The sequence below is a fragment of the Tamandua tetradactyla genome, chromosome 13 (genome assembly GCF_023851605.1).
Source record: "Tamandua tetradactyla isolate mTamTet1 chromosome 13, mTamTet1.pri, whole genome shotgun sequence".
NCBI classification, from domain to species: domain Eukaryota; kingdom Metazoa; phylum Chordata; class Mammalia; order Pilosa; family Myrmecophagidae; genus Tamandua; species Tamandua tetradactyla.
Genome location: NC_135339.1, coordinates 33,179,820 through 33,323,998, shown reverse-complemented (window position 1 = coordinate 33,323,998; position 144,179 = coordinate 33,179,820).

Genomic DNA, 144,179 nt, shown 5'->3' with positions numbered 1-144,179 from the left:
TAAATATTTCCCACCACATGGTCTTCTGTGGGTGGTATGGTTTTTTCTGAAGAGCTCAGAACTCTGTACAGGCATGATTCCATCGCAAAATTTTGGCAGTATGTTAGAAGCAGATGCTTTCACCTGGAATTTACAACTCAGGGAATGGAGACACAGATCATTCAAATGGGAAACATCAAGTGCATGACTTTTCAGCACAGTGGGACAGTGAACGAAAGACAGATCTGCAGTGCTAGATCAATCAGTCAACCGATCAGTATCTATTGCATGTACATATTTCGCTCAGTATGGGGCTAGTTGCTGTGGTAGACCATTTTATGTCCTGCTTATGTGATTTGGGAGTTCTCTTATCTTGAAAAAAATATTACATTGCCATTGCATTTTCTTGTGAATCAGTGTAAATTGGGAGAGAATGAGCAGGGAACAAGGGAATGAGATGAGGGTGCCTGGGAGGGAATCAGGTCACCTTTTGAAGGCAGGTATCTGCTCAAGATGATCATGTCGCAGATTTCACACTCTATTCCCAAGACAAATTTCAGGACAAGGAATAAAAACAGTAATGTCTCAGTTATAAAGTAAGTTACGATTGTTGGAAAAATTATGTGTACTTAAGTATTTCTAATCCAATTGATTGTCTGACTCATCCAATCTATCAGTACACAAACCATGACCACAGCTCACCACAGGAGTGACTGGAAGGCATTTTTGTATAGTCTAAATACAACTGGAAATCAAACAACTTGAAGTCTATGCTATATGGTAAGGATGACATGTCTTGAACCATAAGTATTTTGATATAATATTGTTTGACCCCTAGTACTCCCTTTACAAGGATACTTTGAAAGCCAGAATAAAAAGAAAGCCCAGGAAAGGACATAAGTCATAAAATTGTGAGTACTAAAATTATCTAATATATCTATCTATTTTTATAAATGGGAAGTGAAGAACTAGAGATACGAAGTGACTTGGCCCAGATATAAGAGCTAAGCCTAGAAATCCAAGTATCCAATCCTCAGGCCAGTTCTCTTCTTCTTTCAACCTTTAGTAGAAAGAGCAAAGAATAGTTAATTGGTCAATTAGCACAAGCTTTGGGAAATCATCCTCTTAAAGAGAATCATGGATTCCTCTCACGTGGATGATTATCATTTAGTAGTATAAATGTTCTCAGAGACTGTTAGGTGCTTTAAGCTTGAGATAGAGCCAGAAATTCTGGCTGCCAGACTCTCCAAAAAATCTACAGTCATTAACTGGAACCTGGGATGCGGCATTAGCAGGCTGTGACACTGCTTAATAAGGTGCCCCGGTATAGTACGATCGATAGAGAGTTTGAGGGGAGGGCACCGTGGCTCCTCCGAACCTCACCCACTCTCGACAAATGCAGAGGGCATGGTGGGCAGTCAAAGAAGCACGGTGAATTAGTACCGAGGTACATCTTTTATTCATGGGGATAATACATCAGAGGGAACTGAGCATGGCTTACTTTTGTCACAGGAATGAAATGAGATGCACTGAAAAGTTGGCACTTGCTCAAATGCCATTTTTGAGTTGTGCAGGACGTAATCTGCACTTTGTTCCAAACTGTCTTGTTCACTTATCAGTTTTTTTATGCATTTCAGTACGTATACATTTAAGGAAATTCCCTGAAATGAGGGGGGCAGCGCTAGGCAATTCAGTATTTCTTAATTTATGGGTAAAAGGCCCTGGAGAGTGATTTTTAAATTCCCCAAACAGTATGGTCATTAGAGGGAGTATGGTCACTTTTAACATTTGAGGCGAGGGACCTGGACTAGTGACTAGTGGTGAAGTCCTCTCAGCTGGCCGATGGGCAGCTCCTGAACCATCCCTATCCTTGTCAGGCAACGGCCTGGATGTTAGTAGACACACTCTAGTACTTTTCTAGGAGGCCCTGTTGCTTGGTAACTCTTAGCATAGAGGGACATGGACTCCATTCCTGGTTATACTATCCACTTCCCTGAGCTCCCATTGTCCTCCTTTGTGAAATGGTAGTAATAGTGCCTTTCTCACAGGGTTGCTATGAGGAGGAAATGAAATACTTATCCATGTCAATGGGCCTGACACATAGGGGCTGCCTTCCCATATTAAGACCTCTCCTTTTCAGATGAGGAACGGCACGGCCTTGTGTCAATGCTCACCACTCTTCTGAGGTGGTAGGAGGGCAGCTGCTAGTCAAGACCTCATTAAGTGTCCTTGGTAGTAATAGCCTTAGTTTTCTTATATGTGAATTGGAGGCAGAATGGAGTTGCATTATATACCTACAATAACTATGTAACTTTTCAAGTACCTTATCCCAGGACTGAAGATTTATTATTCATTTATCAATTGCTAGGTCCTAGTAATTGAGTAAGGAACTTAAAGCCTACTTAACAAATATTAAGAAGAAGGTATGTGCCAACTTTGTAAGTTTTGGTGGTAATTTGAAAGTTCTTTAAAAATGAGTGTGAAACAAAACCACAAAAGCACTTTTTCAGAGATAAGTAGGGTACTGAGAAAAGTGTTGATTTGGATACAGGTGGATAATTTTAGAATTGCTTTATTTTTTTATATGAACCCTTCCCCAAATCTCCAGGTCTCAGATTTAACCACTGCAAACCACTATCAAGGCTGATGATTTTTAAGGAAATCAGCTAAATTCCAGCCACTAAGTTGAGTTTCTAAAGGCTTAGGCCTTTTGCTGTTAAATGCTGTTTGTTACCTATGGCTTCTCCTTGATATAATTCTTTCTTGGACCATTTCTGAAAAGAAAGTGGACCCTTGGAGAATATGGTTTGAGCCCAACAAGAATTTTGGTTGGTTTAATCAAACAGTGTTGACTTAGGAGCAAAACAAAACAAAACACAAACAAAACTTTTAGGAAGCAGTTACTGTATTCATTACAGTACTGGAGCTGAAGAGAGAAGTGTGTCTTGTGGTGGAAATGGTGATTAAAGTGAGAAACTTAAGCCATTGTGTGAGTTAAGACAAATGCACGTAGTAGCAAATATTGGCCAGGAATACCTGTGAGGAACAGTGTCAGAAACAAGGGCCCAAACCATGAGTCTCACTCAAGGAATGAGACCAAAGTTCTGGGATGCTTGAGGGCTCAGTCAGTTCTCTAATGAGCTTCACAGTAGGAAACAACTTGGCTTTTCTGTTTGCTAGCTGTGTGAATGTGATCAAGTTATTCAACCTTTCTGAACGTCAAATTCCTTATCTATAAATTGTTAATTTGAGGAGCCTGGGAGCTGCTGGTATAATTTCTATTTTTATAAGTACTGTTACCTGTGGTCCTTTGATTCCCTTAACATAAGGAGACATTGACCAGTTGTTTTGGGAGTGCGGGTGAGACCAGCCTGAGAAGCAGACATGGATAGGCTGTTCTCTCTGCCTTTGTTAGAGTTGGTTATGTCACAGAGAGCCACCATACCCACCCAGCCAAACCCTGGCAGAAACCTTCACATTTGTGAAATTTGCAGTCTGTGCCCTATTAGTCTTCATTTCCTCTGTGTCAACACTCGCTTGATTTTCTCATGAATGGAGCACTTGCTTAGGAATTATTTTCCAGAGGAATTTAGCTACCGTTTCCCGTTGTGATAGCAAAACCACAAGAAGCCCTCTATATCAGTCAGGGTCACAACAGGAAACAGGTGGCACACCAAAACTGGATAATTTGTGGAGAATTTAATAAGCGGATTATTTAGAAGAGTGTGGGCAGGATGTAGAAAATCCACTAAGGATAGTAAAATCTCTGGATCTATTCTGCCACATACCTTTTTTTTTTTAAACCCCTAACCCTGAAAAGGGAGGGAGTGGAGAGGTTGTCAGAATCTAGAGACAGAGGGAGCTTCCCAATGGGAGCTGGCTCTCTGTTTGAAAGATGAAGACCAGGTGTGGCAACCTCACAGGGAAGGAGCCAAAGGAACATAGAATCCAGCCTCACTCTTTCCTCCCTCTGGTCTCCTGCTTATCTTCTGCATTGGCCAAACCAGGTGCAAAGCCAGAGGGCAAGAGAACCTGATGATACAGAAGACATGGGTCAGCCTCCCAGGGCACAGAGCATAGTGGAGCAGAGTGGAGTGTGAATCTCAAGAGAAAAACAAGAAATACCTGCAAACTCACTGTTTCAGTCTGCTAATGCCGCTGGAATACAGTGCACCAGAAATGGATTATCATTTGCAACTGGAATTTATTAGATCATAAATGTACAGTTCTAAGGCCATGAAAATGTCCAAATTAAGGCATCAAGAAGAGGCCACCTTCACTCAAGAAAGGCTGATCATGTCCAGAGTTTCCCTGACACATGAAAAGGCACATGGCAATGTCTGTTGGCCCTTCTCTCCTGGGTTGAGTTCCAAAATGGCTCTCTCAGCTCCTGTGGGTCCTTTGCCTTCTCATGGAAAATTTTTCTTTTTAAATGTTTCTGGCTCTCCCTCATAAAGGGCTCCAGGAAAAGATTAAGAGCCACCTTGAATAGGCAGGGTCACATCTCCATGGAAGCAAACCTGTTCTAGTTTGCTAGCTGCAGGAATGCAATATACCAGAAATGGAATGGCTTTTAAAAAAGGGAATTTAATACGTTGCTAGTTTACAGTTCTAAGGCCAAGAAAATGTCCCAGTTAAAGCAAGTATAAAGAAATGTCTTATCAAAGGCATCCAGGGAAAGATACTTTGGTTCAAGAAGGCCAATGAAGTTCAGGTTCTCTCTCAAGTGAGAAGGCACGTGGCGAACACAGTCACAGTTTTTCTCTTAGCTGGAAGGGCATATGGCAAGCAAGGTATCATCTGCTCTCTTTCTCTCTTGGCTTCCTATTTCATGAAGCTCTATGGGAGGTGTTTTCCTTCTTCATCTCCAAAGCGCTGGCTGATGGATTCTTTGCTTCATGGTGCTGCAGCATTCTCTGCTCTCTCTGAATTGCTTCATTCTCCAAAGTGATTCCTCTTCTGTAGAGCTCCAGAAACTTCTCAAGATCCACCCAAATGGGTGGAGACATGTCGTTACCTAATCCAGTTCACCAGCCATTCTTGATTAAATCACATCTCCAGGGAGATGCTCTGATAACAGTTTCACACATACAGTACTGAATAGGGATTATTCTGCCTTTATGAAATGGGATTTTGATTAAAACATGGCTTTTCTAGGGGACATACGTCCTTTTAAAACCAGCACACAACCTAATCAAAAGGTCCCACCCAACAATAGGTCTGCCCCCACAAGACTGGATTAAAAGAACACAGGATTTTCTGGGGGGTACAGAACAGTTACAAACCAGCACACCCACCCAAAAGGGTTCTCAACTGCCAAGTGTAGTTAAGGGATGTGTGTTAATATTTAATAAAGGAGGTATTACAAGATATTTATTGCAAAAATAAAGTACTATTATTGATGCTCACACCACACACTAACACTTAAATGCATTGGAATAGATTCATTCATCCCTGAAATGACATGTCTTTCTCTTGCTTTTCAATTTGGGGAGAAGAAGGGATAGAATGCTTTGGGAATTGGCCTTAAATCCTGGTTTAAGACACATGGGAATGCATTGTGCATGTAAATATCATCTAAGATTCAAGTCAAGGTGGAAGGAAAAAGTAAAAAGTTTAAGAACTTTGAACAATGCATTTAAGTCTCTGGGTATTTGGGCTGGGCCTAGCTCAGGCTATAGCAGTCAAATTAGTTGAGTTCCCCTGAGCACTTTCCCTCTTTGAGTCAGAGCCTTAGCAGTATTCATATTCTAACCAATCAGAGGCTTAACTGCTCCTCTTATTTCCTACTTGGTGACCTCCCCCTTTCCTTGGGGTCCCTCACCAAACTGAGCATCTATAATCCCACATATACACATTTCCTTTGGTGGCTCTTAGCTTCATTTTCAGAGTTCTATGTGAAGGGATCTCCTGTTTTGGAAAATCCAGCTTCACACATATTTAATAACATCGCAGAAATTGGAAACATTTTCTTTTGTTTTGGACTGGTGGAGAAGTAGAGATTGAGTTCAATAGAGTGGCTGTGTGGGAGAAGAGTATAGATTATAGGAAGTCAAGTACAATGGGAAAAGTGGCTTCAGTGTGTGGTGTCTGTTCAAAAGCTGACCCCCCCGCCCCCACCTCCATACCTGGCTCTAGACATTGGCTGTTCTGTATTAGGCTCTGATCCTCTGATCTTATCAGTACCCCAAACTTTTGGGATTGGGCAACTGCTGGAGAACAGCCTGGCATAGTCTATTAATTCGAGGGACTCTTTTTAAAGAAATGAGCTGACAGAAGAATTCCAGTTCTAAGATTTATGCTGGTGGGAAACAGTAATGCATTTCAACAAGGAATGATACATCCCCAAACATTGCTTTTGTCATTGCACTGAGGTACAAAGTTACTATATTTATTAGATTTTTTTTAAATGTCATAAACCATTTAGAGCCATTATCTTGCAGACAGATTTGGAAATGTCATATACGGCTTCTATAGGTATAAATTAATACACAATCTTCAATTCAAATGAAACTCTTAGGTTCCCCATTGAGAATCAAAATTGTACTTTTACAGAACGCTACATAGGTTTGAAAGTGCCTTCATTTTTGCTCACTAGAATTGCAATTTTTCATCCAGAATAGAGCATAATTCTTTGACAACAGAGAAACAGCAAGCGTAGTCTCTATACTCTTTTATAATGTGTGTTAAGTGTGCCCATTTGAAAGGATGTATGTACCCTAGACAAGCCATGTTTTAATCCTAATCCCATTTTGTAAAGACAAACATTTTTTCTAATCCATATTAAGTATTATATATTTGAAACTTTAATTTGATTATCTCCCTGGAGATGTGACTCAATGAAGAGTGCTTGTTAAGTTGAATTAAGCTATCCCGCTTCAGGTATATTGCATTCCCACAGCTAGCAAACTAGAACAATAAGGAATTATCATTTGGAATTAAAAATAATAATACCTTATATTTATACAGTTTGATGGTTTATAAAATTTTTTCAAATATTTCCTTATGACAACTCTGTCAGGTAGGTATCATTACTCCATTTTACAGGTAAAGAAACTGAGGCTGAGAGAGGTTAAGTAACTTGCTCAAGGGCACACAGATAGTGTGATAGAGCTGGAGTAGAAGTCAGGCCTGTCTGGTCTATGCCAGTCTCATGAAGTACTAGTAGGTGGTTCAGGATTCAAGTCATCTTTTCCTTTCACATGGGCAGACACTGGGATTTGAACCTGGGTCTCCCGCATGGCAGGCGAGAATTCTGCCACTGAGCTACCATTGTACCACCCTCAAAGTGTCTTTTGAGGTGCTCAGTTACCTCAGCAGAAAGAATTTCTCCATCCCTGGCTGTTAGTGCTCATCAGATATTACATGTGCTCCCCTATGTTTCCCTGTCTCCCTTGCAGTTTGTATGGAGCTATGTACTAGTTCTGGCCGATAAACTGTGAGTGGAAGGGACCTGAGTTACTCCTAGGATGAAGTAGTTCAAGGGCCTATGAGTTTCTTACATTTCTCTTCCCTTGCTACAGTAATTTTAGAGGCCATGTGTTCCACATGAGGCAGCCACAAACTCATGGAACATCTTCCAGCCCAACACTAGTCATGGAGCGCAAACGAAAAAGTAAACCTTTGTTGGGTTAGGACACTAAGATTTTTATTTTTGTCTGTAGCAGTTAGCATTTATTAGCCTAGTAGTTTCAGTTCTTCTCTCTTTTTTAATCCCTTCTCTAGCTACTAAATAGCTACTGTACTCTTTCCTTTGAATATCTATGAGTTTTACTTATTATAACTTTTTCTTGATCATAATTCTGTTTTCTCATGACTTCTGTGTATTTGTTATTTGTACTTACTCATGGTCCCTCATAGGTTATTTGCCTCCTGACCTCTAATTCTTCCCTTTTCTTTGACTCTTTTTAGCTGCTGCTTCTGTCTTATTCTCATCTCCTTTAAAAAGTATGTATTGGAGAGAATCTGATATGTCCAGTTTATTTATCTCTGATGCATTTGACAAAGAACTGGCTCTAGACCATTTCATAGGCCATTGCCTGGTCCACTGCTGTCTACTAGGCCTTTCTGCAATGATGGAAATTTTATGTGTTTGTGTTGTCCAATGTGGTAGCTACTGGCCACATATAGCCCTTGAAGTCTTGAAATGTGGCTAACGTAACTAAGGAAATTAATTTAAAGTTTTATTTAATTAAAAGTTAAATCCAAGTAGCCATGTGTAGCAAGCTAGTGGCTACCATATTGGGTTGCAACGGTCTAGTCCATGGATTGACTGGCTGTGTGTTAAAGCTCTTTCCCTGCTTTCAGTAGCTATGAGAGTGGATTGTAATATGGGGTACCATCATGGAAACCTACATAAAAGGAACTTCACACAACAGGCATCTTGGGGTGGGTCATCCTTAGAAGATAGGTGTGGGTGTTGGAGGAACTTTGACTTTTTGGTGGACAATACGAAGCTTATCACCTCCTTCAAGATGTCACATTGGACCAAGGATTCCCCACGGACCAGTCCAGGGATGAAGGGCCAGGAGATTTGGCAAAGTACCCAACAAATTCTAAAGTGTGTGGTGGGTCTCCAAGTACCTGGATTGTAGGCAATGTCTCTGGTTCCTGACAAGTGATTTAATCTCAGCCTGAATAGTGACATTAATATTAGACTCCTTAAAGCAAGAAACAGAAGTAGTTCAGGGTTCAGCTTTGCTTTGTCCTTTCCCTAAAGACCTTAACGTCTTGTCTACCTTAGCAGCAGCATATCTCTTACTTAATTATAAGTTGCACTTGGACAGGTAATTACCTAAATGATTGTTATATGTTAAAATCATAGAACTGATTGACTAAGTTCTTTACACACATGGCTTTTTGATATTTCTGAAAAACTTGGAATTTACAGATGGTAAAGGGAAGGCAGGTGGATGATCATACAACTACTTTATTGTCATGATTATGAATATAGATTTCACAGCTGGAAATCATGGGGTGAAATAGTGGGAAGAACATCACTTTGGAATTCAGGAGACATGGATTCTACTCTCATCTCTGCCATCAACTTTCCATGTGACATTGGGAAAGTTACAGATTGCCTCTGAACAATCTGTCTTCATATTTTAAAATGTGACATTAATACTGGTCCAGCCATCTCATAGAGTTTCGAAGAGGGTAAAATGTGGTGATTTATGCAAAACCTTTGCAAAAAATTCTTCCAGGTATCATATTTTAATTTAGAGGGATCCATTCTGAATGCTCTGGTGTCCTTGCTCTTCACTTTCTTAAAAATACCCTCAAGTTGTCCTCTGTACTCAGTATCCAGAGAATCTCTCTCCCTCTCTCTTTTTTTTTTTTTTTTTTTGCATAGGATCAGCTATCTGAAGTATGTCTGTGCAGAATAGTGAGAGAGAATCCAGGGCCTCAAGTATGATCCCATCTAGATCACAAACCTCTCCTGAATGCCAAGGATTTAGTAAAAAACCTATTATTTATTTCTTTTTGGATGTCTAATGGACATCTTACATTCAACTTGTTCACAGTGTAACTCCCAGTCTTTCTCCCAAGCCTGATCCATTACAACCTTCCTTATTTCAACCAATGACAAATATATCCTTCCAGATGCTCAGACCTAAACTCTTGGAGTTATCTCATTCTCCCACACTCCACATACAATTTTTCAGCGAACTGTGTTGGTTCTATTTTTAAAACTCTGTCCAGAATATGACCCCTTCTTTCTACCTCACATTTAGCACCTTGGAATGAGCACCCACATTTTCTTACTTGGATTATTGCAACAGCCTCCTAACTAGTTTCTCTACTGATAGTTCCTCCTCTCCTTCTAGTCTATTCTCAACCTATCAGCCAGGGTGGTTTTTGAAAATATAAGTCAGATCATGCTCTTCCCAGGCCCCAAACTGTCACCAGTTCTCTATTTCATGCCTAGTAAAAACCATCATCTTACAATGATCTTTGAGGCCTTCTGTGATGCAGTTACTTGTTTTGTCTCTGACATCATCTCTTACTGCTCTCTCTCAATCTCTTCTCTGACACACTGGTTTTCTATTCTTCAGGTCTGCCAGGGAAAGTTTTACCTTAGGGCCTTTGAACCCACTGTACCTTCGTTCTAGAACATTCTTCTACCATTTTTTTCCCTTTATTAAAGAAGCTGTGGGTTTACAGAACAATCATGCATAAAATACAGGATTCCCACATACCACCCTACCACTAACACCATATATTGGTGTGGAACATTTGTTACAATTCAGGATGACGTGTATTTATCGTGGTGTTAGTATCAAACCAAATATGATTGTTTAGCATGTTAAATTTTAACCCCATGGTAACCACAAGGAAAACAGACGAAAAATATATCCAGCTAGAAATGAGAAGGCTCTCAATATGGTACAATACAAAAAAGCATACAAATATGAAAGTAGGCCTCAATGGAAATGAGGGACAAAAAAGATATGACTTAAAAAGGCTTAATATCAAAATGGCAGAAGAAAGTCCTGTATTATCAGTAGTGACATTAAATGTAAATGGATTAAACTTTCCAGACGAAAAGGCAGATTGTCAAAAAAGATTAAAAAGCATGGCCCACTATGTGCTCTCTGTAAGATAAAGATGCAAGTAGGTAGAGGGTGAAAGAATGGGGAAAATTATATACTATGTAAGTACTAACCAAATGAGAGCTAAGTTGGCTATACTAATACAGAATAAAATAAACCTTAAGTCATAAAGTTACTAAGGACGAAGATTGTCATTATATACTGATAAAGGGGACAAATCAACAGGAAGATGTAACGGTTATAAATATATATACATCTAAAAGCAGAGCCCCCAAATATATGAAGCAATTACTGACAGAATTGAAGGGAGAAATTGATGGTTCTTCACTAATCATAGGATACTTTAACACACCACTCTGAAAAGTGAATAAAATATCTAGTCAGAAGATCAGTAAGGAAGTATCGTACTTGAATGATATATTAAACCAACTAGACCGAACAGACATATATAGAGCACTGTGCCCAACAAGAGCAGAATACACATTCTTCTCAAGTGCACATGGATTATTCCCCAGGATAGACCATATACGGAATCACAAAACAAGTCTCAATAAATTAAAAAATATTGAAATCATGTAGTGTATATTCTCTGATCACAGCAAAATGAAGCTAGGAATCAGAGGGAGAAATGGAAAATACACAAGGATGTGGAAATTAAACAGTATACCCTTAAACAACCAAAGGGTTAAAGAGGAAATCAGAAGCAAAATTAGGAAATATTTGAGGTAAATGAAAACGAAAACACAACATACCAAAACTTAAGGAATGCAGCAAAGGCAATGCTAAAAGGGAAATTTATAGCTCTAAATGTTTACATTAAAAAAAGAAGAAAGACTTGAAATCAGAGACCTAACCTAAAAACTGGAAGAACTAGAACGGTCAGAGCAAATTAAACCAAAGTGAGCAGAAGGAAGTAACATGTCAGAGTGGAGATAAATGAAATAGAAAACAAAACCAATAGAAAACAATAGAGGGAGCAACAAAACCAAAAGTTGGTTCTTTGAAAAGATCAATAAAATCAACAAACCTTTATCTAGACTGACAAAAAGAAAATCAGAAATGAAAGCAGGGACATTACTACTGACGCTGCTGAAATACAAAAGACTATTTTGTATTTCAAGGGTACTATGAACAACTGTATGCCAGTAAATTAGATAACCTAGGTGAAATGAACAAATTCTTAGAAATACACAAACTATATTGATCAAGAAGTTTTGATTAAATAGAAGATTTAACAAATCAATTCCTGTATAGTGGTTGAATTAGTAATGAAAAGCCTCTCAACAAAGAAGAAGCCCAGGACTGGATGGCTTCACAGGGAAATTCTACCAAACATTCCAAGAAATCTTAACCTCCAATTCTGCTCAAACTCTCCTAAAAAATTGAAGAGGAGGGACCACTCCCTAACACATTCTACAAGGCCAGTATCGCTTTCATACTAAATCTGGACAAAGATAATCTGTACAAAGATAAACACAAGAAAAGGAAGCTATACATCAATATCTCTTATGAATATAGATGCAAAAATCCTCAACAAAATACTAGCAAACTGAATCCAATTTTCATATTAAAAGAATTAAACGCCACATTCAAGTAGGATTTATTCCTGGTATGTAAGTTTGGTTCAACAATCAATTAATATAATACGCCACATTAATAGAGTGAAGGAAAAAAACCTACATGATCATCTCAACTGATGCAGAAAATGTATTTGACAAAATACAGCACCTTTTCTTGACAAAAACTTAGAACACTAGGAATAGAAGAAAACTTCTTCAAAATGATGAATGGCGTATATGAAAAGTGGACAGCTACCATCCTACTTAATGGCGAAAGACTGAAAACTTTCTCTCTGAGATCAGGAACAAGACAAGAATGCTTATTATCACCACTGTTATTTAACATCGTACTAAGTTCTTGCCAGAGCGATTAAAAAAAAAAGTCATCCAAATTGGAAAGGAAGAAGTGGAAAAATTTCCCTGCTTGCAGATTATCTTATCCTATGAGTAGAAGATGCTGGAAAATCCACAACGAAGCTCCTAGAGCTAATGAACTCGGCAAAGTGGTGGGATATAAGAACCATTTGTGTTGCTATGCACAAGGAATGAGCAATCAGGAAAAGAAATCAAGAAAAAAATCCATTCATAATTGCAACTAAGATAATCAAATAGGAATAAATCTAGCAAGAGTGAAAAGGATTTATACACAGGAAACTACAAAACACCCGTTAGAATGTCTGCTATTATAAAAAAATAAGTGTTGGAGAGGATGTGGTGAAATAGGAACACTAATTCATTTCTGGTGGCAATATAAAAGGTGCAGCCACACAGTGGCAATTCCTCAAAATCTAAGTATAGAACTACCACATGACCTGGAAATCTCACTACTTTCAATCCAAAAGGATTGAAAGCAAGGACTTGGATGATATTTTCACACTGATGTTCATAGCAGCATTATTTACAATTGCCAAAAGACGGAAGCAACCCAAGTGTTAATCAACAGAAGAATAGATAAAGTGTAGTATATATATATATATACAATAAAATATTATTCAGCCATAAAAAGGAATGAAGTCCTGATAATGCAACAACATAGAGGAACCTGGAAGACATCAGGATGAGTGAAATAAACCAGACACAAATGGACAAATACTGTATGATCTCACTCCTGTTTGAAACAATTAGAATAAGCAAACACATAGTGTCAGATTCTAGAGTATGGGTTACTAGGGGATAGGGTGGGGACAGGGAATGAGAAGCTAATGCTCAAAATGTATAGGGTTCCTAGTTAGAATGATGAAAATGTTTAGGTAATGGATGGTGCCAATGGTGGCACATTTTGAATGCCATTAACAGTATTGAAATTTTTTAAAATTAATTTTTAAATTTTTAAAAATGTAACAACAAACACATTTTTAACATATGATCATTCCATTCTACATATATAATCAGTAATTCACAATATCATCACATAGTTGCATATTCATCATCATGATCATTTCTTAGAACATCTGCATCAATTCAGAAAAAGAAATGAAAGACAACAGAAAAAAATTCAAGCATACCATACCCCTCACCCCTCCCCTTCATTGATCACTAGTATTTCAATCTACTAAATTTATTTTATCATTTGTTCCCCCTATCATTTATTTTTATTCCATATGTTTTACTCGTCTGTTGATAAGGTAGATAAAAGGAACATCTGACGCAAGGTTTTCACAATCACACAGTCACATTGTGAAAGCTATATCATTATACAATCATCTTTAAGAAACATGGCTACTGGAACACAGCTCTGCATTTTCTGGCAGTTCCCTCCAGCCTCTCTATTACAACTTGGCTAACAAGGGGGTATCTATTTAATGCCTAAGAATAACCTCCAGGATAACCTCTCGACTCTGTTTGGAGTCTCTCAGCCATTGACACTTTATTTTGTCTCATTTCACTCTTCCCCCTTTTGGTTGAGAAGGTTTACTCAATCCCTTGATGCTGAGTTCCAGCTCATTCTAGGATTTCTGTCCCACATTGCCAGGAAGGTCCACACCCCTGGGAGTTATGTCACATGCAGAGAGGGGGAAGGCAGTCAGTTTGCTTGTTGTGTTGGCTGGAGAGGGAGGCCACATCTGAGCAACAAAAGAGGTTCTCTTGGGGGTGACTCTTAGGCCTAATTTTAAGTAGGCTCAGCCTATCCTTTGCAGGGTTAAGTTTCATATGAACAAACCCCAAGATTGGGGGCTCAGCCTGTTGCTTTGGATGTCCCCACTGCTTGTGAGAACATCAAGAATTCTCCACTTAGGGAAGGTGAATTTTCCCCCTTTCTCAACATTCCCTCAAGGGCACTTTGCAAATACTGTTTTACTCACTGTTCAAATCACTCTGGGATTTATTGGAGCATCACTCTTGACAAACCTACAAAATCTCATGCCCTACTCAAGGTTCCATGTACTTAAGATGTTCAATTAAGCTGTCCACATAAGTTACTTTAGGAACTGCACGAGTCAAAATATAAATTTTGTACCAAATAAACATTTTTTACTTTAGTCTCACACATAAAGTTTTAAAATATTAATTATTTTAATCTATTAAAATAGATCTATTTTCATCTATTTTCAACACCCAGTAGCATTGACATTCCTTTGTTCTTCATGCAAAACAATTTTAACTTTGAACATTTAATCACTATCGTTATATACTCTAGTCATTCCTAAATTATGCCTTCTCAGTCTTTATCGTATATCTTTCCTTCTGATTTCATTTGTGCCTCCAGGCCTCCGCTCTCTATCATTCTCACATTCAGCTTCATTCAGTGTTCTAACATTATTGTATTACAGTTAGTTGATAGTGTGCTATCCATTTCTGAGTTTTTATAATCAGTCCCATTGCACAATTCGTATCCCTTTAATTCCAATTACCCAATATCTACCCTATTTCTAGCTCCTGATGACCTCTGTTCTTAACTGAAATTCTCCAAGTTCATTCATTAATGTTTGTTCATATCAGTGAGACCATACAGTATTTGTCCTTTTGTTTCTGGCTAATCTAACTCAGCATAATGTCCTTAAGGTCCATACATGTTGTTACCTAGTTCATAACTTTATTCTGTCTTACAGCTGCATAATATTCCATCGTATGTATATACCACAGCTTGTTTAGCCACTCACCTGTTGATGGACAATTGGGCTCTTTCTATCTCTTGGCAATTGTAAATAATGCTGCTATAAACATTGGTGTGCAAGTGTCCGTTTGTGTCTTTGCCCTCATGTCCTCTGAGTATATACCTAGCAATGGTATTGCCAGGTCATATGGCAGTTCTAAACTTAGCTTCCTGAGGAACCACCAAGCTGTCTTCCACAGCAGTTGTACCATTTGACATTCCCACCAACAGTGGATAAGTGTGCCTCTTTCTCCACATCCTCTCCAGCACTTGTCGTTTTCTGTTTCATTGATAATGGCCATTCTGGTGGGGGTGAGATGACATCTCATTGTGGTTTTGATATGCATTTCCCTAATAGCCAGGGAAGTTGAGCATCTTTTCATGTGCCTTTTGGCCATTTGTATTTCCTTTTTTGAGAAGTGTCTGTTCAAGTCTTTTGCCCATTTTGTATTTGGGTTGTCTGTCTTTTTGTTGTTGAGTTGAATAATTTCTTTATATATTCTGGATACTAGCCCTTTATCTGATCTATCATTTCCAAATATTGTCTCCCATTGTGTAGGCTATCTTTTTACTTTCTTGATGAAGTTCTTTGATGCACAAAAGTGTTTAATTGTGAGGAGTTCCCATTTCTTTCTTTCTTCAATGCTCGTGCTTTGGGTGTAATGTCTAGGAAACCACCTCCTATTATAACATTTATAAGATATTTTGCTACATTTTCTTCTAACAGTTTTATGGTTTTAGATCTAATGTTTAGGTCTTTGATCCATTTTTAGTTAATTTTTGTGTAGAGTGTGAGATATGGATCCTTTTTCAATCTTTTGCATGTGGATAACCAGTTCTCTAGGCACCATTTATTGAAGAGACTGTTCTGTCCCTGGTGAGTTGGCTTGACTGCCTTATCAAAGATCAATTGTTTGTAGATGAAAGAATCTATATATGAACACTCTATTTGATTCCATTGATCAATATATCTATCTTTATGCCAGTACCATGCTGTTTTGATCACTGTTGCTAACATTATTGAAATTTATATCTGAATATAATTGAAAAGAGAAGTGTTAGACTGCATATATGGTAACAGAATACAATTAAAAAAATTCCATGGAACTACAGTATACAAATAGCGAACCCTATGTTAAACCATGGGCTTTAATTAATAGTACATAGTTAACGTATTATACATGTGCATATTCATGTCTTTTGCTAAGTTTGCAAAGTTTTCTGTAATTATTTCTTTGACTATTCCTTCTGTTCCTTTCCCACCTTCTTCTTCTAGGACTTCCATAATGCATATATTGTGCCACTGATGGTGTTCCATAGCTGTCTTAAGCTATTTTGGCTTTTAACGTTTCTTTGTTCTTTCTTCTCCTCAGCCTGACTCATATCAAGTGTCTTGTCTTCAAGTTCACTGATTCTTTCTTCTGCCAGCTCCAATCTGCTCTTGAAACTTTCCTGAACATTCTTAATTTTAGTTATTGTGGTCTTCAACTCCAGTAGTTCTGTCTGGTTCTTTTTAAACGTTTCTGTCTCTTTATTTAAACTCTCATAGTATTCATTCCTTATTTTCCTGATACCCTTTAGCTCTTTTGATGTACTTTCTTTCATCTCTTGGAGCATTTTTAAGATCATTTTTAAAAAGACTTTGGTATATCCTCATTCTGGTCTTCCTTATTGGTGTTTTCTATATATTTTTATCCTCTTCCTGTGGATGGGCCATCACTACCTGTTACTTTGTGTTGCACTCTTGTATTACATTCTGTATATTTTAATATTTTAAAATGTTAACTCTGGGTTGTCTGTGTTTTAGTTTTGTACCCAGCTGGTGATGACACAGATTTTCTTGAGTTTTAGCCCTCTTATTAGGAAGGTGGGCCTAAGGTGAATGCAATGTGCAGGGTTTTCCCTGTCTTTCTGGGCCTCTCTGTTGTTCTGTGGTTTTGCTTGTTAGTTGTTTTGGAGTTTCCCTGTTCATAGGCATTTGGTTGTCCCCTCTATTTCCCAGTAGACAGACCTGTCTCTCTCTCTGAGGTATTGGAGATGGCAGGCCTTTGTCCTAGACTGTGCCTCTGTCATTTTTATACTACTTTCATTGTCTCATACTGCTTTTGCTTGGAGGGCAAGTTTTGTGAAGAGATCCACCCTGGAGAGGACTTTCCCAAGTTTGTCAAAACAGGGCCAGCAACCCACTATGGGGGCAGAGACAGCTCCAGAGTGTCCTGAGGAGGGGCTCAGGAAGGCTTTCAAAAGCTTCTCCAATGGCTCCCTAGCTTTCCTAACCTCCACAGATTTGCAGCCCTTCAGAGAACTGTCCCCTACAGCACTGAAGACATGTTGTGTCTTTAAATCTCCATCACATCTACCTCGTCTGGACAGGGTTGAAACAATAGCTGCTCTCAGAGCTGCAACCCAATGATCTATATTCAGTATTCAAAAGTTGCAATCAACAATTGGCTGTGCACACCCCTGTTCCTGGGGAAGAAGATTTTTATGTCCCTTTCTGCCACCAGCAGCTAATGAGGCACTGGACCCTGTGGTGGCCTGCTGTGAGAAAGGGGGATGGGTGCTGGTAGCCACCTTGTGGAGAGAGCAAGTTACAGTTTTCTACTGTAATTTATCTGTGTCTTTCCCCCACTTCCCTTCCCTGGGTTCTGGACAGTGTTCTTTTGATCTCTGGAGTTTCAAATAGTTGTTTTAGACAGTTCCTCCCTGTTTAATTGTTGTTTTGGAGGATGGTCTGAGTCCTGGATCTCCCTGCTCTACCATCCTCCCCGGTAATCTCTCCTACCAAATTTTTGCATAGATAATTTCCCTGTTTCTGGTTCTTTGCTCACTTGTCACCTTCTCAGTGAGGTCTACCCTGACCATCCTATTTAAAATGGCAACCTATTCCATCCCCACCCCCAAATTTCTGAACCTTCTCATTTTGCTTTCCTTTTATCTTTTTATTCTCCTATAGCATGTATCATTTAACATATATACAGGCTATTTATTTAGCATATTTATTATCTGATGTTATTAGGTCCACCAGGAGCTTTTGTTTGGTTCGTGATGTATCTCAAGCACATAGAATAGTGCCTGGCACATGGGAGGCAATGAATAAATATTTATGATTGAAAGGAATTTAATTCATTTCTCAGGCATAACTTGAGTACCTACTTTGTGCTTGGCACATGCTAGGTGCTAGGGTAAAATGACGAAAAAAGTCAGGTCTGGTTTCTGCTCTCAGGAAACTTAGAGTCAGTGGCGAATCCGAGGCATTAACTCAATAACCATAGTAGTATGTCCTCTGGCTTCTGTGCTGTCTGTCGTTTTGGGATTGGAATAGCAAAGGAGAAATCAGTCAAATATTACTGTTACTGAAGCAAATAAATAAAAAGAAATCCAGATATTGGTAAGAAAATACTATTAAGGGATCTGTTGCAATAGGGAGATGCTTAAAGCCTAAGCCAGAACTGTTTCAGGGAAGAAGTGGGTGAGTAAATATTTTATATGTAGAGACTATTGTCTCAGTGGCTGTGCTGGTTTGAAACTGTTATGTACCCCAGAAAAGCCTTTTAGAAAGCAGGACTTTTCGATTAGGTTGTTTTTGTGGAGATGTGACCCATCCAATTCAAGATGGGTCTTAATCCTCTTGACTGGAGTCCTGTTGTGAAGATTAAAAGACAGAAAAGCTGAGAGACCCCAGAGATGTTTAAAGAAGCTAAAGAAGAAACTCCCAGAGACATTTTAGGGATAGCCATTGAAATCAAGAGAGAAGGGCTAGCAGACATCGCCATGTGCCTTTCCATGTGACAGAGGAACCCTGGATGCCAGTGGCCTTTCCTCAGAGAAGGTATCTTACTCTTAATGCCTTAATTTGGACATTTTCATGGTTTTAGAAGTGTAAATCTATAACCTAGTAAATAAATCCCTATTGAAAAAGCTAGTCCATTTCTGGGATATTGCATTCTGGCAGCTTTTGCAAACCAAAACAGTGGCTTTGGAAAGAGCCAAGGGGTGCTAAAAGCTGCTGGGGGAGGGACTCTTGGAATTTAGCAAACTGAATCAACTGTTGCAGAAACAGGAAAGTTGAAGCATGAGATTCAGCTTGTTGTTAGGCACATAGGGTGGTACTCTGAACCTGTGATGGAGCAGACGAGTTACAGAGTGGAAAGTTCACATCAAAGGCAGGACTGAGCTGTCCTGGCCAAACCAATCTAAAGTTATGCCAAGCACGAAGTTCAACCAGCCATTAAATGCCCATAAACAAAAGTTAAGGTTTAACAATAAGGCAACTGATGACTTATGTTTTCTTTCATAATATAATTGCTCCCTTTGGGTTTATACTGAACAAGAGTGAACTTTCTGAAAATACTGGTTTGTCAATTATGACTATTGACTGTGGGTTACAAACCACATCAAACTCCCTTTAAACTGTATCTTGTTAAATCTTGGGATTCACATTGAAGAGCGTCACATGGATACTGTGCAAACTAGATGGAATGCACCGTGATGTGAAAATGTATCTCTACTGCACCAGAGACACTAAAAGGCATTTCTCTGGAATCCACACTGGAATCACATTTTGGTACCCATTATGAGAGTCCTTTAGCTTTTCAAAATGGCGTCATTTTTTACCACCCAGTAATGTGATGTGCTTTGTACCAAACTCCATGCTTTTAACTAAACACTGTTACCAATTCTGTAGTACCAGATCCACATGGTTACACATATTTTATTGAGGGGTATGCTATGCATATAAACTCTGTGGGATAAAGATGAAGAAAAAACCAATTAGTATCAAAATGAATCTGCTCATTGAACCATAAACTGATCGTTCTTTTTTAAGACTTCTGAAATCTACTACCAAAGAACTGTATTGTTATAGTGAAAAATACTTCTCACAGGAGGACTTCAACTAAACCACACTATCTTACATTTTATTTGGGAAAGTCACTAGCTACTCCCAACTCTAATCACACATGCTCTGACCTCCTATAAGTACATCAGGCAGTTAGGCTGTGAAATACCCTACTGGGCCTTGAAATCTCTGACTGAGTTACTGATAAATTCACTGAAATGTGTACCAGCCTTTAAAATAAGTCCATAAAAAATGTGTCTCCATCCTGCTTTATAAAGTTGTTCTGGTTGAAAGAGTATTGGGCTGGGAGGCAGGGAGAAAAATAGGAATCAGGACAGGATCAGGAATGAGAAGAAAATTTGGGGTGCTCCTCCTGTGCCCCTGTCACTGGGCTTACTGTGCTACTTGCATCATATCATGTACTTTCCACAACAACCTTAAGATGGTTTTGGATCCCCATTGTGTAGATAAAGAAACCGAGACTCAGAGAAGTTAATTAACTTCCCCAGTCACACAAAAGTATGAGACGAGAATTTGAACCCAGCCTTGCTGCACTCTAGGGTGCCCACTTTTCCCAATTCCAGCTTCAGTCCTCTCTGTCCTTCGAATACGTGATCTTGAGAAAATCTCATGGCTGCTTTGATTTTCCATTTTATTTATCATAAAATAGGGAAAATACTACCTGTTCAGTCTGCTTTACAAGGTTGATGTTAAATCTATGTAGAAGCATGCTGAAAAATTATTAAGAACTTTACAAATACAAGTCATTACTCTGGAATCATATGAAACTAACATGGTTTTTACTTGCCCGGAATGTATTTGCTGCTGTCTTTTTGGTTAAGGCACCTCATTAGAGATAGACTCTTGGAGGAGAACCGCTAGCTGCAGAACATTTAAACAATCCCAAGCTGGTATTCTATATGGCTGTTAAATGCATGGAAAGTATAATGCATCTATGACCACTAACTGAATCTGTTTCCAAATTAATTGAAGTATTTTTAAGGTAATCTTTTTTTCTTTATTCTCTCATTTCATTTCCTTTGGCAGAACTTACAACCCTAAGGAAGTTACTTGAACTCTCTGAACTTATGTTTTTTTATTGGTAAAATGATAATAATGATGCCTGCCTCAAAGTGCTTCTCTACTCATTTATTCCACAAATATGTTGAATGTCTTCTACATGCTGGGCATTGCTTTAGGTGCTGGAAATGCAGCAATGAGCAAAACAGACAAAATTCCCTATCCGCTTACATGTTAGTGATGAGTACGACAGTGAATAAGAAAAATAAGTAGAATATAGAGCATATTAGATAGTGTTAAGTGCTAAGGAGAAAAATAAAGCAGCAAAGGAATAAAGATGAAAGTAACTGAGATAGGGGGTTTTGGCTATCCTGGAATAGGATAGAGATGCATTCCTTGTGTGTTGTATGCCTAAAATATATATCACTCACATTAGGAGCACAATACCTGTTGCTAACTGTGAAGGGACAAAACGATGATGTTTCCACAGATTCTGTGAAAGGGAATTACAAATCCAGAAAGAATGATTTGGCAAATAAAAATGCAAAGCCAACAAAATGAAACAACCATTCGCCTCAAACTTGTAACACTGAGCCTGGTAAGAAATCTCAATGAAATTTCTACCAGCAGTTGTCAAGACCCAACCCAGCCTTTCACATGCCCAGAGACTTGTGCTAGCTTAGTTATTACTCATTTGCAAACTAGAATTCAAAATGGCCATGGGGAAATTTTATGAAGTGCAGATCCATCAGAGGTACTGAGAGGGGATGACTTTTAAGGTTGATGTCAGAGAGGACCTGATCTCTCCCCCAGTCCTTCCTTTGTAGCTGCCTTTTATAATAGGCTCTTGAGCTTAATGAACCATAGATCTGACCAACTCTAACATTCTATGAGTCTTTCCATTGTCCTCGTATGACTTTTTACTGGACTCTGAGAGAGCAAATCGGTTTTGGCTCTTGTCCCATCTCTATTGGTTTGTAGGGACTGACTGGAGGACAGTCTTGATGAGTGCTGCTGAGGCTTGTCTGGGCTCATCAGGAAAGTGGGCTGTGATTAAGTAGTAAAGTTTGCCATGGTAGTGGGAGTGGAAAGTGGCAGCTCACATTTCTAAACCCTATAAAATCTTAGTATCAAACTATGTGGAAAACAAAGCCAAAGAATTGAATACATTTTGTTGCAGGCAAGTATTTAAAAACCAGTCAAACTCTCCCAAATGTGAAAAGACAGAGGCTTATATTTCCTAACTTGAAAGCGAGAATGTTCAAGGAGAAACAGAAAGTCCATCTGACACTTGCAAAGCATCAGAGATTTGTGAATGGACCCTGGTTATGTTAGAATAGACAGTAAAGTAATGGGAAATGAGGATAGATCAAGCTTTGATTTATTTGGCCATTTGATTCCATCCTTTGACAACTTTGTCTACCTTGACATGTCAATAAAGTTATTAAAATGAAATCTAAAAGAAGTGCACAGCATTAGAGCATAACAGTTTCATTTCTAAGTCATAGTGCTCAGCAGACCAAGAGATGCTGAGCCCAAGGCATAGAGTGACTGCTTTAATTCCAGTTTGCCACTCACCTCTGCTTGACATTTGACAATGTACTTAAAAATGCTCCCAAGCACTTCAAGGAAAATGAATGTGTAAATAATTGGTTGCCCCTTTAAAAATAGAAAATATCAGGCTAGGGTTTAATTAACTGCCATAAATTTTTCTCAGGCTAACCATTCAGAGAGGAGCCACTTTTACCCTTTGCCTCCAATGAAGGAAAATTGTTCAGGTCACTTAGAGTTTTACTTTCTAAAGTAGCAGAACGAAGTACTGAGTTTTCCATCACCGAGAATGTTTTGAGATGATGAGATGAAATCTCTGTATTATGTCAGAGGTTGACTGAAAAACTGGTGAGATTTGGATGCTAACTAGTTCCATCGATGCTTTCCTCGAAGCTATAAATGATAGTGCTTTCCAAGCAAGACCTAATAAAACAGCCAGAGTTCCCAGCTCTACTCTATTTTGAAAAATGCCATTTCTATAAGAACCAATGATAAATGTGAGGAACAGCAAGTCTCATCTAGTAGAATAATCAATCTAGGAGAGGATATTCCAACTCTGTAAATGTTTATTAATATGTACTATGTATAAGGCTTGGTCTCAGACCCTATGCAGAATGCAAACATCGACGCTTGCATCATTAAATTAGGGAAAGGTGACATTGCAGGTTTACAAATAACTATCATAGGGGCAGCAGATGATGAGAGATTACAAAATGATATAGACAAGTTGCTTTGGGTAGACAAAAGGAGGAAATATTAATTCTGCAGAAACTATGAGTGGTAATGAGGGGAAGGGCAGTTAAGGCAGGTTTCCTGCAGGTGGAGGTGTTTGAGCTGAGCCTCACATACAGGAAGCTTTTGAAAGTAGATTGGGGAAAGGGCATTTTATGCTGAGGGGACTGTGACTACAACATTCAGAGTTTGGAAAGCAGCAGGGCATGTGTGGGAGATGAGGTTGGTTTGGGGGAAGATCATGGAGAGACCTGAGCGCCAGGCAGAGGTGACTGGACTTATTCTGGAACCCAGAAACTGTTTCTGAGACAGGAAGCAGCAAATCAGATTTAGGATTTAGAAACATGCAGGAGTTTGGAAGAGGTGTGTGGTGGTGATTGCAGGGAGGTGGGGAGAGACAGAGAGTGGGAGCTAGAATTTGGCAGCAAACCGTGGCAATAGCCCCCAGAACATTGTAATTTGGTTTGAATTAGGTTTGCTGAGAAGTGGTGATTGCTGTAGAGGTAGGACTAGAAAGGTTCTCAGGACTCAAAGGCCCTTTTGCTGGTGGTGCTTCCCCTGTCTCCTGGCCATAGCACTCCCAGGCTATAACCGTAAAGATTCAAGCAAAACATAAAGGGGAAAGACACTAAAAATCACAACCCTCCAAAATACTCCTGGTCCTGTGTTGTGGCTTGGAGTAAAGTCCATGGCTAAAAGCCTGGCTTACAATTATTTTATTACCCATTATTTGAGGGTAACGTTGGTTAATTGTGGTGCCTCTGAAGTCTGAGGTCTTACCTGGAGTTCAAAGAGACATGGTCATAATACTTGAATAACTAAAGATGCCTATGTAATTCATGGGTCAGTTTTTTCTACAATGACAGGCACATTCTTCTTTAAATACTCCTTCCAAATTTTCTCAGTTCACCTTTAAAGTATCCTAAGTCCCCAGGTATTGGGCAAAATGATTAGTAGTCTCTATTGATTTTTCAAAAGTAAAAAGTGAGGAAACATGGTGGCATGAAGTCGTGAGTAGGAAACTTAAATTTTCCATTACACATTCACTTTTTAAAAGGGTATTTGGAAATGACTTTCTAGGGGAAATGTCAGTGAGTTTCTAAATATTAAAAATCTTTTCATTTGATAAAGGTGACATGATCTCATTTATATGGCTGTTCTTGCTTTCCCTGTCTCAGAACAATATCTCCTGAAAGCCCCTAAACCAGATAAGTTATTCAAAAGAATCTTTCAACTTTTATCATTACACATATCAGACTAAAGGAAAATATGCACATATATTTGTTCATTATGTTCATTATATGTGTCTTAGTTTGCCAGGGCTGCCATGACAAAGTACCACAAACTGGGTGGTCTAAAACAACAGAAAGTTATTGCCTCATGTTTCTGGGGGTCATAAAGCTGAAATCAAGGTCCATGCTTCCTCTGAACGCAGTAGGGTAGAATCTATTCTGTGCCTCTCTCCAATTCTTGGCCTTCTTTGAGTTGTGGCATGACTCTTTCTGTCTCTTCACATGGCGTTCTCCCCTATAACTGTCTGTGTCTCCTCTCCCCTTTTTATAAGGATTCCAGTCATACTGGATCAAGGGCATACATTAACCTAGTATGACCTCATTTTAATTGAATTCCATTTGCAATGACCCTATTTTCAAATAAGGTCATTTCCCCAGAGTGGGGCTTAGGAATTCAACATGTCTTTTTGGGGGACACAATTTCAACCTATAGCAATGTGCTTTATGTATTTTTGTATATTTATCTCTAGGAGTGGGATCCTGCTTCGGAGAGTTTCTTGTGGTATTCCTGAAAAGTGGCAGGGAAATGGGAGACCCTGTATTATAAAAGTGGGCACTGGGGCCCATATTGCTCAGTGATGAGATGGATCTGGTACACATTTGTAGAGGCACTTAGTTCTTGCAACTGTGAAAGAATTTCTGTGGAGATTCTGTGTTCCCTGAATTCTGTGTCCTTACCAAGTGATTTTCCACTTGTTGCTGTAGTACCCCAGGGTTTTCATGGGTCCTGGAAAGATTATGTCAATTTCAAGATCCATTTGGATCCATACCCACATGTGCTATGGCCTTGGCATTTCTATATTTCAGATTTCTCTTAGGAGGCTTTTATTTCTTCCCTACTCAGAGTCTGTAGCAGGCAGAAAACTTTCTTGTCACTTTTTGGCCTATTGGGTGGAATTTTTCGAATCCCTTTACGCAGAGTAGATATGTCCCATCAGACCTCACTCTCTGCAGGGTTGTGCTTTTAGCTCCCTGATGCAAACAAGCTCAGACCATAGTTTCTGCTCCTGCGAGAGCTTTAAAACGTTCACCCCTGGTGCCTAGAGCCTAGATTCAGACATAATAGCACTTCTGCCCTCCACCCCTCTATTTGAATTCCAGGAATGCTGCTCAGCTAGTGTAAAATCCTCTTGGAATCGAGTAACCTCTGCACTTTTGATCTGGATTTATACTACCTCTTGTTTTAACAACAAGAAGTTTTTGTTTTGCTTTGCATTCACCTCTACGCTTAAGATATTCTTTTGTTCTATTTTCTCCAGAATTTCTATGTTAATTTGTAATAAGTATGGACTAGCGTTAGATCAGTCTGTTGTTTTTAGGAATGCAAAGTCCCCTAAAATATCTTTTGAAGGGAACTTTAGAAGCCTATATGATTATTGTGCGAGCACATACTTTTAACTATTCCTATAACTATTTTATTCATTTCTCATTTAATTTATTAATGAAATCTGGTAGTAGTCCTGATTTCCAAAGGAAATGTGACTTGACATTTCTTCTGTGATGTGCAGAAGAAATATAGTTAGCAAGGTGTTCTGTTAATTATGCTGGTATCTTAGTTCAACAGCATTCAAGGGCAGTGAAGTGGAAATCATAATGGGTTTTGATAGAAGCTTAAATTAGAGTTATGTCACCAAGGTGGGGATGGACTAGATGAAAATTCAGCAGGAGAGAAGAGAGGAGTTTCAAAATAAATGAGATTATTTAAAATATTTAAACTAGAACCAGAGTCCTTGGCTCTTTTCTGCCATGTTAATTCAGGTATGCCAGAAAATTCTCCTTTTACTCAAAATATTTTTTTTTCTGAGTTCATTACTATTTTTGTTCTTATATTTGAGATCCGAGTTAAATTGCAACTATAGAGAGAAAAGTTGATATGATGTAATACAATCCATATCAAGATGATTGTAACCATTGTCATGGGGCATTAGATGCCTGAAAAAGGGGTAGAGGAAGAGAACCCCAATAAAGCCTGCTTTGTGCTATAGTGACATCTGCACCAACTTATTTTCCTTAATATATTCCTTCTCTATTGCTGAATGACAAATTACCCCCAAACTTATGGACTTAAGAAAACAGAATTTATTATCTCACAGTTTCTGGAGTCAGGAATCTGGTCATAGCTCAACTCTCCCTCTGCTTTACGGTCTCTCGCAAAGTTACAATCAAGACATTGTCCCAGGGTCTGCTGTCTCATCTGAAGGCTTGATAGGAGAAGGATCTTCTTTCAAGCTCATTCACATGGTTGTCGACAGGGTTCAGTTATTCAAGGGCTGTTGGGCCTAGGTCCTTGATTCCTTACTGTCGGATTGGCTGGAGGTCACTCTGAGTTTCTTGTCAGATGACCCTTCTCCATCAGGGGAAACATGTAAGAAGAGCAAGAGAGAGAATGCTAGAAGGTGAAAGTCTCAGTCCTTCAAAACCTAATCTTGGAAGTGAGAGCCCATCACTTTTGTCATATTCTGTTCATTAGAAGCAAGTCACCATGCTCAGCCCACACTCAAGGGGAAGGGATAACAGAGGGTGTGGATGCTAGGAGGTGAGAATCATTGGAAGCCAATTTAAAAGGCTGCCTATATCTATTCCGTTTTACTCTCTCGGAGAGTGAGAACTTTGTCTAATTTATCTTCATTTTGTCACAGAGCCCAGGCAGAGTAAATTACCCAAAACAGAAAAAGATGACTAATTATTGGCCTAATTTATTCTTTTTTATTATTTTAAAATCTCTCTCAATCACACCTTATTGGATGCTATTTCTCAGTTTCCTCTGCTAATTTCTTATTATCTTTCAGGTCCTGTAAATTGGGATGCCCATGGGCATAGGATTCTGATCTCTACTTTTCTTTGTTTAACTTGCTATTTTGGTGTTCTCATCCACTCTTATGTTTTAAATACCATCCATGACTCCCAAACAGGTATATCCAGCATGACCTTACCTCTGAACTTTACAAATAACATCCAACTGTCCATTCAACATTTATACTTTAGTTTATTTAGTATTCTATACTTACCTCAAATTAACATGTCCAAAAAGGAATTTCCCAAGTCGCTTCTCCCTTAGGGTTACTTTTCTTAGTAAATGACAGCTCCATATTCCCATTTGCTCAAGCCACAAGCTAAAAGCCTTCTTGACTTATCTCTTTCTTTCACATTCCAGATTTAAACCATTAATAAAAACTGTTGCCTCTCTTCTCTGCTTCCACCACCCTAGTTCCAGCCAGCATTCCTTGCCAGGTCAGTTTGAGCTGTCTTTTAACTGTCTCACTGTTATCATTGTTGGCCTCTTGATTTTCTATTCTCAACTCAGAAGCTAGCATCATCTGTTTTTTGGAGCGCATGGTCCGGGAATAGTGTCATCTTTTAAAAATATAATTCCAACCTCTGTACAACCTTCCCAATGGATATATAACATGGAATAAAAGTCTTGCTCTAGCTAATGAGAACTTTCAATGGTTTTTCCTATTAACTCTCTGACCGTGTTTCCTTCTACTCTTCCTGCCTCCTCTTTCTTAACTCCCTCTGTTAGCTCCTTTCTGTTCCTAGCATGCACCAAATCTGCTCCTTCTCAGGGCCTTGAAATTGTTCCTCCCTCCTTAGTGTTTACCTTCCCAAGAAAACCACATGCTTGTTCTCTTACCTTGTTCAGGCCTCTGCTCAAATGTTCCATGGCTCTCTGTCTAAAACAACACTTCCATCCGGACCCCTGTCACTCTCCTTCTTTTTTCCTTCATTTTTCTTCATGGCATTTATGACCACTCAATTCTCTCTCCTTTTTCTTGCTCTCTCTCTCTAATCTATCTAGTCTGTCTGCCTATCTGCCTTTCTGTCTGGCTATCTGTCTATCTAGTGTAATCTATCTACTTGCCATGAGAATTGGGACATTATTTTGTTCACTGTCTTATTCTCACTGCTCAAAGTATTGTCTGATGTATAGTAAGTTCTTGATAAATAGTTGTTGAATAAATGGGTAGTAAAATACTGTAGCTATTGTCAACTTTATCTTTTCAGGTAAGTAATATCAAACTCATATAATTGTAGAGGAAGTGATTGCAATTTCAAGGTAAATGGTTTGTAAAAAGGAGCTCAGGCATCTATCGAGTTTAAGCATAACTGGGAAAAGAAAGCAGGGAATAGGGTCAAGAATCCTACAGAGAGAAGGAAAAGCTCTTGGCTGCTGTTGTCAGAATTACTTGGTAGGCGTAATTCTACACAGCTACTGTAGGAGCTGAGTTTGCAGACATGAGCTACTGTTTTCTGAGCTGGTGACCAGGGGAACTAAAGGGAATGGAGACCCTGACCAGGGAGGGAAGCAGTTTGGAGCAAAGTAAGATTGTTTACCAGAAGAAGCCAGAGGTAGATTTGGGCCAGGGCATGTTTGGGTTTTAGGCATCTAGGAAAAGGGTGTGCGGAGCTCAGGACTTTCCAAATAAGACTTATTATTTTCAAAACTGTACTTGAATGGTCTCTATGTATCTGGTTTACCTGTGATATTATATTTGAAGAGTTTACAATATGTTCATTGTAATTGGGTAATTACTACCCAATTCAGAAAGCTGGATCTCCATTTCTCATATGGCACTTTTCATTTTATATAATTTTTATTAATGTAGCAGCAAGGCTATTTTCTAAATATCTTTTAATTTAAATTCCCTATTGGCCAGTTGGATTCTCTTTGTGTACTCAATCCATCATTAAATTCCTAAGGAAAGGAAAGGAAAATGGCATCTCAGAAAGAAGATATGACATACCAGATAGGATGATGCAAGAAAAGCTAGTTTTTTTTCATCCTGGTTTGGGAAGAAGAAAAAGACAGAATAGGAGTGGGACGGTGATATCAGACATAGATCGCCTTGTTTTCTCCTTCTCAGGTTCTAACCTGAGACTAGGGGCCTAATGGAGAGAGCAGTAACATCTGAAAGTGATTTATGAAAATGCCTGAGAACACTATGTATGCTGAGGTGGTAGGAATGGGCTGTTGGCTCACTTCCCCAGCCTCGGGGGAAGGCCTGTATTGACCATACACAAAGTTCCTTGGAGGTGGCAGACCACCACTGGGAGAGGGAGTGTGTGGTATAGACGAGCCTGAGCTGAGGCTTTTGGATCCATGGAGCAGGTGAAGGAGGTGCAAGGGAATCAGAAACCCACACATGACACTGAGAAAGCTGGTGAACCAAGATAGCTTGCTGGAGTAACAGAGGCCTGGAGATAGAAGAAAGAGGCGGTAGGTGGTAACATTTCATGACTGGGGGAAAATATTTGGCACAAGGACTCCAAAGGTGAGTAGGTACCTCTGCAATGCTCAAATGGCCAGAAGATTCGACTCAAGTCTCAGGGATCCAGGGAGCAAAGCAAAGTAAACACCGGAGCAGAGACCAGTAATGACCTGAAGTACCTGGGATGGATCTGAGACTCCCGTCTACCCTTCACACACTTGACCATGGTGCTGGAGGAGAAGAACTTGTAAAACCAGAGCATTTACTTGAAAGAGACCAGGTCATCCAGAAGAGACAAATTAAAATGAAGAGATTCATGCACTCTAAAGTGTCAAGTTTAACTTTTTTTCTTTTGTCCATGTAATCAGATAGATGGGAAACTTGTGGGGATCATTAATTCAGCTAATGAAAATAATGGATCTCTATTTTCTTTGCACATCTGGGGGTAATTTGAGATATATTTGCCATTATGTTCTACATCTTCTCTCCCTCCAGCCATCCCTCCATCTTCTCCCTCCAGCTATCCTACCATCTTCCTCCAATCGGAAGCTCCTTGAGGTGTGTAAAGGTGGGGTGTCACTAGAACACCTTTTCTGTGCCTGAAGTTTTTTACGTAAACTATCTTATGTATTCATTCCAGTGACCACGTGACGTCATGTTTCCTGGCTTCACACACCAGAACATGAAGCTGCAGGGAGTGAAGCAACTTCCTTAGTCACATAGGAATGTATGCCAGAGCCAGAATTGAAATTCAGATCAGTCAAATCCCACACTTTCTTTTTCATTTTTGCATCTTCCATAGCGCCTACTGAATGACAGTGTATAATGAGTGTTCTTTTCCTTTTGTAGGGTAGAGTAAATTATGTTCAACTGAGGGCCAGTTGGTATCAACAAGTTGCTAGAAGACCAGGAATAGAAGATAGAAGGACTCTAAGGAGTCACAGATTCTTGTGTGGAGTCAGTGAAGCAGAGCAAAGATGTACGAGTCCCCAGATAACATTCTGTGAATTTTCGTGAAAGAACGTCTCTGTCTCCTGCCGTTTGATCCATTTTCCACTTCCTGTTAGCCAGTTGGGATGTGTGGCCTTGAGTCTATTTAAATGCCCTGCAATTAAAAGGTCACATCAATATGATCACCCTTTTCTTCCTTTCAAGTCAAGTATTAGTACATATCCCGAAGGCGCTAAAGTTCAGGCAGGTATTTAAGCTGTGCGAGCTGTAACGTCTCTCCAAATCTCAAAGCAAGGGAGAGCCTGTGATATTTTGTCAGTTTTTACCAAATGCTAAAAAGGAAAGTGATGATCACTTCTAATAAAAGAATTGTGCAATTTTTATCAAGGCAGATCCAATTAATAGCTAATTCTTAAATGTATGTAATTGGATTTACATATTCACATCTTCGCAATTAGGATTTGATATTTAAAGGCCACGCATCACATTTCGCATATTCTTTCTCCTAAAACCCTAGCAGGCTTTTTATTATTGTAGAATTATAGAATCAAAGTAAATAACTTTGTCTAACCTCTAATCATGTGTGAAGAAAGGTTTTGGTTTCCACAGACCCTTTAAAGATGTAGAAATATTCACGGTCGATTTAAATGGTATTCAGCCCTGACGTTCACAATTTATGTTTCACAATGCCCTTTATAATTGCAACCGGTTTCCGTTTAATTTATACATCAGAAATACTTGAGCATAAAGGTTAAGTTCTTCTCTCCTAAATCTCAGGAGTGAATAAGGTTCTTCCTTTACAGCACTTTATGCTGGAGAGTGCTTCAACCTTTCTGACACGCCAGGATACCATTAAGTAAATTATAGATACCTGGGTATCATTTAGTTCAGTGAAGCAGCAATTTACCCCCAGGGGCCTGGAAGAACTGAAGTCTGACTCCCATGTATTCAAACTGAAGGGGAAGTGCTGTGTAGTAAAATGTCCCAGAAATAGGTCAGGTAACTTGGCAGTAATGTCACGTTAATAGGCTCATGATGAAGGACTCAGGCTGGTACTGTATGGTCACAGAACCCTTGAAAAACATGCACATTTCTCCTGAATATAATCTGCTAACTCTGAGAGAGTCCTGGGAGCAACATCCCGCTATGGATTTACCCTAATCCTTAAGTGATTTACAAGGTAATGAAAACATAAATGTTGTAAGAGCCAAGATTAAAACTGGAATAATAATATCCAGTGCTGGAGAACATGAGGGAATATGGATTATCTCTTACACTGCTTGTGTGGAACAACTGAATAAAGAAAGATGTATGGACTAGGATGCTTGCAGTGACAGCGAACAGCCTAAACTCTCCAGTAATCGGGGATTTATTAAATAGGTTCAATTTAAAAAATAGAATTCCATGTTTTAACAGAAAATGAAGATGTAATGATATGAAAACACTCATAAAATATTTTTAAGTGAAACTTGTTTAAATAGCTTATGAAGTAGAATGTGTCATGTTTGTAAAATACATTTATTTTCACGCATACCTACGTAGGAAGGGTCCATAATGATAAACCAGAGATCACAGTGGTTACTTTTGGGAGACAGGAATTTTTGTGACTTTCCCCTTTATTTTCTAATTTGTCTATAAAAGTAAGCAAGGGAAATGGACATGGTATTATCTTATTTAAAATCTTAAGTGATGTAAGAAATACGTCATTTGCTACAAAATTTTCTGAAAAATTGATCTTTAAGTCATGAGTGAACTTTTTTCCAGTCTCTCTCTTTTTTCCCCACTAGAGAGCAATTCCTTTTTATGCAGTAAACATGTTGTGTTTTAATGAATAGAAAGTTTTCTTTGAAGTTCTGTACTACTTGTTCTGAATGACGATTTAATTATGACAGGAACGTATTATGTTGCCACTCTGCAAACAATTATTGATGAAAATGATTAGCAGGTTGCCTGTTTTAGTTTTAAAAAGCCTCTCAGACATTTCCTCTAGGTTTTTTGAAAAGGTATTGCATAAATGAGGATGGCGAAATTAATAATTCATAACTTCAAGTGGCCAATTCATATCCAGATACATCTGTTCAGTTCTTGTTTTGCTGATGATATAAGTTTTCATATGTTTGCTAATCATGTAAGTTTTCATAACTGAGAAATGCTAATGAAGTTAATATCTATATGGTATAGCCGTACTTATTTTATTTAGTGATGGTGTAAAATCAATTTAATTTCATCCCTTGGAGGAATTCTGAAATTGGACTTTGTTCTGAATATGTTAATGCAAAATATTTGATCCCTAACTTGCTCTCATTTACATTTTTCTCTTATAAGCCCTTGATTTTTCTCTTACCAAAGGAAAGAGAGCTGGAGTTTTCTCTCAGTTAAAAGGATCAAGTTGTTTTGCAGGTAGAATGTGTGACATAGTTGGACTGCTTTGACTTGAAAAGATTTCGCTGGATCTCAAAAAGCTATGACAGTGTTCCTGCCAGTCAGTACCTTGTCCAGCCTTTAGACAACTGCTGTGCAGTGGGGTAACAATGCCGTCTCCAGGTTGAGCCAATTTACTTTTCTGCTAAAGCACTAAATGATGGCAACTGAATCTAACCTGAAAATCAGCACTTAATCCTTTAAGTACTAAGACCACTAACCACAGTGCAGGGCACCAGCCTGGCTTGATCAGGCTTGAACCTTATCAAGTTCTGTAGAAGATACAAAGGAACAAATACTTTCTTTCGCTATCCTTGAACAAGGTACCAAAATAAAAAACTAAAGAAAAAGTAATAGAATGATACAAAAATATATTTTATTTATTTACAACCTGTACCTTATCAATGAACAAAAATGGGACTTGGAGCAGCTTTTAATATAAAATTTCAGTGGTAAGGCTTGCACAGGGCGGTAAAAATTGGTAAAGAGCAAAATCAGAAACCATAAGCAAGAAAGGGGAGAACATAGTCTGAGATGATTTCCAAAATTAGATATTTGCCCAGGTCTTTCTTACATCCAAAAGCGAAAAGGAAACATCACAGATCGCAGTTAATTGTGTATTAAACAGAAGGTTTGTAAATTTTCAGTAGAAAGAAAAATTTTCTTGCAGCTAAATCTAGAAAATGTTTATAGAGAGTGGTGCTGTATTTAAAGGATTTTGACTAATGTAAGTGGCCCAATTCGCATGCCACTTTTTATGTGAAGTCTTCTCTGATTTCTCTCCCCTCCCTTTCAAATTACACTTCAATTTTTCTTTTTTCTCCTCTATTCTCCTCTACCACTTTATCTGTGGTACTCTTAAAGCTTTATGGCATTTTGCCTTTATTGTTATTTATTATTATATTTTATCATCCCTAGTAGACTATGATTCATCCTTTTATCCCCTGCAGGGTCTTTGTTCATGGGGGGAAGTAACATTGGTTGAGTGCTTTTACCAGGTGGCAGGCTCTGGGGGAGGCTTTTATGTGCTTTGCCTCATTGAATTCCCGCAATACCCCTCTGAGGTAGATACTATGATTGTCCTTGTTTTACTGATAAGCAAATGATGGCTTGAAGAGACAGGAAATCACATGCCCCAAATTTCACATCTGGTAGCTGGTATGCTAGAATCCCTGTTTGACTGATTATGAAAGGTAGAATCCCTGTTTGACTGATTATGAAGGGATTGCCCTTAACTGCTATGTCGAATTCTAAGCAATATTTTCACCAGGATTAATGTTTTTAACAGAATTATGGAAACATTCTGTATGTAGACAAAAAGTTGCATTTTTCACTCCTGACCCTCAATTTGTGGCACTGAGAGGAAGGGATTTGGAAGGACACCTAAACGTGAAGTTGCAACTCATCCTGTATTAGCCCCCCTACACCCTGGTTTTGGGGCCATCCTGAGGAAGCTTTGGAATGCAGAAAGCAGCATCACTTTCTCCATCAGTCAGGTTTCATTGGTAGGCTGCCCCAACATCTTGGTGGTAAGGTAAACAAAGGTTTACTTCTTGCTTGCCCTGAGTGTCCTCTGTGGATTAGCTGTGATTCTACTCTGTTATCACTCCTGTACTCAGGCTGACAGATCAGCCTCTACCTATGGCATCGATGATGTGTGGCAGAGGGAAATGAGACATGGAGTTATGAGCTGGCTTTAGAAGTTCTTGCTTGGCATTGATACATATCACTTCTCCCCACGTGTCACACTGATCAAAACAAGTCACATGGACATTTCTGAGTTCAACGGAATGGGGATGTATCCCAGGATATGTACCCAAAACTAACATCAATAGGGCAAGAAGTCGAGTCTCTATAGTATAGGAAGGGGCAGCAGAGATTTTTCACAGTGATACATTCTATGACAGGTTTCCTTTGCCAGGCCACAGCAGGCCTAGTGTGACCTAGCAAAGTCTAGCCTAAGGTTTTGTTGTAATTAATGGCAATGCCATGGCCTTCCTGATTGGGTGAGGGCTGGACCGAAAATAAAGTTATTGCAAAATAGTGTCATCGTCACAAATAAGGATGAGAGAATGAGCTGTGGTCTGCTTTTACTGTTTCTTCCCATGTCTCTCTGCAAACCCTCCTAGCTCTCCATGGAGAAACATTGTGGCTTAGGTATTGAGAATGTGTGATTGGGAGTCTGCCAGACATGAGTTTAAATCCCGAATTTACTACCTGTTTGATTAAGTCCTTGGGTAAGTCTCTGAGCCTGTTTTCATAAAAATACTTTCCCCCATGTCTAATTGCCATGATTCGTTATAATTTAGCTTATTTCTTCGTGCTCATCAGTATCATATTTTGAAATTGTTATTAAGTTTTAACCCTCAACTTCCCAGGTTCTTCAAACTATGGAACATTGGCTTATTTTCCATAATAGATCCTGAACCCTAATGACTACACCCACTTACTTCAAGATCCTTCATTCCTTCAGTAAGGAATTCAGAGGAAAGTGTAACATTGCTAGGAAGATATGAGGAGCATTAAATACAGTTGGAGATTGTTTCCTTGCTCTGGGATTGATATGTATTTATTTCAGATTTTATTAGCCATACTGTGTTTCTGAACTATTAGTATTCTAATGTGCCAGTTAACTGAAAATGGAAAGGAGGGGGACAAACCAGAGCAGTCAAAAGCTGGGAAGCTCCCCTTTGTTGGCAGTCTCCTTCTCCCTGGGCAGGAGTTTGCTAGGTAAATGCCTGCCATTTGTTCAGTGGGAAATCAATCTGTCTTTTGTTCTCACTTCAAGAGGAAGTAACAAAAACACTGCCTAAACAATGGCTACCACCCTGACAACCCAGGGGTTTTCCTGTTTGCTTGGGTAAGGCTCCTCTTTCTAGATCACTCATGTGTTTCACAGAAGATAGAATCATACCTTGACATTTCAGGGAGATAGATTGTATCTGTAGAAAAATCGTGCTTTGATTAAAAGAACTTAATCCAAATGGACTAGATAAATGTTATGTCTTAATGCTCAGGGGGTTAGAATTATGTTGTAATAAAAGAACATTTGTTTTTTTGGCTGTACCTTGCTGTATTTATTGGGCAGATGCAAAAATAACATACCCAGAGGCAGATAATTCCTTCTGCTGGTTGGATGCATAAATGAAATTGTGATCTTGGCCTTACTTTGACATGCTGGGTCACTAGGCCTCCCATTTAAGGTGGAGGTTGTAGTGGGAAGGAAGGAGTCATCACAAAGGTTTTTCAGACCATTGAGCTGGGAGAATTGGGTGAAACATTAAATATAAGAGCCTATAATGACTGGGAGGAGAATGAGGAATTTTCATGTAGTTGGACTGAGCATAAATATAGGTAAGGTGATGTTTCAGTGTTCATCATTGACACGGATCACGTGTCTCTAGGCTGAGGGAGTGAGGGGTTCCCACAGGGGAAACAGAAGCAGTTGATGACTTTGGTTTACGAATTGTTTGGGGGCTTGTGTCTTGGAAGTCACAGAGGTTGGCAAAGTGTTCTGTTGCCATGACGGATGTTAAAATGACCTTCTCAACAAGGCCCTATTAATAAGATGCTACCTATCTTTTTAGAAGGATTTCAACTGTTTGAGGCCTCTCAATATTTAAACAATAATACTGATCATCTGGGCAAACTTTCAACAACAGGTTTCTTACTAGACTGTACAGTCGGAATGAAAAGTAAACATTTTTAGTCTGTTTGAACTTATTAGTTTGGTTGGTTTGTCTAGTAGTTCCAAACTCAGCTGGAATCACAATCTGAAGCTTTAAAAAAGGCAGTTATCAAGGCCCTATCTCGGATTGGTGTGTTCAGAATTTTTGAAACTGGTGAGATCGCCCTTGTATTTAAAAGCTTCTGGAGGTGGGGGGTGATTCTGACCTAGTGTCTCTGTGGATGTTTAAGAACCTCTGCATTAGAGCATGTGGCTGATGAAGTTTGCTCTCCTTACAGACAGCTTTATTGACAAATAGAGAAACAAAAAGCAAACAAAAAATTCTGGCAAGATTGTCCTCTATGTGTGAATGAGTGCTAGAAGAGCAAATAGATAATTTTTGTACTATGATTAATATTGGAGAAAAATAACAGTATCTCTGAGCAGTACATTTTGGTTTAGTTCAAAATACTTATGGCCTATCTGCAGTTTGCTAGGCACTGTGCTAATTTCTGTGGAATATACATATAAGCTTTGATTCTTTTTCTGTAGTATTTACATTTCAGTAACTATTTTGAAAATGTCTAATTACTGTTTAGACCCATGATAGAGGTCCCGAGATCATGGAATCATGATCTACTCTCTTCGGATAGAATAGGGCATGTTGCTTTATTTGTTTGGGTAGAAGGATGAGGGGTCAAAACGTATTTGCTAACATTCTTATAGTAGATGATGCTGAAACCCAAAGCAATGATCTATTCACTGTAGAGCCTGGAGAAGCAAATACCAGTCACTCTTGCTACTGGACATGGCTATATGACCCAGTTCTGATAGATGAGAGATAAAGATAAGTTTGCTGAAGGATGATAGGAAAGAGATTTCTCTTCTAGATTAATAGGAGGATGTGCCTCCTGTTGCCCGTCTTTGAGAATATGTTACTTAGAATTGGTGGGATCATCTTGCTACCATGGAGACATACTAAGTGAACCCCAGCTACCTGTCACTGTTTAGCCATTGAATCAGGGCCAACAATTGCCTAACTTCTCTGTACAAAAAAATAAAATGAATCTTATATAGTTTACATCAGTATTTATTGGTTATTCTGTTGGTTTTAGTCAAAATAATTCCTAACATATATATTATCATGCAGGGCATATGCCAATGAAATTGGTTTTAACTTTCTAAGCTTTGGTAAATGGACTTTGTAACTTCCTTTTCTGTCTCCAGATATGGAACAAGATAGCATTGTGGTGATATGCATTGTTTTGGTTTGCTCAATTTCCATTCTCTTTTTTCTTGGTGATATTATCCTGATTTCCTCTGGGGAGTCACCCCTCTCTCATTCTCAGTCCTTTGAGTATATTTAGTGGGGCTGACCCTCCCCTTGATACCAGGAATGGATATGATTCTTGGGTTTGGAGAATCAGGGTATTGCATCCCTGTGATATTGTGATTAGTACAAGTTTGTGACCAAGAAACAAAGGGAGTGAGATCAGATCCTGAGAGCACTGGTCAAGCCTCTTGATAGAGACATGCGTGAAGCTGGTCTAAATCCATATATCAGTATATGAACAAATAGATAATCTTTTGGGGTAGGTAGTTTCAGTTAGATTTCTGGTACTATCAAACAAAAAAGTGCTGGCTACTAAAACCATGTCCCCAGAGCCACTGCATTTTTATTGTCCATGGCCCTGGAATATCCTAACAGAAGCTAGATGGTTACAAATAAGAGATGCTTAAAGGGAATTCCCTGTTCTGATGAAGGAATTAAATTAATTGACCTATATGCTACTTCTGGTCTCTTTCAATTCTCTAATTATATGATGCTATAAAGATCCTGGGTCTGTAGAGGATTATGACAGTGGAAGAAGTGTAGTGCCTTATGGGCTGCTGAGAAATCTATTGCATAGTACCTGCTCGATACATGCCAGATGAATTGAAGAGACTGTAGGGATTTGTGCATCATGGAAATAACATCAGACTGTTTGACTCTAAACATAGAGTATGATCTTGTTTCAGAACTAGATCCCATTTTAAACCCTGATTAGCTAGATTGAGCAAATCTTTAACCAACCTATGATCCAGTGAACTCATTTGCAAAATGGGAATAGGATTTCGTAGTTGAAAGCAAATCTTGGCAGAAGAAAAATGATGGGTCAGGGTAGTAGTTTACAATTGTATGCAACCCAGAAAATCATGTTTTTAAAGTTAATCCATTCCAGCAAACATAAACCTATTGTAAGCAGGTTTTTACGAGGTTAGTTCAATTAAGGCGTGCCCAGGTTGGGTCTTAAGCTTCTTACTGGAGTCCTTTAAAAACAAGATGAATACAGGGAGAGAAAGCCATGAAAGCAAGAAGCTGAAAGCAGCAAAACCTGGAAGAGAAGAGAGAGAGGTTAAGTAGATGCTGCCATGTACCTTGTCATGTGATGGAGGACCCAAGGATCACTGGCAATGGGTCTTTAAAGAGAAAGCATCACCTTGATGATGCCTTGATTTGGACATTTTCATGGCTTCAAAACTGTAAGCTAATAAATTCCCATTGTTAAAAGCCAACCCATTTTATGATGTCTGCTTTTAGAAGCTTAGCAAGCTAGAACAGATTTTGGTACCAGAAGAGTGCAGTGCTGCTATTGCAAATACCAAAAATGTGACCATGGCTTTATGATTGGGTAATGGGTAGAGTCTAGAAGAATTGTGAAGTGCTTAATGGAAAAGGGCTACATTGCTTTTAAGAGATTGGTGGAAATATGGATGATGCCAAGGGTTCTTCCAATGAGGCCTTAGAGAGAAATGATGACTGTGTCATTGGAAACTGAAAGAAAGGTGACCATCGTTTTAATGTGGCAGAAAACTTGGCAAAATTGAGTCATCATGTCAAATGGAAGGCAGAATTTGAAAGTGAGGAGCTTGATAGGTAGTTGAGATTTTCAAACTAAATGTGGAAAGTACATCTTGGCTTCTCCTTGCAGCTTATAGTAAAATGAGAGAGGAAAGAGAGAAGCTGAGAATTGAACTTCTGAGTACAGGAAACCCAGAAACTGATGGATGGAAAATTCTGGAAAACAAGTCCCCAGAGTATAGCACTCCATGTGAGGGTTTAATCAAATGTGGGAGCAGTTGGCCATTTCAGTGCGAGTAAGGATTGGGAATGCAGTTATCCAGAAAGGAATTGTGGAAAGCTCTTTTGTTTGATGGTTTGGAACCCTGTGTATTACATGCAAAACTGACCAGTTTTTTTGTGAGATCTGTATGAATGGAACTATTGCCAGCCAAGTCTAGAAGGGACAGAAAAGGGGCACATTGATGGAAAAATGACTTCAAAGTCAGAACCATGGAAGCCAAGGACTGTACTGAAGACATCTTCTCAGGCCAAGAGAGAGCAGACCCAACTATGTGTGTGGAAATGGTGACTGTGTTGGTTTGAAACTGTTATGTACCCCAGAAAAGCCATGTTCTTTAATCCTGTTTCAATATTGTTGGGTAGGACCTTTTGAGTAGGTGATTTCCATGGAGATGTATCTCCACCCCTTCAAGATAGTTTGCTTATTGGAATCATTTAAGAGGGAACTATTTTGGAAAAAGCTTCAGAGTCAACATGACACTCAGATATTCGGAGGTGCAGAAACAAAATACCCCCAAGGAAGCTGTTTGAAACTAGAAGCCAAAGGATAACCTGACACCAGCCACATGACTTCCCTGCTGACAGAGATGTTCCAGATGCACTGGTCTTTCTTGAATCAAGGTATCTTTCCCTGGATGCCTTAGTTTGGATATTTTATGGCTTCAGAACTGTAAACTTGTAAGTTAACAAATTCCCTTTATAAAAGACAACCCATTTCTTATATATTGCTTTTTCTGGCAGCATTAACATACTAAAACAGTGTGTATGCACTAGAGCTTGGAGAGGACAGGTCTTCTACCCCATTTTTCAGGAAGAGTTTTAATACCTGAGTTTTCTCAGATGCCTGGGGGATTACAGAGTCCAGCTGCCCTCCTGATACTTGATAAAGGTGGAACAGAGGGTCTAGCTGTCACCCCAGTGTTTGAAAATGTTGGAGCCTTTACCCCATTTTCAGGGAAAGCATGGCCACTGCACAAGCATTTGGCAGAAGTGGAGCTGCTGCTCCATTAGGTCCAGAAGATAAGTCATCATTTTATAGATGACTCTCAGACCTTGAAATTTTATGGAGTATGCCTTGCAATATTTTGAAATTGTGTGGGACACATGACCCCTGATTTCCTTCCAGTTTCTCTCTATAGAAATGGAAATGTTCATCCTATAACTGCCCTCCATTGTATGTTAGAAGCTGATAACCTATTCTCTAGGTTTCATGGGTCCACAGACTGAGGGGAATTATGCCCCAGGAGCGACCACACTTTTAAGCAATTTTTATGAGACTTTGTACTTAGTGTTTTACTGAAAATGACTTAAGGCTGTGATGGAATGTATGTATTTTACATATAGAAAGAATATGTCTTTTTGGAGTCCAGACAGTGGCTTGTGGTGGTTTGGAACTGAATGTACCCCAGAAAGTCATATTCTCAAAGGTAATTCCTCTTGTGAGTGTGAACCTGTTCAGCCAAGAGAGGGCCCACAGTGGGCCTGAATCTTCTTACTGGGATCTTTTATAAACAGGATGAATAAAGGGAGAGAAAGCCACAGAAGAAAGAAGTTGAAAGCAACAAAAAATGGAAGAGAAGCAAAAGACCAACTGATGCCACCATGTGGGTCTTTGGGAAGAAAGCATTGCCTTGCCCTGATTTTCACAGCCTCTAAAGTGTAAGTTTGTAGGCTAATAAATTCCCATTGTTAAAAGCCAACCCATTTAATGGTATCTGCTTTCAGCAGACTAGCTAGCCAAGATAGGCAGGAAAATGTTTGCTGAGAACCTATTATAAACCAAGCATTCTTCTGGATGATTTATTTATTTATTTATTTATTCTTATTGAGTTGTTGTAATAACAAAGTGAAGAAAATGTTATTATCCCAGTTTTTCAGATGGTGTAATGGAAACTTAGGTAGGCTAATTTACTTTGTTATACAACCAATGAATGGATGAACATGGCTTTAAATCTTATCTTTCTGAGAGCAAAGGCTCAATTCATTTTTCAAATACTAAACTTGTCCCAATCCTTTCTTTTGCAGAATTGCCTAACCCTGAATGATAAATGGGTGACAAATCTGTTACTAGACCTCAGGTTTCAGGGTTTCCATATCTCTACTAATGACATCTGCTCTGCCTGTCTCATTGAAATTGTTTGAAATCAGGCAATGATTTGAAGGAAAGTGATTTGAAAGGTCTAAACAGTTACTGTATACAGCCATTTGGAGCCTGAAACTTAAAAACTCTTAGGTCTCTTTCTTTTTCCTCTCCATTGTTAGTCTTTGCTTCTCTGTGCGTTTTTCTTTCTTTTGAGCTGGTTACTTAATTAGGTTGCCACCATAGCAGTCAATATCTCCTGGGCTCCTATCTTCTCAACTTACCCCACAGAAGAATTTGATGTAAACAAGTTTAGAGAATTATTTAACTCACTTGGCAAGGACTACAGATAAAGATGAGTGCTAGAGTTGACTTGTAGTCCTAGGATACCAAGAAAAACATTTCAGTGATTCTCCTCTAAATTTGTTTAAGATGATGATAGGTTTTGGTTACTTGGAGCCGAAATGATATTGCACCTGATTCAAGCTAAACAACTATGCTAGGGGGAGAACTGCACTGGAGAGGTACCTGGCCCTGCAAGTGGACTTGTATAAGTGATAGATAAAGCTTTTTTTTCTTTAAATCACTGAACAAAATATATATCTTTTTTTTTGGCTACCACAGCATAACTTACCTATTCTGACTAATACAGAAAACAAAGAAAAGGAAAAGGAAATTGGAAATAGATAACATGTGAGCCAGCTTCATTGTCTGCCAAAAGCGGATCATGAAGTTCCTAATTAAACCATGTGTTAGAGTAGAGTTGGGATGGGGGAATGGGTAGCAGAGACAGAACTAGGAAGACACATCACTGTGAGCCTAACTACCATTGTGTAGTTGTCTACTGCAATTGCCAAATGAATTTTCCTTTATAGTCATCCTGAAAATGTTAACTATTTCCAGGCCTTGTTAGGTAGTGAGGTATTATGGTTAACAAGGTAGGAAATAATTCTTGCTCTTATAGATTTTCCAGCAAAAGGGGAAAGTGCTATTGGAACCCATAATGGAAGGATGAATGCTGGCCAGGATATCAGAGAACACTTTCTGGAGGTAATAATATTTAAACTGAAATCCAATGAATAAGGATGTATCAGCTCATCTCATAGGTAGTTAAGGCAGAGCTCTCTAGGCAGAGGAAACAGTAAGGGCTGAGCCCTAAGCTTAGAGAAATTTTATGACATATTCATGAACTAAGGGAAGACCAGCAGGGACAGAATTTAGAAAACATAGGGAAAAGGGTGATACTTATAGGTCAATTACAGTGTTTAATTCCCTTTAAATATTCCCTTCACCTCCTTACTCACTTACTGGACTTCTCACCCCTGCACCCTGGGTTTGTTTTTCCCTTCTCTCTAAATCTGTAAAAATCTATATGCATGTGCTTTTTCTAGTCTTGCTTCCCAGAAAGTATTTAGCCCTATGCTGTTCACCTGTTTCGTCACTGTGAGGTTCCCATCTCCATCTCTCTTTCCCCCCATCTGCTTCTCTCTCTAGCTAGCACAATATTCTGCCTGTGCCTTTGAATGACCCCCCCCCCCCCGAGAATCTATCTAAAAATTCATGTTCCTTTCAGAGAATTCCAATTTACTGAGGTTTTGTTCAGGAGGCCCTTGGAGCCCAGGGGTCACAAACTTTTCTACTTGGGCTGGTGAATGGCTGTGGGCCATGCCTGGGTGTGTCTTGTTGACTATATCCCTTAATCCTAACTCCGCTCTTAAAAACCAGTAGTCCCAGCTCAATGTATTCTTTGAACCCTTTTCTCAGAAAGCCAAATTTAATAACATTACCTGGCAGAGCCAAAGCACCTCTGAGCTTGTCTGGGTTTCTTTCATTTCATAGTACATATTGTTTCTCTTGTGATTTCTTGTGGAGAATTTAATACTGGCTGTAATCTGACTTTTTCAAAGAAAATTGACTGAATTCAAATTACTTGTGTGTAACAAATGCTGTCACCCTGCTAAATTGCTCTTTACACCAGTAAATAAAAACTCAGATGCCTTTGGTTTGGCTGAGTGCAATAATTTCAGAACCTACACCTAACACATCAACTAGAGAAATTAAAGTGGAAACCAAAACTGTGAGTGGGTGAGAAAAACTTTAATAAGTCACTCTTTAGTGTCCCTCTACTTTACCTCAGAAATCTAAGTAAGAAAGTGGTTAATAATATATTACTCACATTATCTACATAACATTTCATGATTTGACTTGGCCAGTTTGATTGACACCTGATGGGCTTGCTTGGAGAGAAGCTGTGACACCCAATCCGACCATAGTCTCTGTTTTACCCATGGGGTGGGGGTGGGAGGAGAAACTGATACCAGTTCAGAAAGCAAAAGAGCTGAACCCAAATACTATCTCACAGAGTAAAAGTCCTGTTTAGAAAATGGCATATAAAGAAATCCCAGTCAAAATTTATCATCCTGTGTATGGTTAAAGGGATCTTAGAATGTAAGACCTATTTTTAGCAGGACAGTGCCTTAACCATCTGATATCAATATTTTCAGAGAAGGGCACTCTGAAGTCTTCCTTATTTGCCAGGAACATTTTATTCTGTTTAATAAAAATTTCTTAGTTTTTTTCGCCTGGATCTTCTTCTTTACTGGGGCTATAGTTTTCAAGCTCATTTAACTCCTACCACCTCTGAATTTTATTTTATTCTTTACTGAGGGTTCATACATGAAACCAATGAAAGATGCTCTAGCTGGAGTGGAGTTGAAGATCCAGGAGTCTCTCTTATACAGTCTCCTCTCCCGTCTGTCCCTGCAGAGGCTTTTAAAAGGCTCCATGGTAGCCCTCATATCCTGGGAAGCATGGTTTGAGACCCATACTCTTTTAGAAGAAGAATACAAATGATACAAGTGCCTGTTGGCTAGTCGGAGCTTCCTTGCCTGTTGTTTGGGTATGCTACTTATTTTTTGTTCCCCACGACTGGCTCGAGTCCTAAAAAAGTACATAGGATGCCCTGGACAACATGTTTTGGTGATGTTGGAATGTTATTTAGATCCCAGATTTACATCTTGCCCTCTGAGAGCTGGCCACATTCTTCTGAGACATGTTTACCAGAAAGCACCAAAGGCTGAGTAGTAGCTAAATCCTGGCAGATTAAAAACAAAAGGAAGCACAAGATAGGATGTGTCGAGGTATTAACTGAGCCTTGAAATGTGCGTGTATATCTAAATTAAAAAAATAAAGTGAAGGTCAATGTGGTGGATTGAATTGTGTCCCCAGTTCGGACATGCTCTTTGTCTCTGCCCATGTTCTGGTGGGTGTGGGCCCATTGTAGATAGGACTTCTTCAAGATGTCACTTCAGTTAAAGAGCGGCCAGGCTGAGGTGGGTTGGGCTTTAGTCTTCTATAAGCAGAGTGAAAATAAGATGGAGAGAAGAGAGAAAGTCACAGGGGAAGAAATCAGAAGTCAGCTGAAACTTGAGGAGAAATGAGAAGAGGCTGCTGTGTGAATTGTCATATGGCAGAAAAGCCAAAGACCATGGGTCACTAGCGGCCGGCCTCAGAACGCCACCGTCTTTGAGACGGGAGAATTGCCTCGATGATGCCCCGAGTTCGGAATTCTAGCCTCGAAAAGGTGATTCAATGAATTTATACTGTTTAAAACAACCTAATGTATTGTATTTGTTTTAGCAGCTGGAAAATTAAAACTGTAAAGAAAATGAAAATCTTAAAAAAAATGTTTTCCTTATATCAATCAGGAACATTTTCACCCAAATATTAACGAATTCAAAATAATTAGCAAATTTCCAAGTGTGTAATATGTAACTTGGATTCTCATTTTGTGCAATGACTCCTCTCCCACTTTTTTTTTAATGTGAAAGAAAACTCTTCTATACATTATTGGTATGGTTCCTTTCCCTTGTGGTGGTGGTTGTGTGTGTGTGTGTGTGTGTGTGTGTATGCATATGTGTGTTCTTTGTGTGTGTGTGTGTATGCATATGTGTGTTCTTTATTAAAAGTATAGGGAAATAATACAGTGAAATAGGCTTTGTTTCTCTTTTGCTTTTTTCTCTCCTCTCAAAAATAAGTAGAACAATTTGGGGGTAGAAAAGTTCTATCTTTTATAAAGGCCTTATCACCAGATATCATGTGAGAAGGCCTGGTGAGAAGGCCTTTCTTTTGAAACCCAAGATACCCACTGGATATTTATTATCCTACTATACCAGAACTTGGGCATCATAGTAGGAAAGGTCTTTTGAGTTTATAACTTCATTAACTTAATGTGTAATGTGGTAAATTAATATGTGTAGCAACTGTTGAGTTTTATTAAGCTCTAAACATGGAAACATCAGAATCTTACATGGCTTTTTAAGTAATGGTGTTAGCTGTTCTTTTTCCCTGATTGAAAAACTATGTTCATCTTTTAAACATTCTAGCTCCGAAAATATTCAGTATGAGATTTAAAAAAAAAAATTTTTAAGGAGTTTATTTTATTTTTTTGCTTTGAAGTGATTTTGAGCAGTCTCAGAAGGTTGATCAATTTTCTCTGCATGAATGACCTTAATCTTACATTCTTAGCTTATTCCCTTCTAGGAAAACTATGTGTTCTCTCTATCTCAAATTTTGACCTATATAAAAGATAGAACTTTTCTACCATGAAAACTTTCTCCTCAAGGTGAAAGTATTTAGTGAATTAAATGAATTCATTTGAAACAATAAAACAAATTCACATTGTGTTTCATGAAATAGTTTTTATTGAACAACCATTATGTGCTTCATGATGTACTGAGTGCAATATAAAATGAATAAGAGCATTTTACCATAAAAGAATATTTAAATGGAAGACTAGATCAAATAGATTAAGTACTATACTTAATCTCAAATTTTTGTAAGACACTGCCTTCCAGTTTTGAGTGTTTGCTTGTTAAATAAGATGCAGTTTATGCTCCAGAATCCTAATGGTAGAGGATGAAGTTTGGTGGATACAGGGCTGATATTCTGCTGGTTTGTACTGTATAATCATGTGGATAGTTCACAGTTTTATTTCAGATTTTCTTTTAATGTAAATTTAGAAGAATTTAGGATAGCTGTATTTTCTGAGCATTCAAAAGAAATATAAAAGCTCATTATCAATAAAAAATAAATATCCTATTTTCTTAGAAAGGGTTGTTTTGTTCTGCTTTTCTGTAAAACCTCTAAGTCTCTCAGCTCTCTTCTACTCAGTCTCTCTAATACTCCTTTTAAATCAGTTCCTCTGTCTCTTATCTAGTGGAAGGGACGCTAAAGTTGGAAACAAGATATTGTGCCTCTCTGGGTCTCAGTTTCTTCATGTATAGGATGAATTTGAACGTTATAGATAAAAATTTTGTAGATCACAAACTCAGATTTGCATCGACTATTAACTTTATTTTCCCATAAAAATACTCATTTGTATCTCAAGGCTCAATACCACTTGGTTGAGGAAATGTAATCCTGTCATTTGAACCCTTTTTCCATCAGTTTGTGTTTATGTTTTATAAATGTAGGGTTTTAGTGCTCCTGTTTTCCTGCCCACAATTGGTGGTGGTGGTGGGATGTGTTTATGTGCCTTCAGGCATTATAGAGACAGGAAGGAGGGCTTTTCTTGCCTGTCCCTTGGCACTGGCATCCAGACAACTCTTGATCAGCTTTGCACAGCCTGGGCCTGCCTCCTCTCTGACCCTCAGTTCACTCTGGTGTCTGTGCCTACTTCTTTCTCTTCTTGACCAGGAAGTTTCTTTGCTTTCATCAACTCTCTTGGTGACTTTTGTGGCTGTAGAAAGGTCTTGCCAAGCTACTATTCATGATTGAATTTAAACCAGCTTTTTCTCCCAACATTTTATTACGAACAATTTCTATTAAACCAAATCATTAAAAGGATTTTGTATTGAACACTCAGGTATTCACCACTTAGATTCTCTAATTGATATTTTATCCAATTTATTTTATCAAACATCTATCCATTTTTTCTGTCCCTCTATGGCAGGCAAAATAGTAGCCCCCAAAGATGTCCACGTTCTAATCCCTGGAACCTTTGGCTGTATTACCTTATGCAGCAAAAGGGGCTCTGTTGATGTGATTAGGTTAAGGACCTTTGAGACGGGAGATTATTTTAGATTATCTGGGTAAATTCAGTGTAATCACAGGGTCGTTAAAAAGTCAAAGAAGGATATGTATGCAGAAGGAGCAGAGACAGGCATTTGAAGATGCTATCCCACTGGTTTTGAAGATGGAGGAAGAGACCATGAGCCATGGAACGTGGGCAGCCTCTAGACACTAGAAAAGTCAAGGAATAGATTCTGCCTCAGAGTGTTGAGAAGTAATGGGCAAGACCTGCCTGCCCCTTGATTTTAGCCCAGTGAAATTCATTTTGGACTTCTGGCTTCCAGAAGTATGAGATAATAAATTTGTGTTCTTTTAAATCACTAAGTTTATGGTAATTTGTTACAGCAGCAATGGGAAACCAACACCCCCTCTATCTATCTATTTCTCAATCTACCTGGGTTTTTTTTGAGTGCATTTTCAAGTAAGTTAAAGACGCCTTTATATTTTCACTCCAAATATTTAAGCATGTATATCATTAACAGGAGTTCAGTATTTGTTGATTGTTCATTTTCCTTTTAAGGTAAAACTAGCATACAAAGAAATGAAAGCAGTATTTTGTACTTTTTCATGAGTTCTAACAAGTACTTAAATCTATGTAAGCCAAACCCCGGCTGAGATAGAAAAAATAACCCACATTAGGGGAATTTCCCTCCTGTTCCTTTCCAGCAAACTCTCCCTTCCTACCTGAGGCACTATTGTTCTTAATTTTTGCTTGTTCTAGAACTTCTTATTAATGGATTCATGCAGTATGTTCTCTTTTGTGTAAGAATTCTTCCAGCATAATGTTTTTGAGAATCATCCATGTTACTGCACATATCAGTAGTGTTTTCCTTTTTATTGCTGAGTACTAATCCACTGATGAATATACCATCTTTATTTATCCATTCTTAAATTGATGGACACCTGAACTGTTTCCAGGTTTCAGTTACTATGAATAAAGCTGCAGTGAACATTCTAGAACAGATCTTTTTGTGAATGTATGTTCTCTTTTTTTTTTTCAGGTAAATACCTAGGAGCGGAATTGTCAGGTAAAAACTGCCAGAATTTACCCAAGGGGGTTGTACAAATGTATAATCAGTTGTTCTACATCCTTGTCGATAGCTGATATTCACAGTTCTTTTAATTTTTGCTATTGTTTGAGGTAGGTAGCAGTATCTCAATGTGATTTTACTTTGCATTTCCTGGATGAGTAATGTATCTTAGCCTTTGATTTGATTATAAAAGCTAGAATGCCCTGCTTCTTATGAATCAAAAGCTGTGTTTATTTTAAGATTTAAGGAGAGAGCTACTTGATACTATACAAAGTCATTAGGAGGGTGAGATGGGGCAGGGGAAAACAGTCCTAGGCTGATAGCTCGGAATTCTTTCCTGATACAAGTATCTATTCTTCCTAAGTCATAGGCTCATAATGAGGATCAAATGAGATGATTATGGAAGTTCTTTATGAATCTGTAGCACACATAACTGTGAGCTCTTATTTCAGTCTTGAGAAAATAAGGTCTAAGATTTTTTTCCTTTTTCTTTTTTGAAAATGTCTATCACTTGCTATCACCTCTTAATCTTGATTTGGGAAACATTTTGGTTACTCTAAATGGAGAATTAAGTGGAAATAGTTAATTTGAGATAATACTAGATAGTTAAAACCACACTGTTTTTTTAAGTGGATTTGGAGAACCCTGGTAGAACAGCTTAACTGATGGATAGAGTATTTGTTAGCAGGCTCTGCAGAGATGAAGGCATTGTTTGAATGTGGGGGTATCTATATTTATCAAAACCTTCTAAGATGTTAAGTTTGGAAGAAATATGCTAGGTTTAGATTTCAACCATTTAACTGAGTTCCTATTCAAATGGGGGGGGGTGCGTTTTTTTGTTCTATCATCAGTACTGAACACATGGTTTCTTCTTTTTTTTTCTTCTCTGTATCTTGATTTGTCATGACCCTTCTGTACTACAGAAACTCAGCTCCAGGCAAAGTTTTACAGCACAAAGTGTTCGCAAACCAATTTTATCTCCTGCCTAGTGAAGAAAAATCTGATTTTTAGTGAAAAAAATATCTATATCTAACTCCCTGGAGGGAGAATAATATATTAGAAAGAATAGAAAGATGTTATTTTCGCTCTCCTTTTCTGACCTCCTCCTGTTTCTTTGTCTCAGCTTGTCTTTGAACTCAACAGGGCTTTTTCCTTTAACAGCAAGCACTCCTGTATCCATAAGGCCAGCCTCCATCTTCTCTGTTCAAGAGAAATGTATTTCACATGTTGAGGCAATAGGGAATGCAGTATTGTAGTCTTTTCCAAAATTCTTAAAGGAAAATGAATTGTGGATACCAGGAGAATTTTCAAATAGTTAGATCCCACTGCTAGGCCTTGAGGCCTATGGTCATATTCCTTGGGTAGCAATTTTGAAAGTTTTAGGTTAACTTTATGAGTACACTCTGAGAACTCCATGTACTGCTGGCTGATGTTACAATTTAGCTTGTGAAATTTCCTATTTTCAGAGGCTTCTGTCACATTCTGAAAATCTCTTCCCAGCTAAAAATTATGACTTTTGATCAATAGTGCATTTCTTAACCTTTCCCATTGACTTCCTGCCTTGGGCACACTTAATTGGCTTGGTGTGTGTATGTGTGCGTGTGTGTGTGAGGGTGGGGCGAGCAGTTGGGAAGATATATATATGCCTTTATCTCTCATTTATTTTCAGGCTATTAACAATGTCTGGGTGAACTATTAAAAACATTTCAAGAGGGGGAGACCTATTAAAAATAAGTGACCTTGGGTTTAAAGCAAGTGATTAAAATTTCAAAACTGGGTATTGAATATCAATGTTAAAGATCCCCCCTGCATTTTGAAAGCATTCTACCAGACGAATGCGTGCTTCAGGAGTCTGGTTTCCTGGACTGAAATGCCTAATTGAAGTCAAATTGGAAATATCCATAGATTATTTAATACAATTCTTTTTTGGAAGTTATAGATATTTAGGAACTGTAAATGTAAAATGTTTGAGAATTCAATATTTTGGTTTGTTTAGAACTATAAACAACACTTGTACAGATGCTCTGCGATGCTTGTATATAAATTGGTATGAAAATACTGTGGGTAAATTTCTGAATGTAAAAATATGTAATGTTGACATAGTAGTTCTAACATGGTTTGTATCTGACTCCATGGAATATCAAAAGAATATATTATTTTAAAAGTTAAAGATCATGTAGCCTGTATTTCCTGGCATCATTTCCATTTCAACTGTTTTGTTTAGTATTCCCAATAGATAAACTAGCATTTATTAGATTATGACACAGACAGTACATGGTTGACAACTGTTACTTAGGGAAAAAAGTGATAGGGGAAATAAATTTGCTTTCTGAGCTTTAAGCTATAAATGAAAACCTAATGTCCAGGGCAGAGAGCTGCAGATCCCCTACACAGATACAACAGCTTCCAGGACAGAGGGGTACTGGATTATTATTTGAGTGACAGTATTGATGTATAGTGAGAAACTTTTCATAAACTCATGTTTCCAAGTAATAGTAAGAGTTGTTGTTCTCTCTATTTACCTTTAGATTCTCCCATTTTGGTAGACATTTAATTTCAATCAATTTGGGTGCGTACCTTTCCCCAGGGAAGCTAGGATCAGGCACAGTGGCCCTTTGTTTGGGTCAGATCAGCATCTAATAATTCATGAATGAATATTCCCCCCTAGCCCCAGGGAAACTCATCTACTGTCCGGACAGGAAGCCTTCTCTAAGAGTGCTGTATGCTCCCCAGTCTCTTGTCTTTGTGGGAGTCTCCCTGTTTCCTAAACTATTGGAATGCAGAAGCCAGGAAGAATTCTTTACTCTGGCCTCTGCTCCGTCACCCTGTGTCTGATTTAATTTACAGAATGTTTCACTTTCCAAATGGGGAAAGGCTTAAAGGATACCAGAAAATGTTGGGGAAAAACTCACTTATTAACGTTTCAAAATACCCTCTTGCCATTCGTACGAAGATTGGGTCAGTGGAATGGGATGGGGTGGTGGGGGCTGTAGAAATGGGAAAGCAGGGTGGGGGTTCTGCCATGGACAGACTGCAGAAAAATCAGAAAAACAAATGAACCGTGGGCCCCATCCTTGGTTCTTGAGCATGTACATCATTATTATAGTTGGGGAGGTAACATCCTACCTGAGCCTGCTGTTACAAATGATTGAAACCTCAGAACTTACTCTGCTTATTCTGGCTTCACCCTCACAAGTGGCATCCAGACAGTTTGATTTTTCACATGGTTTGCTTTCAGGGAGGGAGGTGGCTGGTCAGGGCTGTGTAAATATTAGCTCCAACTGATGGATATGGTTCTTATTTAAAATGAGGACGTTGCCCTTCTTCTTGACATATATTACGGCCTCCCTTGGCTCTCATACCTTTCACGTGCCTGATTTCCTCAGTCAGTCCTTGACCCTGGGCTAAAATGTGGTCCAGGAGAAAGCATAGCGGCCCAGTACGCATCTCCTATGGACTGCCAGGCAGAGAAGGCATTCGAGTGGCTATTGAATTAATTTTTTGTGCAAGTAAAGATCAGTTCAGAAAATTTTTTAAGAAGTCTGCATGCTGTTGTGTTCTCCGAAACTCTTTAGGCCCAATTTCACTGGCTTTTTCTTCCACCTGCTCACTCGGGTCATCGGTCTCCCTGCCAGCCTTCCCCCAAAACTTCTGGAATTTTTCAGTTGTCTCAAATGCATTTATAAGTCATCTAGTCAGTTGGCACATGCTATACAGACAGCTGCTTCTCTTGCCAGGTAAATATATACTGGTTAACTCAATATGCTGTTCTACTCAATTCAAAAAAGAAACTATTATAAATACTAGCTAATGGTTATGTATTGCTTACTATAAGCTAGATAATCGGGTAAGCACTTTATATACATATATCAATTAATTTACTTCTCACAACAACTCTATGAGGGGGGAGCTTTTATTGTTCCCATTTGGTAGATGGCAAAACTGAGGCACAGAGGGATTAAGTGATTTACCCAGCAGGTAAGTGGCAGAACCTGGATTTGTATTGAGGCACCTGGCTCTACTATCTGTGCTCTCTTGTCCATTGTACTAAATTCCCTGTTGCCTCTTTTCTAATAAAGGCCGTTCCTTTCTTTGGCCTTTGTACATTATTTCACTGCTTTTGCCATTGCTTTCTCTGCAGAGTCTCTCCTGTGTACTCTGTATGAAGAATCTTTCTTTTTCTTTAAGAATATACTGACAATCAGAAGTGTGATGCACGGGGTAAGTGCTTACAGGAGATTGGAAGAGGTAGTTTTAACTGGTTCAGCAAATGAAGAAAATGGAAATGCTCTTAAAAAGTCCCATGGTTGGGCTCTCTTCTGTCCCTTTCATTTGGAGAGGCTGAGTGATGGTGACACAGGGTTAAGAATCCCCTTCCCCAATCTGTTCATTTGTGCTGGGCCATATGGATCATGATGATTGAGGCAGTCTGTTCAGGAACTTCTGCCCACAGTATTGGGCAACACACACCAGTCTTGCAGCAAATGACTTCTGGCAGGTTGCTATCAAAATCATAAGCCCACAGTCTGAAGGGAATAAAGTCGGTGCTCTTAATAAACAGTTATGGTGTTGTTTTGTGCACTGCAACTTCCAGTATCCGAAAACCATCATGTTGTAAATATTTCACCATTTGGAATACAGAGTTAGAACATTCCCCATACCTATCTGGCTTTCAAGGTCAATGAATTTTGCAGCATTCTTTGCCAAGTAGCTGCTGTGATATGAATAAATTTATGCGAAAATGAACTCAGCCAGATAGTTATTGAACAAGATATTTTTAATGGAATGTACTGACATGAGAGAGGAAAAGGCAAACAAAAAGGGTGAATAATAACCTAATGAAAAGAACTATTTTTTCTTCAATTCAAAGGAAACAGTGATATATTTTTTTAAAGACAAACCTTCAGAGGTCAAAATGGAAGGAACATGGAACTTCAATTCCATTGAGAGAGAGGAAATAAGGAAGACACTTCCAAGAAGAAGAAATTATCTGCATGGACATAGCAAAACAGAAATAAATATTTACATTGTTTAATTATATTTTCAGATATAGGAGGCCATGAATAATGAAAACTAAAATACATATGACAGGTTTATCTAAAATTTTCTTGTATTATATGCCCCTTTCAAAATAAGTGCAGCAAAATAAGTTCCTTAGAAATGCTACGTTTTTAAGGAAAAGAAGTAATTGTGCTTCTGGTTGGGCTTGAGAGAAATAGAAGCTCCCTGGTACTATAGTAGTGCCCAAATCCACTCACTTTTCCTCCAAAAACAAATATAGAGTCTGTGCTTTGGAAGATAAATGCTCAATATGTCAAACTAGAAACTGCATTTAATCTGCTTCATTAAATGCAGCTTGGTTTTGCGTGTGTGTGTGTGTGTGTGTGTGTGTGTGTGTGTGTGAGTGAGTGAGAGTTGTCCAAGAACCTCTTTGATTCTTGTTTCAAAGTCCAAAACCCTCTCCAAGGTTTTGTGAACTGCCCATCAGCTTAAATCCCTGTGTCTCCTCTGCCTCAGGGCTTTTCTTCCCTCCTGCCTGCCGTATATATTCCCAGATGAGAAATTTATTCCCTGCTTCGTCTTACACACAAAGACATGCACACATACCCCACTCACAGATAGAGCACGGCTCAGCAGAAGGGTGGTGGTGCTGGTGAAGGTGGTTGTGTGTGTGACAGAAAAGGGCAACTTCAAGAGTTAAAGCACATCTGACCATCCCCAGAAGAAAATTTCTCCTGGTGCCTCAGTCCAGTTAGTTAGATTATATTTACCCTGTTCTTCTCATGTGCCTCAACCCCAGTTGCTGATCACCCCTAGGAACCCCAAATTCTTTTTGCTCACTTAGGTAGAGGTATTCAGTTCTCAACTTCTAATCCTGATCTCTGTTCCTGGACAACTTCGCCTAACCTTACTTGATCCAGTGAGTGTTCTATAGAAGAGAAGAGTCTTTAATTTAATGCTTTCCAATTTAGAAAGTAGGAGTGGCTGTATATCAAAAGGCAAAACTTCTTCACTGCACTTTTAGTTGGTCATATTTCAAGTAAAATGGTGATGGAAAATCTATTCCTATCTCCCATAGTTTGCTAAGCAGGGAAAGAGAACTTTGGATTCCCCATTTCCATCTCTTTGGAGAGATATAAAGAAGCCTCTTCTTCCCCTTTCCATTTCCTTCAGAACACTATTTGCAGCAGACATGTTGGGTTTGAAAAGGTTAGGGCTGTTGGCCAGGATAAGTAGAAAGGGATCATATGGTGGAAAGTGGGAAGATTCGTTCTTTCTTTGTTTTCTAACCCATAGCAATGCTCACTGCATGTTTCATTCTTTTGGTACTTATTTCTACCCTTAGCATTGAAAATCAATTACTAGGGAAATTTATATTAAATTTATTTTTACTTTACTAACATAACAGATTTATTCTTTGGAGCTATGCAGGCATACCCTTAGTAATATTTTGTTGTTGTTCTTTACCAACAACAAAATTGGAGAAGCTAAAGAAAGGAAGGAAAGAGGAGCAGTTTAGAGTTTTCTTTCTAGTTATCAATGGGCCAAGAAAAAAAGGATTTATAAAAATGTTACTAGAAGGGGTATGGAATGACTTAATAATCCATTGTTTATGAGCATTTTCTGTTACAATTGTAACAGTAGGCCAAGTCCCATGGGGAACTTATTTTCCATTCCAAATAAGAAACATTTTCCTAACCTTAGACTAGAGAATTGCTGGGTCTACCATGACCGTGCTTTCCTGACAGGTGTTTTATCAGTTTGGGCAGCTCATGTCCCAAAACTTGGCAGGGGCTAACCTTTCAGGAATTAACTACAGGTCACCTTTTGGCAAGAGACACTGCATTACTGGTTTCTGAGTGTCTCTTTTCTTCAAACTTTAATTTCCCAAAGTGTGTCGGGTAGGATGCCAGTTCAATGGTTGGACTAGACCATTGGACTTTAGAAATAAATTCCAGTTCCAAAGCCTGCTTATCTGAATGCCAATCATTAGGTAAACATTCACTTTTCCACAGTGGCCATCCTTTGTTCTTGCAGGGGAAGCTAGGACAGAAGTTCACCAGGTTATTTTGCTTAATGGCCATCATTGGGTTAGTTGTTCCTTAAATAAAACCATCCTTATGCAATTATCTCCATAGAGGCTGTCAGTTGGCATCATCATCCTGGTGATTAACTGGTTTCAAGATTTCCACCAGAAGTCATAAGGATTAAAATAAAAGATCTATTTTTATAGGATACATTCCCTATCGATTATGGAGGTTTTAAACCCCAACTTACATGGTAGAAACATTTTGTAAATGTTTGAAGATCCTTGGCTTTCTGTTTATATTTAAGAGTGAGGCATGGAAATGCTGATTGGAGTGATGTGTGCATGAGAATGGCTTGTCAACTGACAAACCTAAGAATAGCAACATGATTGGGCAGGGGTCTCTTTGTTTTAATGGGGGACTCCCAGATGCTCTTATCTACAGTTCTTTCTCTTGGGCTGTACATATTGCTGGACAGGAATTCTCCAGTTTCTGGTCTGATTTGGCTGCCAGGGTTCTAGGCACTGAGCTGGGAGAATGTAACTGCAATTGGGAGAGGTGGTCTCAGGGTTTGTGGTAGTTAAGTAATCCTCTTATTTCAAATGTAGCTTTGCACTCCTTTCCTAGCTATGGCCAGTGTCCATTAAGTTTAGAGCTCTAGATTCTCTGATTCAGCCTCTCCCGAGATTGAACTTTCTGTCTTTTGCCAGAGTGTCTAAATAAATGTTCCTTTTTCTAAAACATAAGGAAACTGTATTCCTTTTGGCTCTTCTGTCCATCCTTAGTTTGCCTTTTTGTAGCTTCAACTCCTAATTTCTATATACTGGGATTTGGGGACACATTTATATACTTCTTTATAAAATCCTTTGTAACCTGGAAGTATTTCTTATTTTTTTTCCATCATTTCCACTGAATTTTAGAGAGTTCTTATTTTTAATCAATTTTTTTGTGTCTCAATTTCTTTACCCATAAAATTGGGCTAAATTGCTAAAGTCCCTTCCAAATAGGAAGTTCTGTGAGATATGATAGGAAAGCAGGCTAAATGAGGGGCACTTGCGGCATTATCTTTGTATAGTCAGGTTTTCTGGATGCAAGCAACAGAGACCAACTGGGCTTCCTAAAGAAGAAAAGGAAATTATAGGCTGGAAAATGAGTAATAGAAGCTTTGTTAAAGCTCAAAAAGCAGTCTCAGAAAATAGGCAGAAACCAGAGGAGGCCAGCAGCAGGGAAGTCAGCCAAGGTTATGCTTCAGGAAAACCTGATGAGGAAGCTGTCACTGGCACCACCGCACTGGACATTTGCCCATCAGCACATCTTGATGTTGCTGCCACCGACATCACTGCCACTGTGAGCAATTTCTCAGTTGCCCTTCCATCTTTGTGATTGGTTTTGCCTAGAGCACTTGCCTGTGTTATAAGTCCCAAGGGATGGGGGGAGAAAATTTAGTTCCGCATTCAATGAGTTTTCAAATATTTCCTGAGTTTAAGATGCTGGATAGCGAGAAAAAAAAATTACAGTTGCTCATAACTACTTTATTGGGTGAATTTGGGCACGGTTCTTCTCTCTCTGCTTCAGACTCCTTTTCAGTAAAATGAACATAGTACTTATACATATGGCTGTTGAGAAGATTGAGTGATAAAATGTATGTAAAGCACTTTAAATCTGCCTGGAACAGGGTAGCAAGGTAAGGATTCAATGAAGTCAGGAGCTATCATTTCTGATCCAACCAAACACTGCAATGGAATATCTGTCATAGCTCATACACCCAACTTCCCACAGTGTAGGGTAAGTGAGAATGAAATACCTTAATTGGTGGAGGAGGTATAATCTGCATCCATAACTGAAGTTCTCTAGTAGTCATACATGATAATACTGATAGCTGTAATTTATTGAGCCCTCATTTCCTGCCAGGCACTGTGTTTTATATATATTCATTTGTATAATTTTATCCATATCATTATCTTGTGAGGTTTGAGATGTCTCACTTTACAGAAGAGGACACAAATTTAGAAAAATATGTATCATGCCCAGAATCACACAACTGGGCTGCTGTAGGATCTGCATAAGAACCCAGGTTTTTCTTATTATAAATTCCACTCTGTTAACTACTCTTCCATATTTCCTCTTCTCTGGACCCAACAGAGGGTTCTAATCACCAGTCACCTTTCCTTTTTCTCCTTCAGTGCCTTGAATGTTAACTTGGCTTCATTGGTCTGGAAAATGAGAATCCTGAGGTCTCCCTAAACATCAGATTGGGACACTAACCCCCTATGAAAAAGATCCTTGTCCCTTTTATTAGACTTAGGCTTTGAAGTGGGAGTTCTGCCTCACTTCCTTTTTTAAAAAATTACTATTTGAACCTTATTGTTCTTTATTTTTGTTTAATTCTCTCTGGATGTGGAAAAGAAGGAAAATAGAATCTAAAAAATCTCCTTTCATATCATCAGAACTGTTCAGGATTGAAATGTAATTCCTTTCATATTCTAAATTAAAATTTTAAGCTATTTGAATAAATTTGGGATGACATGGAAAGTATTTTTCCATATTTAGAAAAGAAATGGTTGGTTTTGAATATTACTTAAAAAACAGTTTTGAATGTTTGGCAGGCCAAACTCTTCCTAATAGTCACTCTAGGAAAAAAGAAAGATAAAAATCACATGCAATCATTTCATTTGTGGACAAAAATATCCGAGGACTAAGTATATGTGAAAAACAAAAGGAGGAAATTAAGGCTGTTCTCCTAAAGCATGTGAATCTTAAACATTTTCTTTAAAAGTCATGCATCAACCAGTTGAAAGGGGAGCAAAGTGATTGTTCGGATTGTGCAATGTCTGACCAGTGTTTGTGAGATTTTAAGTTACATACAAGTCACCTAGGGATGTTTTAAAAATTCAGAAATCTGATTCAGTAGATTTAGGGTGAAATATGAAAGTCCACATTTCTAACCAGCTCCTGCAGAATGCTGTACTTCCAGTCCATGGACCACACTTAGTAGAGAAGCTGGACTACAGTTTCAGTCGTTGTCAGAGCGGAGAAGCCAAACTTTTCCAACTTCATCCTGTGACCGGTGTACTTGGCAGTTTGTTACAGCAATTATAATATTATAACTTGGAAAACAATAGTTAGAGAAGGCTTTTAAAGTTAACCAGAGACCATTCCATCTAGACATTCAAGGGTGAAGGGGGGAATCATGGGAGATACTATTCCTTGAACTTGACTCACTATGTTTCCTTTCATTCTTATGACAATTCCATATGAAGTGTGCACAAGAGGCCCATTTTACAGGGGAGGAAGTGAAAGCTCGGAGAAAGTAACTTGTCACACAGCCAGTAAGTTGTGGCATCTGATTTGAGAGCCCCGGCTTCTTCCAGTGCACCCTGTACAAATCCTATCTGGGTGTCTTCAGTGCTATTTCTTTTGCTTTTGACATCGTTGACTATTCTTTATTTTTTAAGTTTTCTTAAAAAAAAAAGCAAATCCAATTTTAAAAATCACACAAAATTGTTCAATAAACTTCTCTTACATACATTTTTTTTCCCATTTCATTCTGGACATCAAAATTGTTCTCTACCCTGCAAAGGCCTTGCTGCATTGTGCTGAGCTGACTGACAAAGCCTTATGATTTAAAAACTGATTTAAAAACCATCTCGCTCCTCTCCACAAAGCCCCAACCTTTGATCTTTTCTCAGGCGCAATTTCCAATCAGCCCTTTTTTCAAAGCTTGTAAATGTTTGGTATTCAATCCTACCTAGGCCCTCTCCCTTTTCCCAAAAGGAGAGGTTGGGACCTTCAATTCCCCATTGTCATTACTGTTCTTTTGGAAGTCTTAGTGTAGAATCTGGTTTTCTATAGCAAAGAAGAAATAAAATAAAGCGAACTTTATGCTGGGGCTGTGTTTCCACACTCTAAAACGAAGTGGGGTTTTGGCAATTACCGAGTTCACTTGATCTATGCAGGTCAGACCAGAGTAATTCAGCACATGCGTCTTTCATTTTTTTTTTTTTTTTGATCTGCTTTACCCAGAAATATTGTCAGCATGATTCAAATGAACTGGATAATTACCAAATCACTATTTTATCTTGTGATGCAAATGTATATAAAAAAAATTTAGCAGCCTATAATAAAAGGAGAAATGAACAAGTTAGTTACGTAGGACTTTTCAAACATTATTACAGTTTAACTTTTTTAAAAAGGCAAACCAAAATGTAAAATCAGCAAGATTAGGTCTACTTAGGTCTACTTTGGCTGAATTTGGAGTGGAAAATTTGGAACCCTGTCCTGTCATCCCTTCATTCTGAACATTTTTTCTTGGTGTCCCTAAAAATTCTTACACTATGTTTAAGAGGACATAGCTTAACCCAGAACACTGTGTACACATTTATCTCAAGACTAATTCCCTATGTACTTCAACAAAAAAATAACTGACCTTTGAAAAAAAAAATCCATGAGTAAATAATAAAAACATTTGCATTTTTGTGAATATTTGAATTTTATTAGCTAGCATTTTATTCGGGACCCAGGCTCGGCCGATTCTACGGCTGAAAATTATAGGGTTAGCAGAACTTTTAGAAGTGAAGGGGAGAAAGGTAGATGAGTTTTTAATTGCTTATTGTTCTTCCTTACTGAGGTCTCTGCTAAGTACTAGCTCTCCAGCTGTGACATATGTCCCACTGTCTGCACATCACACTCCCTTGTAGAGCTACTACAGCCCAGACTTACTGAAGGGGTAAGTTGCTTGTTCCAAGTGCTGCCACTTTAGAAAGAACCAGAAGTTGATTCTAATGCAAATCCGGGACTGAGAATTGTTGAATAAAACATTGTAAACTGGCGTTTTATTCTAGTTCTCTTTGCAATGGGTTCAGGTTCTCAACAGAATATAAAGCAGGATTATTTTAGAATAGATAGGTTCCAAATCAGAAGTGACACTAATGAGATCACTTGTCCGGTTTTCCTATTCTGAATTTTGGCATGGGATCATACCAATCCACTTTAAATTGAATAAGGTTAAAAACAGTAGCTACCTCTCATTGAGCAACTAACATATGTAGGCATCATAATCACCATCGCTGCTAGCATTCATTAAGCACTGGCTGAGATGTTTGCGTGTATTATTTCACTAAGTCTCATAAAAACTTATACTATAGGCATATAATCTTTTTTTTTTTTTACAAATGAGGAAACTGAGTGATGGAAAGGTTAAGGCAATTTGTCCATGGATACACAGGTAATACGTGGTAGGGTTCTGGCCTTCTAGCTTTATGTGCTTTACCTCCAGTCCTTATAACAACCCTTCAAGATAGGTTTTAAATACATATACTTGTTTCACAAAGAAACTAGTGCTGTAAATAAATAACCAATGATAGATGCTGGAAAGCAACCTGAAAATCAACCAAATTAATACTTATTCATTGTGCATAAAAGTATCTTTTATCTCCCATGAGGGCTTAAAGAACCGCACCCAAATAGAGCTCTTCCCCAACCAGTACTGTTTTTATACATACACACACTCACACACACAAGCTAGAAAACACTGTGAATTTAAAAGACTATATGGACCCAAGTAATTGAAATACCTGGTTATATGGGATTTGGGGATTATGGAGAAGACTAGATTGAATATCAGTTTATATCCCTTACTTTAAATTTCACATCCAGCTTTATTTTAAATGCATAAGTATGTTAAACCATATAATTCCCTGGATTATTTACATTCTAGTCAGGGCAAATATTGAAGGATGGTATAATTACAATTTCTAAGCTGAATGAAATGGCTTGTTATGTACTACGTCCGCTGGGATTGACCTCTGAAAGTGCCCCAAACCAAAGCTTGTAAATCATGCTCAGAGTTAAATGATATGCAACCCCTGAGTAAGCTTATGAAGTAGGAGGGGGTCTTTGATTTGAAAAAAACATTTTCTTCTGCTATTTCTCAAGCTGAGAAAAATAATCAGAACATGAAATAAGTTTTCCTTTCCAACTTTCTTTTGTAGTTTTCAGATTAGTGTTAGGAGTTGGCTACCTTTCCATCACCTTCATGAGCTGCAGAAAGAGTAAGTCTTTGGACAACAGAACAGAAGAATAACAGCTAGCTGCCTATTCCCAGTGTCTGGAAGATTTTCTTGGTCATCTGAGCAGGGAGCAGCATCTTTCCAGTTCTGTGTCAGTCAACTTTCACGTACCATCCTCCTCTTCTCTGCCCCATCTCAACATCCACCGACCATCTTTTAGTTCAGCTTCATGAGATGATTCAGTGAATGTTGGGCAGTTGGCTGAAGTGTGTATGATATGATAGGGTTAGGTATTACAAGCAAAATATCAGCACAGATTTTCTAATTACAAGAAAAAGCTAGCAAAAACAAAGATGATCCGATATCTTCGTTGACACTATTTTTTCTTGTGTATGAAATTTCATGGTTCAGTAACTTTGGCAGGCCTCAGCTGGATGAATTTTTCCTGCTCTCCTTTTCTCCAAATCCCATATAATCAGATATTTCAATTACTTGGGTCCATGTTATGAACAGATGATTTGGTTTGGAGACTCTAAGATGGCTTCAATCACATGTGTAGCACCTTGGTGAGTTGGGTGGGGGGCTGTGCTCATTGGACCTCTCTCTGTCCTTGTTGTCTAAGGGCCCAGGGCTCTAAGAGACCAAGATGGAAACAGCCAGTTCTCTTAAAGCCTAGCCTGGAATCGCACATAGTGTCACTTTTGCCATATTCCATTGGTCAAAGCTGTTTCAGACCAGCCCAGATTCCAGCAGAGGGAAAATAGGCTTCACCTCTCCACGGGAGGGGTACCATAGAATTTGTTACCCACATTAATCTGCTCCCTCATCCAGTGAAAGGAAAACACACACCACGTACCCTCTAAAAATTCAGGAACATGAGGGAGCAGGTAGGATATCAGATAAGATAGGTGCTGCAGGACTTTCTTTCTCTTCCTTTAGGCTTTAAGAAATCCTATTTTGAAAGTTACGCAAGAGACCATCTAGTCCTGTTTTCCAATTTTACAGATGAGGAAATTAGGTCATAAAACTTGAGACTTCTTGAGCAAGTGGAATCAATTATATAGGGCTTAAAATCAGGGCTTCTCATCCTCAGTCTGGTATGCCTCTATAGACTCTGACCTCATTATTTCATAGTCAAGCTGCCTATTTCTGATTGTTCTCAATCAAAAGAGGAATTAATTTTGGTTTACTTTGTGAGATACATTCTTGGCTATAATAGAGACCAGGAAAAAGATGACTGAAGAAACCATAATCTTGTATGGCATCTATATTAGGAGATAGGGAATAGAATTCTTAGTATGTAAACCCCAACTCCAATTTTTAAGGTATAAAGAAGTTATCAAAATTTTAACATAAACTGTAAATAAAGAAAAAAATTGTGGTTACTGTATATGGGAAAGAAATTCAATGGTTTTGATTTTCTACCTTAGTGAAAAGGAGTTTTTGCAGTACTAACATTAAATAGGTCTAATTTTATTGACTGGTTTAAACAAGAAAAACCTTGCAAGTCAAATTTTATATAAGAGTTATTTCTCCTTGGAGAAATGGTTTTGTTTTTAAACTTTTTTCTTTTAATTAGAGAAGTTGTGAGTTTACAGGCAAGTTTTGCAAATACAGGGTTTTCATATACCACACCATTATTAACACCTTGCATTGGTGTGGTGCATTTGTTAATTTGTTACAATTGATGAAAGCACATTTTTATAATTGCACTATTAACTATAGCCCATGATTTAACTTAGAATTTACTGTTTGTGTTGTGCAGTTCCATAGATTTATTTTTTAAAATTTTTTATCTACATTACTCTATAGTTCACAGAGCCTTCTCTAGAAATCAACTATGGAAATAATCCCTAAAAGTTTAGTCTTGGAGAAAAACTTTTGAAAAGCACATCTGTTCCTAGAAAGTAAATAGCCTTTTTTCTTGTCATAATCCACAATTCTCCAAATATCTATAAGTGAGTATTCTGTGACTTGCCTATATATATTTATAACTGGGTATATTCATTTGGAATTTCTTGAGGAAAAGAATAATATACTATTCTATCTTAGCACTTAAAAAATTATTTTTATTGAGAAATCTTCACATACAGTCCAGACAATCAATACAGTCAGATTCACAATATCATCACATAGTTGTATATTCATCACCATGATCATTTTTAGAACATTTGCATCACTCCAAAAAAGAAAAAAGAAAAAACTCATATATCCCATACCCCATATTCCTCCCTCTCACTGACCAATTAGTATTTCAATCCACCCAATTTTTTAGCCCTCCCACCATATTATTTATTTATCCTTATTTTTTTACTCACCTGTCCATACCCTGGATAAAAGGTTTTCAGACATAAGGTTTTCACAATCATACATTCATATTGCAAAAAATAAATAGTTAGACGATTGTCTTCAAGAATTGAGGTACTGGAACATAGTTCAACAGCTTCAGGTCCTTCCTTCAAGCCAGTCCAATACACCATAAACTAAAAATGGATATCTATATGATGTATAAGAAAAACCTTCAGGATCACCTCTCAACTCTGTTGAAATCTCTCAGTCACTGAAACTCTATTTTATCTCATTTGTCTCTTCCCCATTTTGTTCAAGAAGGCTGTCCCAATCCCATGATATCAGGTCTGGCTCATTCTGGGACTCCTGTCCCATGTTGCCAGGGAGATTTACACCCCTGGGGGTCATGTACCACATATGGGGAGTGCAGTGAGTTCACATGCTGAGTTGGTGTAGAGAGAGTGGCCACATCTGAGCAGCAAGAGAGGTTCTCTTGGGGTGACTCTCGGGTATAATTATAAGCAGGCTTAGCTTTTCCTTTGCAGGAATAAGCTTCATAGGGGTGAACCCCAAGATCGAGGGCCAAGCCTATTGAATTAATCGTCCCCACAGCTTTTGATAATATCAGGAATTCCCCAGATTGGGAAGTTTAATATTTCCTTCTTTCTCCCCAGTCCCTCAAGGGGATTTTGCAAATACTTCTTTATTCTCCACCCAAATTACTCTGGGATATATTGGGGCATCACACTAATCTGTAAAGACCTACAAGATCTCATGCCCTATTTGAGATTCTATGTAATTATGATGTTCAAATAAACTGACCATACAAGTTAAATTAGATAATGAGGTGTCCAAAATATAGATATTGCACCAAATAAGCATCTTTCCCTTTGGTCTCACACAGTTGAAACTTAAAATATAGACCATATCATCCTTTACCCCATATTCTGATTTACCTTAGTCCTATGCAGATCAGCTTCATTCATATCTCTAGTTGAAGTCTGGTCCCTTTTTCAACTTCTTTTTTACAGTTAGCACTTTTTAAAGAGCACTCATTCTCATGAAATATTGCCTGGTTCCTGGAACAGAGTGGACAATCAAAATTAAGTGCCAACTATCTAATCATATCAGCACTTTTAGCAAACATTATTTAATTATCTTACTGTGTGTCTCCAAGTCTTTACCCAATTACAACAAAGGGACTTTGTGTCAAGTTCTATTTTAAGGAAATCTTTTAAGTGACCATTTAACATTTGTTCTATTCTGTGGAACAAAACAGCTTATTATTATTCACTAGCCAGTCCTATATTCTGAAGGCAAAGAGATATTTCTTTTCAGCTCTACTTAAGAGTGATTATACATATTGCTCTTGGGCTTTAATAGAGTTTTTTTTTAATGCAAAATAATGTACTTATCCTTTATATAATGTAAGTACAGAATATAAAACAAAATAGTTTAAAGGATTCATGAATTCTTTTGAATTATTATGGACACAAATTACAGGACCATACAAAGAGGAGGTTTCAGATGTGTCGGGAAGACAGAACTTTCTAACAAATGCTCTGGCATTTCATCATAAATTAGCTTAAAAAACAAACAAACAACAATGAAACAAATTCAAATTCTTTCCGGGTGCTTATATCCTAGAAATTCTTTCAAGTCTGATTTCTGCCCAAATTGTACCCCTATTTTTCTAATGGCATCATGTAAAGCTTCAGGGGAGGTCACACAGAATTTTTGTATCTCTTGTGTCAAGATCAATCCTCTTCTCTTCTTAAGCAAACTTGAGGTAGCAAAATTGCTCTCTCAGTATTTTCAAGATGAAAGCATTTTTGATGATTTTTTCCTGGAAATCCGTGAAATACATAAATGTCACCAGTGGCAGGCTGTTCTCCTTTCCATTGCGTAGAGGTGCCCTATGTACAAAAACTAGAGATTTTGGACACTGCTGTTCAATTAGAACAGATTTTTACCATCTTCCAAGTGTCCAATGAGACTTCTATTGGAAAATGTGCTTAAAACAATGCTGTAGAATATTTGCACCTGCCGCTGTACACAAATGATATTACATTCATAATTTGTATGCTTCCCAAATCATGTTACAATATCATCAACTTCAACGTGCACACACAATGATGGCTCCATTTTTATGCCATGTAGAAATGGGAAATACGTTTTATTTTAAATTTCATCAAGTAAACTAGAAAGTATGGACTACTGAATAGCAGTATTTGGCTAATTTGCCCAGTCTTGCTCTGTGGGTACTAATATATTTCTAAGCAAGGGCAGAATGTGAAATTCTAGGTCCTGTGAGCAATTAAGGTGAAGGGATGTGTGATGAAGAGGAGCTGAAGGTGAGGATACTGAGTGGATAATGAAATAAGGGGCTCATGCTGGTATGGAGAAGAATGAAAGAATCAACACCTGCTCGCCATCTTCAGTAAAATAGCCATTCTGTTGCCTGATCCAAAGATCAATTTAACTATTACAGTGAATACTCCAAGCCCTCCCTTTAATTCCTACAACTTATGGTATATATATTTATCTGCATTGGCATATCAGGAAATATAGAAGATAAGCCAGGGTTGTGAAGGGTATAGTACAGAGAGGCAAATTTGTTGTATCTCAGGTCCTAATCTCAGTAGCTTTATAGAGACAGCCTGGAGTATCTGAAGTTAAGGGTTCACCAGAAATGAGAATTGTGACTGATTAACCCTATCCACATGGGTGAAGGAGGGTGGAGAGGTGTTATGTGTGGAGGTATTTGTTTTCCTTGGTTCAGGTTACCATGTTAGGAATTACTGAAAAGTATTAATTCAGTTCCCAGGGAGAAAATGAAAGAGGAAGGTCCATTGAGAGCATGCACTTGATTCTGTTTTATTTTACTGTGGTTTTTAAATATGTCTCTCTTCAATCAATGTAAGTCAACACTCGCTAAGATTTTAGGGAGGTTGAAATAAATTATTTCATTTTCAACCCTGAGGATAAGAAATCATTTATCTATCCCTAAAATACATCTGGTTTTGTTTTCTTTCATAGAGATGGTAAAAAGCAGCCTTTGGAGAAAATATTTCTTACAGCCACTGTTATATACATATCCACAAGTCCATTTAGAACATTTTCAATGATTTTTACTCAGTTTCACTATTTTTTTTTCTTATAAAGGACAAATTCTTATTTCCACATAATTACTCTTTTAAAAAGGATCATGGGGCGACGGCTGGAAGATTTCTTCTCGATTTACAACTCAGACATAGATTTAAGGAGAGTGTAATTACCAGATACAATCCCTAAACAGAATTGAATTGCTTCCTGGGTGCCAAGCTTGCTGCAGACTGACCTTCAAAGGGAACAAAACACACTGCTGCTTTGTGTCTTTGTTGGGTTTCAGCAGAAACTGAAACTTTTTTTTTTTCTAGGCAGAAATGGGTCAAGGAAATCTCGTGTTCCTGTCCTTTGATAACTTTAATCTACTTGGTCAGAGGACAAAAATCCCAGTTAGCATTGTTTTTCCTCAAAAATAGAACAGAAAATTTATTAAAAGAGCAATTCTAAAAGATCCACAGAAAAATCACTTGCTCTGATAATTGACTAGCCTGTAGTCTCTAAGTCAACCACCTCCTTGTTCTTTGAAGAGGACAACAGCCATTTATTGTCCGTGAGGCCACAGTAGGAGATTGAACATGGAAAACCCTAAGTCAGGAAACAGGATCTGCCCCTCCTCAGGTTAGTCCATATTCTAGAAATAGTTGAGTCTAATTCCTCCCCTTCACTCTAAAAAATAAAGTTTCTTCAACATTCACTGTGTATAATAAATGTTAGGTTGTTATACTCTTCCCTTTCGTCTGGAAATGGTGCAATTTGTTATATTCAACATCCTAATTAGTTTTTAGATAATTAGCTGGTAGGATAAGAAAAGAAGTCCTCCAAAGATCTGTGAGCCAGAGGGATTTGCAGGCCAGCACCCTTACGTTCACAGACACATGCACACTCACAGGTGTGTGTACATGCAATGTACGTGTGCACACAGTCCGTCTCTCCCTTCCTTCACATGATGCAAAAGAGCCAAATAAAATACAATGTCTACTAATACCCAGGCTTTGCCTTTCTAAGGCAGAAGATGAGGGCAGGTAGGGCATCTGCAGCAATTGAAGTGGAGAGTGCTGATTTACCTGGCCTTTTCCCTCTGTTCTCATCTCTGCACACCTGCTCACCCTCTTCCATCACCAACACAGCCCCATATCATTCCACACGTTAAATAAAAGCAGTTGACCTTGTTTTTCTGGAATAATTATTTTCACTGTCTTATGCAAACATCCTCAGAAATACACACTCTTAAGCATTTTTTTTTTTTAAACCAGAAGTGTGCATGACAAAATGCTATGTATCTGATAGGCAGCCAGCCACCTGTGAGGATCATTTTTACACAGATGGTGCAGCAGCAAATTGGTTGAAATGTAGCCATCACAACAGAATCCTGGAAATCATTCACAGATGTGGATTGCCCATAATCCCGATGACCCAGATCCATTGGTCAGTTGATTCTGGTTAATAGGAAATGATCTGTTTTGTGACAGTGTCTTATAAATGAACAATTCTGAATTTTGAGAATGAAAGGCAGCTATTAAGATTAATAAGGAGTCTTTCTTACAAAACTCAAATGCCTTATCTTTTCTGGGGTTTACATTTTTTTTCCCTTGGTAACTTGCACTCCTCACTGACCTTTGGGACATAAAAATGAAAACTCTTCACAGCGTGGCTGCTGCCTTCCTTTCCTAGTCTTGTCTCTACCCTCTCAGGCCTGAGTGTGTCAAGCTCCACTAGTATTGATCTGCTCTCCAAACAGCCCATGATTGTTCTTCTTTTTAAGTGATTTGCAGTTGCATTTTTAAAAATTTTGGTATGCTATATGGCAGAGGTCACATTTCATTCTTTTTCCATGTGAGTATCCCCTTATTGCAGCACCATTTGTTGAATTTGTTTTTTGGTTTGTTTGCTTGTTTTTAGGAAGTGCATAGGCCAGCAATTGAGCCCAGGTCTCCTGCGTGGCAGGCAAGAATTCTACCACTGAACCACCCTCGCACCCCGCAGCAGTTGCATTTTAAACTCCAGTTTAATGCCTTGCTTAAGTGGAAAATTCCTATTTAACCCTCTAAATTCATGTCACGAGTAACTTCTTGAGGGAAGATTTCCTGGATACCTTGTCACCTTACTTTACCCAGGCAGAGTACAGAACATCTGCATACCCACTGTTTCTGTCCCACAGTATTGAAGTTGCTCTTACATTCACCTCTTCTGTGCACTAGCCGGAACTCTGAGAGGGTAGCAGCTGCTTTTTGTCGCCATCCCTCATTCCCGGCACCTAGCACAGTGCCTAGATAAACCGCCTTATGAGTAAACATTGGTTGGAAACAGTGGTTGAATGAAATGTAGAGGTATGCGTGCTGAGAGCCTAAGTTTCCTGAGGGTCAGCATCATGCATGGTTTCATTCTCTAGCATTTACATAAATCAGCAGAGTGACTCTCACACAGATACCCAAATGATGTGGTTGTTTTTAATTGTGAGAGAGTGGGAAAAATTAGAGCCAGGGTTCCAGTCCCTTCTCTGCCAACAACTCATTAGGCAAGTCAGGATGAGTAACTTAGCTTTTCTGAACATCAGTGTCTTTTTGTGAAGATTGGAGAATGATGACACATTTCCCATCTACTTTCTAGGACTCTTCTGCAAACACATGTTTTGGGTTGCTAAGTGCTTTGTGATGCAAGAGACAATATAGTATAGAAAGGATAAGCTCACATTCTGGAGCCGAAACAACTGTATTACCTCTTAGCTGTGTTTCCCTGGGCATATTAGTTGTGTTGACCTTAGTTCCCCATTTTACAAATGGGGATCATGATAGTACCTACCCCATGAGGTTGCTATAGAGTGTAAATAATGGTGTAAAACACTTTGCACAGTAACTGACACATGATAATTCTAACAAATGCTAGAGTTTTGTAAATTATTTAAATTTATTTAATCACTATGCAATTGAAACAGAGGTAGGCATTATAATGATAGTTCCCCCCAAACTCTTTATTATTTTTCTCCTTTTTTTTTTTTGATAACATTGGAGGTGTTCAGCTAGACTGAGCAAGTAGCTGGGGGTTGACATCCTGTCTCCCTTTATTTATTTAATTATATTAATTGATTATTTAAAAGTTGTTTTATTAGATATGGTTGTTAGGTCTACAGAAGAGGAATGCAGACAGTATAGAGTTCCCATATATTCCCTTCACACACACAGGTCTCCCTATTATGAACACTTTGCCCTAGTGTGGTACCTTGTTTATAATTGATGAGACAATATTATTATAATTATACTATTAACTATAGTCCATAGTTTACATTAGGGCTCACTGTTTTGTACAGTTATATGGCTTTTTAAAATTTTCAGTCTGGTAACACATACAACCAAAAATTTTTCATTTTAACCACTTTCAAATATACAATTCACTGTTGTTATTTGCATTCACAGTGTTGTCCTATCATCAACACTATCCATTACAAAACTTTTTTATTACCCCACATGGAAACTCTGTACCAACAAATGCTAGGTTTTTTAAAAAATATTTTTATGGGTAAAACTTAACATACAAACAATCTTTTTTTTTTTTTTTTTTTTTTTTTTTTTTTTTTAAAAAGGAAATTAACACAACATTTAGAAATCATACCATTCTACATATGCACTCAGTAATTCTTAACATCATCACATAGATGCATGATCATTGTTTCTTAGTACATTTGCATCAGTTTAGAGGAACTAGCAACACAACAGAAAAAGATATAAAATGTTAATATAAAGAAAAGAAATAAAAGTAGTAGTAATAGTAAAAAACAACAACAAACAAATCAACAAGCAAACAAAAACAAAAAAAAAAACCCTATAGCTCAGATGCAGCTTCATTCAGTATTTTAACATGATTACTTTACAATTAGGTATTATTGTGCTGTCCATTTTTGAGTTTTTGTATCTAGTCCTGTTGCACAATCTGTATCCCTTCAGCTTCAATTACCCATTGTCTTACCCTGTTTCTAACTCCTGCTGAACTCTATTACCAATGACATATTTCAAGTTTATTCTCGAATGTCCATTCACAACAGTGGGACCATACAGTATTTGTCCTTTAGTTTTTGGCTGGATTCACTCAGCATAATATTCTCTAGGTCCATCCATGTTATTACATGGTTCACAAGTTTATCTTGTCTTAAAGCTGCATAATATTCCATCGTATGTATATACCACAGTTTGTTTAGCCACTCTTCTGTTGATGGAGAGTTTGGCTGTTTCCATCTCTTTGCAATTGTAAATAACGCTGCTATAAACATTGGTGTGCAAATGTCCGTTTGTGTCTTTGCCCTTAAGTCCTTTGAGTAGATACCTAGCAGTGGTATTGCTGGGTCGTATGGCAATTCTATATTCAGCTTTTTGAGGAACCGCCAAACTGCCTTCCACAGTGGTTGCACCCTTTGACATTCCCACCAACAGTGAATAAGTGTGCCTCTTTCTCCGCATCCTCTCCAGCACTTGTCATTTTCTGTTTTGTTGATAATGGCCATTCTGGTGGGTGTGAGATGATATCTCATTGTGGTTTTGATTTGCATTTCTCTAATGGCCAGGGACATTGAGCATCTCTTCATGTGCCTCTTGGCCATCCGTAATTCTTCTTCTGGTAGGTGTCTGTTTAAGTCTTTTTCCCATTTTGTAATTGGGTTGGCTGTCTTTTTGTTGTTGAGTTGAATAATCTCTTTATAAATTCTGGATACTAGACCTTTATCTGATATGTCGTTTCCAAATATTGTCTCCCATTGTGTAGGCTGTCTTTCTACTTTCTTGATGAAGTTCTCTGATGCACAAAAGTGTTTAATTTTGAGGAGCTCCCATTTATTTATTTCCTTCTTCAGTGTTCTTGCTTTAGGTTTAAGGTCCATAAAACCACCTCCAGTTGTAAGATCCATAAGATATCTCCCAACATTTTCCTCTATCTGTTTTATGGTCTTAGACCTAATGTTTAGATCTTTGATCCATTTTGAGTTAACTTTTGTATAGGGTGTGAGAGATGGGTCTTCTTTCATTCTTTTGCATATGGATATCCAGTTCTCTAGGCACCATTTATTGAAGAGACTGCTCTGTCCCAGGTGAGTTGGCTTGACTGCCTTATCAAAGATCAAATGTCCATAGATGAGAGGGTCTATATCTGAGCACTCTATTCGATTCCATTGGTCGATATATCTATCTTTATGCCAATACCATGCTGTTTTGACCACTGTGGCTTCATAGTATGCCTTAAAGTCAGGCAGCGCGAGACCTCCAGCTTCGTTTTTTTTCCTCAAGATGTTTTTAGCAATTCGGGGCACCCTGCCCTTCCAGATAAATTTGCTTATTGGTTTTTCTATTTCTGAAAAATAAGTTGTTGGGATTTTGATTGGTATTGCATTGAATCTGTAAATCAATTTAGGTAGGATTGACATCTTAACTATATTTAGTCTTCCAATCCATGAACACGGTATGCCCTTCCATCTATTTAGGTCTTCTGTGATTTCTTTTAACAGTTTTTTGTAGTTTTCTTTATATAGGTTTTTTGTCTCTTTGGTTAAATTTATTCCTAGGTATTTTATTCTTTTAGTTGCGATTGTAAATGGGATTCGTTTCTTGATTTCCGCCTCAGCTTGTTCATTACTAGTGTATAGAAAAGCTACAGATTTTTGAATGTTGATCTTGTAGCCTGCTACTTTGCTGTACTCATTTATTAGCTCTATTAATTTTGTTGTGGATTTTTCTGGGTTTTCTACATATAGTATCATATCGTCTGCAAACAGTGATAGTTTTACTTCTTCCTTTCCTATTTTGATGCCTTGTATTTCTTTTTCTTGCCTAATTGCTCTGGCTAGAACTTCCAACACAATGTTGAATAATAGTGGTGATAGTGGACATCCTTGTCTTGTTCCTGATCTTAGGGGGAAAGTTTTCAATTTTTCCCCATTGAGGATGATATTAGCTGTGGGTTTTTCATATATTCCCTCTATCATTTTAAGGAAGTTCCCTTGTATTCCTATCTTTTGAAGTGTTTTCAGCAGGAAAGGATGTTGAATCTTGTCAAATGCCTTCTCTGCATCAATTGAGATGATCATGTGATTTTTCTGCTTTGATTTGTTGATATGGTGTATTACATTAATTGATTTTCTTATGTTGAACCATCCTTGCATACCTGGGATGAATCCTACTTGGTCATGATGTATAATTCTTTTAATGTGTTGTTGGATACGATTTGCTAGAATTTTATTGAGGATTTTTGCATCTGTATTCATTAGAGAGATTGGTCTGTAGTTTTCTTTTTTTGTAATATCTTTGCCTGGTTTTGGTATGAGGGTGATGTTGGCTTCATAGAATGAATTAGGTAGTTTTCCCTCCACTTCGATTATGTTGAAGAGTTTGAGGAGAGTAGGTACTAATTCTTTCTGGAATGTTTGATAAAATTCACATGTGAAGCCGTCTGGTCCTGGGCTTTTCTTTTTAGGGAGCTTTTGAATAACTAATTCAATCTCTTTACTTGTGATTGGTTTGTTGAGGTCGTCTATTTCTTCTTGAGTCAAAGTTGGTTGTTCATGTCTTTCCAGGAACCTGTCCATTTCTTCTAAATTGTTGTATTTATTAGCGTAAAGTTGTTCATAGTATCCTGTTATTACCTCCTTTATTTCTGTGAGGTCAGTAGTTATGTCTCCTCTTTCATTTCTAATCTTATTTATTTGCATCCTCTCTCTTCTTCTTTTTGTCAATCTTGCTAAGGGCCCATCAATCTTGTTGATTTTCTCATAGAACCAACTTCTGGTCTTATTGATTTTCTCTATTGTTTTCATGTTTTCAATTTCATTTATTTCTGCTCTAACCTTTGTTATTTCTTTCCTTTTGCTTGCTTTGGGATTAGTTTGCTGTTCTTTCTCCAGTTCTTCCAAGTGGACAGTTAATTCCTGCATTTTTGCCTTTTCTTCTTTTCTGATAAAGGCATTTAGGGCAATAAATTTCCCTCTTAGCACTGCCTTTGCTGCGTCCCATAAGTTTTGATATGTTGTATCTTCATTTTCATTTGCCTCTAGGTATTTACTAATTTCTCTTGCAATTTCTTCTTTGACCCACTTGTTGTTTAAGAGTGTGTTGTTGAGCCTCCATGTATTTATGAATTTTCTGGCCCTCCGCCTATTATTGATTTCCAACTTCATTCCTTTATGATCCGAGAAAGTGTTGTGTATGATTTCAATCTTTTTAAATTTGTTAAGACTTGCTTTGTGACCCAGCATATGGTCTATCTTTGAGAATGATCCATGAGCACTTGAAAAAAAGGTGTATCCTGCTGTTGTGGGATGTAATGTCCTATAAATGTCTGTTAAGTCAAGTTCATTTATAGTAATATTCAGGTTCTCTATTTCTTTATTGATCCTCTGTGTAGATGTTCTGTCCATTGATGAGAGTGGTGAATTGAAGTCTCCAACTATTATGGTATATGTGTCTATTTCCCTCTTCAGTGTTTGCAGTGTATTCCTCACGTATTTTGGGGCATTCTGGTTCGGTGCGTAAATATTTATGATTGTTATGTCTTCTTGTTTAATTGTTCCTTTTATTAGTATATAGTGTCCTTCTTTGTCTCTTTTAACTGTTTTACATTTGAAGTCTAATTTGTTGGATATTAGTATAGCCACTCCTGCTCTTTTCTGGTTGTTGTTTGCATGAAATATCTTTTCCCAACCTTTCACTTTCAACATATATTTATCTTTGGGTCTAAGATGTGTTTCCTGTAGACAGCATATAGAAGGATCCTGTTTTTTAATCCATTCTGCCAGTCTATGTCTTTTAATTGGGGAATTCAGTCCATTGACATTTAGAGTTATTACTGTTTGGATAATATTTTCCTCTACCATTTTGCCTTTTGTATTATATATATCATATCTGACTTTCCTTCTTTCTACACTTTTCTCCATGTCTCTCTCTTCTGTCTTTTTGTATCTGACTCTAGTGCTTCCTTTAGTATTTCTTGCAGAGCTGGTCTCTTGGTCACAAATTCTCTTAGTGACTTTTTGTCTGAGAATGTTTTAATTTCTCCCTCATTTTTGAAGGACAATTTTGCTGGATATAGGAGTCTTGGCTGGCAGTTTTTCTCTTTTAGTAACTTAAATATATCATCCCACTGTCTTCTAGCTTCCATGGTTTCTGCTGAGAAATCTACACATAGTCTTATTGGGTTTCCCTTGTATGTGACGGATTGTTTTTCTCTCGCTGCCTTCAAGATCCTCTCTTTCTCTTTGACCTCTGACATTCTAACTAGTAAGTGTCTTGGGGAACGCCTATTTGTGTCTAATCTCTTTGGGGTGCGCTGCACTTCTTGGATCTGTAATTTTAGGTCTTTCATAAGAGTTGGGAAATTTTCAGTGATAATTTCTTCCATTAGTTTTTCTCCTCCTTTTCCCTTCTCTTCTCCTTCTGGGATACCCACTACACGTATATTTGTACGGTTCACATTGTCCTTGAGTTCCCTGATACCTTGTTCAAATTTTTCCATTCTTTTCCGGATAGTTTCTGTTTCTTTTTGGAGTTCAGATGTTTCATCCTCCAAATCACTAATTCTATCTTCTGTTTCTTTAAATCTGTCATTGTAGGTATCCATTGTTTTTTCCATCTTTTCTACTTTATCTTTCACTTCCATAAGTTCTGTGATTTGTTTTTTCAGTTTTTCTATTTCTTCTTTATGTTCAGCCCATGTCTTCTTCATGTCCTCCCTCAATTTATCGATTTCGTTTTTGAAGAGGTTTTCCATTTCTGTTCGTATATTCAGCATTAGTTGTTTCAGCTCCTGTATCTCATTTGAACTATTGGTTTCTTCGTTTGACTGGGCCATATGTTCAATTTTCTGAGCGTGGTCCGTTATCTTCTGCTGGCGTCTGGGCATTTAGTCAGATTTCCCCGGGTGTTCGACCCCACGGGTTGAAAGATTTTTCTGCGCAGTCTCTGGGTTCTGTTCTTCCTATCCTGCCCAGTAGGTGGCGCACGTGGCACACGCCTGTCTGTGGGTTCCACCAGCGAAAGTTGCTGTGGGTCCCTCAACTCTGGAAAACTCTCGCCGTAGGGGAGGTTCGGCAACCGAAGCGTCTTGGAAGAATGCCAGCCGGCCCGGGGTTCCAAACGCGGGGCGGGTCGCCGGCTGTCGCAGCACAGGAGAGCGTCCGGCCAAATTGGCTAGTCGGCCCGGGGCACCAAGCGTGGCGGGAGGGCGCCAGCTGTCGCAGCCCGGGAGAGTGCACTGCTCCCAGCCGACGGGGGAGTCACGTGTTTGGAAGGGATCCCCCGGTCACTGTTCTCCGCAGTCTGGGGATTTCCGACCCAACTATCTCAGTTGTTCCGGGGGGCCTCGTGTGGTGGGGGCACCAGCCGCCGCGGCCTAAGGGGACCGCCTGTCCAATTCTACCAGCTGGCCTGGGAAGGTGGAAGGGAGGGACTCTGGTCGCTTGCTGTCCCACCCAGGAAAGCCCGTGCCTCTTGGTGATCTCACCGGAGCTGGTTCTCCCAGATAGTCAGCCGTTCCAGGATGGGGTACGCTGTCCCTTTGATCTCCCTCGTGGCTCCGGGAGCTGCTCTGTATTATCTCCACTCCCCCAGTAGTTGTTCTGGAGGAGGAAAGGTGAGGGCGGCAAGGCTGTCGAGGCTGGTGGCGGAGGAGCACGGTGAAGGCGGGGGAAGAGGGCACCGTGTTGGTTGGAGAGCAGCCGGAGCAGGAGGGGGAGGAGGGGGGTAGGGAGGTCGGGCGGCTCGGCTGCTGCGGGGCGCGTGCGCCGCGCGGCGGTCCGGCGGAGAGAGAGAGGGGGTAGGGAGGTCGGGCGGCTCGGCTGCTGCGGGGCGCGTGCGCCGCGCGGCGGTCCGGCGGAGAGAGAGAGGGGGTAGGGAGGTCGGGCGGCTCGGCTGCTGCGGGGCGCGTGCGCCGCGCGGCGGTCCGGCGGAGAGAGAGAGGGGGTAGGGAGGTCGGGCGGCTCGGCTGCTGCGGGGCGCGTGCGCCGCGCGGCGGTCCGGCGGAGAGAGAGAGGGGGTAGGGAGGTCGGGCGGCTCGGCTGCTGCGGGGCGCGTGCGCCGCGCGGCGGTCCGGCGGAGAGAGAGAGGGGGTAGGGAGGTCGGGCGGCTCGGCTGCTCCATACAAACAATCTTAACGTACAAACATTCCATATACAGTGTACAGTCAATGGCTAATAATGTTACACAGTTGTGTATTCATCACCATGATCATTTTTTTGAACGTTTGTATCACCACAGAAAAAGAAATAAAAAATAAAAAGCTCATATATATCATACCCCTTACCCCTCCATCTCATTGATCACTAGTATTTCCATCCACTCAATTTTTTTAACCTTTGCTCCCCCAATTATTTATTTATTTATTTATTTTTTTAAAGGAAAGACAGAGAGAAGGAAGGAAGGAAGGAAGGAAGAAAGGGAAACATCTTTAAACATTTTCTTGTTTTATTGTATTCTGTTTCTCCGTTTTTGTTACATGGGTTGGGGCCGGGAATCGAACTGAGGTCCTCCGGCATAGCAGGCAAGCACTTTGCCCGCTGAGCCACCGCGGCCCGCCCAAATTATTTATTTTTTAACCATATTTTTTAACTCATATGTCCATACCGTAGATAAAAGGAATATCAGACACAAGGTTTTCACAATCACATAGTCACATTGAAAAAGCGATATCATTATACAATCAACTTCAAGAAATATGGCTACTGGAACACAGCTCTACAGTTTCAGGTACTTCCCTCTAGCTTCTCTAATATACCATAAACTAAAAAGGGGGTATCTATATAATGCGTAAGAATAACCTCCAGGATAACCTCTTGACTCTATTTGAAATCTCTCAGCCACTGACACTTTATTTTTTCTCATTTCACTCTTCCCCCTTTTGGTCAAGAATGTTTTCTCAATCCCTTGATACCAGGTCCTGGCTCATCCTGGGATTTCTGTCCCACATTGCCAAGAAGATTTATACCCCTGGGAGTCATATCCCACGCAAAGGGGAGAGCGGAGGGCAGTGAGTTCACTTGCCATGTTGGTTTAGAGAGAGAGAAATACTAGATTTTTAAAATTATAGCTTAAACATTTATATAAATACAAGGTGCTATTATTCCTAGTTGATGAATTACTATTTTCTTCCTTTGAGATGAGCAGAAGTAAACTCATCAGGATCGGGAAAAGAGGATACGATACTCTCTATTCTCCCTTCAGATCTTATCCTCCAGCCAGCTTTATGCTCTATTATCACAAGCAAAATGGTCCACAGCAGATGATATGAGATTCCCTCTCCATGTGGAGACAAGCCATTTGGATAGCACCAACTCCAGCTCTGTGATATTTTTTCCCCTAAATCCCCAGACACACACCACTTGGAAGATGAGAGGCCTATGACAGAAAGGAAAAGTACACATATCTAGATAATTAACACTTACAGAGAGGTCTGTTCTCCTCTTTTCAACTTGCTGTGGCTTGCCATCTCTAGTCCCCGAGAATTGCCTTAGGAGACTCTGACTTGTCATTTTTCTAAGAGTCTCGCCACACCTCTTCCCCCAGGCTTGAACACACTTTTATTGACCCAAAGCACAATTAATAGTTCTTCATTGCAAAACGTGAGGGTAACATAAAGCAGTTGTAACAAGAAAATATGAAATTCAATGTCAAATTAACTACTGCAGAGGTCTATTTGTCATGACCCTTCAAAAGAGTCTCCTATTTCACAACCTTTCTCCTAAGTCCTGTCTTAGGAGATGCTTTGGTTATTTCCCACTACTACTTTGAATTCAGGCTCCTATTTCTCCAGGATACATTATAGCACAAGAATCCACATCAATCTGGGAGGCGCACTCACCTCCGAATACAAGGTGGGGGGCAGTCCACAGCGTTGGGCAAGCCACAGCAAGTTGAAAAGGGGAGTGCCTTCCCCAGAGCCTGCATCACTCAGTCTTAGAGACTATTTTGTGTGTGTGTGTGTGTGTGTGTGTGTGTGTGTGTGGTGAGATTTGTCTAAATTTCCATTTTGAACAAAAGGCTCAGAAAAGCACAGTTCTGCTACAGATACCCCTGCTTTCTATTTCTAGGCAAAACATAACTGCCTAAAATACCCAGGGCAGTAAAGCAAGGAGCTTAACCTAAGTACAGATTCTAGCTTACTTCTAAGTAGGTGGTGCTCGTGACTGCTCTAACCTTCCTTTCGCTTGACAATCGTCAAAATAAAGATTCAGACTTGGCCTCCAGAGGGAGGAAAACTGCTGGGGACTTGTCTAATCATGAGTGGGGCAAACTCGGCATCAATTACTTTCTCATCTATTTGATCTTATTTAAAAAGGATGTTAGATAGCCCTAAGATTAGAAAAAAGAATGCCTAAGGAATGTTTTAAAGTACTCTTGACATTTCAATACATCCAACATGATAGAAAGTGCTCAAATATTTACTTTTCCCTGATATTCTGGGGAATTTTCCAAATAAGACACATTTGAGGAAGTTGAAAATCATGGAGTCTGCCAATAGAAACTGTTGCTTCCCAAATAAAGATTCCACATATCAAGAGGTAATCCTGATGCTAACTTCATCAGCTGGGAAAGATGGGAAAATATTGGTGTGAGATATTAGTTAACACAGGAGGAAAATAAACCCTGGACATGGAGGGGGTCTTTAAGAGGTTCAAATCCCAGCTCTGTCACTTACTAGCTGAATTTAAGGAAGTTACTTAACCTTTTCTTGCCTAAATTCAATTCCCTGTAAGAGAAGGATAATGGAAGTAACTGCATCATAGTGTTGTGATGAGATTTAAGACAGTTAATATATATAAAGCACTTAGTACAGTGCCCTGCATGAAGCTCAGTGCTCAACACTCCTTAGCTATTTTTGGCTTCCTTATTGCTGCCACTGCTGCTGCTAGTAGGATAAGGAAAAAAAATGTGGCCCAAAGGAAAAGGCACTAAATACTGTGACTAGTAAGATCTTTACCCTCTTATGATACTTCCAAATCCATTTCAACTCAAATACCCGTGGGAGCAGTGTCCTGAATGGGGTAAGGAATAGATTCTGCGTGGGTGTGACTTCCTTTCTTCCCGGGGTACTGGAAAACAAAGCAAAATGAAACAAAACAAAAAACAGCCACTTCTTCAATATCTTTTGGAAGTGGTTCATGCCACCTTATGAGTATCTTCTGTAAAATTTTGACTTTGTATTTTTATGCCCATTGAAGTTCATATAAAATCAATATGTAGAAATCAGCTTTATGAGTATTGAATTTCTTCAAAACATTTCTGTTTGGAATTCAAGCCTCACGAAGCACTGATCCATACTTTTTATTACTGTTAGAATAAATGGATGTAGTGCTTTATTAAACCTTTAGAATGGTAGCAAAAAGACCATGAAAAATCCAAATAATTCAGGAATTGCTGTTGTAAAGTCTCCTGGGAAGATGGAGGATGGCTTGCTAACAGCTTTTTAAAGACCAACCGTGCTAACAAATTTGTTTTGACCCTTAAATTTATATGGAATTCATTGTTTTCAAGCTCTTCAGCTGTCTGCCATTGCTGTTGTCTAAAAGCCCGAGGCTGGAGATAATCACGTTTTCATGCATATGTTTAGTGAGCAAGGAGATTAAAATAAGAAGAAATAAAATACTAGATAGTTCCAGCCTGATGCTTGCATTGCTACTTGTTAATGTCTCTTGAATGTAGAATCCTTTTGTTGATCAGAACAAGCACCAAAGATGAGGAGAGGCATTTACCACCTTTTTTGGGGGCATCTTGAGGACTTAGGAGTGAACTGTACCTCAGCCTACCCCAACTAGCTCTAAGTAAGTGAGAGGTGGCAAAAGCATTTAAGTTGTTAGCTTCAGGATTCCCCTACAGTGCAACAGTGATGTCCTAACGAAGAAAGATAGTTACAGAAGCAAAGCAATAAGGAAAGGTTAGATGAGGAATAAGTCATAGCAGGAGCTGGGCTAGGGAGGAGAGGAGATAAGAAGGGCAGACATTAAGAATAAATTGGGTATAAACGTTTGAGCTTTTAAAAATGGTCTATATAACTGAACCACATGCGCCTGTTATAGCAGCCAGTGGTGTGTCAAATAAACCTTTGCTCTTTGTTGTTGTGTGACATTGCATGAAGCCCCTGTTGGGCCCTGGTGGCAGATGGTGTGTGGTTGATCAAACACCTTCCAGGAAGCAGTGCCAGGTTCGGAAGAATCAAAAAAGAGGGTTCATTAACTGTCGGGATCAGTCGAATTCATTGTTTCTCCGCACACAAACTCTCAGCGAAACAAAATGGAAAGGAACTAGAGAAACCAGACAAGCACATTTATTTTCAACGACGGCAGCCTCATTTCCCTTAGGTGAACACATAGGCACGTAATTAGAGTGAGATGATATTAAATTCTGAAAAACAAAACTTTAAAAAACTTTTTGTTTTTGATAAAACGATTTTTTAGGGGACACAAAAGTCTAAATGAGGTTACTTAATGAATTTCTTGATTTGGAAAATGCATGAATATCATCTTTTCTTCTCAAGAGAATGAAGGCTCAGCCAGGAAAGCTCAATGCAGGTTAAGTACATTTCAGAAAACAAATAAGATGAAATCAAGCAAATAGGGAAGTTAATTTTAGAGAAAAAGTAAATACAAATGTCAGAGCAAAGAATAGATACAAATGTAAATGTATTTTCAAATTGGCCCTAGACAATATTTCTTTAATTCTGTCTTGAGCTCAGAAATGATAATTTTGTCATAAACTGTCAGTTTACAATAAAAAGTATTGCATGGTTTTTGGGCTGTGCCACAGATAGTAAATTATTTGAATTAGACTATCTTCAGGGAACTGTTTGTTAAGCAATGAGCTGCTAAGATGAAAATGGTTTGGAAAGTCAGGATATGGAATTTTATGTCTAGCTTTGAAGTTCACTACTTTTCTGAGCCTCAGTTTCCTCCTCTGCAAAATGAGGCATTTGCACTAGATATTGTCTGGCAGTAATCACAGCTCTATCATTCTATGTTGCTAATCGCCAATTAGTAAAATTTCAGGATAAACAACACAGTCACTAAGACCTAATGAATTGGTAGACATGGCCTATATATAATCTCTTCTGAGCTGAAGAAGATCTGAGCAACCCTAGAGGAACTCTGATTCATCTGAATTTGCCTTGACTGTGGCTTTTCATCTACTGCTTTCATAAGTCACATTCAGTACCTTTTAATAAAGGTGCAAATATGAATTAATAAAAAAAACACAATTCAATTCTTTCCTCAATTGATCTTAATATAATGGCCACAATCTGCTCATCTGTATAAAATACAGGTAGGCTCAGGGATTGGCATCAAGTGAAATACCTTGTAAATGCTTGATACATATTTTTACACTTTACACTTAGCAGTGTTTTCTCCAAGTCACAGAATAGGTTTGTTCTACATCATCCTAGAACTCTTTTCATGAGAAATACAAATTCCTTCTCTACTGTTAGCTTGCTAGATTGCTTTTGTGATGTTCATGGTAGGTTTCCTACAAAATGCTTTAGTGTTTTCCCCATTGTTTATAAGGCACAGGTTTGAAATTCTTTGACTGACATTCAAATCCCAAACAACCTGGACCTGATGTACATTCCCAGTTTTATGCAATACTCAGGTTTCCAACCCAAATAGTTCCAGAGTTTCCCGGAGACATCTTAAATTAGAATTTATACCAAAATCAATAGTGTTAAAAGATTCCATTTAGCCATTTGAAACAAGGCAGGTGTTAATATATGTATAATGATTTGGAGAAAGTATAGTATTTAAAAATTTTTTTGGTGGTGGTTGAAATATTTTGGTAAACTACTTAGGGTGTAGTTTGAGACCCCCAAAAGACCTGCAAACTCTAAAGAGTTGCTATCGTTTTCTGGTAATCCATTTTAGTAGGTGTTTTTTTATTTAAACTGAGGCTTTCTTTAGCTGAGTAGGGAACATCAGCTTGGAGCGACAGTGACAGTCTGGGACAGTTTGTCAATATACTTAAAGCCGTATAGGGGAGATATTTGTGAGAGGACACCTGGTGTTCTCTACAAAAAGAGAACAAAGACTTCTAATGGGGAAAGTCTGCTTTTGCTGCATGCCATGTGATGTGGCTTTTATCTGTTTCAAAGATTCTAATGAAAAAATAAAATACAAGAAGAAAATTGAGTAAAAGAAAAAAAGGATGCTTACGGGGTGCAAGGAAGAATAGAATTGCTATGATCTTTTTAAAAATATGAAATGCACATATTCTTTGATCTTGAAATACAGCTTTTGTAAAATTATTTTACAGCTATAAACATATAAGTAAGTCTAGAGTGAGAATGAGGATGGTTGCTGCAGCAAACAGCAGAGACCCAAATGATCAGCATATGGGGAGTACTTGAATAAATTATGGGTTGGAAATACTAGGACCTACTACAGTGAAATTAAAAAGAAGGAATTAAATGTACACATTTAATTACCTTGAAAAAGTAGCCTATATTAAGTGAAAAAAGCAAGTTACAAATTCATATGCATAGCAATTTTTTCATATTAAATGAAAAAGTCTTCTGTAACTGTATGTGTTTGTCTATGTTTATTTATGAGAATTGAGAGATGCAGCAGAACTATATTGGTTACCTCATGGGCATGGGAGATGAGACTAGTAATAACTTTTTTATACACTCTATATTGTTTGACCTATTCCTATGAATATGTATTACTTTTGAAATAAAAACAGTGAAAACAAATAAAACTGGTGGGCAGCAGAAGCTGTACAAAAGGTCCCCGTTGTAATTTTGTTTCATACTCTTATTAGTCTTCCAAGCACTCGTGTGACTTTAAGTCCTTATAAATATTATAGAGTGAAACAGGTTAGGTCTGCTCAGTGACTATTTTATTTTGTAGGCTTCTCAAAGCAAATACCATGAAATGGGTTGGGTTAAACAATGAGAATTTATTTGCTCACTGTTTGAGGCTGGGAAGGTGTCCAAATCAAGGCATCGTCAAGGCAGTGCTTTCTCCCCAAAGACTGGTGCAGACTGTTGGATCCTTAGCCCTTAGTTTGTTACATGGCAAGGTAATGTCTCTTCTGAGTTCTGTTGAATTTCGGCTTCTATAGCTGCTCCCTGTGGCTTTTTTTCCCCCACTCTGTGTCTGAATTTCATTCTCTTATAAAGGACTCCAGTAATCATCCTGATTGAGGTGGGACACACCTTAACTAAAGTAGCCTCATCAAAATGTCCTACTTAAAATGGGTTTACACTCACAAGCATGGATTAGCTTTAAGGGTGTGTTTTTCTGGGGTACCTAAAGCTTCAAACCACCCTAGTGACCAAAAAAAGAAAAATGGAATGAATGCAGTTGAATCTTGGTGTTTCCAGATATCTGAATACTTCACTCCACATAACTGAGATTTTTTTTTTTTTTGTAGTTAGGGTTAAGTAGAACATGATGTCCACCTTCCGATGACATCCCATAATATACGAAGAAAAACCTGATCTGCTCTCTAATGGTTTTGACTCAGCTGGACAGTACTGACATAGTGAGGCTCATTAATTGGATTATATTGAACAAACCCAAATGCATTGCTAGAGAGGAGAAAAGAGGAAGCAAAAAATGACTATGATTCATGAGAACCCCTGGATAGCCAAAATTGTATTACCAGTTATTAAAAATTATGCTTAATAAAATTTTGAGAATAATATTAAGGAGAGAGAGAGAGGGAACAAGACAAAGCTACCCTGGAAAAATGGCATCAGCATTTAATTAAGTATTTCCTTAGGTTCCCTAAGGCAGCCATAACAAATCACCACAAACAGAAATTTATTCTCTCACAGTTATGGAGTCTAGAAGTCTGAAATTAAGGTGTTTTCAGCACCATGCTCCTTCTTAAACCTGTAGTGGAGAATTTTTCTTGCCACTTTTAGCTTCTGGTGGTTAATGACAATCCCAGATTCACTGCCTCAGTCTACATGGTGTTTCCCTTCATTTCTGTCTGTGTCCAAATTTCCCCATTTTATAAGGACACCAGTCATGTTGGATTAAGGGCCCATCCTTTTCCAGTGTGGCTTCATTTTAACTTGCCTAATTCAATCTGTAACAACCCTGTTTCCAAATAAGGTTGTATTCTGCAGTATTGGAATTTAGAACTTCAACATTTATTTTTGAGGGACACAACTCAGTCTGTTGTGTTATGTTAAGTATTATATTGTATAATGGTTTAAGAAGAATATTCAAAACTTCTGTAAGATGTAGGTTGGCAGAAAGCTTCATGCAGGTCCAAACTTGTTGATAGTATTTCCCAAACTAGAGACTAAAACCTCTGCACAATTACTTGATGTTCGATAATCAGCTTAATTATATCCATATATTTCTATGCTGTTTCCCAGAACCAAAATCTAGCCACACTGTCTGGCAATGGGAAAGATGTCTGTTAAAGTAGACAATAAAGGAGCGAGGCTCAGAGTGGCCAGGCAGAGAGTCCAGTACACAACAGTTGTCAAGTGGGTGGAGTCTGGGCCACTAATGTGGTGTGGAGGTGGTTTCAGAGGGTTGGATTTTCTGAACAATGACCACTGTTAGTTTTGAAAACATGACTTTGTGTTTTAATTACCAAAGCAGAAATGTGTCAATTCTACAATAATATAGTCTTCATCTACTAAGGGTATAGTCAATTTTGTTTGTTTGAGTGCTTGAAAGCCAGGGAAATAAATGTTTTCTCTGGAAACTACTTCTGAAATGTAAGTGCATTGGTAATTAATTTAGTAATTAAATTATTATAATTGTATAATTTTGGGGTTGGAGGTAAAAGTGGGTTTTTTAGTCTACTGGGTTGCTGAAAGCAATATACCACAAATGGGTTGGATTTAAGAATGAGAATTTATTAGTTTACAAGCTTATACTTCTGAGGTTGTGAAAATGTCCAAATCAAAGCATCATCAAGTGATGCTTTCTCCCTGAAGACCAGCTGCTGCAGATCCTCAACTCTGTCACATGGCGAAGCTCATGACAGGTCCGCTCATGTCTCCCTTCTCTTCCAGGTCTCATTGCTTCTAGGTTTCATTGCTTCCACCCTCTGGCTCCAGTGGCTTCCTCTCTGTTTCTGTGGTTTTCTCTCTCAGTTGCTATCTTTTCCTCTGTCTCTTCTTCCCTATTCATGTGTTTATAGAAGACTCCAGTAAGAGGATTAAGACTCACCTGGGGTATGCCTCAACTGAAATAACTTAATCCAAAGGTCCCACCCACAGTAGGTTTATGCTCACAGGAATGGAGCATAAGGACATCATTTTCTGGGGTACTTAACAGCTTCAAACCGTCACAGTGGGCATGGAAGTCATGTTTTTCTCAAGCTGGGAATCAGATTATTTGCGTGGTTCATGAAAGGTACACTAACACAAGAAGGCTGAATGCTATTGCACCATGTGTGAACAACCTTATACTTTATGAACCACCCTCAGGAATGAATACAGAAAATCCAGCTCCATGAAAATAAGCAAAGGCATCATGTGGCAGTGAGAATAAATTCTGAATGGAGAGAGAAAGTGCTATTTTGATATCTGATAGGTCAATTCAGTAGTGACAACTCTTCTCTTATCCAATTAGAGACTAAAATATACCACCCTATTTTTCATCTCTAATTCTATGACTATAGAATTGTTTGTTCAGCTATTGGATTTCTTCTAAATCATAGTTGTCCCCCAAGTCATATGTCACATGGGCATGGCTTTGTACCACAAATGAACCAAAACAACTTACAGTATTTTAGGAACAGCCCTATCACAGTGAGTAGGAATAGGTTATCTCAAGGCCTTTCTGTGATGTGGATGGTGAGGTTGGAGAATCAAAGGAAAAATTACGGAAAACACACAACCAGACTCGGTTACCCATTCAGCCTTTAGCCACTCCCTATTTCCTTTGCTCTCTACTGTCTTGAAATAGTCATTGATACTCAGTGTATCAGTTTCCTCATCATTTACGAAGTCTTATATCTGGTGTTTGTAACTATTGCTCTGATCAAATTTCTTTCTTGATGAACCAAATGATTGCACAGTGGCTCAATCCTGTGATCTTTTCCAGTCTTCATTTTCTGATTTTCATAATTCCATTTGGTACTATTGATTACCACCTTTTCAAATTTTCTGCTCTTTTAGCTTCTACACATTGCACTTATCTCAATCTCTTCCGCTCGTTCTACTTCCCTGGTCCCTCTCCTTCACCAGCTCCCAAATATAGGGTCTTCCTATGGGGGGTTCTCAGTCATGGGATCTGTTAGGGACAAACATGAAGTTGTGGAATAGAATGACCCTAAATTAGAGGGATTCGTATTCTGACTCTGCAACTTTTATTTGCACAGAGGGGAAGAGCAAAAGCAAAGAATTACATCGTGCCCCTGATTCCAGTCTCTGTTCCTCTCATCAAGCATGCATTATCCCTTCAATTGACTGTGCACTCACTTACTTTTCACACTGTTAGCATCTCTCTGTGCCGAGTGTGGTCCCAGTGTTTAAATGGTTAGGAAGTTTAAAAACACGGCCCCAAACTTCTTCATTTGGGGTGTATTTTACATATTTATTTATAAAACAGCAACACCTCCAAGGCTGGAGGAAAAGCAGGCTGGGTTGTATTCACCGAAGGACTGAACTGTACTGTCTCATTGGAATAGTTAAGGGACACCCAAAACTATTTTTGACTCTACAAAATGCTCATTAACTTTAAAGTCTAGCTTCCTTTGTAGGATGAAATGCTGCTGACCTTGAGTGATTTACCTAATATTTCTGAGGTTTGACATAGTAGGGGGTTGAGGGAAGGGAATATGAAACATCTTACAGATTATAATCAGGTTATCATGCTCCTTCAAAACACTATAAAAAAAAACACCGCGTACAACATGCCAATGACCTGGTGGATGTTTATTTTTGGTGACTATCTAAATGCCTTTGAACCTTAATATTTTGATGCAATTTTAAATTTACAGAAAAATTTCAGGTATTTTGATGCAATTTTAAATTTACAGAAAAATTTCAGGTATAATGCAAGAATCTCCATTTATCCTTTCAGCTAGATTCTCCAGTTGTTAATATTTTGAACATATTTGCTTTCTCTTTCTCTCATTTTAAACATAAATAGACTTATGGATGCACAGACAAACATAAACATGTATATAAATATATTGTGCATATCTCTTCCCCATACTTCATTCAGCGACTTCATTAGGGGGTAGCTTAAAATCGGCCACAGTGGAAGTTTTGACCCTACAGAAATAAGCAAATGCTATGAATTGGGGCTTTTATTTATTCATTTTCTCCAAAGAGTTGCTTTAACTGCATACCATTGTCTTTAACCCTAAATATTTCATACCCCTAAATAAAAGGATACACTCTTGCACAAGTATAGTACAAAGGCCAACGTAAAAAAAAATAGCACTGATAGAATGCTGTTATGTAATCCACAGTCTGTATTTGAATTTTATCAGTGGTTCCAAAATTGTCCTTTATAACTATCGCCCTCTTGCTCCAGGATCCAATCCAGTCTCATGCAGTATATTTAGTTGTCATGTTTCTTTAGTTTTTTTTTTTTTTTTTTGTGATTGGAAGAGCATTTCTGCCTTTCTTTTTTCTTTGTGGCCTTTATATGTTTGAAAAGCATAGGCTGATTTTTTTTCTAGACTATCCTCTGATTCCAGTTTGCCTGATGTTCTGCTACTAAGCTTTGTTTGGCAGCAATACAGTTTAAGGGATAATATATCCTTCTCAGTGCGTGATATCAGAAGGCAAATGATGTTTGTTCCGACATTGGTGAAGTTATGCTAACTTTGGTGAAAGGAGTGTCCACCAGGTTTCTCCATAGTAAAGTCAATTATGTTTTCCTTTCTATCACCACTCTACCTCATGCATTTCTTTGAGCTTCAGTTGCCACATCTGAAGTTAAGAGTTGTCCTAAATCAGAAGTCACAAATGCAAACACAGACAGGTGCTGGGCAGGCAACAAATATGGGAATTCAACCTGGGTAACACAATAGCAAGTACTGAAGCCCACAAAGAACCCAAAAGTACAATCCCTTCCTAGAGGCTTTCTGTATTGTATTTTGAAAACACAAGGGTGTATGCAGGCAGCACTGGCTGGTGAACAGACACCTGGCATAAAATAATCTCTAAAACCTATTCCAGCTACAGTCAACAGTAACTTCTTTCTGTTACTTAAAATACTCTTTAGTAACTTTGCCCCTAAGAAAGACTCTCCAGATTTCTAGGTTTCCAATCTGAAAAGGTCCAGAAAGCCTACACATCTATTTATAATTCAATACTCTAACAACCTTAGTAAGGATATTGAAAGTTGAAGTTAAAATATGTTTGTTTTATTGATCAACCAAGAAGCTCTTTTTATAGTCCCATGAATGAGACAATGTGTTGTACCATCACTTAAAAAATGTTAATGAAAGTGATTTCATTCATTCATTCATTTCATCAGTAGATTTTTATTTAGAACTTATTCTTTGCCGCATTAATCATACTGACAGTGTTTCTTTTAAAGAGTTGGCTGTCCACAGAGAAGGAGAAAGCTTTGCAGAATGTATAGCTAAAGAGTTTATTTTAATTAGTGCATGTAGTCTTAATTTTTCTAATAAACTCTTCAGTTTCATCAAGAACCAAGCACAAATATTTATATTTGGGGAAAAGGGGAAAGAGGAGGGATCTTTATCTTCCCTCCCCACAGGATTTCACAAGAGAATGACTCCTGACTGTGCCCAAGCAGGAATCCAAGAGTTAATTTCAGAAAGCACTTAAATCTGATATGAGAATTTTCTCTCTATAAAAAGAACAATATCCTGAGGCAGGCAATTATCTGCTGAAATGAAAACAGAAAAACAAGCCATAAGATAACAGCTGAAACCTCAAAAAAACAGAAATATTTATCAGTAGTAATTTTAAAATAAAATACATAAAATTAATCTCAAGGTCCTCTAGGATTTTTCCTCCATTTGTTTAGCTTTTTGGCAAAAATTCTGTGGGCAATTTTACAAATGATACAGAAAACAAGGGCCCCTCCTTTATCACCATTATCAGGGAAAATTGAGACACTCTTTATCGGTGGCCCATATATACTTATTGTGATGTACCCTGACCTTCTGCAATGACTGCCCTTTCTGAATGCTGTATTCTAAAGAGTAAAAGGATAAGGAAGCTATGAGTAAGCATGTGTAGTAGCCATAAATTGGAGCTGCACACCAGTGTAGCAGGTATAATTACTTCTGGGGAGTTCATCACCAACAATTTTAAATCCAAGGGGACACTGATGAGGTCAGTTTTTCATGTACAAGAACAGAGACCGGTAACCAGAGTCTGGCCATTTGATGGCTCCTGGTTAAGGCCTGGGAGAGGGGAGAGCATTATTTCAATTCAGAAACTCATTGAATTGCAGCTACGGAAGGATCCTTAGAGATCATATAAATCCAATCGCAGCATTGTATAGAAAAAGAAGGCAAGGCTCTGGGTGGTTAAATTACTTGGACAACACAATACAGCTTGGTATCTTGACATCTTCTCAGTGTACTTTCTGCTTTTCCAGGCTATTTCTCAGAGTGGTCATTTGCCTGGTCTCTTAAGACAGATTCATGGTTGGAATTCAGAACCTAATTGGTTGCTGACATCAGTCTGGCATAAAATGCTAAGATTGATATTCAGCACAGATTCTTCCTGTATCAGGCATCTGCCTTCAAATCCATGTGGCTGTACCCTTAACTAAAATGTTCAGCACGTGGACCAGATTTTAAAAATTTACTATGGCAGAGATGGAAGTCTGTAGTTTATGTTAAATTGTGGTCTTTCTGTCTGGAAAATATTCAGACCTCAGCCTTTGGAACTTCTGCAGCTCTTTCCTTTACCTTTTTCTCTTTTCTGAGTACCTTGACATCTCCCAGGGGATCACCCCCCACTCCATGTGGGGCGACACTGGTGGGGCTCAATGCATTACAGCACACTTGGGTTACTGATTTTTTTCCATGGTAAAAGGACAATAACATACATATAACAACATCCAGGATTCAAAACATGTCTTTAAAAACTAGAAGTTTGTAATGTAGTAGGTTTTAGTCTATTAGTGTTAAAGTAAAAATGTAGGGTCTCAGGATCAATTTTCAAAGGCATTTGGCTATTCATATTGAAACACTAGCAAGTGTATGTTGGACATAGCAGATAAACATACACTGAAGTGTAAATGTGACCCTGACTTAGCCTCCCAAATTTTGAATTAGTTAAAATTATGACATTGCAGATAGCATTCATATTTAAAATGTAAAAGATCTACTCGGCTTTCGCATCTAGCAGTTAATCAGATTTAGCCAATTTGTAAAATTATCTTCATGTTTTATTATTACAATGCAAGAACTACTGTGAGTAATTTTTTAACAGATTATGAAATTGATATATGCCTATCAGAAAAATTTTGAGAACCGTATAAAGAAGGAAGTAAAAAAATAAATCAACCACAATAGCACCACTTAGAATAAATCAATGTTATAAAAGATGGCACATCATCCCACTGTGCATATCACCTAATACTCTCTTGATCCATATCTATACTGTACATATAAAGCAATTTGAAATGGTAGACAGCTTTGTGCCTTGGCTTATTCAACAAACATTTGTTGAATGCTGGGTTTACTGTGGGTTTCATGGCAGGCCCTAAAGACATAACAGTTAATATTACAAGATTGCTGCCTGCCTAGGTTGGGAAATGTCGCATAAGAAGCTCAGTATACCATGGTAAGTACCATGGTAGGGGAAGATCTATTTTATATAACTTACTTATTGTGAAGATGACTTATAATGTTACAGAGTTATATAGAAAGATACGAAGATAGCAGCCAGGGCGAACAGATAGAGGAAAAATACGGAATGATCACCAAGGGGAGAAGACAGAGAATATCTGTCATCATCATCTGTGTGCAGGGTACAGGTTTGGATCTGAGTCTAGCCACTCAGTTACAAAGAGAAACTTGAGGGATTGCATAATTCACCACATCCATTGTGTACAAAATCTGTAATGTATAGGTGGACAACATACTTGTGCTTTTGTGATGACAAACTTTTCCTTGAAATTTTGTCTTGACAGAGACCGACCGTCTCTTACCAAGGAATAATTCATGAAAATCAGTTCTACTAGCCATGGTGGTAGATGGTGGGGGGCAATTTAATTCAGTCGAGGTCCCAGTCTCTCTGCTAGTTTGGCTTGATTCCTAGAGTGCTAGGTTGCCTCATGGGCAGGCTAAGCTACTATTTAAGGAACCAACCAATTAGGGACCTTTAAAAAAAGAAAGGTAACGTCTAACGAATTTTTCCAATAAGAAAAATCTAGAAAAAGAGATTTTAATTTTTAGAATTCATTTGTTTTTTATATAATTTTGGAAAACTTATTTCTTTCAAATTGCATATAGCAAGAGGAGGTGCCATAAACTTCTCAGTCCTTATGGCCTTTAAAAGTCTTACCCTGGCCTTGATTCTGGGGCATATCCTAGACTCTCTAGAGAACTGTTCTTCAAGCCATTGTGCTGAATGTTGTTTCTCTTGGTAAAGTTTTGATAACTAGTGAGTGGCAGTGAGGAGAGAGCATATCGCTGGGTAAATACCAGGAGTATAGCTGTCATCAGACCTCATTATGAAACTTCAGCGCTGGGGACAGAGCAGGTGAAAAGGGGGGCATCTGCTCCAAGGGAGCCAGGGGAAGACTTGAAGACGGGCCATTGTGCCCTTCAGACACAGACTGGCATCTACACTCTAGCAGAGATGGGTGCACCTTGAGTGCTACTGCATAGAGCATGACCCCTGCTATTTATACTAAAAATTCCACGATGCATAAAACTGGGTACCCAAGCTTGCAACAGGCAAAATATAGCCATACATCACCTATAGAATCCAAATAGTAACTCCCAGCAGTTATGCCCACTGAAAATTATAGTGATGAGACCAGGCAGGGGCTATACACTTAATGAAAAGATGTGAAATATATTAAAATAGTGAATCATGCTATTATGAGAGCTGGAAAGAATTAAGTTGGGAAGGCATCTTGAAGGATGTTAAGTGTTTACATATAGTGTTACATTTAAAATGTGATACTATATGCTAAATGACTAAATGGAGATCAAATGTCTAGAAATTCATTCTTACCTTGATTTTTCAAACGTGGACACATATAGTACTTGTACCAAACTAAAGGACAATATCTGGATCAATATTTTACAGATGTATGTTTATACTTATACCCTGAACGTGCATAAGGAACCCATATTACCAAAACCTATTCTGAGAAAAAACTAAAAAATACTAACTCATTTTCTAGAATTAATGAGTTTTGTGTTCTAAAGTCACCTCTTGCTATTTTGAAGTAAATGTTAATATTCAGGTAATGACACAGGACCTTAAACAGTTATTTGGAAACAGCTTATTTCAGAAAAGCTACCTGGAACCTGTTCACAGAGATGGAAATCTTTTCTTAGCAGAGAATTCTACATTCGTGATTCTAAAACAAAAACAGGCATATTTACCAGTAGACTGCAAAGCACAAAGCAGTCAGTAAACAAAAACAGTTTTCATTAGCACTGAAATGGGTCACATAAATGAAATGCCACTTGTACTATGCATTATCTTTGCTGATTTCAGTTCCTGCTCCCTGCTTAATAAGTTAAACTAGTACGGCAAAAGGGCACATATCCTTGGTCATTTGTTGGAATTAGAAAAAAATAAAACAACGCCATGACTGAATGGTTAATATGCTGCTGTTCTGTCAGATCAATTAATGTGAAGAGATTTCATGGTCAGGGAGTGACCTGTTTTCTGATTTAAAGGTCACTATATACAGCAGAGCAGGAGCAACTTCGGGGTTGAAACTCCATGGGTCATTTTATATTTAACACTGTAATAGGCTTTTCTTCTTTCCCTTTATAAATTGTATGGAATTTGGGATGACTCAGACTGCTGGCTTCTTTACATCCTGCTTCCACAGATCAGAAATTGCTGCTTAGGAGAGAGTACATCTGTGTTCGGCTTATATATTTACTTAGAGGGTCAGGCTTACCTGAAGGGAAAGTTGGAAGTCACTGATGTTGATGGTACTGAGGCACAAAAAAGAAAGTTCCCCCATCCAGACAGGCAAAGAACAAGGTCTTTGAATGAGGTGCTATTTTAAAGAAAAAGCTTAGAACCTCAGTTTCCTTTTTTTGAAATGGGGACAATAGTCCCTAATTTTTGGGCCATTTGTGGATAAAATTATACAAATAAAATAAATGTTTTACATGTAGCAGTTGCTCAATAAAGACTAGCAATTATTATCCAAATAATTACCATCCCCATTAAGCTGTGGCCATTCTGGAAAGGATCATTTCTGGCCAAAATGCTTCAAGGGGAGTGTGCTGGTTTGAAAGGATGTATGTCCCCTAGAAAAGCCATGCTTTAATCAAAATCCCATTTCATAAAGGCAGAATAATCCCTATTCAATACTGTATGTTTGAACCTGTAATCAGATCATCTCCCTGGAGGTGTGATTTAATCAAGAGTGGTTGTTAAGCTGGATTAGGTGACAACATGTCTCCACTCATTTGGGTGGGTCTTGATTAGTTTCTGGAGTCCTATAAAAGAGGAAACATTTTGGAGAATGAGCGATACAGAGAGAGCAGAGCAGAACAACATAGCCACGAGAAGCAGAGTCCACCAGCCGGCGACCTTTGGAGATGAAGAAGGAACATGCCTCCCAGGGAGCTTCATGAAACAGGAAGCCAGGAGAAGAAGCTAGCAGATGACACTGTGATTGCCATGTGCCCCTCCAGATGAGAAAGGAACCCTGATCTTGTTCACCATTTGCCTTTCCAGATGAAAGAGAAACTCTGTGTTCGCCATGCACCTTCTCATTTGAGAAAGAAACCCTGAACTTCATCGGCCTTCTTGAACCAAGATATCTTTCCCTGGATGCCTTAGATTGGACATTTCTATAGACTTGCTTTAATTGGAACATTTTCTTGGCCTTAGAACTGTAAACTACCAACTTATTAAATTCTCCTTCTAAAAAGCCACTCCGTTTCTGGTATACTGCATTCCGGCAGCTAGCAAACTAGAACAGGGAATATTTGACATTAAGTCTGAGCAGTCTTTTACTTCTTTATATGAATTCACTTACATGATTCTTTCAGCTCATCAGCAGAGGAGAGAAGCCAAGGATGAAGTCATTGCCCAGGGATAGATTTCAGTGTTTGCTCACCATGATAACATTGCTTAGCAATAAAGAAGAGAAACTCACAGGAGAGACAGGCCTCAGGGGTTGGTGGGAGCAGCCTTTGCATCGAGGTGGCAGGGTTTTTGATGGGATGCAAGAACCTGTATCTGTCAACAGACTGCAATGAGGGGAAGTGCAAAATCACAGCCAGGGGGTCAAGGGATTCTGGGGAGCAGAGGGTCAAGAAAGGCAGCATAGATGCAGGGTGGAAATACGTAAATTAAATCACAAGTTCCCATGACCCTGAGTTGGTCTGAGGGTGTTTAGAACCAGCTGTTTCATAGGTAATGATGAAAGTGGCAGCAGTTACTCTTGGTATTCAAAAGATCTTCTCCTGACAGTGCAAAGAACAACCTAAGCCTTGAGGCGTGCTAACTGAGGTTAGGATTTATTAAAGAGGGAAAGTGGAAGGCTGCCAGCTGTGAAGGGCATGGGGGCTTGGCCATGGGCTAAAAGGAATGGCAGATGAAGAGAATTTTCTCCCATTTCACAAATGATCTAACACCAGCTTTGCCCATGAAATTATTATTATCAGTTTCCAGAAATTAGATCCCAGTTAAAATATTATTTACATTGGTCATTTGAACAATTCTAATCAAATCAGCCACAATTTCCTTCATTGTTTTCTCACACTGAGGGTACTTCTCCATGTGTCTATCCAAAGAATTCAAAGTCTATATAAGGTTTTTGACTTCAGTGAACCTTTTGGCCTTTAGACTATGATTTGGTTAGCAAAGAATGAGATTTTTTTCAGAGACCACAGTAAAAAACATGGTGGGGGGGATCACTTATAGTAAATACTCTTTCTGGCATCTGTCCTATAGAAAGTTGATCCAGATGTGAATCCAGATAGAAATCCACACTTATGATTGATTAAGGAGGCAAAAGAAAAAATTAGAAGCCAAAGGGAACAGATTAGTAATCACAGGTTACAAAATGTCAGGCATTATTACAGCTTAAATATATTTATAACATATGTGTATGTCTTTGTGTATACATATATATGTGTATATAAATGTACATATATATGTGCATATTTGTATATATAAATATAAATGTATGCATATGAAGACTAAAATCAATCATTTTTTACTGTAAGTTTCTTGAGGGCAGGGCATATGTTACCTTGGGTCCTTAATCTTGAGAATAGTGTTGACACAATGTTTATAGGAGTAATTGATTATATCTTACTTTACAAGTGGTTAGTAAAAGTGACCCCATAGATATAAAGTGCTTACTATGTGCCAGACAATATTTAAGTACTTTACATTTATTAACCTGTTTTAGTGACACACACAAAAAAATGCTGCAAAGTCAGCAATATTCTTTCATCCCATTTTATAGTTGAGGAAACTGAGGCACAGAGAGGTCAAGTAACTTGCTCAAAGTTGCACAGACATTTAAAGGCAAGGTGCGATTTCAACCCAGGCGGTCTGGCTTTAGTGCCTGTGCTTTAAACTGCTATACCCTAATTTAGATATACAGAATTTAATGCTCAAGAGATGCTGAATTGGTCTGAAGGGGACTCCTGCAGTGATCAAAACCAGGCACTTTATGAGAATCCATATAAATAAAAATAAGTTTCTGGTTTCCCCTTGTGAAAACACATACATATCTGATATGGTCCAATTTAAAATATAATCTATGGGCCAGATATAAAATTCACTTTTGGATCCCTGGGGATCACTTCCAGAAATCGGGAGAGGTAGCCTCAAGAGGACCTGAAACTGAGATACAGTGGATGTGCCAGGCTGCTGACATGAACTCATATGGTGTTATAAAATGCCTTGGAGGCCGTGTGAGCTGGGCACAGTGCTCAGTGATTTATACACACAGTATCTACTTAACCGTCACGAAACTCAAGACATAGATGCCATTACCTCTGTCTTGCAGATGGGAAGGTTAAGTAACTTGCCCAAGGTCACAGAGCTAGTAAGTAATGGAGCCTGGGTTCTAACCAGTTCATCCCAATTTAGAGCCCAAGCTCTTAAATATCATTACAGTCTCTCTCTTTCACATGCACACATACAAACATATGGAATTGATTTGGCATGGGTTTCTGTCTGGAACGTTTTAGTAAGTTTTGGAGGAAGTGATGAGATGTGAGAACTGGTAGAAACCATTGTGCTCTGAATTACAGATGTTCCTTTGAGATCTAGCTAGTTATCGTGGGGCAAGTTTCTTTAATTTTCTGAAAACTGAATAGCAGCAAAGTTTTATATAACACTGGTCAGTGATGGGCTGGTGAGCCGGCACACAGGTAAGTGGAAAGCACAGCATTGACAAGAATTTGACTGAGGGAGCTGTGCAGGAAGCTCCCTCACTGAGGGCCAGGTGTGTTGAACCTCATGGTTCTCTTGGGACAAGGAAGGAGATAGGAGGATTTCAATCCTCAGCTATACCATTGATAGGAAACCTGTGCAAATTGAAAGGAAAAAAAAGGGAGCTTTGAGAAAGGTACACATCACAAACAGTAAGTCTTTCCACCTATCAAAATGGCCTTTTATTATCATGAGATTGGAATTGTAAGAAGTTTTTTGTCCAAGTGGCATTATATTGAATATGGAGAAAGTACATTTATATGTCGGTTATCTGAATTTCTGAGGAGGCTACAGATTGGCCCAATTACCTTTCCAGCCTTTTCCCCACACCTCCTTCAAGTCTTCCTCTGCTTTAGCTAAATGGGAATTCACTATTCCCTGAACACATCAAAATTTCCCCACCTATTAAGCGAGTTGAGTTCAATACAATGCAATTCTTATTGAGTGCCCTTGGTGTACTTGACACTGATTTAGTAGCTTGGGTTGATTCAGCAAATAAGCTCGAGTTTCCTGCTTACTGGGGAGACAGTGTTATAAACAGATGATTTCACTGTGAGTGATTAAGTACTAAGATAGAAGTATGCATGGATACTGTGAAAGAATAGAGAGGGTCACCTAACTTATCACTGTACCCTCTCATCTATGGTAAGCAAGCATGAAGAAAGGCACATTCTATCACCTCAAGGGAGTCATTAAGGAATGGATAAGGATTTTCTAATAAGGAGATAGCATAATAGTAATAATAACATTTATGCTGAGTGCAGTGCTCAGTGATTTTTACATATTGTGTCATTTAACCATCACACAAAAGAATCAGGAAGTAGAAGCCATTATCTCTGCTTTTCAGAAGGGGAAACTAAGATTCAGAAAGGTGATTTAACTTGCCCAAGGTCAGAGTTGTTAAGTAATATGAACCTGGGTTCAAATCCAGTTCTATCTGACTTGGAAGTACAAACTCTTAAAAACCATTGCACATAGACACATGCATTTGGAATTTAATTGACATGGTATTCCTTCGGATACATTTTGATCAGTTTGGGACAAATGGAATAGATGAGAAAGCAAAGGTAGTAACTTTTGATGATGGGGAGACCTAGTAGAATTAGGTGACCTTAAGACTAAATGAAACTCTGGTGTTATCATAGGTAGTTAAAGAGAACGTGGCCTGAGGCACAGGAGACTCTGTGATAATAACCTTTGTTAGTGTCTCACAATTCTCCTGACTCTGGAGCCAAAACTTCTAGACACAGTTCAATGCTCTGGACTTCAGGAGATTGATGGAGGCTGAGTGGTTGGTCTCAGTCTCTTGGATGCCAGTTAAAGGCGTGACATGGTGGCATCCCAATAAATATTTTGAACAAATACAACAATAACAGAGATCCCTAGCAGAAAGAGATGATCTGGTTTATTGTTGGGGAGTAAATTATAAATTTGGATCTTGGACAGAAGTCATTATATTCCTTAGACTGAAAAATAAGTATCCAGAAAATCGTCCTAACTCTGTATGCAGGCAGGATGTTGTCCATTCAGAAATGTAAAGGTCTTTCCAGGCAATGTTTTCCCAAACAACCTAATCTAGGAATAATAGTTTTCCAAGTCCTACAGCTGTAACTAGTAAAAAGTTATTACTAAATCACAGTTTTATAGGGAGGGATAAAGCACCATCTGATTGTCATATTCATGACAATTGTCATCTAAATATTTAATTGGCCAACCTAATCTAAAAGAAACTGAAAAACGTGGTGTCACATTATTGCACCGATCTCTTGTGTGGAACATTATGATATTTGTGTCTGTTTAGAACCAATGTCTAAAATGTTTAAATAGGCAATTTCGTTCCCTGACAATATATTGGAAGCATAAACGTTTATAATGGAAAACACCATATGCTTATGAGGCATGCATATTTACACTAGAAACATTGCAATTAGTGGACCCCGTAGTCAAGTCGCTAAAAAGTTTGTGGAGTCCCTAAATGAAGCTCAGGGTTTTATATTCTGCACCTTCTTCTAGCATCTACTATTGTTTTTATTTTCCCTTTATTGTCAAGCCTTTTGAAAGAGAAATAGAAATTAAATGTTTCTACTGCCTCATTTTCCATTCATTCCTCAATGACGTCTGGTCTGGTTTTCGTCTCATTGTCCTCTTGCCAAGATCAGACATGAACCCTTAGGTGGTAGAGGCTATGGATACTATTGAATTACCGTGTTTCTGCAGTTTTTTGACACTATTTATACATCCTCTTGAAACTCTCTCTTCCCTGGAAATACGTTGACCTTCTCTCTGGACTTCTCTTCTTTTTCAACCTTATTATTGAGCTCAACTTACATACATTGCCTACCCTTTAAAAGTTGATGATGCAAGAAATTCTATTTTTGACCTTTTCTTTTCTCACTTTCTTTTCTCCTTCCATCCCTTCAACTATCACCTCTGTATTTGATGATTTCAAAATTTTTATGTTTTTATCCTAGAATTCTCTGTCACATTCCACGCTAGTTGAATACTGAAAGATATACTAGTTCATTCTGAAAAATTTCACATGAATATCCCATTCATACATACAATTTTCTATTTATTCATTTACTATAGCGCATAAGAATCATAAACTAACATGCCAAAACCAAACTCCTCATTTTCTCACACACATAGAATTTATTTCTCCTTCTTTATTTTCTATCTGATGCCTAGACATTTTTTCCTACCCAGTCATACAAGTAAAAAAATCTGAGGATGTAGCTGGTTGACTAAATGTGACTCTCTGGAGCGGCAACCCCGCCTTGGTAGTTTTTAAGTTTTCACAGGTGTTTCTAATGTGCATCCAGTTTTGAGAGCTCTGCAGCATTCAGTGTTTTCCCAAATCTAGTGTGAACACTAATCACCCAGGATCTTGTTAAACTATAAATTCTGATTCAGTTGGTCTGGTTTGTAGCCTGAGGTTTGGTATTTCTAATGAGCTCTCAGGTGCTGAAAGATGCTGTTGTCTATGGACAGATATCAAATATTAAGGTGTTAGATGATTACATAGGTTGGGATGATATCACCAATTCACCTCTCCTCTCTTAGGATTTGTTGAGTGGAATGTCTGGACTGTTCCAAAGTTAGCATGTAGGTTCTTATACCCAGGCTTCTAGGAATGTACCATTTTTTTTTGTGAACTAGGTATTAGTTATGGCTTTATACTGTTTTTCTACACAGAACAGTCTAGGGCTTCCTCTGAAGGAGAGAAGTATCAGGAACTTTGACTGTGGTATTTCAAGAGCTCCTTGGAGTACCAAGTCATTCTTTATCCAGAGGATCCTTTAGGACATGCCTTAGTCCCCATCTCTAGCCCCTCTAGCCATCTACTCTCTTGCAAACTGAACTGTTTATACAGCAATACATGTAACATACACTCTCAGAGCTTTATACCTTTTACATGCTGTTATCCTGTTTGTAATGCTTTTGTATACACCCTACTTATCTTTCAAATGGGAGCACAGAGATAATTTTATTTTTGGTTTGAAGTTATTCCTACATATTCCCATCATGCCCTTTATTTTGTCCATCAAGGCACACATATGCCGTTGCATTGTAGTCTTTAGATTGTCTGTCTGTTTATTGACTGTGAAATTCCTGCAGACAGTACTCTATAACTCTAGTATAGAGTTGAGGGAACCAGTCACTTTCTATTGAATGAAATGCAGCTATTGTTGAAATTTAAGAGTAATTAATTTGAATAGCTCTCAACTATTTATCAATCTCTGGAGTTTGAGGCAGCTCTAGATATTTTTCTGACATGATCCAGTTACAATGGGCAGTAAAATTAGAATAAATTAGGATGAAATGTCAATAGAGCAACACTGTGGGGTGCGTTCCAGTTATTTACATTGGTTTATCATTGATGGTTTACAGATCATCAACTTAAACTTCCTTGTCTGTTTCAATTCTCAAATACTTTGAGTTTCCTGGGTAAAGTCTTTAGCAAAAGTATTATACATGTTTGGGTGTTTTCTAAGAAAAGGCACTTTCAATAGACCACAGTTTGTATTTCAAAGATCATTCTTTTTGATCAATGTAGCAACAATCAGTGTCTCCCTAGGGAATAAGAAGTAGCTTCACTTGTAATGGTCAGTGGAGCATATGCTGCTATCTTTATCCCAGGAATGTTCTCAGTCACGACATCTGGCACTCAACTCCCAGCCTTATGTTACTGAACTTGGCCTGAGAGCCTCATTGCATTTCACATGCTGCAGGCCGCCATTAGCCCAAATAATTAAGACTTGGCTAAGTCTTCCCCTTCTAAGAGGCTGTCACAAACTTGAAGGGTTTGGAAAGAATTTAAGTAATTTGGACAATTTTGAGAACTCTTTGTTGAGATTGATTAGATTAGACTCTAGACAAAGATGCTTTTGAAAACAGAGTCACAGGCAAGGAAATTTTCACAGTGATTTCTTTTAGGAAAATTTCATGGCTAAATTGGTACTTAATATTAATTTATCTTATTCAAGAAATATACAAATGAAATATATAGATTTTTAACTTCTATTCCCTTCCCTCTCCATGAGCTATTGACTATATACTTACAGTCACTTAATATAAGAATCAATGCCTTCAAACAAAAGGGCCTGTCTGTTAGCTGAGAGCCTAAGGCAAAGGCAAAATCCACTGAGAGTGACACTTCATCTGTTTGGGTGAAATTTAATTGGCTTGAATAAAACTGAAATGCATCTGATCTTTTGCCTATTTAAAAAATTGAACTGCTTAATTGGTGACTTAGAGCTTTATGGTTTATCAAGTTACAACTATAACACTAAATTCAAAGACTTAAAACTCCATTTAAATGCAACCAAACCATTTTCTAAATAGTTAAGAAAGCAAATGGGGCTCCATTTCTTCAAAGGCCCTGACAGCTGTTTTCCCTGGACAAAAATTATCTTCCATCAAGACAGTTTTTCCAAGAAAAAGGCTGTGGACATTCTCTTTGCTGAGGATCATGAACTCTGTAAGGATAGAGTGCTTGTACGTTTTTGTTCAAAGCTCTTTCTTAGTTCAATAACAATGCCTGACGTACATCAAATACTTCAATAAACAGTGAATGAATGTGGGTTATGAGAGTGCCTCCTACTTCCCCCTCCAGGACATGTGGAAGCAGTAGTTGTCAATGATGGTTTTAAGATCTTCAGTCTCCCATGTGGAACCAGCCAATTCATTTACAAACATGAAGCAAACAGAGCTCTGTTTTATGTTCTATGTAGGCTGGGGAAAAGTCCTTTTAGAAAGAACTGCATTTTTAACCCATCATAATCATGGCCTCTTATTTGCTTAATATCCATGGCTTCCCAGAACCCTTTGGATAAAGTCCCAAATCCTACCATGGCTTGTACATTTTTCCAATATTTATTATTTCAAGGATACTAGTTAGGTTGAGTTTTTCTTCTTTGAAGTAAAACTATCTACTCAGTGGGACTGAGCCATTGGGCAACAGGCCTGAAATATGAAAGGATACATATATACTCTGGTTGATACTTGGGAACTCTTGGTATAAGGCAGGAGGAACCAGTTACAGGTGAAGGATTAATGGAAGAACTTCAGTCCTTAGGATGGTTGGTAAAAACAAGACTGAGTCTCAAGCTAGAAAAGCAGTTAAGGCCTTAATTCATCTTTAGGCACTGAAAAAACAAAACAAAACAAACAGGAATCTAACTGATGGAGCTCAAATTCAAGGTTAGAATAGGACTAGGAGAAAAGTTATTGCTCTAGGAAGGGTCTTTCATATTAGAGTAGAAACAGGCTTTGTTCAAAAGCCTGGGTCAAGGATAAAGTCACCAGCTATAGCAGCAGGGATCATATTTTAGCCATAATAACAGTAATTCCTAAGTGGAGTGATGTGGGAGATACAGACTTCAGTAAAATAAAACACAGAATTTTTAAAACAATTAACTTGCTTACAGCTTAGCTATACAAAAATTCTAACCAGCTTTTCAAGGGTCCTCCTTTGTGTATACCGCAGATAATTTTTACCAAGTTAACATGAATTCTGACTTTTCCCTTGGCTCTAAAATGTAGGAAAATGGATGTGAACTCCATTTTCAAGTAGTGTCATCTTGGAATATGCAAAACAAAACAGGAAATAGCTTGATTCAACTTCTGTAGTCTTCTCTGACATTCTTTTCAGATTCCTTATGACTTGAATCACTTTTAAAAGCACCATACATTTTAGCACACAATAACAAATGTGTATTACAAGTACCATCAGCTCATTATTTTCTCAGCAGACAGAAGTTTCCTGAACATTAAACTTTTCATTCCACTTTTAGGATTTTTTAAGCAATGATGTCCTACTTTCAAAGGTATTAAAATATGCTGTAACACATTCAGAAACATATGTCATGTCATTCCAAATTGGGTGGTTTTTTCCCCTGTCTCCCAAAAATGGAAAGAAAAAAAAGTTGATGAATTTGAACAGCTTCATTTTTCTGTGAATGAGTAGTGCAGTTTGGAACAGATATGGACATTAACAACCGACTGAAGTCAAGGGCTGGCGGATCAGAGAAGCCTAATCATAGTTGTAGAAATCAAGTACTTCAGAACATAAGGACGTTTTCTGCCCTTCCCATATCTAAATGATGTGTAACTTTGCAAACCACATCTGCTCACATGACAAGACAGCTCTCTGTCCTTTAAGAGCAAGTATATCTCCTCAGCTTTAAATAATGGCTCTTGTTGGTTTGATGCTGGATGAACCCAGTCCTTTGGTGTTAGTATGCACAGAACGTCCTCATGGGTGGGATTTTGGTGGGATTCCTTGTTGCCTTGGAAAATGACCAGCTGTCCCTGGGGGTGGCTTAAAGGAACAGTTCTCTGATGACTCATCCAGAGGTTAACAACTCAAAAGAGTGCTACATCCAATCGGGGGCCTTAGTATCATTTCTGGCCTCAAGTCCAAGAGAAGACAGAGGCTTTGAATCCTAGGCCTGCTGGAAGGCAATCAAAGGGTCACCTTCTCACCTCCAGTGAGTTCACGAGAAAAGACCCAAAAGCCGCTGCTTGGTGCTTGCATCTTTTTTATTTTGTCTCTCACTAGATTTTTTAGAAGGCTTTTGGAAAATGCATTTCATCTATTCCAAAGGTCACAGCAACAAAGGTTTCTGCTCTATTGCTATATCCATGGTTGGTCAGACTTTAAAACTTCAATCTTTAAGGTTTTTTTTTAATATCAGCTGAACAGCAGTAAATGAAAATTACTGGTGTTCAAGGCTGCAGATGAAACAGGACAGACTCTTTCTCTGTATGTGTTGAAATATTTCAAGTTCCCATATTTTCTGAACCAAAAATTGGTTCTGTTGTCTGACAAATATGAATGACCTCTTAGGGAAAATGGGTGAGAGTATTTGAAATCAAGAATGTCAAGGACAATCTGGGACATGTGACGGTAATACAAGGCTCAACTTAATTCAAATTTAGTGAAAGGTAAACGACCTCTTGTATGTGTTTAAGTTCACAGCCTGGATAGAAAGTTTTTATGTGTTATGGCTTGCTTTCTTTCTCTTCAGCCTCTGCATAGTGTTCATATATAATAAAAAACATCTTTCAGACATGCCACATTTCCATAGCCTACCATCAATAATGGGGAAATACAATGGCTGTTTGCTAATCAAATGTAATGAGCAGGTTAATAAAAAACACATTTTAAGTTCCCCTAAGTAATGATCTTTCCTCTATCTCTCAAGTTGCCAGGAATTGTTTGACAAGCACATGGCTTAGGGCATTCAGTGATATGAATTTAGTTAATTTGCTGGATTTCCTTCATGGGGAAACTAGGCAAACAGTGCTTTACATTTAAAATATGATGAGGTTTTCCAAAACTCCAATATCTTTACAAGGGGAGTGTATTAGTTAGGGTTCTCTAGAGAAACAGAATCAACAGGGAACACTTGCAAATATAAAATTTATGAAAGTGTCTCACGTGACCGTAGGAATGCAGAGTCCAAAATCCACAGGGCAGGCTGCGAAGCTGATGACTCCAATGGATGGCCTGGATGAACTCCACAGGAGAGGCTCACCAGCCAAAGCAGGAATGGAACCTGTCTCCTCTGAGTCCTCCTTAAAAGGCTTCCCATGATTGGATTTAGCATCACTAATTGCAGAAGACACTCCCCTTTGGCTGATTACAAATGGAATCAGCTGTGGATGTAGCTGACGTGATCATGACCTAATCCTATGAAATGTCCTCATTGCAACAGACAGGCCAGTGCTTGCCCAATCAGATGAACAGGTACCACAACTTGGCCAAGTTGACACCTGTCCCTAATCATGACAGTCCACCCCTTGTCAACTTGGCACATATATATATATATATATATATATATATATCACCTTAGACCATACTTAATTTCCAAATGAAAACAAATAAGCACACATTTTTTCTTTTACCTGACAATACTCAACTGTCCTGCATATAACTGGAAACACATTAAATCTCTCCAGAATAGCGTGCAAATCCTTGGGCAACATTCATTCTTAAACTTGATATCTTACAACCTAAATAGTATAACACAAACAAAACAGCATTACAGTCCTCGTTTCTGTAACTGATCACGTGGTCGAAGTTCATATTTATCACTACCTTCTTCCACTACCCATTCCATGTTCCCTTTCCCCTCAGCAAGCACTTCAGCTGGCCGTGGTTCTTTGCCTGGTGGGGTGACCCAAACCTTCATTCCTGAAGTCTCAGAGCCATTAGTGGTCCTGCCTGGATTGTGTTGTTGCAGTTTTCCATTGATTTTGATCACAGGGCATGGTAGTACTAATAGACGCCCCAGGGGATCTCCTATATTCCAAGAAAACTCTTCTTTATCTTCATTATGTAGTTGCAGTCCTACTTCCTTCTGATAGTCAGGGTCAATTACCCCAGACAATAATGTAATCCCCTTCTTGGTGTGTTGATCCAGAGGCATAAGTAGCCCAAAGTGGCCAGGTGGCAATCTTAACTTCCAGTTCAGTGGTATCACTGTTGTTTCTCCTGGAGAAAGCACACCCCGTTTTGGAACTAAAACCTGTAGACCAGCAGAACTCAGGGTAGCAGGGACAGGAAGCAAAAATTTTCCTAGTGGATCACTAGGAGTAATAGTGAGTGGCACCACACCCATTTCCACCCTTTGGTTCCTGGACCCATGGATCCTGGCTATGGGAGAAACAGCACCATACAGTGGACGCTGATTCAGAGCATACACAGCTTCCTGGAGAACATTACCCAGACTTTCAAGTTTTTGCCACCTAGTTGGCAACGTAATTGAGTTTTCAAAAGGCCATTCCACCGTTCTATCAATCCAGCTGCTTCTGGATGATGGGGAACATGGTAAGACCAGAGAATTCCATGAGCATGTGCCCATTCCCGCACTTCATTTGCTGTGAAGTGTGTTCCTTGATCCGAAGCAATACTATGTGGAATACCATGACGATGGATAAGGCATTCTGTAAGCCCACAGATAGTAGTTTTGGCAGAAGCATTGCGTGCAGGGAAAGCAAACCCATATCCAGAGTATGTGTCTATTCCAGTTAGAACAAATCGCTGCCCCTTCCATGAAGGGAGTGGTCCAATGTAATCAACCTGCCACCATGTAGCTGGCTGGTCACCTCGGGGAATGGTGCCATATCGGGGGCTGAGTGTGGGTCTCTGCTGCTGGCAGATTGGGCACTCAGCAGTGGCTGTAGCCAGGTCAGCCTTGGTGAGTGGAAGTCCATGTTGCTGAGCCCATGCATAACCTCCATCCCTACCACCATGACCACTTTGTTCATGAGCCCATTGGGCAATAACAGGAGTTGCTGGGGAAAGAGGCTGACTGGTATCCATAGAACGGGTCATCTTATCCACTTGATTATTAAAATCTTCCTCTGCTGAAGTCACCCTCTGGTGTGCATTCACATGGGACACAAATATCTTCATGTTTTTAGCCCACTCAGAAAGGTCTATCCACATACTTCTTCCCCAGACCTCTTTGTCACCAATTTTCCAATTATGGTCTTTCCAAGTCCCTGACCATCCAGCCAAACCATTAGCAACAGCCCATGAGTCAGTATACAAACGCACCTCTGGCCAGTTTTCCTTCCAAGCAAAATGAACAACCAGGTGCACTGCTCGAAGTTCTGCCCACTGGGAGGATTTCCCCTCACCACTGTCCTTCAAGGACACCCCAGAAAGGGGTTGTAATGCTGCAGCTGTCCACTTTCGGGTGGTACCTGCATATCGTGCTGAACCATCTGTAAACCAGGCCCGAGTTTTCTCTTCCTCAGTCAATTCACTGTAAGGAACTCCCCAAGAGGCCATAGCTCTGGTCTGGGAAAGAGAAGGTAATGTGGCAGCAGGAGTGGAAACCATGGGCATTTGTTCCACTTCTTCATGTAACTTACTTGTGCCTTCAGGACCTGCTCTGGCTCTATCTCGTATATACCATTTCCACTTTACAATAGAGTGCTGCTGTCATGCCCAACTTTATGGCTTGGTGGGTCAGACAACACCCAACTCATGATAGGCAACTCAGGTCTCATGGTAACTTGGTGGCCCATGGTTAAGCGTTCAGTCTCTACTAAGGCCCAGTAGCAGGCCAAAAGCTGTTTCTCAAAAGGAGAGTAGTTATCTGCAGCAGATGGTAAGGCTTTGCTCCAAAATCCTAAGGGTCTGCGTTGTGATTCTCCTATAGGGGCCTGCCAAAGGCTCCAGACAGCATCTCTATTTGCCATTGACACTTCCAGCACCACTGGATCTGCTGGATCATATGGCCCAAGTGGCAGAGCAGCTTGCACAGCAGCCTGGACCTGTCGCAGAGCCTCCTCTTGTTCAGGTCCCCACTCAAAATTAGCAGCTTTTCTGGTCACTCGATAAATGGGCTGGAGTAGCACACCCAAATGAGGAATATGTTGTTGCCAAAATCCAAAAAGACCAACTAGGCATTGTGCCTCTTTTTTGGATGTGGGAGGGGCCAGATGCAGCAATTTATCCTTCACTTTAGAAGGGATATCTCGACATGCCCCACACCACTGGACATCTAAAAATTTTACTGAGGTGGAAGGCCCCTGTATTTTTGTTGGATTTATCTCCCATCCTCTGACACGCAAATGCCTTACCAGTAAATCTAGAGTAGTTGCTACTTCTTGCTCACTAGGTCCAATCAACATGATATCATCAATATAATGGACCAGTGTGATGTCTTGTGGGAGGGAGAAACGATCAAGGTCTCTGTGAACAAGATTATGACATAGGGCTGGAGAGTTGATATACCCCTGAGGTAGGACAGTGAAAGTATATTGCTGACCTTGCCAGCTGAAAGCAAACTGTTTCTGGTGGTCCTTACTAATAGCTATTGAGAAAAAAGCATTTGCCAGATCAATAGCTGCATACCAGGTACCAGGGGATGTATTGATTTGCTCAAGCAATGATACTACATCTGGAACAGCAGCTGCAATTGGAGTTACCACCTGGCTGAGTTTACAATAATCCACTGTCATTCTCCAAGACCCATCTGTTTTCTGCACAGGCCAAATAGGAGAGTTGAACGGGGATGTGGTGGGAATCACCACCCCTGCATCTTTCAAGTCCTTAAGAGTGGCAGTAATCTCTGCAATCCCTCCAGGAATACGGTATTGCTTTTGATTTACTATTTTGCTTGGTAGGGGCAGTTCTAGTGGCTTCCACTTGGCCTTTCCCACCATAATAGCCCTCACTGCACGAGTTAGAGAACCAATGTGGGGATTCTGCCAGTTGCTCAGTATGTCTATGCCAATTATACATTCCAGAACTAGGGAAATAACTACAGGATGGGTCCGGGGGCCCACTGGACCCACTGTGAGACGGACCTGAGCTAAAACTCCATTGATTACCTGGCCTCCATAAGCCCCCACTCTGACTGGTGGTCCAGAGTGACATTTTGGGTCCCCTGGAATTAATGTCACTTCTGAACCAGTGTCTAATAATCCCCGAAATATCTGATCATTTCCTTTTCCCCAATGCACAGTTACCCTGGTAAAAGGCCGTCGGTCTCCTTGGGGAAGACTTAGAGGAAGGTTAACAGTATAAATTTGTGGCAGTGTAACAGATTTCTCCCCCATAGGGACCTGGCCTCCCCTTCATTCAAGGGGCTCAGGGTCTGTAAACTGTTTCAAGTCTGGAAATTGATTAAGGGGCCGTGACTCTGTGTTTTTGTAATTCAGGTTAGACTTCTGTTCCCTTGACCTAGAACTCTTTTGTTTATACAGCTCCAACAAGAATTTAGTAGACTGCCCTTCTATTGTATTTCTAGGCACCCCATGATTTACTAGCCAATGCCACAAATCTCTGCGTGTCATATAATTTTGATGCCTCCTTTGAGTTTGTTGTCTATTATAATACCCACGTCTACCCTGTCTTTGGTGATTAAGTGCTGCCACCTGGCTTCTGCCAACTCGGGATCCTGTCATCCCCATTGTGTTTAAGGATTCCAGCTCAGTGACAGCAGTTCCTACAGTAATATCTGACCTACAGAGAAGTGCAACCACAGAGCTCTTGAGGGATGATGGTGCTAGTCTCACAAATTTATTTCTCACTGTTCTGGTAAAAGGTGCATCCTCTGGACATTCCTGGGGTGTAAGAGCAGGCTTTGCATGATAAATCCACTCTAACATCCCAATCTTTCTAAGCCTCTGGATCCCCTCATCTACATTATACCAGGGCAGTTCTGGCATTTCAACCTCAGGTAATGTTGGCCACCTTTTGATCCATGTTTCAACCAACCACCCAAACAAGCTGTTAACACCTTTTCTAACTGCTCGAGCTAGAACATTGAATGCAGAATCTCTGCTTAGTGGGCCCATATCAATAAATTCAGCCTGATCCAGCCTTATATTCCTCCCACCATTATCCCACACTCTTAAAATCCATTGCCACACATATTTCCCTGATTTCTGTCTATATAAATTGGAAAACTCACACAGTTCTTTTGGAGTATAACGTACCTCCTCATGTGTGATACTTTGTACCTCACCTTTAGGGGCCTGTTGGGACTTTAGTCTAGTTATAGGTCTAGAAGAAATGAGGGGTGGTGGGGGTGGGTCATGAGAAGAATTAGAAATATCTTCCAAGCCATTTGCTTCAGGGCTTTCATTTGCAGTTTCATCTGGTGAAACAGGATTAATAACTCTAGGGTTAATCCCTTCAGGAGGAGGTTGGGTGGCCAATTCCTCAAGGCAGGCTGGAGGTGGGGCAGCTATGTCCTCAGGGCAGACTATTACAGGGTTATCTAAAGAAGGCTCAGCATGGTCTAGGGTTTCAACCTCACCCCCAACATCATTATCGATCCATATGTCGCCATCCCATTTTTCAGGGTCCCACTCCTTTCCAATCAATGCCCTCACTTTAACGGCAGACACCATGCAAGACTGAGATTTCAGTTTACGTTGTAAAGTTGCTACTCTAACAATAAGATTCTGAGTCTGATTTTCAGAGATCTCAAGTCTACGGCTACAGGAAATAAAATTTTCCTTCAGTATACTCATAGAAACCTCTACATCTTTCAGACGGCACTTAAGCTTCTTTTTTTTTTTTTTTTTAGACAGAGAAGGAAGGAAGGATGGAAGGAAGGAAGGGAGGAAGAAAGGGAAACATCTTTAAACATTTTCTTGTTTTATTATATTTTGTTTGTTTGTTTGTTTTTTACATGGGCTGGGGCCGGGAATCGAACCGGGGTCCTCCGGCACGGCAGGCAAGCACTCTTGCCCACTGAGCCACCGTGGCCCGCCCTTACTTAAGCTTCTTGTTTGAAGCTTTAAGCCCATCCCTTTCACCCTTTAATGTGGACAGTGTATCTAACAACAACCAACCAACATCTCTATAACTCTTATTTCTACAAAACTCTGTAAAGGTGTCAAAAACATTATCCCCCAGAGTCTGGCTTCGTACAAGCGAAGCATTAGGAGAATCGAATGATGATATTTTGACTATCTCCTTTGCCAACTCAGTCCATGGATTGGGAGTGTCATTCTGATTACGGGAATCAGAGTCCTTAGTGTCTCTGAGCCCAGTCAGAGTAGAAAGCCATTCATAAAAACCCATTTTTAAGATTCTGTTCCTTAAGAACCACTCCTGGTACCAAGATGTATTAGTTAGGGTTCTCTAGAGAAACAGAATCAACAGGGAACACTTGCAAATATAAAATTTATGAATGTGTCTCACGTGACCATAGGAATGCAGAGTCCAAAATCCACAGGGCAGGCTGCGAAGCTGATGACTCCAATGGATGGCCTGGATGAACTCCACAGGAGAGGCTCACCAGCCAAAGCAGGAATGGAACCTGTCTCCTCTGAGTCCTCCTTAAAAGGCTTCCCATGATTGGATTTAGCATCACTAATTGCAGAAGACACTCCCCTTTGGCTGATTACAAATGGAATCAGCTGTGGATGTAGCTGACGTGATCATGACCTAATCCTATGAAATATCCTCATTGCAACAGACAGGCCAGTACTTGCCCAATCAGATGAACAGGTACCACAACTTGGCCAAGTTGACACCTGTCCCTAACCATGACAGGGAGAAACACAAACTGAGAGAAAAAGGTTGGCAGATATTCTCAGCTTATCAAACTGATGCAGAAGCTAAAACAGTGAGGCTGTGCCATTGATCCATTCTGATTCTTAGGCCCAAAGGATTAGATTTCTCTTGCTTTTGGCCAGTTAACAATATCATTGACAAAAATAATAATGTATGCTAAATGCTTTCCATGCATTACACAGTCAATACCCACAATAACACTATGAACTAGATTCATAATATTATCCCCAGATTTAAGGCTATGAGCCTGGGATCTGAGAAGTTAAGTAACTAATCCGTGTTCATCCAACATCAGGGGCTGGAACCAAGATTCCTAAGGTGGGAAGCTTTCAGAATTTCTGAATCTCTCTGGTCCTTAGGTAACCATTTCTTAGTAACCCATGTCAGTAATGCTAATATTTACAGCCTGTTTGTAGCAGATTTTTCCCACAGTCTTGATTCACTCTTGATTTTGGTCGAAGTGTTTATTCCTTACTTTGCTTTCCATTATACAAAGTGCTTTGCACACGGAAGATGTTCAAAAAATGTTAGCAGTATGAATGAAATTTTTAAATCTGTTTTAAGACTGTAAATTACAATTGTGGATTTAAAAAATATGGCAGATGAAAACAAATGGTGAACATGGATCAAATGGAGTCATGTCAACTAACTTTGCTTATAGACATGTGCCTTGGATCAAATGATATACCAAATCAATGAACATGAGTTAAAGTTTCTTTCATCAGCCTAAGGAAAAGATAATCTCCTTCTCTTTATTTATTTTATGTGTTTGTATTTTTATTTATTTATTTGTATTTTATTTTTAAAAATTTATTGTGAAATATAATATATATATATACAGAAAAGCAATAAATTTCAAAGTACATTTTAACAAGAAGTTATAGAACAGATTTCAAAGTTTGATATATGTTACAGTTCCACAATTTTCCGGTTTTTCCATCCAGTTGTTCTAAGATACTGGAAACTCTGTTATAATTCCTTCTTCTCTTTTGATCTTTCTCCCAATCTTTAGGGATATTTTGGTTATACTCATTCTAACATTTTCACATTGAAAAGGGGTATCAACAATATGGGGTAGGGGGATGGAACTGGTTGTTGCTTTTGGAGAGATAGACACCTCTGGGTTTCAGGACTTATCTGGCATAGGAAATATATGAAGGTTTTAGGTTTCTGAAAAGTAAATTTAGTGCATGCACCTTTTGTAGGATCTCAGATAAAGCCCTGTGTGTTCTTTAGGGTTAACAGGAATGATGTCGGTTGGGGTTTGGCAAACCATGACAATTAGCCATATCTAGCTGAAGCTTGCATGTGAGTAGCTTCCAGAATAGCCTCTAGACTCCATTTGAACTCTCTTAGCCAGTAATATCTTATTTTATTACATTTCTTTTCCTGCTTTTGGTCAGGAAGGCATTGTCAATCTCACAGTGCCAGAGCCAGGGTCATCCCTGTGAGTCATGTTCCTCATTGCCAGGGAGACTTACAGCTCTGGATGTCATGTCCCATGTTGTGGAGAGGGTAATGATTTTACATGCAGAATTGGACTTGGAGAGAGAGAGGTCACATCTGAGCAACCAAAAGTTTCTCTGGAAGTAATTCTAAGGCATAATTATAAGAGGCTAGCTTCCCTGCTACAAAAATAAGTTTCATATGAGTAAGCCTCAAGATCAGGGGCTTGTCCTATTAATCTGGGAGTCCCTAGCTTTTCAGAGAATAGCAGGGATTTCCCAGGTGGGAAAGTTTACTCGGTCTATATTTTTACTCTACTAACTCAGGGACTTTGCCAATGCTTTTTAATTATCTGACCCGTATACTCTGGGATATATCCAGGTTTAACCTATACAGAATTATACTTCATTCCCATTCTGGGCTCCATGTGTTTGCGTTGTTGAAATTAACTATCCAGACAGGTTGAGTTAGATTGTGTGCCACAGGAGATTTAGGTTTTTGGACAAAATAAAGCTCCCTTCCTTTGGTCTCATACAGTAGGTGAAGTTCTAAAATATAGACACTGTCATTCCTTACCCTGTATTCTGATTTATCTTAGTCCCAACCAGATCAGCTTCATTCTTACAACTAATTGAAGGCTGACCTCTTTTTTGGTTTCTTTAAGAGTTTTGGTATATAGCTCTGTTTTCAAAGCTACAAAACTCCAAGTCTGAGTCTTAGGTGTCACACACTTTACCCAAAGTTCCAGGGAAATACCAGATTATACAAATGTAGCGCAGCATCTCAGAATCTAGAAATAACACTTAAAGCTCAGGAATAAATGTGACTTCTATAAGAGCTTACAATCTGGCCTCAATTTTCTTATAAGTATTTTCTCAAAAAAAAAACAACAACAGTATTTGTCCTTCTGTTTCTGGTTTATTTTGCAAAATATAATGACCTCACGATTCATTCATCTCAGTGCATGCCTCATGACTTCGTTCATTTTTGTAGTCTCACAAAATTCCTCCAAATGTATACACCACCGTTCTCCTCTCTGCTTCTCACTCATTGTGCCCTTTGGCCACCTCCATCCATAGGGCATCATGGATAATGTCCAAAGTAAACAATCCATGTCTCATTATCCTCACTTAGTCATACAATCATTATCACTTTCAATTTTAGACACTTTTCATTGCTCCAAAGAGAAAAATAACAGATAAACACATCCTCATCAAAGAGAAAATCCAAGATTTCACTTAACTCTTGTCCCTATTCTCCAACTATTTACCTTTAGTATTGCTGTAGTGCTGATGAAGTCTTCTTGCTAACCATCTGCCATAGCATGCAATAGTTTTGCCCTTGACTCTTTGTACAAGATTCATACCTTTGAAGTGAGACATGCAAAAGCTTATTTATACTTATAGTGTTAATTGGTGAGACACATGACTCTATACACCCCTTTCAATCATATTCACCTTCAATATGGCAGTAAACTTATAAACCCACTAATGAACTACCATCAATTTTATCCATTCCCATACATTTAAGCTCAATCTCATTAGGTAATGTTCACCTATCTTTAGCTTCTATGTATCTCTAGGTCCCCAATATTATGTATTGTAAGCCTCTGAGTTTACCTTTAACAGGGTCATATTAGCGAAATCATGCAGTATCTATCATTTTGTGTCTGCTTTGTTTTACTCAGCATTATGTCCTCAAGTTTCATCCATCTTGTCATGTGCTTCAGGGCATCATTTCGTTTTACTGCTGCATAATATTCCATCATATATATATATACCACATTTTGTTAATCCACTTGTCTGTTGTTGAGCATTTAGATTGTTTCCATCCTTTGGCTATTGTGAATAATGCTGCTATGAACATTGGTGTGCAAATGTCTGTTTGTATTATTGCTCTCAGCTCTCCTGGGTATATATCGAGTAGTGCTGTTGCTGGGCCACATGCTTTAGGACCTCATTTTGTCATATTGCTGCATAATATTCCATCATATGTATATACCACACTTTATCTCCTCGTCTATTGATGGATGCTTGGATTATTTCCATCCTTTGGCAACTGTGAATAATGGCTCTATGAACATTGATAGGCAAATCTTTGTTTGTGTCACTGCTTTCAACTCTTCTGGGTTTATACTTTGTAGTGGTATTGCCATATTGTAGCGCAACTCAATATTTAGTTTTCTGAGGAACTACCAAACTGTCTTCCACTGTGGCTGTACCATATACATTCCCATCAGCAGTGAATAAGTGTTCCAATTTCTCCACATCCTCTCCAACATTCATAGTTTCCTGTTTGTTTAATAGCAACCATTCTTATAGGTATGAGAAGATACTGTGATTTTCATTTGCATTTCTCTTATAGCTAATGAAGAGGAACACTCTTCATGTGTTTTTTACCCATTTGAATTTGCTTTTTGGAAAAATGTCTGTTCTTGTTCTTTGCCCATTTTATAATTGAGTTTTGTTGTTGTTGAGTTGTATGTTTTCTTTATATTTACTGGCTATCAAATCCTTATCCGAAATGTGATCTCCAAATATTTTCTCCCATTGAGTTGGCTACCTCTTCACCTTTTTGACAAAGTCCTTTGAGGCAAAGAAGCATTTGGTTTTAAAGAGTTCCCATATATGATTATTTTTTTCTTTCATTGCTTGTACTTTGGGTGCAAAGTTTAAGAAGCTATGTCCCATTACTAGGTCCTGAAGACATTTCCCACATTTTCTTCTGGGAGTTTCATGGTACTGGGCTCATATATTTAGGTCTTGATCTACTTTGATAATTTTTGTATAGGGTACAAAGTAGGGATTCTCTTTCATTCTTTTAGCTACTGATATCCAGTTCTTCCATGCCCATTTATTGAAAAGACTATTTTGTCCCAGTTCAGTGAATTTGGGGCCCTTGTTGAATATCAATTGACCTTCGATTTGGTGGTCTATTTCCATACTCTCAATTTGATTCCATTGATCAATATGTCTCTCTTTGTGCCAATACCATGCTATTTTGGTCACTGTGGCTTTATAATAAGTTTTAAAATCAGGAAGTGTTAGTTCTCCTACCTTTTTCTCCTTTTTAAGAATATTTTTGGCTATTCGAGGTCTCTTTCTCTTCCAAATAAATTTAATAGCTAGCTTTTCCAAGTCTTCAAAATAGGTTGTTGGAATTTTGATTGGTATTGCCTTAAATCTGTAGATGAATTTGGGTAAAATTGATATCTTAATGGCATTAATTTTCTTATTCATGAGCACAGAATGTCTTTCCACATATTTAGATCTTTTTTGACTTCTTTTAGCAATATTTTGTATTTTTTTACGTACAGGTCTTTTACATCCCTGGTTAAGTTTATTCATAAATATTCGATTCTTTTAGTTACTTTGAATGGAATTTTTTCTTACTTGACTCCTCAGTTTACACATTGATCTTATATCCCCCCACTTTGCTGAATTTATTCATTAGCTTTCTCATAGATTTCTGAGGATTTTCAAAGTATAGAATTATGTCATCTGCAAATCAAAGTTTTACTGCTTCCTTTCTGATCTGGATGCCTTCCATTTCTTTTTCTTTCCTAATTGCTCTAGCTAGAACTTCTAGCACAATGTTGAATAATATTGGTGACAGTGGGTATCCTTGTCTCATTCCCAATCTTAGGGGGAATGCTTTCAGTCTCTCATTGTTAAGTTTTATATGAGCTGTGGAGCTTTCATGTATGTCCTTTATCATACTGAGGAAGTTTCCTTCGATTCTTACCTTTTGAAATATTTATATATTGATGCTGAGTTTTGTCAAATGCTTTTTCAGCATCAATTGAGATGATCATAAGATTTTTCCCTTTTGATTTGTTAATATGTTATACTACATTCATTGATTTTCTTGTGTTGAACTAGCCTTGTATACCTGGTATAAACCCCACTTGGTCATGGTGTATAATTCTTTTAATGTGTTGTTAGATTTGATTTGTAAGTATTTTGCTGAGAATTTTTGCATCTATATTCTTTAGGGAGATTGGGCCTGTAGTTTTCCTTTCTTGTAGCATCTTTATCCAGTTTTGGTATTAGAGTGATATTAGCTTCATAAAATCAGTTAGGTTATATTCTTTTTTCCTCAGTTTTTTGGAAGAGTTTGAGCAGGACTGGTGTTAGTTCTTTTTGGAATGTTTGATAAAATTCCCCTGTGAAGCCACCTGACCTTGGGTTTTTATTTGTAGGAATATTTTTGATGACTGATTGAATCTTTTTACTTGTGTTTGGTTTGTTGTGATCTTCTATTTTTCTTGAGTCAGTGTAAGATGCTTTTTGTTTTTAGGAAGTTGTCCATTTCATTTAAGTTGTCTAGTTTGTTGGTATACTGTCATTCATAGTATCCTCTTATGATTTTTAAAAAATTTCTTCGGGGTCTGTGGTAATGACATTCCTATCATTTCTAACTTTATTTGCATCCTCTCTTTTTCTTTGTCAGCCTTGCTAGGGTTCTATTGATTTCATTGATTTTCTCAAATAACCAACTTTTGGTTTTATTGATTCTTTCTATTGGGTTTTGTTCTCCAATTCATTTATTTCTGCTTTAATTTTGTTATGTCTTTTCTTCTATTTGCTTTGGGGTACATTTGATTTTCTTTCTCTAGTTCCTTCAGGTGAGCAGTTCAGTACTCAATTTTTGCTCTTCCCTTTTAAAAATAGGCATTTAGGGCAATAAATTTCCCTCTCAGCACTGCCTTAGCCACATCTGATAAATTCTGATATGTTGTAGTCTCATTTTCATTCATTTCCAGATACTTATTAATTTCTCCTGCAGTTTGTTTGTTGACACACTGATTACTTATGAGTGTGTTTAGTTTCCACATACTTGTGAAAGTTCTGGTTCTTTAGTTGTTATTGATTTCCAGCTTCATTTCATTATGGTCGGAGAAAGTGCTTTAAATAATTTCAGTCTTATAAAATTTATTAAGGCCTGTTTTGTACCCAAACATATGATCTATCCTGGAGAATGTTCCATGGACATAGGAGAAGATCGTATTAGGGGTATAATGGTCTATATATGTCTATTAAGTCTAAATTCACTTATCACATTATTTAGGTTCTCCGTCTATGGTTATTGATCCTGTCTGTTTGTTCTATCTATAGAAGAGAGTGGTGTATTGAAATCTCCAAGAATTATAGTAGAGTCATCTATTACTTCCTTCATATTTGTCAGTGTTTGCCTTATGTACTTTGGAGTTCCTTGATTGGGAGCATAAGATTTATAATTTTTATTTCTTCTTCGTGAGTTGCCCCTTCTATTAATATATAGAGTCCTTCCTTGTCTCTTATGACATCTTTACATTTAAAGTCTATTTTGCCTGATAGTAGTATAGCTACTCCTGCTTTCTTTGAGTTATAGCTTGCATTGAACATCATTGCCATCCTTTCCCTTTCAATCTATTTGTGTCCTTGGGCGTAAGATGCATCTCTTGTAAACAGCAAATAGATGGATTATATTCCTTAATACATTCTGCCAATCTGTATCTTTTAATTGGTGAGTTACATCCATTAATGTTCAAAGTCATTACTGTAAAGGTAGTTATTGAACCTACCATCTTATCCATTGTTTTTTTTTTTTTTTTTTTTTTGCATGGGCATGCACTGGGAATTGAATCCAGGTCTCCAGCATGGCAGGCGAGAACTCTGCATGCTGAGCCACCATGGCCCCACCCATCCATTGTTTTTTATTTGTCAGATCTATATATTCTTTTCCCTCTCACTCTTTTTATCCTTTAAGTTACCCTTACTGATGGTCTTCAATTCTGTGCCCTCCTCCAGACCTCACTCTCTTGTCTTTTTTTTTTTCCCAACCAACAGGAGGAGTCCCTTAGTGTTTCTTTTAGGGCAGGTCTTTTGTTAGCAATTCTCTCAGCACTTGTTTGTCTGTGAAAATTTTAATCTTCCCCTCATTTTTGAAGGACAGCTTTGCTGGATAAAGAATTCTTGTTTGGACATCTTTATCTTTCAGAATCATAAATATATCATGCTACTGCCTTCTTACTTCCATGGTACCTATTGAGTAGTCCCAACTTGGTCTTATTTGGCTTCTTATGTATGTGGTGAATTGCATTTCTCTTGATGCTTTCAGGACTTTCTGCTCCTCTTCAGCGTTTGAGAGTCTTATTAGTATATGTGTTGGGGTAGCTGTATTTGGATTTATTCTGTGTGGGGTTTGTTGGGATTCTTCAATTTGCATATTTTTGTCTTCTGTTTGATGGTTGGAAAGTCTTCCCTCATTATCTCCTCAGCTAGTCTCCCGAGTCCTTTACTCTTCTTTTCTCCTTCTGGGATACTGATGATTCTTATATTTGTGCATTTCATGTTTTCTACCATTTCCCTGGGATTCAATTCCAATTCTTCCATTTTTTTTTTATCATTTGTCCTTTTATGCATTCAAATTCACTTGCCCTGTCCTCTAGGTCATTTATTCTTTCTCCTGCCTCTTCAAATAGGCTGTTGTGTGTGTCTAGTGTATTTTTAATTTGGTCTATAGTATCTTTCATCTCTGTGAGATCCACTGTTTTTCTATTTATTCTTTCAAATTCTTCTTTATGCTCTTCTAGTGTCTTCTTGGTATCCTTATGTGATTGGCCAACCCATTGAATTTTTTTAAGAGATTTGTATGAATGTCTTTGATTAGTTCCAAATTCTGTGTCTCTTCTGGTGTTTTAATTTGGTCATTTGGCTAGAACATATCTGCCTTCATCTTCATGTGCTTCGTGATTTTCTGTTGGCTTCATAGCATTTGATTATCTTGATAAGGTTTTTGAAAGTTGATTTCCCTCACTTGTCTAAGGTTTTGTATTTCTTTTGGTTTACACTGGAGGTCTCTTTTTCCTCTTGGTTTGTCAGTAATTCCCCACCAAACCAAGGTACAGATCTCATGCAGGAGATGCAAGGTGAACTTGAAGATTTGTTGAAAACTAGGCAGAAGCTTGCCAGACTGCACTTTCTGCATCTTCCCAGCAGATAGTGGTGGTAGTCTCCAGGTTTCTGCTTGGGATGCCTGTGGGCTATGGGACTATTTTAACTGCTTCTGACCTCAGCAAACCTAAAAAAGCCTAGTGGTGTGGCATGGATCAGCCCACTTTCTCAGCCACATCTCTCTGCTTGTGCATGCCCAAGGGCTATGGATTTCCTTGGGGAAAGGGAAGTGGTAGCAGGACCCAGTGAGTCTCTTTTGCTGACCAATTGTTCGACTGGCTCCACTCTGCATGTCCCACTCCTTCCAAAAGGAGAGCACCCTCGTGTCTACCAAAAAAACAGGTTTCCACAGAAGCCTGTCTCAAGAGTCAGGGGCAGGCTCTATGCACTGGCTGGAAGTTCAGTGTGTAGGCAAACCAAGTCTACTGGCTTCCAGGTAGTAGGATTTCTCAAGCTAGCTGTGGAGGCAGTTGGGAGTACAGGGGTGCTGCATGCCTTCAGGACAGATCCTTCCTGCATTCCCTGCTTGCCTCAAGTGGGACCAAAACTGTGCATATTCACCCCATTCTCTCCATACCACTTTCTCCATTTTTTCATTCAGGACCTCCCTATATAGTGTAGAAGACCGTCTCTGGTCATTGTACCCTGGACCTGCTCTCTCAGTCATTTTTCTGTCACTTCTCTAGTTGTTCCATGGAATAAGGATGAACTTATCGTTTCCTATTCTGCCATCTTCCATTCATAGAAGCCTCCTTTACTTAGAGATACAAAGTTGACCTAAAAGTCATTTTTTTTTTTTTTACAGAGCACTGGTGAATTTCCTGTTCCAAGGAAATTTTTACAAGTTGGTATTGGAAGTCCTGAGACGTGAATCTGGGGACATTTCACATTCAGGTTGAGGAAAATTACTTCTTTGTGTTATTTTAGTGACAAATTTGCTTTTCATCTGGTAAGGAGTTTCAACAGGCTTGTTAAGGGATTCTTTCTGTGAGAGTTCTAATATGAGCTTTTTCTTGCCCAGCCCAATTACAGTGTGACTTGAAAGAAGTCTCTATTTCCCAGTGAAAAATAAGAAGAAATATAATGTCCATATTTTTTGAGTAGGAAAGTATGGCAGCTGGCATGGTCATTAAGGGGGAAAGAGGAGAACATTTTTACATCTATACTATCATATAAAATCTGCAATGTATGGTCATTACATTTTATAAAGTTCAGAAGCAAATATTGATAGATCTTGCTTATAGTATCACTAACAATAATTATATCAATCATAATAGTTAACACTACTGAAAGTTTACTATATGCTAACTACAAACCATTGATTCTTTGTACTAGCATTAGGAAGTAGATGTTGCTATTATTATTCATTTTTGGCATAATGGGAAGCAAGCACAGTGTGATTAAGAATCTTGATCAAGTTCACCAAGCTACTAAGTGGCCAAGTGGAGACTCAAAATCAAGAAGTTAAATTGAAGTAATGTACTGTAAATGATGAGGCTGTATTGCTTGTGTTAGATTAGAAGCTGCACAAAGAAAAGCCCCTTAATAATAAAAGCAACTAACATTTCTTTATCAATATTATGGGTAAGCCCATGAGATAGTTACGATTATTATTCCCATTCTGTAGATGGGAAAATTGAGGCACACACACAAAAAAGAAGTAACTTGCCTCACTCATGTCAATCAGCATGTAAATGGCATGACTAGGGTTCAAACTCAGATAGGGCTAGGCATTCAGATCCTGTCCATTAATTTATGTTGTCATTGGTGAAGCAATGCTTTGAACAATGAATCCCAATTACTGGATTCTTAAATTCAACAAAAAAGAATTTCCCTTACATTAGGTCATATATAATCCAGATAGCGCAAAACAGCTTTCTTCTATCAGATATCCTTTAAAATCAACTAAAATGGCTAGACACAAATACTGCATAGATAGAATCAAATTAATTGTCTAAGAAAGTCCAACTGGATCACTGTCTTCCTGGTGGCTCCCTTCCCTAATGACCTCTGAAATGTAAAACTTTAAAAAATAAAAAAAAGAGACAGAGAGAGAGAAAGAAATATAGTGACCTGTGTTCCATGACCCATGGGTATATTTTCAGAAAGGCAACAATGTAGATACCTTTGCAATTTCATCCTTAATGGAATTTCTTCAATTTTTAAAAATATCTTCACTGTTTCTATATAGTCTTTGTTATATTCCTACTTGGTTACAGCCAAATATCAAATATGCTGGTATTCACTTTGTGATTTACATTTCTATTAAGGAGAATCTATGTAAAACAGTTGTTGATTATGTCTCTGATGATGCCCAAATCCAGAAAATAATGTGCAAGTGTGTGTTTATTCATTTTCAAAGAAACATTAAATATTGCTGCTCAAATACTACTATTTTTAAAAAATGAATGCATGAACATTTATGCTGGCAAATATAGTTGATAATCATCAACAAAATATACCAATCACTTCTCTCATTAATCACAGTGTATGCACATTCCAAATTTACACCAAGGGCTAAATTAGGAGATAATTATTGCTTTATAAATGGAGCTGTACTGGATCTTGATTGTTTTAGATATTAAGCTTCTTGATATGTGAAAAATTCAGCACCTTGTAAAACCTGGATGTACCCCAAGCTTTTCAGCATAAATGAACCGGACCAATAATATGGTGCTATTCTCTGTACTTTCTTCTCACAGTAATCTGAAAGCAGTAGACAAAGAAGTGCTGAATATAGTATTTATGTTCAATTGTTAAACTTCACTGGGGTAGGCTAGAAGAAACCAAAACAAGGCATTAAGGAAATTAGTATGGAGACTTAGGCAACTCTAGCATGTGGACCACTGCAATAAAATTAGAAAATTTTGAGCTGGAAAGGACTCTAGGGAACATTTATATAATTCAGTTGCCATTTATGACTGATGAGGAAATTGAATTCCAGGGAAGTGAATCAACCCAAAGAGTAAATGGCAGAGCCAGGACTAGAACTCATATCTACAGACTCAGATTAAGGTATCTGCCACAGTGGGAGAGATAGAAGACTATAATTCTGAAGGTATGAGTTCTCTCTCAGCAATTAATCTCGGCTTAGTCAATTTCTTTATATCTTGACTCACCAAGAGTGGAGCCAAGGATCATCTCAAAATTAAACGTTTTTGTGCAGCAAAGTACTTTGTCAGGAAAGTAAAAAGGTAGCCTATGTAATGAGATACAATATTTGGAAACTGCATATCAGATTAGGGTTTAGTATCCAGAATATATAAAGAGATTCTTCAACTTTACAACAAAAAGACAGGCAACCCAATTAAAAAATGGGCAAAAGACGTGAATGGTTACTTTTCAGAAGAGAAAATACAAATGGCTAAAAGACACATGAAAAGATGTTCAACTTTCACGGCTACTAGGGAAATGCAAATCAAAATCACAATGAGATATCATCTGATACCCACTAGAATGGCCATTATAAAAACAAAACAAAACAAAACAAAAAAACTGTTCGTGGGAATATAAATAGCTCTGGAAGGCAGTTTGGCATTTCCTCAGAAAGCTAAGTATAGAATTGCCATTGACCCAGCAATCCCATTACTAGGTATATATTCAGAAGAACTGAAGGTAGGGACATAAATGGACATTTGCACACTGATGTTTCTAGCAGCATTATTTTTTATTGCCAAGAGATGGAAACAGTCCAAATGCCCAACAACAGATAAGTGGCTAAACAAGCTGTGGTATACGACATGGATGAATCTTGAGAACATAATGCTGAGTGAAATTAGCCAGAAACAAAAGGATAAGAACTGTATGGTCTGACTAATATGAACTAATATAATGAGCGAACTTTAAAAGTTAAGAACACAGGTTATCAGGAAATAGAAAGAGATTGAGCACTTAATGCTGAAGGAATACAGTTTGTGCAATAGGTATGATTGTAAAATTTCAGAAATAGATAGTAGCACAGTAACATATCACTATGATGATAGCACAGTATTATAAGTACACTGGGTGAAGCTGAATGTGAATGTGGTTGAGGAAGAAGGGATGGGGGCACGTATGAAACCAGAAGGAAAGAGAAGGAAAGGCTTAGATGGTATGTAGGAATGCCTAGAGTGGACAATGATGGTGGTTAAATTTACGAATATAAAAATGCTTTTGCATGAGGTAGAACAAATGAATGTCAGCATTGCAAGTTGTTGAAAATGGAAGGTATATAGGAAAAAGTGCAATCAATGCTAGCCAGGGGTCTAAGGTCAATAGTAACATTGTAATATGCTTCCACTGAGTGTAATAAAGGCGTTATGGCCAAAGCAAATGTCAACAATAGGGGAGGAATATGAGGGGGGTATGGATTAGGGAGGTATGGATTCTATGTGCAAGAAAAGGAAAGGTCTTCATATAGATTATGGTGGCAAAGCCATTTCTATTTATTTTGGTTGGATTGTATGATGTATGAATAAAATTGTTTAAAAATGAACAGAGAGAAACAAGGGCTAGAGAAAATGTGGAGAGATGCACCTATTCACTGTGGTAGGGAAACTGAGAGGTGTGGTCCCTCTGGAGGACAGTGTGGTGGTTCCAGGGGAGGTTAGGGGTGGGGATGCCATGTGATCTTGCAACCCCATTGCTAGGTGTATATATATATATATACCTAGTTCCTAGAGGAAGTGAGAGTGGGAACGCAAATGGATATTTGCACGCTGGTGTTTATGGCATCAGTGTTTGGGATTTCCAATGGATTAAGGTGGTCTGAGGGTACGATGATTGAGGAATGGAAGGGGGAATTGTGGTGCATGCATACAGTGAACTACTGAGTGGCTGCAAGAAGGAATTGTAAGGCATGCAATTAGGTAAATGAACCTTAAAAACAGTATTTTGAATAAAATGTCAGAAAGAAAGAGACAAATATTATCATGACTCACTCATGTGGATTGACTATAATATGCAAACTCAAAGAATTGAAGTTGAGGGCATGGGTTATCAGGTTGGGGCCTATTGTAAAGCATCCTAAATTGTAAACTCTTAGAGTAGTTTGCATATCTATAGTAGACATGGCTTTGCCACCATAATCTATATGAAGACCTTTTCTTTTCTTCCACATAGAATCCATACCTCCCTAATCCATACCCCCCTCATATTCCTCCCCTATTGTTGACATTTGCTTAAGCCATAATGCCTTTATTACATTCAGTGGAATGTAGTAAATATCTTATAGTAGTCACATATATGAAGGTGTTGTAACTGATATTTTAAAATTCTGAGATAATAAGTTATTTGTATATAACCTGGCCATTCCCTGAATCTTTGGGTATTTATGTGACACCTGAGACTCAGAGTTAGAGCATTGAAGCTATGAAAGTCAGAATTACCCCACTCAGCAGCTGTTAAAAAAGCTGAAAAAGTGATCAGACTTCATTTAGAGATATGAATGAAGTTGACCTGGTTAGGACTAAGGTAAACCAGAATACTGGGTAAGGGATGATATGGCCCATAGTTTAAAACTTTGATCTCTGTGCGAGATCAAAGGGAGAGATATTTATTTGGTGCAAAATTTATATTTTGGGTAGCACATTATCTAATTAGCTTGTATGGTCAGTTAGTTTACTTGAACATCATAATTACAGGGAATCTTGAATAGGGTATGAGATCTTGTTGGTTTGTCCAGGTTACTGTGATGACTCGATATATCAGAGTAATTTGGGAAGAGACAGAAAAGTATTTGCAAAGTCCCCCTGGGGCTGGGGAGAAAGGAATAATTATTAAACTTCTCCATCTGGGGAATTCCTGATATTTTTGCAAGCAGTAGTGACAACATATCCAGTAGGCTGAGTCCTTGATTCTGGGGCTCACCACTATGAAGCTTATTCCTGCAAAGGAGAAGCTAAGCCTACTTATAATTATCCTGGAGTCTCCCCTAGAGAACCTCTTTTGTTGTGGGACATGACACCCAGGGTGTAAATCTCCCTGGCAATGTGGGACCTAATTCCCAGGACTGAGCCAGGACCTGGCATCATCAGAATGAGAAAGCCTTCTTGACCAAAAGGGGAAAGAGAGAAATGAGACAAATGAAATCTCACTGGCTGAGAAATTTCAAACAGAGTTGGGAGGTTCTCCTGGAGGTTATTCTTATACATTATATAGATATCCCTCTTTAGTTTATGGTGTATTAGAGTGGCTAAAGGGAAGTACCTGAAACTGTTGAACTGTGTTCCAGTAGCCTTGATTCTTGAAGAAGAGTATATAACTATATAGCTTTTGCAGTGTGACTGTGATTGTGAAAACTTGTTTCTGATGCTCGTTTTTTACAGTGTATGGACAGATGAGTAAAAAAGAAATAAGGATAAAAAATGGAAAAATAATAGGGGGAGTTAAAGGGTAAAGATTGGGTAGAAAAAAAAAACTGTGAGTCAATGAGAGGGAGGGGTAAGGAGTATGGAATGTATGAGTCCTTTTTTTTCCTTGGTGAAGAACACACAACTATGTGATGATATAGTGAGCCACTGATTATATAATATAGTTGGACTATATGTGTGTGGATATTTCTCAATGAAAATATTAAAAACACAGAGTGGAGCCAAAATATAAGCCCTATCACAGGCTTCCCCATTCTCTGGGAATACATCAAGGCTGTGAATTAAGTATGATGTAGATCATAAGTAAATGATAATGGCTATTATCAACAAAACAAAAAATGACAAGTGCTGGAGAGGATGCGGAGAAAGAGGCACACTTATCCACTGTTGGTGGGAATGTCAAATGGTGCAACCACAGTGGAAGGCAGTTTGGCGGTTCCTCAAAAAACTGAATATAGAATTGCCATACGACCCAGCAATACCATTGCTAGGTATCTACTCAAAGGACTTAAGGGCAAAGATACAAACGGACATTTGCACACCAATGTTTATAGCAGCATTATTTACAATTGCAAAGAGATGGAAACAGCCAAAATGTCCATCAACAGACGAGTGGCTAAACAAACTGTGGTATATACATATGATGGAATATTATGCAGCTTTAAGACAGAATAAACTTATGAAGCATGTAATAACATGGATGGACCTAGAGAACATTATGCTGAGTGAGACTAGCCAAAAACTAAAGGACAAATACTGTATGGCCCCACTGATGTGAATCGACATTCAAGACTAAACTTGGAATATGTCATTGGTAACAGAGACCACAGGAGTTAGAAATAGGGTAAGATAATGGGTAATTGGAGCTGAAGGGATACAGACTGTACAACAGGACTAGATACAAAAACTCAAAAATGGACAGCACAATGCTACCTAATTGCAATGTAATTATGTTAAAACACTGAATGAAGCTGCATTTGAGCTATAGTTTTTTGTTTGTTTGTTCTGTTTTTTTATATATATTTTTTGTATTTTTTATTTTTATTTTTTCTCTATATTATCATTTTATTTCTTTTTCTGTTGTCTTGCTATTTCTTTTTCTAAATCGATGCAAATGTACTAAGAAATGATGATCATACATCTATGTGATGATATTAAGAATTACTGATTGCATATGTAGAATGGAATGATTTCTAAATGTTGTGTTAGTTAACTTTTTTTTTAATTAATAAAACAAAAAGTAAATGAGATTTAAGTGTGAGGAAGATTTGGTACCTACAGATCTTCTGGCGTTAGCTGTGTGAGCTTAAGCAAATGTTTTAAATTTCTCTGGCCCTCATATTCTTGTATTACACAGATTAAATTAAAAGTAGAACTGTTGTAAGTATTCAACTCAAACATCATATCATTGGTACACTATGCTATTTTACATATGAGGAAACCTAAGTCTAGGAAGGTAAGGAAGTTGTTTAAAGTCATATTGCTGCTGAGGCACAGAACCAGGTTTTGTAGCACTTGAAAATCACATTCTACTGTCTACTTGAGAGCAACAAATCAGGACCAGTTGACAAATCAATGGACATAAAGAAGTCAACATAGTATAAAAAGACTACAAAACATAAAATTCAGGGTCATTCAGTGTTATTCAGTGTGAAGTCAAGCTCAATACTCTTTGAGAATAAGTCTCTATCATAGCAAGGGAGGATGATTGTTTTTCAAAATGATGGCTTTGAGTCATTCGCAAAGAATAAGTTCTGATCCACACATTTTGTTTAGGAAAGATAAAAAAGTTCAAATAAAATATTTTAAGTATTTAGCTTACAGGAAAGCTCAATTATACAGAATGAATTGCTTCCGGAAAATTTTGGGTAGCAGTATTTCTACTCTTCGAAGTTATTTCCATAAAAATATCTGTGCTATTACTTTGGAGAGGAATTTAATGGACTGTGTACTTTTTTTGTTCCCAGGTGACAAGGTTAAATTTGAGGCTTAATCAATGGTCCAGTCATCCAAAATGCTACATCCTGCTTTTTCCTCCTGTACCTATTCATCGAGTTTATGAGCCGTGTTAGACCTTTTGAGTGGGTGGCTCAGTTGAGCGGTTTGTCAGAGAGAAGTGTGTGTTGTGATGTTTTTCTTTAAGTTTGGTGAATAACAGTCATTATTTAAAGTTAAGGATCTAGTTCCATCCAAACTGCCTAAATGATCTTTATTTTTTCACCCCTAAATAATTTATTAGTGCATCTAAATGTTTTGTTATAGCTTTTTTCATTCGTAAATTAAAAGAAAATGTAAAAACATCTTTCTAAAATGCTTATAAATTAGAGCTCTGCGGTAGAGCTCATTCAACCCCTGCTAAAAATAATAGAAGGTAAATTGCAGTGCTCCCAGAATGTCATCCTAATTGAAAACAGCAGCTCGTTTTGCCTCATATCTACAAACCTGGTGGTACAATTTCAAAGGTATCCAGGTAATTAGACAATCTTTGTTATTAAATCTTTTGTAGTCCTTTCATTATATTTGATACTTTTTTAAAAAAACAGCTGGAAATTTATATCAGTGAAAACAGATTTGGTTTTATTATTACTGAATTTTATTAAATCGCTGCATGCCAATAGGATGTGCTGCAAATCATTTAAAAGAACCATACAAGCTGGACATATTGACATTAAAATAAAAGCAGAACCTTTTGCTTGCAGATATTAAAGTAAAGTATTAAATATTAAGGCTGATTTACTGATATACTTAGCATAAATGACAGCTGAAGTAAGCTATGAGAGTGAAAGTAAATTGAATTATATTTGTTTGTGGTTTGAGCTGTCTGAGGTGAAGATATTTTTACTTCCAACCATAAAGCAAAAATATACATTGACGTTAATTGTCCTAACTACTCAGTAAAGCATTGATGTAACCACTTACAAAAATTAGTGTGAATAAAATCCACAACATCTCTCTGGGTCTTTCCTTCTTTTTAGAATTGGGGAAAATACTAATCTTCATCCAGGATAAAAACTTCAAGTTTTCTTTCCCATGTGGCTTCAGTAGTAAAAATCATTTCATAATCAATTAATGAGAGAAATAGGTCCCTCGGCAAAATGTGAACAGCCAAGTCCTTTAAAAGGGATTTTTAAAGATCCTTTTAAAATCTTTAAAAAAAAAGGAGGAAGATGTGGGATGGTTTCGAGATTGAGTAAGCCAAAGAAAGGGAAGAGAAGAACTAATAAGAATCAAGTTCCTCATATGGACCAGGCACAGGTCAGGGTATTTAATACATGGAGTTATGAGGGTGCTCTCAAGACACCTTATCATATACATTCAAAACACTGATTGCTGTTAGTCTTTGTTTCATCCATACAATTCAGTCTCACCTTGTCCTTCTTCACTTACAACAATCCAGGTGCATCCTCCTCCTTTTGTTCCCTGGATTGCTACGAAATCCTCCCTGCTTGAGGAACTTTGTACACATCCTTCCCTCTGTCGTTTACGGAGACACCCACCCCGCCCCCTGCTCCCCAAACCTGCTCTTTAAATGGTTTGTTCCTTTCATCTTTAAGTTCCTTCACTATTTTATTTTTGAAACAGAACAAAGACAGTCTGGCTTAACGAAATGGAAATTTATTTCTTTTTCATAAGAGAGCCCAATGACCAGTCCAGGTTTGCAAGCAACTCAGCAATTCTTATACATGGCTTACATTTCTGCATTGAAGTCCCAGTATATACATATCTCAACTAGTCTGCAGGGGAAAAAGAGTAAAGGAATGTATCACCAATTTCATCGAAGGCAATACCCAGTAATGATACAATTTGCTTCTGCTCACATTCCATTGACTAGAACTTGGCTACTTGACTGCACTTATCTGTAAGGAAAGCTGAGAGGTAGAATGTTTAGTTGGAGAATGATGGTCCTGGTTAAAAGTATATTAAAACAGAAAAGGGGAGCAACTAATAGTCTACCATAGGACTTTGTTTAGATGTCCTCTTTGCAAAAAAGCCTTCTTTAACCACTCTAAGGAAGATATTATATTTTTCTTTATCACTGAATCTTGTTGGTTTTCTTTATTAAGTATTGCAATTAGTGATTTTAGGGTTATTTTAAAAATTTCTGTCTTCTCCTTTGACCTTAAGTTCCTTGAAAGGAGCTACTGTGTTCGTTTTTTTCCCTTCATATCCATCATGCCTATAAGCCTGACATAGTTGACATATGGAAGTCACTTGGTAAAAATTATTGCATGAATGCATGGAAATACAGACAAGTCTCCAGACAGGTAACACTTCACATCAGTTGGATTTATTGGCTGAGAATGTAGGAGCCAACAAAATTAACTTTGAAAGGATGAGGTAATAACCTTAGTTCAGTGTTCTTTAAAATGCTAGTCAACTACTCACTAGTGGGTTAAAAAAAATCTATTTATTGGTCATGATCAGCATTAAACATAAAAAGAAGAGAACAGAATAGAAAAGAATAGAAGAAAAGATAATCAGAATGCATTACACATTGTGTGAGTGGCTATTATTTCATGAAACTTTAGTTTCACATATGTCTATATTCACGAATGTGTGTAAATTGTGGGTCACAAGGTAAAATGTAACTCTTACTGTGAATGATGTGAAAAAACTTTGAAGTCACTGCCTAGTATACTTAGAAGTGTAAGCTCAAAGGCAAGGCAGATATGGGAGGGAAAAAAAGTTGATTTTTATAGCTCTTAATATGACCTGCTTCACATGACATCAAATGGTGACTCATCTCTTCGCCAATTCCACAATTTTCAGTTGCATTGGTTCCAGCAATACACTATCAAAGTGGGTTTCAAAGACAAGAAGAGCGTGTGTTTCAAAGCATTGTTTGATCTTGTTAATCACAGTGGACTATTATCTTTAAGTATGAGAACTTCAAAAATAACTTTGAATTATTGTTCAACTTGAGAGCATCTTTTGATTTTTGAAATTTGGATATTCCTAGGGAACTATGCTCTGGTGTTTGTGGTCCTAGAAAATTGTTCAGTGATCTTTTCTAATATGCCTACCTGTGAAGATCCCACATTCAATTTCGAACAAAGATTAGTTGTGTTCTTTGGGCTCTTTGCATAATGTGATTTTGCTCCATTTTGACTCCCTATATTGCTAGTAGATTTTTTTCCTTTCTTACTAGAGGGATTTGAAATAAAGGTTGTATTCATCTATTGACCTTAAGATTCTATCTTAAGTTTTACTCCTATTTAAAAATCAATACTTCTCTTCTTGCTCTATTAATTTTCACATGAGACTTACTGGCTCCCAGACACTCTATAAAAACATGTTCAACGGACAATTTTTGGGCCAGAGGAAAGAGTGATGTTCTCTAAGCAAGTAGCTTACTCAAGACCTAACACTCTGTTCTACACATGCAAACATCTTGTAAATCAGATGTGAATCCTTTATTCCATACGCACTAAGTACAAAAAAGTGAAAATGGAAAAAAATGTATTCCCTCAAGATAAGTTTTACTAACTGTCCTACTGAACTAATACTGGCCCTTGGCAGTAACTGATCTACTAGAATCCTAAAATAATGATGTAGGCTCCTTTAAATGAACCTAACTCTCTCACTCAGTCAGCTGCTCCCGATGTGTAAAAGGCAAGTCATCCTTGGAATTCAGCCAGACCACTCCCGATTTGTATGGCCCTCCTTGCTTTCAGATTTTCAAGATCCTCAGCCCTCTTCTTTCTGCTCAATTTCACTAATTTTGGCAGCAAACATTTATTGAACGCTTACTATATGTCAGACGCTATGCTAAGCCCTTTATGCACAGAGTCTAATTTAATCCTCACAACCATCCTAGTAACTTGAATTGATTCTATTGCTGCATAAAAAATAACCCCAAAACTTAATGGCTTAAAACTATAATAATTATTTACCATCTATTATGGTTTTTGTAGTTTAGGGATGTGGAAGTGTTTCAGCTGAGCAATTCTTTTGGCTCAGGGTTTCTGGTGAGTTGTAGCAGTCTGGGGCTGAGGCAGGATCATCTTGAAGGCTTTTTCACACTCGCATGTCTGGGAGAGGATCTTCAAGTATATCTCCCTTCTTTTACGTGATACCTCCACGTAGTCTCGGCAGCACGATGGCTTCAAGATGGCTGGACCTCAAGCCGCATGCTCAGGAGAGAGCAGTACATGAGCCGGAGTGTGGGGGAAAGGCATTTTACCTTTTCTAACCTCGCTATCAAAATGACGTAATATCTATTTCCACCATCTTCTCATTAGACGCAAACCTGGCCCATATTTAAGGTGAGAACTATATTTAACTTTTTGTGGGAGGAAAGGGAAATATTTTGCAGATATTTTTAAATGACTGCAGCGCTATTTATTATCACCATTTTTATAGATGAGGAAACTGAGGTGCATGGAGATTCCGCGACTTGCCCCATGTTACAAAGCCTACAAGGGTCGGAGCTAGTTGCAATCCAGGGCCTCAGCCAGGCTGTTTCTAGGATCGTTGCCACGATTCTCATGACCACTTTGACTGAGGACCCACTGGAAACCCTTTCTCGGGCTTTGACCTTGACACACTCTCAAGTATAAGGTTCCAAATGTCTTCCCTGGTCTGTGATTGCAGTAATGAATACCTCACACCTGTGCCCTTCCCGAGTTCCATGCATGACCATCATCATTTGTTATACTTGGCTCTGCGCATCAGGAAAGTGTGGGTTAGAAATCAGATTTATCACTTTGCCTAATACATTTGTTAAGCATCAATTATACGCTAAGTACTGTGTGATCATGAGGGACCTGATAATACATAAAAGACAATGTCTGACCTCAAGGAGTTCATAGTCTAACAGAGGACATGACTCATAATCAGTAAATTTCAAAAAAGAGTGATTAAATATAATAATATACATATATGCAAATACAGATGAAACAAAAGCAAATTAATTCTACATTGGGTTTACAGAAGGCTTACAATAAAAGGAAATATCTAAACCGTGATTTAAATTATGAAGAGATAGTCAGCAGGTAGGAGGATGGGCATTCCAGTCAGGAAAGGGCACGTGCAAAAGAACAGAGATATAGTAACAGCATATCTGTTAGGTATAATGTTTTCAGGTTCAGAATTTAGACAGGGCTGAATGCCTAATAAGACTTTAGTGAAATATTTGTTACTTGAATGAATGTTATGAATGAAGATGTCCTGATTAAAGATCAAAATGTAGATAGAAGCTGTAGTGACCTCTAAAATTCAATTATTCCTTCCACCTTGCTTATCTTCTGGTCCTAATTATAGCTACAAAAATGATGACACCTTCTTCAACAGTCATAAGCCTCTAAGTGCCCTTCCTGCCAGCCACTGTGAGAAGGACTTTACATATATAATTTTACTTAGTCTTCAAAGCATTCCTGAATGAAAAGGTTGACCAACTTTTTTCAAGTTCATGATTATCTGCATTTGGTACGTGGAAAAAAAAAAAAGGCTTAAGCGGGTTTCATCCCATATATAGGAAGCCTTCCTTTATAGATGGTTTTCTTTTTTTAAAATAATATTTTTAAATTGTGAAATATATATACAGAAGAGCACATAAAACATGTATGAGCAGTTGTACAATTTAAAAAAGCATTATAGGGTAGGCAGCGGTGGCCCAGTGGCAGAGTTCTCGTCTGCCATGCCGGAGACCAGGGTTTGCTTCCTGGTGCCTGCCCATGTTAAAAAAAAAAAAAGCATTATAAAGTCAATATTCACATACAAATATTTTCAGCACTCCAGCTGCCCTTCATGTCTTCCTTCCATCTCCTTTAGTGGTAATTAATACTATAAAACTTTTGTCGTATTATTTTCTTGCTTTTCAATATAGTTTTAATACTTAATTCTATAATTCTTAAACAATTTAGTTTTACCTGCTGTATATAAAATGACTCATTGTATGTATCTTGCTTCCATCACTCAACATTATGCTTGTGTGACTCATCCAAGTTTGTCACATGTGGCTATAGTTCATTTACTTTTATGGCTGTGTAGAATTCTGTGAAAGAATATACTAAAATTTATTTACCAATTTTTATGCATATGTCTTGGTGCATATATACAAATGTTTCTCTAGGGAATTTAGGAGTAGAACTGCTAAAATATACTTATGCAGATCTTTGCAAGAATGCTGCACAGCTTTACAAAGTGGTTGTGCTAATTTGCACTTGAGCTAACAGTACAGAAGCTCCCAGTGCTTTACAACCTTGCCAACATTTGGCACTGTCTGATATTTTTAAAAAGTTCCCAGGTGTTGAACGTGTAACTTTTTTTGGTATTGGTTTTATTGTACATTTCTTTGATTACTAATGAAGCTGATTACCTTTTTATATATTTGTTAGTCATTTATGCTGCCTCTTTGTGCAATGCAAAACTTTTATCTATGTTTCTATTGGGCCTGGGTTTTTCTTATTGATATATAGAAGATTGTTGTATATTCTAAGTACTAACTATTTTTTTACGTTTTATTTGTCCCAAATACCCCTTCCCCTACTTCGTGGCTTACCTTTTCATTCTCTTCACTTTTTTTTTTTTATGGAGTGAGGTTCTTAATTTTAATTGTAGTCACATTTTTTGGTCTTTTTCTTTATGGTTAGCGGTGTGTTTTGTTTTTTTGGTGTGTGTGTGGGGTCTTGTTTAGGAATGCTTCCTTACCATGGATCCATAAAATATTCTCCTATGATGTTTTCTAAAATATATTATTTCCATTTTTTTCATTTATATTTTAATGAAACTGGAAAAGATTTTTCTGTGGTATGGGGACATGCTCTAAAATAATTTTTAGATTTGGATATTTTATAGTCTCAGCATTATTCATTGAAGACTGTCCTTTCCCTAGTACACTGCAATGAAAACTGCTGCAAACAAACGTCCATGTAAGTATGGATCTGTATCTCAGGTTTTCATTCTGCACCTCTGCACTGTTATCATAATTAGCAGAACATTCTAATATAAAGTGATATCTAGTATATTTGGCAAGCCAGCCCACGTTGTGGTGTTTCAGGTGTATTTTGGCTATCTTTGTTATTTTCACTTGCACATAAATCTTAGAATTGCTTATTAAGTTTTACAATCAAACCTGCTGAGATTCTGATTGTGATTTTAATGAATCTGTAAACCAATTTGAGAAATTTGACAAGTTTACAATATTGAAAATTCCAGGTCATAAGCATTATGCATAATTAAATTTATCTTGGTCTTCTGAAATGTTTCTCAACAAAGTTTTATGATTTTTCCCAATTAAATTCTTACACACATTTTGTTCAGTGACTTCTAGATACTCATTTTTCTGGGAACTAATGGACTCTTTATTGAAATTTTTCATCTTATAATTGTTGTTGATAGATATAAATACAGTTGATTTATAGCCATTTAGTTTATTTTAGTATTATATACTTCTCTGTTGAGAGTTCCTATATTCCCATTTCTTACAACCATATGTATTTTTTTCACCTTAACAAGCATAGCTATAATAGCTGTATTTCTGTCCTTATCTGTAATTCCAACATCTAGGTTACTTGGAACTAGCATCTGTTGATTGATTTTTCCCCTGAGATTGGATAACTTCACTCTTCAAATGCTGAGTTATTTTAGTATGGAAAGTGGACATTTTGACTGCTATGTATGGAGCTTCTGGATGTTGTTACATTTTTCAGGAATACTATTAGATTAGTGTTTTAACAGGCAATTAGCTTGGCTAGATTCAAACTGCAAATTGTCATGTCAGTAATGGGTATAAGCTCAGATATCAATTCCATTCTTTAAGTCTTAGCTGCAAAATGCTTTCAGTTTTCTCCATGAATGAGTGTTTCAAGGGTCAGCCAGAGATGTAGGCTGAATTTAAACACGAAGTTTAGGATTACTCTGCTATGGATTTCTCCTTTCCTGCATCCCCTTTTACTCTCTGGTGGCCTTGGATTCCAAGGCTTCCCGTTCCTCTCATCAGAAAGATCAAAATCTTTCCACTGGAGTTTTAGCTGGGCTCAGGTAAAAACCACCAAAAAGGGCGAACTCACTCTATGACAATTACTTCCTTCAACTTTTGCACCCTTTCAAATCTGCTTGACTTAATTTAGGCTCTAGAAATTTCAGGTAGTTGGTTTATGTACTTTGTCCTGAGTTTATAGCTATTACTTATGAGATCATCATTTTGTTTGGTACTTTCTTTTCCATACCATAAGCAGAACTTGCACTGGTTTTGGAAGATTGATTTTGAATTTAACTGCCCTTCTAAATTGTTTTAGCAATCCCAAATAATTCACTTCTAAATGTAGGCGAATTTTCTTCTTTCATAGAAAGGGGAAGCCAAAAGCAAATGTACAAGATATGGATGGTGAGAATGTTTTGATCCAATGAAGATAACTGATCAAAAAGAATTTTTTACTGGACTGTATGATTTTGACAAAGAGACATTCTGATTTATTCAGTTTGCTTTCTTGATCATGAGAATGTAGGTTAGCCAAAGATATTCAGGCAGTCACCCTTTTACATGGATCTTAAGGGAGATAAGCCAATGAAAGACAATTCTTTTGTATTTCTTATTTAGCAACTGTGGGAAAAAGGACTACAGCTAGATAGGTGTGTGTGTGTGTGTGTATGTATTTCAGTGTTCTGTTATAAGTCCTGGTCATTGAAGTGCCTTGTGTTGTTGGTTTTATTTCCATTACTTTGGATGATTCTCTGAAACCCAACACTATTTCATTACTTTCCTTAGGTCTATATTAAAGGGGACCCACACCATAGGATTCTAGATTGGGAAGAATGTTTGCCACACATAACTTTAACACAGGAATGTTGACACAGCCACAAACATCCACTAAGCCAGAGGCCAGAAGCACAAAAACTATCAGGACTGATGTGCTTCCCTCTAAACTAGTTCCCTTCATCTAGTTAAGATGAGCACATACTCAGTATTAGGCAAGTTTGCATCATTAATGACAAAAAAGTTGTCTGGGCACTGTAGGAATGAATAGTGAAGATGGATCATCCTTACCGAAGGCAACATAATCATTAATATTTTCATCACATGCGTAAGATGTAAGACAGGCAGGATAATTCAAGCTGCATTGGTTATGGTATCAACAGAAATCTCAATGGTTCTGCCATTTTGACAGTTATCTTCCTAATAAATGAAGCTTTTGATCATGGGTCCCTCACAGTTGGAGTAGAAATATTCTGACTTTAAAGACCCTTACCCAAGAAGACTTCAAGAGGACATGTGTCTTTTCATTCACCTAGAAGCCTTTGGATCTATACATTGAAGAAATTGGCATCTGATGGTTAAAGTAGTTATATACCCCAGGTCTTGTATTGTGTAAGACCCCAGAGTAGGAAATCCTAGTTCAGAGAAGAACCCTTGATGTTAGGCTTTTCACCTTCAAACTAGAATGAAAACTCCACAAACAGCAGATTTTCTGTTTGTTCTCTGTTGTATCTCTAACGTTTAGAGTAAATATTTATTGTATAAACTCAAACAGATCTGCCACATTATTTCCACTTAGGCAAATGTTTGACCTTGATTCTAGGTCAAACTTGTACACTAGTTACGCAGTTCCTCAGACTGTATTTCAAAGCAGTACAAATGACCTTGAGAATATATCCCCAAGAGTGGGCACCTCAATAGAGCCAGGTCAGAAACCAGTGTAGGAGGTACCTAAAAGTGAGTTGATAATAGAACAAAAAGGGACTCAACTAACTTTTATATTTCTCACTTTCTGATCTAGTTAAATTAATAACTTCATTGCATAAACACATGGTCTCTGTCTCTATCTCCTGTTAGGAGAAATTTCTTTAAATTATTATTCGTCATTTTCCCCCCTAACTAATCAGTGCAACTCATTAAGCTGGAATTCATAAAACAGAGGTTGCAATGTTGAGGGAAAAGGGACAGGATTTACAAGCACCAGAAGAGTCTACTGGGAGAAATAAAAATGAATACTTGGCTTTTCAAAATTTCTCTTTTAATCATTAAAAATGCTTTAAATTATACATATAGATGAAGAATAATGGAAGATTTAAAAATTCATATATTACAAGTCTTAAAAAGAATAAAATAGAGAAGTCTTTAAACTCCTAGGCTATTTTTATTTTTGGTAGGGTTGGGGACCAGGCTGAGAGGGCCTATTTTCAGTGTGTGTACTGAGCCAGGACAAAACTGGGAGAGTTTTGTTTCCATTTCTTATCTCCCAGAGCTGTCACCTACCCAGTGAACCAGTTAGTTTGCTTTAAGGAGAATCACCTCAGTTCTTCAGTGAAGGGAAAAAAACATAAAGTATGAGCACGACATGGAGTAGAAGATATATGGGATAGGGGCAGGCTGAAGACAAGGGCTATGACAAGCAGTTTTGGAGTCAATGCCAGTGACACAATTTAAATTAACTTTCCTGTTGGACCCATCTGGTGGCTAGATACCTGTTCTAACAAATTACACTTGGTTAGATACAGTTGCTTCTACTGCTAAAAGGGGGTACGTACCACCACTATGTAAATAACATGAAATTTTAAATTGTTTGCTCTTTGAATTCATGTTCTATTTGGATATGTGGATGAAAGTACACATTCCCAGCCCTGATAAAAGCTCAGCCTCTGACTTTAAAGTTCAAACATGATGTCTTAAAGTAGGGTAGATTCCAGGTACTGAAAGGGCTCATTGAATCTCCAGCCAAGTCAGATCTAAAATTCCTTGCTTGATTTTCAAGACCCTCTGTAATCTAACTCCATTCTCCTCTATCCTCACATTTCCTGCTATTCTTTTGGCCTCAGCTCACCATTTTCTGACTATGCAAGGAATATGCCAAGTTGAGTCCCATTCTCTCTGTTTCTACCATCTGGAATGCCCTCCCGTTTCTCCTCCATCTATTTCAATGCAATATTTTCCTCCTGTATCTACACCATCATGTAGAATATCATGTCATTTAAAAAAGGAGGTGCAACTATGTGTCCTGGTAAGGAGATAGGATCAAGGTATACTCTGAATAAAACAGAATTGTAGAATAAATATATGTGTATTGTACACTAATATGTATAAATCGTGAGGCAAAAAAGACGGAAGAAAATAAACCATGTTATTAATAGTAGTTTTCTCTTGAGAGGTGTGATCTTGGGGAGGATATTTATCTTTTATTTGTATTTATATACTGCTTGAATTCTTTAATGTGTATGTATTTCTTTCAGAGTCAGAATAAGAGCCTTATTAAAATAGTTTAAAAATTTTACTTCTCAACAAATTCTCCCTTGATAACTGCAATCCCTACTAATTGCAGTTCACCTAAACTCCTGCACTCATCCCACTACTACTGCCCCCCCTTTTTCCTTTACATGATTATGTTTTCCCAGGTGGTTCGTATCCCCTGTTTACCTTACCCATGCCCACATGCATGGAAGATACTAGTGGATTATTAATATTAGCTATCACTCTTCTTCCCAAATTATTGAGAGTTTCTTGGATAAAATTGATGTGATCCATACATGAGTGGACTGTGGCGGAGTGTGCTAAGGAAGATGGGGTTTCTTGGTTGAAGATACTGAGCACAGTCAGCAAGAAGGCATCCTCTTTATACTGTTAATTCTCCATTTTCCTCAATCTTGAGCCTCAGAGCTTTTAAACTAGGGTATCTAGCATCAGTGACTTTTTCTTTCTAGTTGAGGCTCTGATCAAACTTCTGTCCGAGTTCATTCCTGCAGGGTTTGAGGGTTGTTGTAAAGCACGCATATTTAATTTAGTAAAATTAAATCTCTTCGGTTAAATCTACTGTGAAATTAAAACCTGCCTCAAACCTGACATTCAATAGACTTCCTTTGAAAGTGTCCTGGTTTTACATGAGCTCAAATGGCCACTGTTGGCCTTATGTCCCTTTCAAATTTTTCAGACTCAGGTGTCTGATACAAGACACAAGATTGCTACAGAATGACAGAAGTACTTCTCCAGGTATGGAAATAGCAGGTTTAAATAGCTACTCAGAATAATATGGGAAATATTCTCTTATTGTATTTTATGATGCTTTTCCAAGTAGCTCATGAATTACTTAGCAACTGGTTACTGAGCTACCTGTACAATGATTTTGCTACCACTGGGTCCTTTTCTACTTTATGGTATTACAGTTTATTTGTTTGAATTAATAGGAGTGGCGCTGAACTTTTAATTTTTTTCCTTTGGATACAAGATACACCATCTACAGAGTGTGACATGCCAGCTAATTACATTTGGTCTGATGTCCTTGGCTTGCTTTAGGTATATAAGTTTAGTGTACTTAAAGAAAGACAGTTGATTGTATTACTCATTAAGACAACACTTCCTAGGCAATTAATTTAAATAAATAGAAGAGGGTTTGATTTCCTTTCTTCATAAAGTTAAACATGGCTAAATATTTATTTTTGGTGACTTTAAGAAAATGTACATGTGTTTATTTTAAGGCATGGCTTTCCTAATTTCTTAATTGATAGATTATTACATGTGGAATAAAAGAGTGAGTCTCAGTGGTATCAAGTCCTGTACCAATATTTTTGGCCGCGTTCCTGGGGTTTTTCTTAGGACAATGAATATTATCAAGAAATCATTTTCTAGGCCATTGGCTTTTTTTAAAGCAAACTTCTATTTTTAGATACTTTTAGATTTACAGAAAGATTGCCAGGATAATAGAGCTTTCATAAGTCCCATTCCCAGTTTCCCCTAGTTTTACCATCTTAATTAGTATGGTACATTTATCACAATTAATGAATGATATTAATATATTATTATCTAAAATCATACTGTATTCAGAATTTCTTTGTTTTTCCCTAATGTTCTTTTTCTGTTTCAAGGTCTTCTCCAAGACACCCCATTACATTTAGTACTCTTGTTTCCTTAGACTCCTCTTGATTGTGCCAGTTTTAGACCATTGATTTTTAGAGTTCTGATTGAAAGACATGGCCCAACATTGTCTGTAGCCTTTCTTTATTTGGCCCTTGGATATTAGCTTAATATCTCCTTCTATCTAAGTACCAAGGCTATATAGGGTTACCTTTTTTATCATTTTACTTTAATTTTGTTTTCTATTATTATTTACTCACTTGAGATCATCCCTCTAATGGCTTTCAGATTTTGTTTTCTCCTTGGCTCTGACTTGCTTTAGTGTTTTCCCTGCATTGAACTCTTTCCAAGCTAAATCTTCAGAACCTCCATTGATGTATGAATTTCTTAGGTTGACAGACCCTTGCTGACTTCTCTTGATTTAAATCTTAATTTAGGACCTGGAGCAGAAACACATAAAAATCCTGACCTGGTCACATATTGCTGTATGACTTCGTAAAATTGACTTATTCTGAACCAACATTTTCTCATGATAACTATCCCTTAGAACTCCTGTGAGAATTAAAAAGAGTATGCTTCAATGCATATAGCAGGGCTTACCATGGTGTTCTTTGATCTCTCTGTCCCTCCTTTCCACTCTATAGGTAGACTAATTGAACTAGACAATAAAAGCATGTTGGAGTTAACACTGGCTTCTGGTTGCTTATATGCTTTCCACTGATGGTGGAATAGAGCTTCCTTTATGTAGCATAAAGGAAGTGGCCTAATTTAATTACTTTAAGGAAAACCAAGGAAATGAAAATAACAGCATGGTTTCATCAGTACAAATACTAAATGAGTGTGGCCTGGTGTTTACTTGGGGAAACTTCTAAAATTATTGCCTTAAAATGGTTTAGTAAGTTAGCCTGAATCAGCGGCTCAGGCTTCAGAAGAAATCAAACTATAGAAAACTGGATTTTAATTAAAATGGAGAAAAATTTTATTGCAATGACAGAACAAGATAAAGAAAGATTTAACTTGTTCTGATGCAATGTATTCTATAGTCCAAGTTCTATTGTAATGTGTTGTAACAAATGGAAACAGCCACATCATTTTGGTCCTGTCAGTCAAAACCAATTCCAATGAAAGCATATTTGGGGTTTAAGAAATTAATAATTCATCTTTCTATCACTTCCTATAACTTTCCTTTTGTGTTCCCTGCATCCCATTGTGTTAATTCTACTCAAACCCTTCACTGGATTGCCTAACCTCTTAAATTACCTCTTCCCTCTCCTATGAACTGGTGGAGAGTTTCCTGAATTTTATTGCTCACTTTATTTAATACCATCCAGCATGAACCTCATGAAAAGATGACTTTCTGGCATTCTGAGGACAAATCTCTGACCTTTGGTCAGTTCATTTAATACATTGTACTCCAGGCCGGGGGCTGGCACACATGATCTGATTTGATACAACTTATAGGTGATCAACTCTTTTAAAAAGAACCACCAAGCAATGTAAATGTGTTAATGTGGTACCATTATCCAGATGAGATGGGGAAACACTGCCCTTGTGGTTAAAGTCTGTGCAGGGGAAAAAGGGAAGAGGGTGAGTTTATGTATTATCTGTTGTTTTGCTGTCATGGGAATTTTGCCATCAATATGTCCTCAACAAAATACTATCTGCCACCTATGATACAAGCCACAATATGATTTCTTCCCTTGAAGTTTCTGATCTCATTCTTCTTTCTTGGAGAATAACCTTTTGACTATGTCCTCAAAACTTTCTTGTTTTTTGAGTATCCCAGCATCCCCTTGAGGGTATGAGATATTTCCATTTAAGTTGTTCATTTAGAATCTGAATGACCCCCATCAGCAATTTCCTCATTCCCCATTGTAACTGGGCTGAATCACATCATTAAATAGACACTGAGATAAAATATAGGGATTTTTTATGTTTTTTTAAAAAGACTTACGTGCTTGGT